Raw genomic sequence first — 144,179 nt, forward strand, 5'->3', positions numbered from 1 at the left:
GTCAATGGCCATTTACCGCTCGGTAACGACCGAATTCGGCCGTTACCGATCGGTAAATGGCTATTTTCGGCCACCTACATCCGGCCCCAAATCTTGCACAACTGACCTCATCTTGATTGAGGGTGATTTGCTCATGGGCCAGTCATAGAGGTCCTTTCATGTCAACAAGGGTTGCTGAAAGTGACTGTCAATCAGATTGCTTTGATAGTGCTCGAGAGGGTCACGTGGACGGATCTGCCCATCCACTAAGGATGTAAACAAGCCTTTATAGTTTAGAAGAAATGTCTCTGGTTGCGGTGTCTAATCTTTCAGGCGAGTTGGTATTCCTTTGTGTCTGAGCATTAAGATGTTTCACTTTATTTCTTTTTTTTGGGCTGGGAGAGGGTATTTTGAATGTGTGTGTTAGACACTACCGGCCTCATTTATGAAGTTTTTCCGTAGGGAAGCGCAGCAGGACTTCCTGCTGCGCTTCCCTACGGCCATAGAAAAAGCAGGAATGTGCCGACTTACCTACGGCCAAAGAAAAAAGCAGGAATGTGCCGTATCTATAAGCTACAGCGCATTTCTGTCCTTTTCCCCTGTGCCAGCGCATAATGAACAGCTGTGCGCCAACTGCAGGCACCTTTGCACAATGGTGCAAGGGTGTCTGCGTTGCAGGGATGATTATTTTTGTACAGGAAGGGAAACCTTTCTGTACTAAAATAATCACAAGAGGCTTTTCCTCTTTTTTACATAGAAAAAAGAAAAACGAGGAGAAATGAAGATATTTCTCCCCGTTCCGCCTCCCTTACGCCTTCCCTGGGGAGGCGTAAGCTTTTGGCACTCCCTCAGATTAACGATTACTCGTAAATCTGGGGCAGTGTCAAAAGGCCATGGATGTTGCTGGAATCGCCCCCAGCACCACCCATTGCACGCCCCTTTAACGTAGAACACTGCGTTAAAGGGACTGAAATTTATCAGGCAGCATTAAGCCACAAAAAAGTGGACATAAATTCATCTTTGAGGAAGAGTGTACCTCACAGTAACCCCACTTGTAAAGAAAAATAAAGAGCATCATATGTCCTTGCTTCTTCTCAGGCCACAACCCCAGGGTTGAACAGTACATCATGGAGAGCTCCCTCTCGGGAAGAGATGGTATCTTCCATCAACACAATGATACCGCTGACAAGGAGAGCTGCAACTCTCTTCCCAGTCCAGGGTGTTTTGAAGAGGGCACTACATTTCTATCCTGAATCTGCGTGAAATTATCCTCCGCTGCCCAGAAAACGCTGTTGGTTCCGCCCTCGCGCTGTGAAATTGCTTGTCTCGCAGGCTCCTCATTGCTTCGGCAGTATGCGCCTCACGTCATGAGGCGCTCGCAGTCAGTGATGCCGGGCACTGTCCTGTCCTTCAGGGCACGCGCTTCCAGCCGTATCATGAGCCTCGTTCATACCAAACGGGATTAATGAAGTCAGACGCCTAGGTTTGTCTGTTTTGCATCTAGTCAAAAAGAACAAGCATTAAAAATGCAATCGGTCTCGCAGTGACATTATTTAGAGCTATTGATATTGCAAATTACAAATCTGTTGGCATTATTGTTTTTTTTAAATAATATAACTACATTGCAACTATAAATATAACTAAATACATAGTAGTAAATTGGCGGTGATATAAAAGTGTACATTTTGCCAAGGTTACGAATGTTACAAAGTTTGGTAAGGAAATGTAGTCAATGCTGCACATTGAGTAATGTAATTTCATAATATGAATAAAACTGACTTTTTGTACTATGGATTAGTGTCATTAGGAGGTTTTTGCGTTAGAGGAGAGTATTGTATACTGTAAGAGCTTCGAAAAAGAAGGCTTGTGTTTATGAATGTGATACTACGTTAAATACTGTGTTAAATACTGTGTGCTGTGAAACGTTAAGAAATATGTGCAAATAAAATATTAACAGTGGACTAAATGATGTGACAGGAGTAATGTTTATGTCAACTGTTTTTAAATACGAGTTGAGTATTTTTTGGTTTTGTTATTGCTAGTGTTAGCTTGCTACTATATGGTGATATATACAGTGTGTGAGTGTAAGTGGTAGCTTGATAAGTGGCTTTGTACAGTAGAGGTTCAAGTATGTACAGGTTCAGTAGGCATCTGTACAGAGTAAGGGAGGACTGTGGTTGAGTAAATATTATGTTTAGTATTTAGGGCGTGTGTGGTGTTTAAGCAGTCGGGGTGGTTGAGCCTAAATACATGCATGTGTGTTTAAAAAGTGGAGTTTTGAGGCATGAGTGAAGGTATATGCAAGCATTTAAGGTGTGAGGGTAAATACAAAAGATGAAGTACTGGTGGAATGGGAATGTGTTAAAGTGTAAGGACTTGAAGGTATGTGGTAAGACATGTGTTAAGGTGAAATGAATGAGAGCATGTGTAAAGCAAGGTATGTGTAGTTGTTTAAGGAGTGGGGGTATGTGTGAAAGCCCGCATGTGTGAAGCTTGATGTGTGGAGTGGGGGTATGTGTGAAAGCCCGCATGTGTGAAGCTTGATGTGTGAGACATGTGAAATGGAAGGTATGTATAGGAGTTTAATGATTGGGGTGCGTGTGAAGGAAAGCATGTGTGAGAGTTTAGTAGTGGGGGCATGTGTGAAGGTTGATATTTTAATGTGTGAGGATACGTGTGATACATGAAATAGCAAGTAAATGTTGCTAATTAACAGGAAACAAAAAGGGTACACTATGTAACTCTCATGCATAGTTAATTGCCCTGCTAAAAGTGTATTTGGGAGGATACAGGAAACAGGAAGTGTACTTAATTGACCTGCTAAGTGTTTTATGAGACATACAGGAAACAGGAAATGTAGTTAATTGCCCTCCTAAGTGTTTTTGAGATGATACAGGAAACAGGAAGTGTAGTTAATTGCCCTCCTAAGTGTTTTTGAGATGATACAGGAAACAGGACGTGTACTTAATTGCCTTGCAAAGTGTTTTAGAGGGGGGGGGGATGGAAACAGATGTCTAGGCGTACATTAAATGAATTGTTACAAGGTATGTGTGGCATTTCTTTACAATTGTTTGTGAAAAGAATTGCTAGATAGTGGAGCCGATAAAGGCATTTTAATTTGTGTAACATTAAACACATATAGAGCAAACAAAGCAAATAGATTTTGAACTTATAATATGTGCAATCTCCTGCAGCTGGTTATAGCTTTTCGACAGAACACTGGTAGATTAACTTTAAAGTACTTACATTTGGTAACTACAAGCATTGGCATCGCCAATAGGTCTCACCTTTGGGACCTTATAAGCGCTTAGCCATGCAGCACATTAAGAAACAAGAATGCGAATAGTCCTGGTTGATTTTAGGTGTCTGTCAGTTGTTGTGTTACATATTTGGATGCAATCACAGAAAGCTGAGAGAGGAAGCAAAATACAGTCGCCAACTATAACCAACATTAGGCTACACTAAAATATGGTTTAGTTTATCACTGTAACAAGGCTTTCACAAACAATACCACAACTGTACAGTAAGTATAGGTGTTGCAGATGAATACACTTACTTTACCAGTACTTTATGTTCACCATAGATAAACAACAGAGAACGCTCACAACAGGTATATGCAGGACGCTGAACTAATGCCCATTCTGATGGTATGTAGCTAAATAACCTCACCTTAAACACAAAAGCAGTCTGTCTGGGAGCTTGGCCATCTTAGATGCAAATGCAGAATTTCTGGAAGCAGTGGCACCTTAAATGCAATAGCAGTATAGCGATCACCTTATACACAAAAGTAGGATGCCTGCAACAGCGTGCCCACCGTAAGTACACAAACAAAAGGAACACTCCTCACAAAAGGGTCCAGGGGAGTGAAGCGGAGCCTCGGCGCCTGCTGTGGAGCACAGAAGCCCCCTCCCTCCCGCAGACTCTGTGCTCTTCTTCAGGCTCGGGACCTCGCCTGCAGGAGGAGGTTCCTCGCGGACAGCTCGGGAGCCGGGCCCTGTCTCTCCCTCTCCCCCTCCAGTGGTGCTGCCCACGGTGGCTTCCCAGGCGCCGGCCTCCGCAGGCTACAGTGGTTCGCTGGCTGCTGGCTTCCAGAAAAAAGCATTTGCAATGCAATAGGTCTCGCATTTGCGAGAGTTTAACCTATTAGCATTGTAAATGACAGTGCCTTTTATTTATGTTTTGAAAACCAACACATCAATAAAAGACTTTGCCATTTACAATGCCAATAGCTCAAACTCTAACAACTGCGAGACCTATTGCTTTGCAAATGCTTGTTTTAGGCGGCACCAATTCATTTTACAAAACCAAGGATGTTTTAAGAAAAATGCAGAACTGAAGGTCTGTGTTCCTTGCAGGCCACCAACACAGCACGTGCAGCCAATCACATGGGTTGTAAATAGCAACCTGCCTAATTAATATTCATTAAATAGGCAATTTGCCAATCCTCTGCAACTGGAGATTTTGTAACGTCACCTATCAGTACAAAGGTGACAGTGGTCACAAAAATGCAGTGTGCAATCTGCTACCACTTTTTGCACCTAGTCTGTTAGTACATCTAGTTCATCGATCCGAAATGTACATGATTCACCAGTGATATTGGCTAGCACTGGTAGTCATAACTGTTTTTTCGTATCAACAAATATTTTAAAACATATAAAAGTATGAATGTTTAAATAACGAAATGTTTACTTTTTTTTAACAGCTTCTGAGACATTCCAATTATTATAATTTTTTACTGGAGACTACAATTGGGTTCTAGTACAGTGGTGTTTCTAATATCAACGGAGAGTTGGATTTGTAAAGCCAGTTGGCCCTAGTACCCCAAAAGAAACACAACTAGCCCAGTGTTGTAGGACACAAATTCAAGCAAAGCTTCCAACTACCAGACACTACTCAAAGTGTCACGGAGTCAAAACTGATATCAACGGGACTAGCCCTTTTACATGTTTAGTCCCAAAGTCATCTGCTCGGAAACTAATGTTCTCTCGGTCCCCTTTTGGGACAAAAGGAATGGATAAAATAGATCCTCATCAAAGGCTGTCAACACATGTAAATAACCATGAGGAAACACACTCCCACGAGTACGTAGGGGTCAACTCCACCAACCTGAGTCAAAGAACTGGTTAAACGTCTTACTATTTACAACTTGGAACTTAGGTTAGTGGGGAATGGTATGTTACTTAACCACATTTTGTCGCAGCCAAATATAAAAGCCTTTGAGCGGAGAAAAACAAGCTAAAAGCAACTTTATTTCCAACTCAAACAAGCGTAGTGGCTGTGACTTCACCATAGTCAAAACAAATATATTATCAGCGAGAAATGGGCAGAACGCCATGTAACAAGTTTTGATTATGAAAAGCCACGACCTTTTTGGAAGTAAGCATGTTTCACAAAGCCCTATGTGCGCTCATAAGATTCTACATGTTTTATTAAATAGTGTGTGTGCGCCTATATATATATATATTTTTTGCCATCAACAAAGGCCCTAAAGTGCACTCTCGTTGCTTTTGGGCCTTCAGACACAAATGGTTCATGCTGCTATAACTCTTCCTTGGGTTGTGTCCGCCAATCGGCCCTTACGTGTCTCCTTTAATAAGATAGACATGTCACACTGCCCTGCTCTGCAGAGCCTCCTCCCTGCAACCATCTGCCTGCTATTCCCTCCATAACTCATTTCGATAGAATACATGGTGGTGTCCCCTTTGCCCCCTTCTAAAGTCAATGTCTATATAGCCTTCTAAGCCCTACTACCATCTTCAGGATCATCTCTCTATACCATTCTTACACATATATAGGTGATCCACGGCCTATAAAACCTATATCACTATCTATGCTCCTGCTATTCGTCTGTCCAAAGCGCCCTCTTTATGCCACTCTTCACTTCTGCTTCTATTTCTGTTCTCTCTCAGGTCACCTTGATCCACAACCTATATACTCCTGTAGTTTTGTTCTACTGTACAGTACATATGTCCCCTTCCTATGCCCTCCATCGTACTCCTATCTAGACGCCCCCTGCCGCCTCTTTGATTCGTTCCTGCCACTTCCAGTCCCATTACCCCACGTGTCGTGTGTCCAATACTCCAGCCCACCCACTCATTTTACCTCTACCTTCACCTCGCCTCTCTGTTTTCCCTCCACTGCCCCTAGCCTGTCTCTCCAAGGAAACTCGACCTTTTCCAATTGCACCCGTTACTCCAGTCCAGACCCGGTAACCTTTCTCTAACTGAATTCCCCTCAGTCCAACTTTCTCTCGTTGCCCCACTCCCTGTGTACCTCCCCTCCCCCGCCTGTACCCCCAAACACCCCTCTACGATTGCCTCCTGTTTTCCCTTGAGTACTGGCTCCTCTCCTCTGGTTACTCCCAACTCTCTACCGCCACCCTGGTGCCCAAACCCCGTATGTGCCCCTCTCACGTTTCTTCATTTATATATACTCCGCTCTCGGATTGCACCCCCTAGCAGCCAATCACCCCCTCCATGTATGTAGCATCTGACTATAACCCAACCTCGTCTGCAATACACATGTTAGCCACTCTCTCGCCATTTCCCCCAACCCTCTGCCCCTCAGTTCCCGAGTCTGTACCCACGCCCCCACACCTGCCATAGCCCCCTTTTAGTTACCATGCTCCCCTCCCCCTCTCCTCCTCTGTGCAATCAGTACGGTGTGCACCACTACTGGGCCCCATCCTGAACTGATCTATTGCTCCTTCCTAAATGTATAACGTCCTCCTCCACAGTTACCTCGCCGCCTCACCTGGGAAGATCCGGATCTCCTGCTGTCTTCCTCAGCTGCTGCACCTGTGACAGCCAAACCTCCCCAATGCGCATGCACAGAGTCCAGAAGGACGTGGCATGCCGAGAGATGTAGTCCTCTTTTTGCTGCAATGCTTACTCACCTTACTAGTCGCAAACTAAGGGTCACACCCTCGGCAAAGGCAACAGCCGTAGAATGGACGGTGTCAGATGTCATGACGCACTTAGACAGCGTGTGACGACAATGGTTTCTCCGTGCTATTCCCGGAGAGCAGCAGAGGGTCCGGAGACAAGAGGATACACCAAGAGGCACTGGAAACAATCATTTGCTTATGAAATCAATAGTTAAACGTATGACATTAGACATTTTGCAACTTTCCTCCTTTTCTCAATGTATGCGGTTTATCATTAGTATTTAAGGGAACCATGGAAACAAATATTAAACCTGGCATTCGCGAGTGGCAGTGAGCTTAGAATGCTGCTGGCTCCTTTTCACAGAAAAGGACCAGCGCTCCCTTCGGCCATCTTTTCGATGTCACGGGCGGGGGCTCAAATAGCTATTTCCTGAACTAAAAGCAGTACTTAACTTGTAAATAAAACAAGGAGGGTCCATCCTCCAACTCCTATCACTGCAATGCCTACTTCCAGCAAGGAGAACAAGGCAACAATAATGAAAAGCGCAGGCACAAAAATAAAAAAAGGGGGCGGGAACAGCCACTGAATCCCTCCCCTCCTGGACTCCGTGACCGGCCTCGTGGTTGCCAAGGCAATATTTCTAAAAATATTGTCGTGCTACCGTAAGGCAGGTCACGGAGTCCTCGAGAGGAGGGATCCAGAGCAGACAAATCTGCTAAACAGGATCTTTTTCCAATGGCAGGCCTCCGTTTCCAGAGCAGACAAATCTGCTAAACAGGATCTTTTTCCAATGGCAGGCCTCTGTTTCCAGAGGCCTGCCAATGGAAAAAGGGGGCGTGGTTTCACGCAGTACTAAAAATCCCCCTGTTCACAATAAGTCTTTGCCTGCAGCAGGGCCATGCCCTGCAATGCAGGCTTCAACCTAAAAATTGAGAAACACGTGCAGCTGAGCAAATCTTCTGCTTGAACACATTTTTGCAACAGTGTAGCAAACGTGGGGCAAGATGCTTTTAGTTCCTCTGGTTCAAACGAGACGTTCACTTCTAAACTGCTGCAGACCTGACCCATCTTTCCAAGGCTCGTCATTAATCACCAGGAGCACTGCTTTCAATGGGCAGGTACTGTCCGGTACTGAGTACATGCACTTCTTTCATTTACACTGGAAAGTGCTTGCTCTTCTGAGCACTGCTGTATTGCATTTAATAGGAGAAAGCGAGCACTTCTCAGGGGGAAACAGGTAATTTAAATAGTAAGGGCCCACACTTCTATATTTCGATCTAAAGCATTCCGTACCATATTCTAAAATGATTTAGGGCAGAGCTGCAGCAGAGGTGCCAGTAGTCAAAGTGCAAGCAATGCAAATCTACCCCCCCACAGCATGCTGGTTTGGTAGTAAAAAAAACAGCACCAATCAGCCTTTGTGGGCTCCTCAGGTCTCTGGGCCCTGATGTCCAGTGTTGTCTTAAGGATTGTGTGGGCCTCCAGGCAAGAAATATTAAGGAGTCTCCTGCAGTAGCAGTTGCTACTGGGCAGTAGTTGTGAGGTGGGGGGGGATTAAAAAAAGAACAAATTAAAAGAACAATGTACTTACCTGCTAGACTCCGTCCTCTTTGGTTGACACAGGAAGCACACAGGCTCCCAGACTCCACTAGCCAATCATGACGCTGCTGTCACCAGCATGACAGCAGCGTTGTGATTGGTCTAAGCACCATGGTTCGCTCTCTCAGACAGGTAGTAGGAGGCTGTGCATGTTCTCCACCAAGGCTGTGCAATACAGTCAGGTGGAGAATTACCAAGTGCGCATGACTTTTTGGTCAGCCCAAACCGGCCGCCCAAACCGTCATGCGCACTCAAAGTGCCTGAGACTCCTCCCCTGCTCTGTGGGCTGCCCATTCCCGCCCGGACCTACAGAGCCAGTAGTGAAAAATAAAATGATAATAACATGGTGTCATTATCATTTTATTTTTCCTGTGGAGCGACGCTCCTCCACCTTAGCTGACGAGCTGCCGCTTATCTTATATTTGGAACAACTTTGAATTTTATTACTCATTTTCTGCTAATTCAAGCCCTATGTTACCAAACAATATTGAAAGTTACATAAAAGATTGAGATACCGAAATACGCATAATTATGGAGGCCTCTGAATGGAGGGGCACCTGGGCAAATGCCAACTTTGCCTATACCTTAAATCATCCCTGCTGATGTCAATTCACCTGCTGCACCATTGAAATCTACACTGCTGTGTGGGAAATGACTACGTGTCATGCAGAGTTGGAGATATCACCCCACACTATTACAAGCTGATCTGGTGAGAGATTCCATTTGCTGAAAGCAGGTGGAATTGTATGTGCAGAGCGGGGTCAAAATGCGGGAATATCATGTTAGGAAGGGCCATTTAATTGCATGATACCCTGGTGGAAATACCATCCAAAAATGATAATTTATAACCCTGTATTCCTGTGCACCTTTATCATCAACTTGTAATCATGCGCTAAGTGGTCATAGGCCATTAGTGTCACAACCCCCTCCTGTGCCATCTCTGTCATAATCCCTTCCTGTGCCCCGCTGCATAGTGGTCTTGAGCATAGGACTCATGTTCTACTTCCCTTACGGTGCTTTATGACACACCATGATATCATGACTGATGTTCCACAAAATCTGTGATTCCATTGCGCTTGAGTATTTGGAAGCGTTCCGAAAAAACACGTAACTCCACTGTACTTGCATCCCTGCAAGCGTTCCCCAGAACCTCTGAGCCAATGGCAAGCCTTGCTCCTGCTGTTACTGGGGCTTGGTGTTGTTTTCCATTATGCACGTTAGAACGAAAATGATACATTAGTTTCCAGTTATTTGGTTCCGATCAACTTGTTGCACCTGCCCATTCTGCAATGTCAAAGAAAATGTACTAACGTGTTTTCTCCAAGGTTCGAGAACCTTCCAGGCTGCCATGTGCCCCATGTGCCACACATGATCTAGCTACATCCATTGAGTCTTCAAGAGGGTATATAAACCCCATCCAATCTCTAATCATGGTTTGGCCTCGCTTCCTGCAGAACAAGCTTCACCTTTCCCACTCACCTGAAGAATCCTACCGAAACTAAGAAGCGTTCCAGGCTCCATTAAGTCCATCTGTAAAAGTGGTTCCTGTAGCTCCAGCTCCCTTGAAGTCTTCCTTCCTCCTTTCTCCCTCTGGCACCGCTACTCTGGACCCCCGCGATTCCCTAAATCAAAGCCTCAAGATCTTCTACGAACTTCAGTCAAGTGGAAGAACTAGGCTATGTACCTGATACCAGGTTAGTCCACACTAATCCTCCTAAAATGATAAGTAGGGCCAAGAATTCACTTCTTCATGACTGCATGCCCTCTCTGTGATTACTCCAGAGCTTCTTGTGTGTTTATATTGCAGACCCCTCCTGAAACCTCTGCACTAGAGCTCTTAGTGCGCAAGGATTAAAGACCTGAGCTTTGTGTTTTTCTGAAGAATAGTAAAGGCAAGAGAAAGCACTTCAGAGCCTTTGATATATGCATGAACATTGTACCCCAACCTTGTGTTCCGAATGTATCCCGGGGAGTGCAACACACTATAATCAACCTCAATAAGGAAAGATTACAACCGTCATACATGTTAGAAGGTCAGCTAAGTTCTGTTAACCTGAAACGCATAAATTGGTCCAACACCAATGATCACAAGTGGTTCACTATAATGAAGGACACATTGAGTGAGATGGGGAATGCATCAACGGATGCGATTCAAGCATGGTCCCATTTTCTGTTAAAACTAAAACAAAAAATCAAGTTGCCAGTTATGAAATCCAGTATAGATGGACCACAGCAAAGACATCCGAAAGAGCTACAAGACCTGCGTAGACAACTTCAGAAAACTCAAAGGAAGATAACGTTGACTGACCGTGGTACCAGTCAATGGGCCAGCTTCCGTATACAAAGAAAAGAATATAAAAATAAAGTCTGGGAACATAAAAGGTCAACTAATGAGAGTTTTTGGTCCAAATTAATCTTCAAGTTCAAAACTCCAGAATACCAATATATTTTGCCAAACCATAAACCAGTTAACAAGACCCTGTACCTCCCTCATATCAAATGTGCAGGAATCGGAGTGGGCATCGTTTCTTGCTATTAAATTTACAGATATCTCGACAAAAACTCAGAGTAACTCTCTTGGTCTAAAAAGTCAAAACAAAATGCGCCCCGCAGAAGAACAAGGGAGACAACCTTTGACTAGTGATCCCTGTAACGTATCCAGCACTGTTCCTCAGAATAAACAATATACGGCGGAAGAGATCATTAAACTGATCAAAAAAGCTAGACCAAATGGGGCGCCAAGCCCGAACGGCATCCCGCAAGCAGCTTACAAACATGCTCCGGAATTTTGGGGACCCTGTCTGGCGCAACTGTTTTTGGATGTGCAAAACTGGAACAGAGTACCCGAAAGCTGGCAAGGATCCATATTTACGCCAATCTATAAAGGTGGTGAAAGATCAAATCCAAATAACTATCGCCTAATAGCATTGCAGGACGTTGAGGCAAAATATTTTGCAACGCTTCTCTTAAATGATTTGGTCACTTGGTCAAGTGAAAAAGAGCTGATACCCATTAATCAGACAGGGTTCAGGAAGGGGATAGGTACAACAGCAAATATCCTATCTATCACTATGATCGCGTAGAAGTGTATTACCAGCAAACGGGACCTGAACCTGTGTTTTATTGATCTTCAGGCCGCATTTGACAGTGTGGACCGTAACTTATTGTGGTCGAAATTGAAAGCATGGGCAATACCGCAGAATATTTTAAGGGGTTTGCTGTTATTTTATTCTAGTACTTGGTTGCAAGTAAAAACAGGGGATGGCACACGGTTGTCTAGAAAAGTCTTTACATCAATTGGACTCAAACAGGGGTGTGTCCTTGCCCCTCATCTATTTAATCTCTTCATCTCGGATCTCACCGGGAAACTGAACAATTGTAATGCTCACCCACCTAAATTAGGAGACCTACAGCTGACCCACTTGGCTTACGCCGATGATATGGTACTCATGAGCCTAACGAAAGTTGGTCTAACCAGATTAGTTACTGAACTCTCAACATTTCTGTTGGTAAATAAGTTGGCTTTAAATGTTTCAAAAACCAAATCCATGTTGATAACCAATCGCCGTGGATCTAACTGCAACATCTGGCTAAAAGGAAAACCATTAGAGAGAGTCTCAGCATACAAGTATTTGGGTTTCTATCTGGATGATAAGCTTGATTTTAAAGAACAGAAGAAATATCTGATGCAAAGAGCGGGTGCCCTGATATTTGGACTAAGTACATTGACAAAAAAACTTGAAGGTCCATCCCTTAAACCTTTAATAATTGTAATGGCCAACAAAGTTCTTCCAACACTGTCCGATGCAAGTGAGGCATTGCATGGAAAGGATATGGACCTACTTAACAGATTAACAACAAAAATCTACAAGAAGGTCTTACGATTTCCCAGGATGGCGTCGCCAGCCCAAATGCGACTAGAATTTGGCATAAAAAACGAAACTGTGGGCAGATTATACTCATATATCAAGGTATGGTATCAGATCAAGCAAAGAGCAACTAATATTAACCTTAATACACACCTATGGCAAAAGCTTGAATCCCCAAAAAAATCCAAAGCAAATCAATTCCTCACGCACGCTTTGGAGGTGACTTGTTTAAAAACCCTATGGGACAAAAATCTGTCATTTGCAGCACTAAAACAGGCATTAAATAAAGCGGCCAAACTCCATTCATTGGTATTGGACAAAGAGATTTTTTCCCATCGCTCGCACTCCTGGGCTGTGATAAACGGCTATAAAACACTAACCCCAGCAGTGTACCTGGAAACAACATATTCCATTTTCATTAAAAGAAAGCTGATGTTACTGAGATTTGGCAAATTCCCGACATTGGCAGAGGAACCAGCTTGGAAACAGCATGTAGCTGTAAAATGTCGATTGTTTGGTAGCCCCAAAGAAGATTTAATACACATAATCTGCCACTGTAGGAAGTTGTCTAAGGAACGTTCATACCTTTTAAAGCAAAGTTTTCGGATCAAGAAGCTACGAACATGTAGATCTGCTATAATTGGAAGCTTGGATATAACTGCCCCTCGAATGCATTGCAAGTTGGTGAAGTTCTTGCAAGCATTTGAGAAATATCTTAAACAACACGAAGATCCCAACTGTTAATAATCTGGAAAAACATTGACTCTTAATTCTTGTTCTTATAACATGTTTTTAATCCTTTTTTAATGATAATTTACCAACTTTTATAATGTGTGTGCGAAATACATCAAATTGTTATGGTTTTAATTAACTAAACAATAAAGTTTAAATTTCAAAATTTCAAAAGTATCCCTGGGAGTGCAAGTAACTCAAACCTTTGTTCCAAGTTTATTCTTGGGAGTTCAAGTAACTTCAACCTGTGTTCTGAGTGTATCTTTGGGAGTGCTAGTTACTCCAATCTTTGTGCTGAGTGTATCCTTAAGTAACTCCAACCTTTGTGCCGAGTGTACCCCTGGGAGTGCAAGTCACTCTAATCTGTGATTTCTTTGTTATTCTGCTCTTATGCTGTGCTGCCTATGAAACCTGTAGGTGTCTATCAATGAAGTCAATGTCTGTTCTTTGTCAATAAAGAACTGTGAGGGTACTGATGGCAACTGCCTCTTTTTGTTAACTTCCAGTGCATTGCATCACCGCAAAACCAGAGGTTCTGATCCAGTGCACATCTACCTTGCAAATGTAGAACGTCTTGGAGGTGATAGATCCTATTAGCAGAGTCGAACAGCCGCTGAGATCTAATACTGCAAGTCTCTTTCCTTATTTTGCCCCAACCACCTTTTTCCTGGGGCCATGTGTGATCTAAGGAGTTTGGTTATTTTAACTTGCACAGCTCTGAGAGGGATAGGAGGCCCAGCAGCGGCTCCAGTGTTGTTTCCACGATTGGGACCAGGTAGGTTAGGTAAAGTGCATCTGCTCAGTTCTGGAAATGGAAAAAGCTTACTCCTGGACCCCACAAATTAGGTGCAGAGGGACATCAGTATAACAGGGTTGTAATCACGAGGGACAGAGCTGTGATGAGGAGCAGTAACCATGGCAGCCTTTACATTTTTTATTTTACAAACAAGTCCCACAAAGTTGGTAAATTTATCAATGTGACAGTAAAAACTTTCTGTCTAACTCGGTTGGTCACAAACAGATTGCATTTTAAGATGCCTTGGGGGGCTTATGGACCTGCTGCCGATATCAGTGTAACCAACATGTTTCAGGGTTTCCTATTGGTACACTCACTCAGGTGGTTGATGTATTTGCCAATTAGCTATGTGCGTAACCTTTGACACATGCTTGAAACATAATATTTTTAACAATTTCTGCTTCAGAGCATAGTAAGCAATGTGTAGTGTACAGATTTCGATTTTATGGAAGAATACTCAGCTCAGCGGGTTAATGGTTTTGTTGCGGAAATTCTCCTGTAACCTGCATATCAAGCGTTACAGTCCTGTAAAAACAGTCCACTGAGTGATGCCTCCCAGGAAACAGCTTTATATAATTTTTTTAATTTGCAGGTTTTATCTCATTCTTTCTTTATTCTATAGTTGATGACATGGGTTCTATAACGCGGTTTTAAGCCCTAATCATTCACAGTACATCATTCCCAGCAGAATTGGTTATTAGTGTACTTACACATACAGACACACATACCTGCCATTCTACAGTGGGCACATAGCCTAGCCCTAGGGCCTATGTGCAGACTAGGGGAAAGTCAAAAACACTTTCAAATCACACTTTATCTCGTTACAACTTGTGAAGTGACGTACTGAACATATCTTTGTTTCCTCCAATGCACTGCTAAGCCTGGTATCATAGAGTAAATGTTCAGGGTTGTCAGTTTGAAGTCCAACTGCTCCCAGCCATGATAAAACTGATAAAATGAATTACTGATTGCCCTCCAAGTGAAACATTTGCCGCTAGGCCATATTGAGAAGGAGGAAATTCCCGCCCTTACCCCCGCAGGATGTTATTCTGTATGATAAGGGGAGGACTGAAAGTCAGCTGCCACTGCCTGTGTCTCAGTGTTGGCATACACATCAGACAATTCTCTGGGTCCTGCCCAGAATCTGTTTTTTGTACAAAATTAGCTGTTGTAATTTAATGGGGAACAGCAAATATCACAACCATCTGTTTAATGTAGACGGAACAACAAATGTGTCCAAACCACGCATCAATTTACAACGCAGGTCGTTACAACGACATGCGTTACATGAATCTACATTGGACTTTAAAGTCCTGCGCTTTCCCTACAGTTGCTGGGACTGGTGTTGGAATAGTAAATTATACTATTCCAAAGTACAGCGCCCCCTACGGCAATTTGTTGTAATGACTTGTATTGTAAATGGAATGCTAAGTCCACACGCATTTGTTGTTCCGCCCAAGGAACGTGTAGGAAATAAAGAGTGGTTGCGTCATACAAGCCTTCTTTTCCCCTCCCTGCTCACAAACTGAAATCCATGCCTACCCTACTGTTCTGTACATCACTCTGTGGCTCCCCCGCTGAATTTGCTCCCTTCAAGTGCCAATACGAACACAATAAAAGGGCAAGCATCAAATATTCATGCTGTGTGAACTTCCATTATTCCCTCTTAAGAGCAGGTCTGATGCGAATGGTTGGGCAGTAAGAGTAAGCTTTAAGTGCTGTTTGAAGTGCTCTCAATCAGGCACTCGCCAGCACTAATTTCACGTGAGCACTTAGAGGTGATTGAGCTAGCAGCTTGTTCTGTGCTAAAAAAAAACCACAAAGATGTAATCCGGGCAGCTATTCAGACAAGCAACTTTTCCATTGACAGGAAAATAGAGCTCGCACAAATGCGACCAGTTGCAATCGCTGCAGAATATTGGCTATTATGTGCTTCAGTTATTAAACCCATGCGTGACTATGGGATCGATTTCGATCACGGCGGATGGGTTACTCCATCACAATGGTGACAGATATCCCGTCTGACGAAATATGGATCCCTTAGAATATAATGGGATTTATATTTCAGCTGATGGGACATCCATCACCATTGTGACGAGTAACCCGTCCGCCGACATCTAAATCAGGCCCTTTATCTGCTTTTTAACCAACTGTTCCCTCTCCTCATTTCTTTCAAGCTTCATCCTTTTCCACCCGAACCATGCATTGTTTTCCTTATGAACTCCAGTTGGAACTGCTCACTTACCATGTGGATGAATGTATATGTGTGCCATCTCCGTCTGTTGTGACAGATGGTCACACTAACAAAATGCAGTGACCTCTGGGCAGTTACAGTGTGTTTTTGTAACCAGCCATTTATCCCTCTGACATGTACCCTGCGAGTGAATTGAATCCACTAAGCGCTCACAATTGGTGGCCTCCAGGTCACCTTTCTTTCTTTCTCCTGTAAGCTATCATGTGCATGTTATTTTCTTGTATTTGTGCTTTAAGATCAAATCACCAGTTGCTGGCCAAGCAATCCCCGTCTGTACCAGAGTGCTGAATTCTTTGTCTGCAAATATTGTTTTCGACATTGTGAAGGTCTTCAGGAATATTTCAAAAATGTTGGGATGTTTAAAAAGATTGGCTAGGCTCTTTTATGTGAACTTTTTCTTTTATAGCAGTTTTCTTAGTATATATCCTCATTTAGTCTGGTATAATACATAAGGTGTACTTTGCATACAACAGGCCTTCAATCTGAGCAATTCAGAAAAACCGGGAGCCAAGGAAGGCTGGAGAAAATTGCATGGTGTTTGGTCTATGTTTGTGACCAATGTTCTGCTGTCGCAAGTGGAATGGGAAAAACATACAGTAACCGTTTTTATAATGCTTAATTTATGTATACAAATGTGCGTGAATTCAATATTTTTATTAGGAGAATGCAAGGATTGCCAGATTTCAAGACTGTCCATTCCTCATTCTACCTTGTTCCTCTTTTTTCAAACAATCCTCATTCACTCATGCACATTCTTTTTTTCATCCCTGCTTTCTGCTTCGTGGGTGGTTTTCTGTGTTTCTCTTCCTCCCTTTTCTCCCCTGTCTACATTCTTTCACTTGAACTGAGTCAAAGTGAGATGATGAAATATATCTTACAATACCCAAAAATGAGTGCCGGTGACCACATCTGCAGTCATCGGCACAAATTAAGCACTGGATCATTGCAACCAGTTTTACTGCAGGGTATCCCCTTTCGTTCATCGTTTATTTCAGCAAATTCATTCATGTGGCACTTTTGTAAGGGAACTGCTCTGTATTTGACTATCACCCTCAATTTTCTCCTAACCCCCAAGACTCACTGTTCCTTTACCAGAACCCAATGTCGATACATTTTTTGATGGCATTTAGGTTAGCCATTAATACAATGGGGTAACCCAAATGGTCCTGGACCTGGGTATCGTACAATATTAATAAACAAGGTTCCGTGGACTATTTCTTTTCAATCCAACCAGTGCGTGGTCATCAATTGAACATCTCTTGAGCATGTCATATAGATCTGCTCCATCCAATAAATGCCAAAATGCATTTATTGGATGGAGCAGATCTATATGACATGCTCAAGAGATGTTCAATTGATGACCAAGTACTGACTAATTGTTGAATTGAAAAGAAATAGTCCACGGGCATTCAGGTTAGGGCACAATATTCCTTGATCATTTACAGGCGATGGGAAACTGTACTGTGGGATTTCTCCTTCACAGTTGTATCTCTGTAGCCTATACACATCTCATTGGCCTCTTACACTAGAAATGTGCGTGTCCTCTTCTTGCCCCATTACTCATGACTTTATATTCTGCACTGTTACCATAACTAATTCAATGCATCCTAGCCAAGATATCCACCACCTCTATCTCTGTCTTTTGCGATCCATATCATGGGAGAGCACCCCTCTTCGATGAACTCACAGGATTCCCCTGTCATCACCATCGTCTGAGATGGCGACCCTCTTCCCTCAAGTCACATATGCCGCCTTGCCTGTGACCAGTCCTGCTGTGAGCCCCATAACTTTAGATCCTCTTGATCAAATTACTTTTTACCCTTCTCATCGGTGATCCTCAATTACCATAATCCTTATTTACTAGAGATAATGTGCCTCCTCCCATTCTTCTCTACCACCTGTTGCTACCTCCACCTTCCCTTTAGTCAGAACTCTACCAATGCCCTGGATTGTTTCCTTCCATTGCAGTCACAGGTAATCCCACAACACGAGTCCCTATCCATTCTTTAAATTCACAACCTTACTCACCACTTTAACCCCTTTCTATGGGACCACATTGCCCAGCTGAATGTACCGGCTGTCCCACTCTATATATATATATTTTTTTGCCACTGAACTTTCAATATATTTTCCTTTTTGGGTCACATTGAGGGGCTCCTATACCTAGAAAGCTAGGATACTTCTGATGCAGTTCTCCCTAGGACACCACAACTTGTGTCTCCCCACTCTATTAATATGAATGGTACCCTCAGCCCTTTACTTTAGGTCTTGTCTGGGAAAGCCTTTCTATAATTTTATGATAGGATCAGAGGCTTCATATTATGCTTCACCCCTGGCTTTATTAAACACAGAAGCCATCAAAGAAAAGAGATATATTATTGAACAAATCAATAAACACATAAACAAACAGCCATTCCCATGATGCCGTGGGAAGAAAACTGCACAATGACACATTGAAGTTTCTCAAACGGTATATAGGGAAGGCATTGTCCCAGTCCTTCCTCTTTGTTGCTGCTACAGCAGTCAGTTAAATGATGCTTCATTTATCTCGAATCTAAATCTCTGGTTAATTGATTTTTATTTTATTTCTAAATTCAGTAGCTTATGTTTGCCAGAAACTTGGGAAATAGAGAGTTTTCATATTAATGGTTCCATGACAATCCACACCCTGGCTGTGCCTTCTTCTGCAGTTAGAGTTAAGGGGATCTGTTCACTCACATTTGTAATTTATTAACTGCTTTTGTATATGACATATTTAATGTACTTTCTCTACTGGATCATGAACTTGAAGCTATGCCGCTGCAAAGAGAAAGAGGCTATTGTTCTTTGGGGGGGGATTTTAATGTCTATTTATGTCAATTGCCACCTAAAATAGTTTCTGGCATGGTGGACATACTTGAAATGGATCAATATAATTTTACACATGATGCTTATTGGGCCAAGCTGAATGATTTGATGTTTAAATAGGATCTTGTTTTGCCAACAAACTGTTTGTCCTCCTGCTCCCTTTAATAGCGCATTCGATGGTAGAGCTTCTACTATTTTTATTGACTATATCCTCACATCAAATAAGTTTAGTACATTACCATCTAATTATCCTACACACTCAACTTCGATGAGTGACCATTATCCCCAGAGTGTTAATGTTAATTTCCAGTTCAGTGCTGAGAAGCATAATACAGAGTTTGATGTTGATAACATTGATAAAGCCGCTAGTAAAGGTATCTCCATGCGTTGGACTCAGGTTGAGCCAGCTAGATTTCCTGAAACACTGAATGCCGATGTAAGTGAGGCTTTTGATACATGTTTGGATGATTCTCCCAACAATAATGAAATGAAGAAAGACTTTCTTTGCATTTCTTTTTTTTTTTTGATTTCAGTAATTTTTTATTGAAAATAAAGAGCATATTTACATGGTACTGGGCGAAACACATGGGGAAAAAGAAAGAAAGAAAAAAGCGTCGGGGGGGGGGGGGGTTGTCAAGCATTGTCTACATTGGCTTAAATTAGTTTGGCTCTTGACAGTCCATTCTTCAGATTGTTTCATCTTCTTCTCTCCGTTCTTGCTCGTTCCAGTTTCCCCCGTGTCCCTTTGCATCCAGTATGGTTATCTTTCCGCCCCCCTGGTCATGAGAGGAGATAGAAGATCAAAAGAAGAAAGTGTCTGAGTAGAGAGAGACGTAGGCGCATTATGTTGTTGGGTAGGGTGCATGTGTACGTTTTGTAGTATTGTCTGGTCTGGGTGTTTAGGGTGGCTTGTGGGAGGACAAGTAGTTGTCTAGTGACCGCCATATCTCGCTCTTTTTCCCTCTAAGTCTCTTTGGTTTGAGGGATCAAAACATGCTTAATAAAGCCTGTGCTCCACACCGCACTTCATAGACCTGGCTGGTTCTATTTTAAGTGCCCTAAAGCCCATAGCAAAACACTCAAAGCAGCTCTGCAAAAATCTCCTAGGTATGTCTTCGAAGTTAAGGCATGCTGATGGGTATATAGTTTGGCACTTAAAGAGAGGAAAAAGAGTTAAAGATGCTGATCGGTGTCACTGCTTGAAGCAAGTAAGACTAAGGACTGCTCAACCTTTTGGCATGTGATTAACGTCCATCTTTTAAAGGATGGAACTTTCCCCAGATTAGAGATTGCATTACCAAAACTGACTAAGTGGCTCTGTTTTCAAAGATTTATTCCACCCAGGATGTGGTATTATGGAGACAGGGCCACGCCACTGTTGAGGAAATACTAGGAGACCACTTTTTCTTTAGATGCGATCAACAGGGCTTTTATTGATAGTAAAGGTGGCAAAGCGCCGGGACCAGACAGTTTCCCTATCAACCTTCTTAACCCCTTGCATGCTCATGACGAGCTCAGCTCGTCATGAGCTACAATGCTCCGGTGCTCATGACGAGCTGAGCTCGTCATGGCCATTAGAACGCTTGCACGCTGGGATAATTCCCCTGCTGTGCTGAACATTCTATTGAAACGGGTGTGGCCGTGACGAGCTCAGCTCGTCATGAGCACAGGGCACTGTAGCTCATGACGAGCTGAGCTCGTCATGAGCACCGGGGCGCTGTGCGCCCCCCCCGCCCCCCAGCACAGCAGGAAAATTACCCCAGCAGCCAAGGGAATAAGGCTAATATACCATTATGTTGAACAATACTGACCAAGGTACGGAGTGCCTGCAGGAAATCTGGCATCTTGAATACATGTTCGGTTTTCTTGATTGTGCCCATTTATAAGAAGATGGACCGATCTAATCCAGCCTGTAATCACCCCATTTCCCTACTTGAGATTCTGGTGAAAGTCACAGGTAGAATACTATTGGGAAAACTTGACGAATGGGCAGAAAAGAATAGTATGTTGTCAGGTGTGCAGTATGGCTTTCATTGGAGAAAGTGGACGATTGAAAACAGGGCCGGACTGACAATGCCGGGCACCGGGAAATCCCCCGGTAGGCTGCCAGGGGTGGGGGCCGGTTTTTTGGCCGGGGGCCGGTTTTGTTGCTGGGTATGGGTGGGGCCGATTTTTCGGACACTCAGCACAGTGTAGTAGTCACTTACTACTGTACTCTGCTGCATGCCTGCCTCTCTCCTCGCTCCGTGTGGAAAAAGGAACAACTTAATTAACCTAATACATTGGAGAGCAGTAGGGTCATTTTAGGGGGTGGGTCGGGTGTGCACGCACACGTCTCCATTTCCGCGCTGCCTGCTCTTAGTCTAAGTTAACCCCCTTTAGGGCTGGGGGGGTGGGGCGGGCGCAGCTTTTGGATGTGACACATGCGCATTGGGCTCGCGCAGGACCGTGTCGACGAGAGGCCTTCTCTCACCGAACCATAATTTAATTATGTCTAGCCCCCCCTGGCCCTGCCCGTCCCTGTGTCCCTGCTGCCGAATGTCTGCCAGTGCCGCCCGCCGCCAGGTGAGTGTTGTTTAAATGTTTGCAATCAGATGTACTCCTATGTACTGCTCGAAGGCGGGATCCATTCTTCTCATTCAAGGCCCCAGGACGGTGAATGTCTGCTTTCGTAACCATTGGAGAAGCTGTAAGCTGTTTGCTTCTCAATAGTTGTACCGACTTTTTGCCAGTTCCGATCGAGTTTGGGTCAGAAGTAGATTCTATTTATTAATTAGAACGTGGCAGTAGGGCTTGTGAAAAAAATTGCATCGCCTTGTAAACATCTCAGTGATCATGAAAGTACGCATCATGCTTTAAAACAGCGCTGCTGTCTCACTATCATAAACACTGATGTATTTAAAAAGTCACCCAATAGCAGCGCTGCGCTGTCTCAAAGCATGATGCGCTTTCACAATCCCAAAATATATTTTAAAGGCCACACAATCTGCATTGCACTACGAAGGCAGAACTTCTATGAAGGCTCGGCTCGACAAAAGCCAGACAATCTCGGGGGAACAGTCCAGAGAAGGATATGGGGCACTGACCTGGCAATCTGTAACCACCGTACACATGGAGTTCTCCCGGGTCTTCTGAGTTATCCCTAGAGAGTATTTATCATAGCTGCCTTTACCCAGTGCAATTCTGTGTTCGCTCTTTTGTCGCACTTAGCCTGTCCCCACAGAGCATTAAACATAGGATGCAGTAACTTCTGCATTCATGTAGCCTTTCTTCTTTGCTTCTAAATCAATGCCAGATCATACAGAAGTAACCGTTCACTAGTGCTTCAGGAAAACTGCTCTCTATCACTCCTGGCTGTACATCCTAGAGCATTTGTGAATTGCCTCTTTAGATTATTTACGATGCCTGCCTGTATTGAGGGCACACCGTGCCCTGCCCTCTGTTGTCTAGTTACACCCCACAGGGCATTTATGCTGACCGCATATAATCAGTGCATTCTGCTAATACCTCCTCTGCCATTTAAGGCCTGCTATACTCAATCTTTGCACATGGGAAGATCTGTTGTTAGCCCTGGAGTCACGCTATAGAGGCTCTACTCTGACTAAGTATAACCAGCAAATGCTTGTGTGTCATAACTTTATCACCTCCCACCCTCCCTTGGTGCTGTGACTGCGTCCCCCTCCGACCTCACTTAATGGAACTCTGCTCTTCTGTTTTTTTTAGTTTTTATTTTTGGTTCTTGACTTGAGAAAATCTACTATGTGTATATGTATGTATATAGAGATAACTCTAATCACTAGTATATGCAGTAGACCTTTGTACTCTCTACCATTCCTATGTGACTCTTAGAGTTTATCCATTTGTATCTCTTCCTTGAGTGACTGTACATCTTGTACATTTTCAATTTTTTTCTGTTGGTATCTTTCATGTAACGCATGTAATCCTAAATCCTTATATTTTGCAACTGGTTCTTATGTAAAGCTCTCTGACACCTTCGGGTAAAGTTTGCGCTACATAAAATCGCATTAAATAAATAAATTGAATAAATAAATAAAATTTACTTGCAAGGCACGTCTGTATTTCTTTTCATTAACCCCTTCACTGCAGGGCTGATTCCCCTGCTGTGCTGGGGGGCGGGGCGGGGGTGGGGGGCTCGCAGTTCCCCGGTGCTCATGACGAGCTCAGCTCGTCACGTCCACACCCGTTTACTTAGAACGATCAGCACAGCAGGAGAATTAGCCCCGCGTGTGAGCGTTCTAATGGTCATGACGAGCTGAGCTCGTCAGGAGCATTGAAGGGATTAAAAAAAGCTTTCTACTTGTGGCATGATTTACAAGTGGGATTCCGTTGTTCCACTCACTCCTCCTGGAAAGATAAATATCACTCTGCAAATGTTCATTAAAAGGCTGTCGTGTGATGTAAGGGGTTATGATACCATGCATTGGGATGAGTTGTGGCACTTTCCATCCCAATGCAGGATGTCAGATCACTTTACATCACAAGTACACAAATATTTTAAATACCACTATTTTGCTTTTTCTTTTATAGCACTTTATCACTTCTGTAGTGCTAAAGCGCTATAAAAGAAATAAAACAAAATAATGGTATTTAAATTGTAATTTGTGTAAATACTAGGGAGACCAACAAATCTGACATTCTTACATTCTCTGGAAGAGAAGACGGAAAAAACAAGGAAAATGCCATCACGGAGGCCTCTTGGAAATACTTAGTCCATCAGTGGGAGTTATCTTTACATCATCAAAGATTTGAAATGTGATTTACAGAGTACTGTTTTTGATAATGTCAAGGTCAACATTTGAACAAAATTTGGTTGTTAAATATTTCTTATTAATAATAATAATAATAATCTTTATTCGGTTTTTTAGCATTTGCAAAACCATAAAAGATATCACAAAATACAGAATTAATAATTAGAGTCGATTAAAAAGTACAATTTAAACTAGACATTTAAAAAAGTTACATTTTCCAATACTGATACAAATCCACTGTCTTACAAGTTATTGCGATGCCTCATGATACACTTTAAGAAGTTTAAAACATGGTAGACAGTACACTCAGAGTCCAAGGTTTGGAGGGCCAACAAGGCCGGGCGACATTGTCTATGGCCCCATTTTTTAAGTAGAGGAATTAACCAAATTTTCCGATGGGGATGATAAAACTTACAGAACAGTACCGTGTGTATGGTGGACTGTTGAGAAAGGTCGTCGCATGGACATGGGACTATCTGTGCATTCCAGTTGTTTTTATCAGGGAAAGTCACTAGCCTGAAAAAAAGGTTCATTCTAAATCTTGTTAAGAGCATTTTCTCGTAGACAGTTAGCTCCATGCTCAGATATAGCTGAATTCTCAAGGACTGCTGGATCATAATTGCGTGGGTGACAGATTTTTTTGTGATCTGCGTAGTCAGTCTCAGTGACTCCAAGTGGCCCAACGCAAGTCGTTTCAGTTCATTTTTGGAGGTTTCTCTCAAGGTTTCTGGGGTGTAAAAGTACTTTTGTAGGCCCAGGTCCGTAAAAAAGTGTCTTAACATACGAGAGCCATGCGATTTTATGAGCATGGTCTAGATCCATGGCGTCCTGTAGGATACTTTTAGTCAGAGTGTTTTCTACCGACAACCAGGCTCTCCTCCAGAGCAGGAGAGGTTGAATTTTTATTAAATCTTCAATATGAGAAATTCCCAGCTCTAAATGTGAGGCGTAGGTGGAAGTACCTCTCGGAATTGAGAGAAGGAAACTGATGAAGATGTTCTCTTCTTTTTGTATTAAGCTGGAGGAAACATGGCCCCAAGTCCCTGCTCCATATAATGCAATAGATTGGCATTTTGCAGCGTAGATCTGAAGCAGTTCTACTGGTGCTCTTTTTCCCAGCTTGTTAGAGAATTTTATCAGCGCCATGATTGCTCTTTTGAAGAGAAGCCTCCTGGACTCAACCGCCGCTTTCCAGTTTAAGGCATCATCGATCATGATGCCTAAGTACGGGTATTGTGGGGTCTTTTCAATTTTTTCACCATTCAAAAAGATCGATTTGGTTGATTTTCTTGATCCACCAGCTACCATAACAAACGTTTTTTTGATGTTGATACGCAGATCCAAAGCCCCCATAAAGTCTGCGTATTTGGTTAAAGATTTCTGCAGTTCGTTAGGGGTGCGAGCTAGGATGACTGCGTCGTCCGCATATAGGAGCGCGGGGATCAAGCGACCTTTTGCGCTGGGGAGATCCCTCGCCCCTCGCAGCATGGAATCTTCTAGGCCGTTTGTATACAATGAAAAGAGAAAGGGAGCAAGGACACACCCTTGCCTTACTCCCCGCTCTACCCTGAATGGTGCTGTCAGTTCTCCGTTTGTTCCGTATCTTACTCTCGCCGTGGCTTCGCTGTACAGTTCCCTCAGAAAGTTCAAAAGGGGAGGATCGACCCCCATTACGTTCAGCAGTGACCAAAGCTTCGCATGCGAAACACAGTCGAATGCGGAGGACAAGTCCACATAGACCATGTAGATGGAGCCAGGTTTAGCATGGATATACTTTGAAGTTAACAGACTTAAGTTTAGGGCCTGCTCAACTGTCCCAAAGCCCTCTCTAAATCCGAACTGTAAGTCCGAGAGGATGGTTTTATCTTCTGCCCATTGCTGTAATTTTTCAAGGAGGACTCTTCCAACTACTTTTCCCAGAGAATCTAGGAGCGATATCGGCCGGTAGCACTTTGTGTCCTGACGGTCCCCCTTCTTAAAAATTGGGACCATTATTGAAGAGGACCATGACTCTAATAGGCCGAGTTCCATTGTGGCTAGACATACTCTTGTCAATATTGGAATCCATAAGTCCGGCAGGTATTTGAACAAGTCAACCGGAACCCCGTCAGGGCCAGGAGCTTTCCCGCTTTTACTTGAAGACAGTGCCAGTGCTAGGTCCTGCATATCAAGGTCCATGGTTATTGGATAGGTGACTAAAGGGATGTCGGAGTGATTATCTTCGCTGGTTAATGTCAGTTTGAAGATTTCTGAAAAATGATTCACCCACGCATCCTCATCGATGGCCACATCTATTTTTGGACCAGCAGAGTCAGCTAGCATGGGTGATTTAACAATCTTCCAGAAGGTCTTACTGTCTTTCAGGAGTGCGCTCTTATGTAGGGCGTTCCACAGGGTTTGTTTCAGTTCTTTTTTCCTCTCTTTTCTGGAGGAGATGTACTCTCGTCGGAGAGCTTGGATCTCTGTTGCATCTCTGTTTGGTTTTCCGAGAGCAATCCTTAATTTAGTTTGTGCTTTTCTGCAGTCTCGATTAAACCAACCTGTGGAATTTATTTTAGTTTGTCTGGATGTTTTAGTCAGCTGTTTTTTGACTTGCTCTATTATAATGCTGAAATTTTCCAAAATTTGTTTTGGCTCTGCATAAGGGTCAAGGCAGATCATGAAGCTGTTGTAGGAAGTTTCTACTAGCCGTTTTGATAATGTGTTTGGGTCCACCTTTTCCCATTTTATGGTGTAACCATTGTTCTTCCCCAGCTCCAGTCTATTCTGCGTCAGCGTGTTTGCTATCAATGCCATCAGTGACCTTGGTTGATGTATATAGAAGCTCAGGTTTAAGGCAGAGTGATCACTAAGATTATTTTCCAGAATTTTGAAATTTTTTGTATGATCTTTTAAGCCTTCTGTCACAAGTACAAAGTCTACAGTGGTCGCATGGCCCCTTCCTCTGTAGGTGGGTTCTAGTTTGCTATGACTCTGTTGTATAGGGTTCAAAATTTGTAAATCCAGATCGGCTAATGTTCTGTTCATGACAGTCCCCGCTCCTGAGTGGGAAAAGTGTACCAATGGGTTGTCATTCTCGTCCTTTATCCCACATGTGTCATTCAGAGGGCAGGGGTGAATATTAAAGTCACCTCCCCAGATTATCTGCGGTGTTTCCTTTTTCTGTTTGGCATGCCAGTGATCGGTTATTTTTAATTGGATTACTGAAAGGACGTTCAGAAAGAAGTCATCCTCTAAGTTGTTGTAGAGGTTTATTATTGTGAAGCAAAAATTTTTCCCAATTGTAATTGTGAGAATCTGGAAGTGTGGAGTTAGGTCTACCTTAGTGATCTTCAAATCAGAAATTGTGTTAGCCAGGTATGTTACCAGGCCCCCTTTCGGTCTACCTGCGCTGCTAGGAAGGGCGGGGGAGAAAAATGTCCTGTAACCCACAAGATGTGAGGGTGTCATTGTCCAGGTCTCTTGTAGACAAATGATTTGTGAATCCTTCAGAAAACCAGCGGCCGAGCCGTCCTCTATTTTGTTTCGGAGGCCTGCCACATTCCAGAAGGTAATGGATAACGGTGAGAGTGCAAAATCTAAAGGTGGTTTTTCCACCTGAGGAAGTTCTATTATAGGATTAATCGGGTCCTTAGTTGTTAGTACTGGCTCCATGGAATGGCTTCTTTGTCAATCGACCATTTCCAGGCCGCTAAAACGATTCATTAACGGTATCCCTTGCCAGTTTTGCCCGTTTGTGGGCTCTCTGTAACTGGTGCCGTATGGATTCTGCGGTGGTCTCTCCCACTGCTCCCAATTTCTAGATCTATTATGTGGGCCCATGATCTGCCATGGTGCTTCTCTTTGCGGGTGGTTTTGGTTTGATGGCCACCAAGGGTGGTCGGGCTCATTATATCGCGGCATTAGTTTTGGACCCGCAATATCTAGCTCCCATGGCTGCAGTATTGGTTTCCTCCAGATGCTATCGATATCACGGGAATAGTTATTGTTGTGGTATCGTTTTGGGTAGAAGTATGACAAGGGTCTTGTGGCAATTCCCCCAGAGGTATTAAACTCCCGGGAGCAGATATATTCTGCTATCGTTGGATCCTCAAACGTGATTACAATGCAATCACCCCGGATAGTTTTTTTTCTGTGGCCCACCCACGAGGTCCGGGAGACTGAGGCTATAGTGCTTTTCCAGTGTTGGGGAACAGGGCGATTAGTGTTCAGCCAAAACTGTACTTTATTCTTCAGTGACCAGTTAGGTTCGGCCCCCTCTCCAGTAAGTTCAGGGACCCCTGTCATGACCACTACATATGGACATGCTGCGGGGGGCAGATTTACAGAGGGTCTTTGGTCAGTAATCTCTCTCGGAGTACCTTTTGTTTTTGTTTGTTTTGTATTTGTTATGGCAGGAGTTGTGGAGGCCGGGGGGTTTGTCGTAACGGGGGTTTTAGAGGAAGGGGTATTTATGCTTGGAGTGTTTACTATTGATATAGGAAGTAGGTTAGGTGGTGGAGGAATGGTCAGGGACTTGGGAGTGATTTTTTGGGCAGTAGGAAGATTTGGTACTGTTGAAACCTTTACTGTAAGTTGTTTTTTGGTCTGTGGAGGAGGCAACAATACCGATTTCTTGTTTGGGTGAGTTATGATCGAGGAATCTGAAGAAGGCTTTTGAGAGACATGCGAGGGTGTGGTTTTGGGAGGACTGGAGATTTTTAAAATTAGACTCTCGATGTTACTAAGTCTAGCTTCTAAAGGGCGGATATAAGAATTCAGCAAGGAAGCTATCTCCTTGATTATTCTAGCTGATTCTTTTTCTTTTCCTTGTAGTCGTGGGCTTTTTGGTTCCAGGATTGGAAAATCTTGAAGATCATGTGGTAGATGATGTATCATTGCAATATTATTGGGCGGGGGAACAGAGTGAGGGGGCAATACTGCAGGATTTGTGTCGCCTATCAAGACTATAAGGTCAGCCGTTTCGATGGTTTCGGTGTGGTCTTGTTTTTTGCTAACGTTTCTTTTTTTGATAGCTCCCTCCCTCCTCCCTCTCGTTTGCCTTACTTCTTCAGGCGTTGGGTCGGGAAAAATGTCTGGGGTTTTTTCGAGGTCACTATCCGAGAAAGCTACTGAGAGTTGGGTGGCAGAAAGATCTACGTTGTTTGGCAGACTGAGTCTGTTCGCAGACACAATCGTTGGAGTTGGGGTTACCTGGGGATCTGGGGTATTGCGGTGGCTAGTAGTCCCATTGAGGATCGGCGTGCAATGGCGAGTTCAGTTGAAACTCTTCCCTCAATTAAGCTTATACTTTGATCGATAAATGTATTAGCTTTGGCGAGGAAATCGTCCATTGGACCAAGCAATTTATCTCCTATCCCATTTTTTTTGGCTTTTTTCTGTTTGTTAGATCGCGTATTCATTTTCCAATGGGTGGATTTGAGAGGATCAGAGTGTAATAAGTGCCTATATGAAGATGGCCGTGATGAAGCAGTTAGGGGGGTGGGCCGGACCGGACTCTCTCGTACTCGAACGGCCTCAAACGGCCCGCTCTTTGCCCGGTCTTCGCCCCGAGCTGCGTCCCGCGCTGCGGGAGAGCACACACTATTTATGGTAGTTTGGAAAGGGCGGGGGGCGGGGCTAGAGGGAGAGCGGACCGGAAGCTGGAATCGGTCTCGCAGGGACACCTGGATCTGGTAGTCCCTGCACGCTCGCAGCCCTCAAGCCTTCCTATGCCCAAGGTTCGCCCTGGAGTGCGCCGACAAACAGCAGGCAGAGTCAGCAAGACCCTCGATGAAGCGGCACCCGCGAAGCGGGTGCGGCGAACAGCTGCTTTGGTCAGAAGAGGTGAGCGCTGTTCCGCAGATACGCTGGCAGCAAAACCAGCTAGCAGGCGAAATGTCCCAAAGGTCAAGGGCAACACAGGTGGTTTTGTCAGCCGTCCGATGGGCGGGGGGCGGGGCTAGAGGGAGAGCGGACCGGAAGCTGGAATCGGTCTCGCAGGGACACCTGGATCTGGTAGTCCCTGCACGCTCGCAGCCCTCAAGCCTTCCTATGCCCAAGGTTCGCCCTGGAGTGCGCCGACAAACAGCAGGCAGAGTCAGCAAGACCCTCGATGAAGCGGCACCCGCGAAGCGGGTGCGGCGAACAGCTGCTTTGGTCAGAAGAGGTGAGCGCTGGTCCGCAGATACGCTGGCAGCAAAACCAGCTAGCAGGCGAAATGTCCCAAAGGTCAAGGGCAACACAGGTGGTTTTGTCAGCCGTCCGATGGGCGGGGGGCGGGGCTAGAGGGAGAGCAGACCGGAAGCTGGAATCGGTCTCGCAGGGACACCTGGATCTGGTAGTCCCTGCACGCTCGCAGCCCTCAAGCCTTCCTATGCCCAAGGTTCGCCCTGGAGTGCGCCGACAAACAGCAGGCAGAGTCAGCAAGACCCTCGATGAAGCGGCACCCGCGAAGCGGGTGCGGCGAACAGCTGCTTTGGTCAGAAGAGGTGAGCGCTGGTCCGCAGATACGCTGGCAGCAAAACCAGCTAGCAGGCGAAATGTCCCAAAGGTCAAGGGCAACACAGGTGGTTTTGTCAGCCGTCCGATGGGCGGGGGGCGGGGCTAGAGGGAGAGCAGACCGGAAGCTGGAATCGGTCTCGCAGGGACACCTGGATCTGGTAGTCCCTGCACGCTCGCAGCCCTCAAGCCTTCCTATGCCCAAGGTTCGCCCTGGAGTGCGCCGACAAACAGCAGGCAGAGTCAGCAAGACCCTCGATGAAGCGGCACCCGCGAAGCGGGTGCGGCGAACAGCTGCTTTGGTCAGAAGAGGTGAGCGCTGGTCCGCAGATACGCTGGCAGCAAAACCAGCTAGCAGGCGAAATGTCCCAAAGGTCAAGGGCAACACAGGTGGTTTTGTCAGCCGTCCGATGGGCGGGGGGCGGGGCTAGAGGGAGAGCGGACCGGAAGCTGGAATCGGTCTCGCAGGGACACCTGGATCTGGTAGTCCCTGCACGCTCGCAGCCCTCAAGCCTTCCTATGCCCAAGGTTCGCCCTGGAGTGCGCCGACAAACAGCAGGCAGAGTCAGCAAGACCCTCGATGAAGCGGCACCCGCGAAGCGGGTGCGGCGAACAGCTGCTTTGGTCAGAAGAGGTGAGCGCTGGTCCGCAGATACGCTGGCAGCAAAACCAGCTAGCAGGCGAAATGTCCCAAAGGTCAAGGGCAACACAGGTGGTTTTGTCAGCCGTCCGATGGGCGGGGGGCGGGGCTAGAGGGAGAGCGGACCGGAAGCTGGAATCGGTCTCGCAGGGACACCTGGATCTGGTAGTCCCTGCACGCTCGCAGCCCTCAAGCCTTCCTATGCCCAAGGTTCGCCCTGGAGTGCGCCGACAAACAGCAGGCAGAGTCAGCAAGACCCTCGATGAAGCGGCACCCGCGAAGCGGGTGCGGCGAACAGCTGCTTTGGTCAGAAGAGGTGAGCGCTGGTCCGCAGATACGCTGGCAGCAAAACCAGCTAGCAGGCGAAATGTCCCAAAGGTCAAGGGCAACACAGGTGGTTTTGTCAGCCGTCCGATGGGCGGGGGGCGGGGCTAGAGGGAGAGCGGACCGGAAGCTGGAATCGGTCTCGCAGGGACACCTGGATCTGGTAGTCCCTGCATGCTCGCAGCCCTCAAGCCTTCCTATGCCCAAGGTTCGCCCTGGAGTGTGCCGACAAACAGCAGGCAGAGTCAGCAAGACCCTCGATGAAGCGGCACCCGCGAAGCGGGTGCGGCGAACAGCTGCTTTGGTCTGAAGAGGTGAGCGCTGGTCCGCAGATACGCTGGCAGCAAAACCAGCTAGCAGGCGAAATGTCCCAAAGGTCAAGGGCAACACAGGTGGTTTTGTCAGCCGTCCGATGGGCGGGGGCGGGGCTAGAGGGAGAGCGGACCGGAAGCTGGAATCGGTCTCGCAGGGACACCTGGATCTGGTAGTCCCTGCACGCTCGCAGCCCTCAAGCCTTCCTATGCCCAAGGTTCTCCCTGGAGTGCGCCGACAAACAGCAGGCAGAGTCAGCAAGACCCTCGATGAAGCGGCACCCGCGAAGCGGGTGCGGCGAACAGCTGCTTTGGTCAGAAGAGGTGAGCGCTGGTCCGCAGATACGCTGCCAGCAAAACCAGCTAGCAGGCGAAATGTCCCAAAGGTCAAGGGCAACACAGGTGGTTTTGTCAGCCGTCCGATGGGCGGGGGGCGGGGCTAGAGGGAGAGCGGACCGGAAGCTGGAATCGGTCTCGCAGGGACACCTGGATCTGGTAGTCCCTGCACGCTCGCAGCCCTCAAGCCTTCCTATGCCCAAGGTTCGCCCTGGAGTGCGCCGACAAACAGCAGGCAGAGTCAGCAAGACCCTCGATGAAGCGGCACCCGCGAAGCGGGTGCGGCGAACAGCTGCTTTGGTCAGAAGAGGTGAGCGCTGGTCCGCAGATACGCTGGCAGCAAAACCAGCTAGCAGGCGAAATGTCCCAAAGGTCAAGGGCAACACAGGTGGTTTTGTCAGCCGTCCGATGGGCGGGGGGCGGGGCTAGAGGGAGAGCGGACCGGAAGCTGGAATCGGTCTCGCAGGGACACCTGGATCTGGTAGTCCCTGCACGCTCGCAGCCCTCAAGCCTTCCTATGCCCAAGGTTCGCCCCGGAGTGCGCCGACAAACAGCAGGCAGAGTCAGCAAGACCCTCGATGAAGCGGCACCCGCGAAGCGGGTGCGGCGAACAGCTGCTTTGGTCAGAAGAGGTGAGCGCTGGTCCGCAGATACGCTGGCAGCAAAACCAGCTAGCAGGCGAAATGTCCCATAGGTCAAGGGCAACACAGGTGGTTTTGTCAGCCGTCCGATGGGCGGGGGGCGGGGCTAGAGGGAGAGCGGACCGGAAGCTGGAATCGGTCTCGCAGGGACACCTGGATCTGGTAGTCCCTGCACGCTCGCCGCCCTCAAGCCTTCCTATGCCCAAGGTTCGCCCTGGAGTGCGCCGACAAACAGCAGGCAGAGTCAGCAAGACCCTCGATGAAGCGGCACCCGCGAAGCGGGTGCGGCGAACAGCTGCTTTGGTCAGAAGAGGTGAGCGCTGGTCGGCAGATACGCTGGCAGCAAAACCAGCTAGCAGGCGAAATGTCCCAAAGGTCAAGGGCAACACAGGTGGTTTTGTCAGCCGTCCGATGGGCGGGGGGCGGGGCTAGAGGGAGAGCGGACCGGAAGCTGGAATCGGTCTCGCAGGGACACCTGGATCTGGTAGTCCCTGCACGCTCGCAGCCCTCAAGCCTTCCTATGCCCAAGGTTCGCCCTGGAGTGCGCCGACAAACAGCAGGCAGAGTCAGCAAGACCCTCGATGAAGCGGCACCCGCGAAGCGGGTGCGGCGAACAGCTGCTTTGGTCAGAAGAGGTGAGAGCTGGTCCGCAGATACGCTGGCAGCAAAACCAGCTAGCAGGCGAAATGTCCCAAAGGTCAAGGGCAACACAGGTGGTTTTGTCAGCCGTCCGATGGGCGGGGGGCGGGGCTAGAGGGAGAGCGGACCGGAAGCTGGAATCGGTCTCGCAGGGACACCTGGATCTGGTAGTCCCTGCACGCTCGCAGCCCTCAAGCCTTCCTATGCCCAAGGTTCGCCCTGGAGTGCGCCGACAAACAGCAGGCAGAGTCAGCAAGACCTTCGATGAAGCGGCACCCGCGAAGCGGGTGCGGCGAACAGCTGCTTTGGTCAGAAGAGGTGAGCGCTGGTCCGCAGATACGCTGGCAGCAAAACCAGCTAGCAGGCGAAATGTCCCAAAGGTCAAGGGCAACACAGGTGGTTTTGTCAGCCGTCCGATGGGCGGGGGCGGGGCTAGAGGGAGAGCGGACCGGAAGCTGGAATCGGTCTCGCAGGGACACCTGGATCTGGTAGTCCCTGCACGCTCGCAGCCCTCAAGCCTTCCTATGCCCAAGGTTCGCCCTGGAGTGCGCCGACAAACAGCAGGCAGAGTCAGCAAGACCCTCGATGAAGCGGCACCCGCGAAGCGGGTGCGGCGAACAGCTGCTTTGGTCAGAAGAGGTGAGCGCTGGTCCGCAGATATGCTGGCAGCAAAACCAGCTAGCAGGCGAAATGTCCCAAAGGTCAAGGGCAACACAGGTGGTTTTGTCAGCCGTCCGATGGGCGGGGGGCGGGGCTAGAGGGAGAGCGGACCGGAAGCTGGAATCGGTCTCGCAGGGACACCTGGATCTGGTAGTCCCTGCACGCTCGCAGCCCTCAAGCCTTCCTATGCCCAAGGTTCGCCCTGGAGTGCGCCGACAAACAGCAGGCAGAGTCAACAAGACCCTCGATGAAGCGGCACCCGCGAAGCGGGTGCGGCGAACAGCTGCTTTGGTCAGAAGAGGTGAGCGCTGGTCCGCAGATACGCTGGCAGCAAAACCAGCTAGCAGGCGAAATGTCCCAAAGGTCAAGGGCAACACAGGTGGTTTTGTCAGCCGTCCGATGGGCGGGGGGCGGGGCTAGAGGGAGAGCGGACCGGAAGCTGGAATCGGTCTCGCAGGGACACCTGGATCTGGTAGTCCCTGCACGCTCGCAGCCCTCAAGCCTTCCTATGCCCAAGGTTCGCCCTGGAGTGCGCCGACAAACAGCAGGCAGAGTCAGCAAGACCCTCGATGAAGCGGCACCCGCGAAGCGGGTGCGGCGAACAGCTGCTTTGGTCAGAAGAGGTGAGCGCTGGTCCGCAGATACGCTGGCAGCAAAACCAGCTAGCAGGCGAAATGTCCCTTATTGCCAATATTATTATTATTATATAATATTCTTATTATTCTAAATATTTCTTATTGCCAATCATCATTATTTCTCATATTTATTCAGTATTTTAGTGTCTGCAATTGTTATTCAAGGAATTTTATGCTAATAATCTATTAACACAGCACATGTTTGATTCATTAAAGGGTATGATGTGCAGGGTGTGTCTGAATGTCTCTTTCCTTTTTTCAGGATTGGGATTGGTCTATTTGTATGTTTTGCATATCCTTTAGAGTCACATGTTTATTTAAACTGCATGGTTTGAATGAGGTAGCGGCACTTACAGTGTTAAAAATTGGTAATCAATGACCAGTTTATTTTGTGCACCATTGAGTTGGTTCAACGGTTATCAAATTAAGCTGTCACAATTGGTTAATGCTCATGGGTTGGTTTAACACGGGGGAACATTTTATTCTGTTCACAGTGTAAAAGCACGTATATTCCAGGGTTGAATTTCTTTCATTGAGTTTATCTTTAAAACATCTTATGGGTTTTAGGACGGGCAGAGACTTTGAAAGTAATTAGTTGAAGTATGTTTTAATGTTGTTTTCAATATATTCACTTTAAGAAAGCCTTATTTTACTTCTATGATCTCCCAAAAAATTCTTTCTGAATCCACCCCTCATGTATTCCAAACCTCATTTTACTACTGTGATTTCCCTAATCCCTTTCTAGAGACTCGTCCCACCTCCATCTTTCCTTTTACACCTCACAATCCTCATATCACTGCTATGATCTCCTAAATAACACTTTCTAGACTATTCCCTCCTCCATCCCTCCATTATCCTATTCAATCCAACTAACAAACTCACATGTCCACCACTCAAATGAACATATATTTACTGATTTTCTTATACTAACCCACCACTAATCCTTTTTGGGTTCAGGAGTAGCGTGCTACTCGCCGAAAAGTGCTTTGACCCCTCATCAGGGGTAGTAATATATATATATTATATATATATATATATATATATATATATATATATATATATATATATATATATTACCTACTGGCGGTCGCCAGTAGGTAGTTATAGTTAGGATTTTTTTCAATGTTAAATCTCAAAATTCTATTTGGAATAACTTTGGCACCGGTTGACGAATCTGCCTGAAAATTTCCTGAAAATGGCCTCGTCGAGCTCCGGTCCTTCCTTGAAAGTTTGGGGGGGATTCGTCAAGCGGGGGCCGAGATAAAAGGGGGGTCCCAAAACGCGTTTTCCCCATGTTAATTTCCATAGGGCGGTCGATTTCACTTTTAGCCCGAACGGCTGAATGGATTTACACCAAACTTGGCAAAATTGTAGGGACTGGTAGCCCGATGTGCCTTTGCTATGTCTCAAGATATGTGCTCCAGTGGATTTTGAGTAATTTAGGTTAAAAAAAATATATATATCTATAGCAGCGCACCGGTGCGCGCACCGGAGAGCGCTCCAGGCGCGACACGCGAGGTGCGCATGAAAAGCTGATTGGCTCTCGGGTGTCTGTAAACATTCCAAACAGTCCAGAGCGGTCGCCATCTTGTGTCTCGGTAAAATCGAGACATAAGAGGTGGCTAAAACAAAGTGGGAACTGACCATAAGGCGTCAGGGATAGACCCCTTTGACCCCCTAGGTTTGATGTGGGGGCTATAAAAGGGCCCCGCGGGGCATTTAAAATATTTTTTTTTTTCGTTTTGCGCGGGGGAAGCGCACGGTGCGCGCACCAGGTAGCGCACCGGGGAGCGTAAATTGAGGGAAAAAGATGACAGTTTTTAAAAAAATGAAGTTTTTATTTAGAAATTGGAGGTAGTTCTAAAAAGAACTTTTTTTTTTCTTCTTTTTGTTGTTTTATATTTTTTTTGTGTTTTTTGAACTTTTTGAACTTTTTTTGGATTTTCAAAACAGTTTTATATTTTTTTTTGTATTTTTTAGGGGGAGAAACAAAAAAAGGGAATTGAAACTGGCTCAACTGGAGCAAAAAAACAAAAAACCCAAAAAATTATTTCTTTTTGGGGCACTTGTGATTATCACCTGCAAGGACGATGAGCTTAATACTTTGTTCCCCATAGGAGATAAGCTTGCCACAAGCAGTACAAGTAATTTTAAAATCAGCAAATCTCGGCTGAATGCAAGGCATCACCTCAGATGTTTCTGGTTGCGAGGAAGTGGGTTGGTTTCTTTGGGAGGGGGTCCTTGATGACTGGGGGAGGTTACTGGCCAGTTCCCGGAACTCTGCTCGAGAGTAGTTGTTTGGATGCTTTCTTGTCATGTGCCGAATCATGGTATAGTTACCAAAAGAATATTTCTTGTTTGGGTTGCCCCGTGAAAGTTCATCATTGCAGATGAGGCAAGTCACCTTGGGAGCATTCACCTTTTTTTTCCCCTCTGGAATTGAAAAAAACTGCCAAACAATGTGTGGTTTGGGTTTATAAGGTGTATTTTCTTCTGGCAGCCATCTTCTTCTCCCCTCCTCCTCTTCCTCTTCCTCCTCCTCCTGTTCTTGACCACCAATATAATTTGGAGCTGGTCCTCTTGGTGGTGGTGGTGGTGGTGGTGGGGCAGATGCACCAGCTGATGCTACTAATGAAGCCATTATTTAGAGCAAAAAAGTAGAGAGAGCAACAAACAGGTCTTCCTCAGTCAAAGGACAAAGTCAGAATAAGGAAAAAAGGTGGGGTCTTTCATCATTTAGAAAAAAAACTGTCCTGAACCAATGAGAAGTGTTATTTTCAGGTCACAAGACCAGGGGCTTCATCATTATGAAACTAAAACTGTTATGAACCAATGAAAAGTGTTATTTTCTGCTCACATGACCCGACGCGCTTACGCTACGCGCCCGGGGGCGCGGCCCGGGTCGCGCAGCGTAAGCGCGCCGGAAGTTTACGTTGTGCGATCGTATTCGCTCGAGTACTTCCTGGTGCGCTTACGCCGTGCGTATCACGCGGTCGCGGCTACGCGATACGTCACGATCATGTTTTCGTTTGCGATATTGACGCTTACGAGACGCTCCCCGGAGCGCGCCCGGGGGCGCTTTTCAGAAATACGCTTTTCGGGGCGCACTCCGGGGCGCGCTCCGGGAGCGCTCCCCCCAAAAAAAGAAAAAAAAAATGGGATAATTGTAGAGACAGGTAGCCCTATTCTGAAGTGGTTTGTAAAAAATTAACTTTATAAAAATATGTATTGTGCTACATTGGGCTTAATATATGTTAGAGCCAAAATGTAGCCCAAATGTAGCCCAAAGTAGCCCAATGTAGCCCAAAGATGGCCACCAGAGATCAAAAATTGTAAATGTAGCCCAAAATTCAACTAGATGTAGCCCAACTGTAGCCCAATGACAGAATGTACCAGAGTGTTAAAAAGAACAACTAGAGTGCTAACAGTCTTATTTATAAAGTGAAACTTATAGTTAGGAATTAGCATTAAAAAAACCTTTGAAATTCACTGAAAAAAACCATAGGTTTCACACCAGTTATAGTTAGGAATTAGCATTTAAAAAACCTATTAAATTCACTGAAAAAACCATAGGTTTCACACCAGTTATAGTTAGGTGGAAATGTTACTGATATAAAACCATTGAAATTCCCACGTTATAGTTAGTCGGACTCACTATAACTTGCGCGTGCAATGCACTGCTGATGACATCACATATTACATCACTCATGACATGGTCAGTGACATCACTCATGACATCACTGATGACACCATCCTTGTGACACAGTCACAGACCTCCTCTCAGTGTAAAGTAACCCTTGAGACACATATTCAAAAATAGAAACTGAAATTTTTAAAAAATGGACATACCTATATCAGTTACAACAAGCAATTCTGTCCTTCCACTATCTATGTACACATCCATTCATTCACCAACAGTTCTATATAGTCACTCATACATATACTCACTCATCATATGAAGAGATACACCTATACATCCTGTTACACACCGACATTCATCCAAAAGTTACTCACACACATATTCACACGTGCAAATAAACTATTGAACAACCATTTATTTGAATATAGAGTTATACACACACTTCCACCTTACTTCTATTGAAAATTACACATATTTATTCTCTTAAACAATCACTTATAGAAACACATACTTATTTAAACAGGAAATCTTACAATCTCTTACTCTCACATATACTCACTTATATACATCAATATTCATATATACTAGATTAAAACATATGTAGTTACTGATAAAGACACTAGTGGGACAGTCATTCACTCACTAACAAACACATATAGACACTCATCCACCCATACAGTCCTGTACATATGCTGTTTTCAAAACACATACAAACAAAGAGTCAGTCACTCATGCATCTATGTGCTAAGTAATACCTCCACCAAACCATATAGACACTCATACTGATACTACTAAAAATATCAAATAACCCATATACATACGCATGTAGCTACTTATCAACACACGTAGCCACTTATACACAAAGTGAAACACTAATATATGAATTTAAATATTAAAACATAACTCACTAATATTTATTTTTCAGAAAGACACATATTCACTGGATGGTGTCATCAGTGATGTCATGAGTGATGTCACTGACCATGTCATGAGTGATGTAATATGTGATGTCATCAGCAGTGCATTGCACGCGCAAGTTATAGTGAGTCCAACTAACTATAACGTGGGAATTTCAATGGTTTTATATCAGTAAAATTTCCACCTAACTATAACTGGTGTGAAACCTATGGTTTTTTCAGTGAATTTAATAGGTTTTTTAAATGCTAATTCCTAACTATAACTGGTGTGAAACCTATGGTTTTTTTCAGTGAATATATATATATATTCTTTGCTTCCCCTCCATTTCACCTAGGTGTGAGGCTCCCAGTCAGGATACTCCAATAATAAAGAGGCCTTATGGCCCCTTGACTTCAGTTTTTGTTATGGGCAACAGTTGTGCGCTGCTTTATGGCTTCTGTCACCCCATTAAAAGACGATTTAAAACAAAATACATAGTGGTGTATGGATGCTTCACATTGTATTTCATCATGAGTTTCCTAAGAGGATTTGCTTTTCCAGAAGATGTGAATAGGTATTTATTTGATGCAGCATATGATTTGTACAGTGCATACTGTGAACTGAGTTGCATTCTGATTTCATGAAAAGAATCTGCAGGTGCATTTGTATGGCAGGACTTTATTGAGAGCTCTGGAGTTGAGACAGAATGCAGTGCTAGTTTCGTACAGTGCCTGTCAATGGGTCCTAGAGGTGTCAAGACTACATGCACCTCCAAACTTTGGCCTCTCCACATACCACAGAGAGTGACGTCTGAGGCCAATAACATGAGCTCTATCCAGGTGAATACGCACTATTAGGCAGTTTCTGTGATTTACCAGAATTAATACAGAGAGAGGGCTTTGGGTCGGCTCACTTCAATCAGTGCTTTTTGTGGGGAGTTCATGGTTTGCCATTTCTTGGAAGGACTGTCCATCAAGACCATGACATGCATATCTAAATTGCAAATCTGTCTTGAGACCCCTCATATGGCGCTGTTTGTGTGAAAAAATCACTTTCTTTTCACATTAAGTAAAAGCTTGGAGTAGTATTTGCACTGATAATTTGTTGCTGCACTCGCATGCATGGTCGGATACTTGGTGCACATAGCCTTGGCTGCAGCGCACAGAGACCAAACACTGCCGCACGCAAAGGAAAACAAGCATTTGCAATGCAATGGTCTCGGCATCATTAAAGGTAGAGCAATTGGCATTGCTCATGACATTTCTTTTTTTTTCTTTAAATCATAAATAAATGGCATTGTCATTTACATTGCCAATACACACCACTCTGCACCTGCACTCACTGCTCTGCACACTCACTGCTCTGCACACTCACTACTCTGCACACTCACTACTCTGCACACTCACTACTCTGCACACTCACTACTCTGCACTCTGCACTCACTACTCTGCACTCTGCACTCACTACTCTGCACTCACTACTCTGCACTCTGCACTCACTACTCTGCACTCTGCACTCACTACTCTGCACTCTGCACTCACTACTCTGCACTCTGCACTCACTACTCTGCACTCTGCACTCACTACTCTGCACTCACTACTCTGCACTCACTATTCTGCACTCACTACTCTGCACTCTGCACTCACTACTATGCACTCTGCACTCACTACTCTGCACTCTGCACTCACTACTCTGCACTCTGCACTCACTACTCTGCACTCTGCACTCACTACTCTGCACTCTGCACTCACTACTCTGCACTCACTACTCTGCACTCACTACTCTGCACTCACTACTCTGCACTCACTACTCTGCACTCACTACTCTGCACTCTGCACTCACTACTCTGCACTCTGCACTCACTACTCTGCACTCTGCACTCACTACTCTGCACTCACTACTCTGCACTCACTACTCTGCACTCACTACTCTGCACTCACTACTCTGCACTCACTACTCTGCACTCACTACTCTGCACTCTGCACTCACTACTCTGCACTCTGCACTCACTACTCTGCACTCACTACTCTGCACTCACTACTCTGCACTCACTACTCTGCACTCACTACTCTGCACTCTGCACTCACTACTCTGCACTCTGCACTCACTACTCTGCACTCTGCACTCACTACTCTGCACTCACTACTCTGCACTCACTACTCTGCACTCACTACTCTGCACTCACTACTCTGCACTCTGCACTCACTACTCTGCACTCACTACTCTGCACTCACTACTCTGCACTCACTACTCTGCACTCACTACTCTGCACTCACTACTCTGCACTCTGCACTCACTACTCTGCACTCACTACTCTGCACTCACTACTCTGCACTCACTACTCTGCACTCACTACTCTGCACTCTGCACTCACTACTCTGCACTCTGCACTCACTACTCTGCACTCACTACTCTGCACTCACTACTCTGCACTCACTACTCTGCACTCACTACTCTGCACTCTGCACTCACTACTCTGCACTCTGCACTCACTACTCTGCACTCTGCACTCACTACTCTGCACTCACTACTCTGCACTCACTACTCTGCACTCACTACTCTGCACTCACTACTCTGCACTCTGCACTCACTACTCTGCACTCTGCACTCACTACTCTGCACTCTGCACTCACTACTCTGCACTCTGCACTCACTACTCTGCACTCACTACTCTGCACTCACTACTCTGCACTCACTACTCTGCACTCACTACTCTGCACTCACTACTCTGCACTCTGCACTCACTACTCTGCACTCACTACTCACTACTCTGCACTCACTACTCTGCACTCACTACTCTGCACTCACTACTCTGCACTCACTACTCACTACTCTGCACTCACTACTCACTACTCTGCACTCACTACTCACTACTCTGCACTCACTACTCACTACTCTGCACTCACTACTCTGCACTCACTACTCTGCACTCACTACTCTGCACTCACTACTCACTACTCTGCACTCACTACTCACTACTCTGCACTCACTACTCACTACTCTGCACTCACTACTCTGCACTCACTACTCTGCACTCACTACTCTGCACTCACTACTCTGCACTCACTACTCACTACTCTGCACTCACTACTCACTACTCTGCACTCACTACTCTGCACTCACTACTCTGCACTCACTACTCTGCACTCACTACTCTGCACTCACTACTCTGCACTCACTACTCACACTCACTACTCACACTCACTACTCTGCACTCACTACAGCTTCCTTCCACAGCTAGAACTAGTGCATAATGTCAAAACAGAGAAAACAAGGAAACACACTGAAGCTGTCTGTACCACGCCAAGTTCACATTTCGAGCAGCATGTGTTAAATCACGCTTTAGACTACTTCTCTACTCAAAAGTAGTACATTTCCTTCAAAAAGATAAAAATATGACATGCAAACAGTAATGCCGAAACAAACTGTTCAGCATGGGTTTTGATTTACATGAAAACATTAATTTCACTTAAAATAATAATAGTTTTTAGCTAAATTAAATTTACATTTGGATTTAGGGCATATTCACATATTTTTAGTAAATTTAAATGTCAGTGGCAGATGGACACGCTTTCATTTAGCAGCCAAATATACAATAACTTACTGCCCCCGGAATTCCGCCGCGGCCGCACCGGAAGTCAGGCAAGGTCGCCTGTGACGGGGGCGGAGCCGCGTCCGGACCGGAAGAGGAGGCAGGCGGAGGAAATGCGTGGAGCGGCCCGGGGCTCCTGCGAGCGTGGAGAGCCCCCGGGGCCGACAACAGGACGTTGTACGCGTGTTGCGGGGCTCCCTTGACCAAGAGGGAGTCCCGGGATAGGAGCCGCAGCGTCAACTCTCCCTGCCGGTGCGGAGCAGTAAGTTAAAGGGGAGAGGGGGGCCGGTGCGCGCGCGCGCGCTTGTGTGTGCGTGTGTGTGTGTGTGTGTGTGTGTGTGTGTGTGTGTGTGTGTGTGTGTGTGTGTATGAGTGGGGGGGTTCTGTATGTATGTGCGTGCGTGAGCGCTTCTGTTTCTATGTATGCGTGTGTTGTGTGGGAGCCTCGCGCAGCGCTCGTGCTAATGCGCATGCCAGTTTAGAATCGCCTGCGCGCGCCCAGGAGTGTCTCCTGGGACTGCTACTCGCTAACATAAGATCTCGGCGGAGACGCGCTTACGCGCGTCTTTTAGCCGAGACCTAAAAATGTGAGGGAACATTGGTCAGGACCTTGGTCAGGACCTTTCTACGGTTTCAGCAAGATTCTACAGCTCTTTAGGTAAGTACCAAAGTCCCGCTGGTTGCATTGTCAGCCCCCCCCTTCTCTGCGGGACAGTAAGTGCTTTCCACAGTGCGCTAGTGCTTCCCCTGGGTATTCTGTGTCTCCTCTGGGATGCTGAGCCCTGTGGGGCAGTAAGTGCTTCCCAGAGTGCACTGGTGCTTCCCCTGAGCATTCTGTGTCTTCTCTGGGATGCTGAGCCCTGTGGGGCAGCAAGTGCTTCCCTTGAGCATTCGGCGTCTCCTCTATACCAGCAAGTTAAAGCAGAAATTGTGCGCTTCAATGTTAAAGAGGAGGAAAGAAATAATACCTGTCCAGGAAAGGTATTTGCATGATGAAACCAATTGCTATTGGACACTTCTCCAAGTAGCCGACCGGTATCTCGAAAGTGCACCCGAAAAGAACCCCAAACGTGTCCAACTTTCTTTTGATAGGTCGAAGAGCTAAAATCCTAAACGTGTCTCTGAGTGCCACGGTTGCCACACACGCTATACAAATAAATGCACTGAGCTAGGCGGCCTGAGGAGTTATTTCTTAATGAGTGGGATAGAAAGCAACTGGTTATTCGTGCATGGCCCCTAGTTTCTGGATTTAAATACATCTTAAATGAGGCAGTTTTAAGTAGTTGCCTCTTTAATCAAGTCAAATTAGCCTTAAATTACATAACATAACCGTTTCCCCATAACTGGGACTCAATGAGCAAATAAAACCTTTCATTCAAGGCTATTTCTTAAGGAGCGTGTGTACTCTGTATAGCACTCCGCTCTCTCCTGAATGAGGAAATGTAAATGTACTTACATAAAAAAGCCAATGCTTATTTCATCGAATAATATGCCGCATAATTTGAAATTCCGTGCAGCATAAATAATTCAAACTCTCCTAGTAATCTTCGAGGCACTTCAGATAGCAACTCATTTCACTTGCTGTGTGCTCAGTAGCTAGTTAAAAAATGTATTGTTTCTACACCTAGAATAACCACACAGAAGCAAGAGCAACTGGAATAAAACGCAATATTCAAATTGTTTCAGACTACTGGTGCTGCACAGCAGTATCTCAAGAGGAGGGAGGGAGGGACCGCATATGCCACTTCTATACGATGCATCTTTTTATGCGGTTGTACATGTGGAAGCAGCACATTGATTGATTCAACAAGGTAATCTGTGATCTGCCCCGAAACAGTGGCTTCTATTTCCGCTCTGTTGTTTATCTCATCAGTACTGCTACCTCGCTCAGGCCGGCAGTCAGATATGTAATCAAACAAATACGCAAAATCTGTAGCAATTTTACACTGACTGACTCCATTTTGCCTGCCACTATAAAAATGGTATAAAGAAACCATCATGCTGCAGTAAGGAGAGCCTACAGAAAAAGTCCCAGCGCCATTAGCACATGTAAAATGTTTTTTAGATACATATTGTTCATACGGACTGCTGAGACATGGTTAGATAAGTCGCTGTCAGCCTCAGATTCCTCTAAATTAAAATCCGGTTTCATCTGCTTTATTGAATCAAAAAAGGCAACTTTTGTTGGCTCTTAGGGCTCAGTGCACTTTACTACCACTAACCAGTGCTTAAGTGCTTGCGCTCTTTCCTTTGAAACATGGTGTCTTACACCGAATTGGCAATTTTAAAGTACTTGTAAGTCCCTAGAAATGTGGTTCTACATATACCCAGGGACTGTACATTAAATGCTGCTAGTGGGTCTGCAACACTTATTTTGCCACCCACTTAAGTAGGCTATTTAAAGATGTGTCATGTCAAGGCGAGGGCCTTTTGTGTTAATTTTTCATACTTTCTGGCTAGGGTGCCATTTGAGACATTTCCATGCCTTCTGTCAGCCTGGGTGCTTATGTGTGACGTTTCCATGCTTTCTGGCCTGGGTGCTTAATTATGTATGCTATTTTCATAGTTGCTGGCCTCAGTGACCTGGAGCTGGAGGCTCATGTGTGACATTTCCATGCTTACGGCCTGGGTGCTTATATGTGACGTTTGAATGCATACTGGCCTGGTGGTGTGACCAGGCCTGGGTCAGTGCCTTGGTGCTTATGTGTGACATTTCCACAATTTCTGGCCTCAGTCCGCTGTGTGGTCATGTGTGACATCACATCAGTGCTTAATTTGTGACAACATGAGTGACAATTTACTATGCTTTAAAAGTTAATACAATCTAATATCTAATGACAAATGTGTTGGAAATTGCTTTGTTATGGCCTTTCTGTCTCTCAAATTTTCTTGGGGGGGACAAGTTCAACCCCCCAAACTCCCCCTAGTAGTGGTTGCTCACTGTGCTTGCTCGCTACACACCATGTGGGGGTTGGTCACATTTTTACTTTGCTCTCTCTGATTCACTACTTTTGTTTATTTTTTATGCTCTCTGAAAGAGGAACAAGATTACTGACAGCCAAAACTCAGGATCAAAATACTCGTACCTTGCTCTGTCCTAGATAGATCTTGCTCCTGGAGTATCCTCTGTTTCGCTTAAATTCTAAAAACACCCAAGTTACTCACCACCCTCAGACACCATGTGGGGGTTGGTCTCACTTTTACTTTGCTCTCTCTGATTCACTACTTGTGTCTATTTTTGGCACTCTCTGAAAAGATGTCTATGGGTACATTTGACTGGGTGGCTAACCTGGTGCTTTTTAAGGTCATCATCTACTATTTACTGTACTTTGAAAGTTGATACAATTTAATATGTACTGAAAAATGTGCTGTAAAATTCACCCTTTTGGTTTGTCGTTTTCCAAAATTTTCTTGGGGGGAGAACCCCCCCAAACCCCCCTAGTAGCAGTCGAGCTCGCTCGCTGCGCTCGCTCGCTACGCCCCAGGCGGGGGCTGGTCTGCAGAAATTTGCCAGGGCTGCTTTCAAGTCCCAGTCCGGCCCTGATTGAAAAGAGCCTTAACTTAAACCTGCCAATTGTACAATACACTTAAATCAAAAAGGGCCAATTGTTTTTAGCTTTTGTCGATCTATTGAGTGCATTTGATTGTGTGGTGTAGAGCAAATTGTGGATAGTATTATGGATGTAGGGGTTGACCCACCAATAATTTCTTTGTAAAGAGAGATATACATGGTGAGGAGGGCTAGGGTACGCTATGGACTCTGGGGGGAACGCACTTGTGAATTTGGCATAGAGAGAGGGTTTAGCCAGGGTTGTGTCCTCGCACCATTCTTTTTCGCTCTGTACACTAACAGCTTGGTGACAGTTTTGACTGAACGATATGTGGACCTGCTCTATGCTGATGATGCCTTGCTCATGTCTTGTATTTCCATGGGGCTGCACAGGTTACTCGCTTGCTTTGCCAACTATATTCAGAACTTTTAAATGTAAACCTGGGTAAAACTTTTCAAATGAAATGTGAGCCTAAAGCTAAGAAGTGCCTTGATTTTAAGGTTGGTGATGTTAAAATGAGTTTTACTTCCACGTTTTCTTATCTAGGCGGTTTATTTGAGGCACATATTTCATAGAAGGAGGCCATTGATACCAGAAAATTGAACTTTATAAAAGCTTCATCAGCGCTGCTTAACTTCGCAACTAAACTTGGCAGAAGATACCTGGATGAAATGGTCACTAATTGTAAGGTTAAATGTGTGTCTGTGGCACTGTACAGGGTAGAAGTGTGGGGATACTGTAATATTAAAGCTGTTCAACTGGCTGAGAATGCCTTCTTTAGGAGACTTCTTGCTGTTCCTACAGGTAGCTTTTTTTTATTTATTTAGAATATTTGTATAGCGCAGCTATCACCTTTACAGGCATCCTGGCGCTGAGATTTCTCGAGGAAGAAGAAGCACGGGAGAGAGGCAGAGCAGTAAGGTGGCCATCAAGTTAACCCTTCGGAAACAGCCAAGTTTTGACACGTTTCCTAAAAAGAGAAGTTCTTCCGTTTGTCGGATGTCCAGGGGCAGACTATTCCAGAGTTTAGCGGCAGCAACTCTGAAAGATCTGCCCCCGGCCCTAGCTTTTTTAAATCTCGGCACTTTCACAAGACAAGCCGTTGCAGTTCGAAGTGCTCTGGTTGGAGTATACCAGGCAAACATGGCTTGCAAAGAGCTGGGCCCAAGTCCATGCAGGGCTTTGAAAACGAGACTGAGGGATTTAAAGGACACTCGCTGCTTTAACGGGAGCCAGTGGAGTTCAGCCATCGCGCTGTGGCCGAGGACCTTCTAGACCAGCCAAGGGCCAGTTTAGCAGCAGCGGACTGAACTCTTTGAAGTCTGTCTCCACCCTTGTTTGCCACAATGAACTTGGTGTCCCGTTTTTAGCCGACATAATTAGAGTCTAACCAATCTTGCTGTGGCAGAAGATCTGGACCTGCGAAGATACCGCTCTAAATTGAAAGATTGTCAATGACTGCCGCAAGTCGTCACTAGCTTTACAAATACCAGGGTTGACATGTATAGGACAGACTAGAACGACCAGAATAATTTGATAACCCGGGCTCCTTTTATTATATAAGCATGAGGGAGTTAACCTCATCAATGCTGGTGACGGAACCACTCCGGCACAAGCACAGCACGCCCGAGGCTCGTGATGGAGTGGTTCTGTCATGAGCATGGCGGCGCCGTGCGGCCACCCCCCCCCCCCCTCTAGCGCTGCGGCGGAATTACCGCCACAGCCAAGGGGTTAAAAAAGTGTTGTTTATCCCTGTTTGAAGGTCAAAAACAATCTGTTGAATTAAATAAACCGACTGCCATCAACAATCAAATGATGGTTACTAGTGATGGCATGCAACCCTATATTGAACATGCTTACAATCACCACCTCAGGTTTTTTCTGACAAGATTCAGACTTGATATATTTTATCCACTTGTAACCTTTCCTAAAATCAAAGATTGGTTTGTCACCTTAGCAACATGCCCATGTGATAGTCCATCTGATCAATGTACTTTGCATGTAATTTGTTTTTGTATATTCATCCTCCTGATTTTACTTGTTCATATGTTAAAGCAAAATCGAATTGCTTTAGTGTTACTGTAACAACTGTCATCGTTGTCTATATACATGGTCAGTGATTATATTCGGAATACATTGGATTACGTGTATTAGCCAGGCCATGGTTTGGTGGCACCCCCTCTTTAAGTGTAATATTGTGATGCTGTATTTTAAACATATTGCAATGATATTTTATTGTATGACTTTCAAGGAATCTGTGCAATATTATTCTTTTTTACCTCTGAACTAATGATTTTACACTTTACTGTAAGCTTATATGATTTTGATTGTCAAAGAAGAGGAAATAGATACCTATTCCAAAGAGGACACACCATAGCGAATTTCAATAACGGTAAGAATTAAATCTCCTCCTCTAATTTCAGCAAGTCGGACGTCTCGTTTCTTAAACAATAGGTTTCTTCTTTTCTCAGACTCTTGGATTTTCCTCCCAGCCTCAGGGTCTCTGTTGGAATTCTATCCCATCCCAGTCCAACAGTTTTAAACTTTCATCTATCACAAACAGTTTCTCTAATAATTCAACAAGAAATTCAGGACCTTCCTACCAAAGGAGCAGTAGAACAAACCATTATTCATACCCAAGATTTCACAAGCAATTTATTAGTGAAAAAAGAAAAACAAAACGTTAGGACCTGTTGTCAACCTCAAACATTTATACTCTTTCGTTTTATATATTCACTTCAAAATGGAAACTATTCAGCGCTTAAGAGATTGTCTACAATCAGCTGATTGGTTGACACATTTAGATTTCAAAGGTGCTTATCTAATGATCTCCATCCATCCATCACGCAGAAAATATCTTTAATTTAATTGGTCAGATATAACCTATTAATTCATATCACTTCCCTTTGATCTCTCTCCAGCACCTTGGTGTTTCACCAAGCTATTGAAACCATTGTGTCTATTTAAAGATCACAGGGAATACGAACTATAACTTAACTGGAAATATGTCTTGATAATATCTAAGGACATATTGAAAGCATTATGTCATCTAGAAACAAGTATTTCCCTACTTATAAGTTTAGTATTTGTCATCAACAAAGAAATATAAATTCTGCCTCTTGTCTAATCCTTACAAATCCTAGACTTTTCAGTAAATACCGTGGGGCAGATTTATGTTAATTGGCGCATCCCCAGGGATGCGCCAGTTAATGTGCGCCACAGCTCCGCCACCCATGGTGCGCCGCATTTACAATGCGGCGCACCATGGGGCAAAAACGGCACAGATGCGTGACGCATCTGTGCCGGAAAGGTGGCGCATTGCTGGAGTTGCGTCGCAAGCGCGACGCAGCTCTAGCAAGGCTCGGGGGTGCCCTATCTTCACAATGCTGCGCCAAGACCTACGCCTGCTTCAAGCAGGCGCAGGGTTTTGACGCAGCATTGGCCTGAAAGTGACTGAGTGAATTCTCATAGATTTCACTCAGCCACTTTCAGGAGGCATTCCTGCGCAGGAACGCCCCCCCCTGCGCAGGTACGCCTCCTTATGGCGCAGGGCTTTACAACGTGATGCATCTCCTAGATGCGTCACGTTGTAAATAGGGCGCATTGTTTGCGCCACCATTGCGTCAAGTAAAGTGACGCAATTGCGGCGCAAAGAGGCGCAAGGGCCTCATAAATCTGCCCCGTATCTTTTACACTTCATCTTCCAGACTCGAATGCTTTGAAAAGAAAATAACTCAATCATTTTCTAACTCTATCTCAAATCTCCTTTGACACCTGGCCAGAATTTTAGGATGTCTTTCCTCATCAATTAAAGCAGTATTTCAAGGACTGCTCTATAGCAGACCATGCATAGTCTAAAAATGAGAAATTGTGAACAAAGGGTTAAGTACTCCCACTGACACTGTCTGTTTTCTGATGCCACACACTTCTATCGCTGCATGGGGTCATTGTCTGGATCCACAATCTGATCTGCAGTCTGCTGGGCTCAGACAGCTGTTACAATCTCTACCTGGATGGAGTGTATAAAATGGGACATCCAACATCACATGAGTTAACATCTCCCCTTGGAAGGCTCCTGCTGATCATCTTATTAGGGCAAACCTGTTTTTCTAGTGGGTTGGCTTGCTGGCAAACTGGTAGGTCGATTAGCGGATGAACCAGTGGATCAGCTAGGTAAAATGGGATACCTGTCTTGACCGAGGACCAGTTGGTCCAGACATGTAGAAAGTTATTTATTTATGAGTCAGTATTAAGGAATCAACAAAATCGTTCCAAGAAATGCTGTTTATTACAGTTGTTACACTGTACCTAAACATAAACAGTTGCTATGAAGTGAACATGTAAATGAGAGTAAGGGCTGAGTGTGTTATTGGGGTTTAGTGTGCATCAAACAATAGCAACAGAAGCGTAAACAAGCGTTGGTAAAGCAAATGTGTTAATGCAGGTTGTATAAGCTCAACAGAGCTAGACACATGGGAAGGTGAAAGCAGAGAGGAAAGAGAGGGTTGTCATCATAAAGTATTAAAGCATGTATTTCTTTGAAAGCACTAGAATGTTGGTAGGAGCTACACCGAAACAGCTAAAAGCATTAAGTGAGTGATGAAATTCCCAATGGGTTAAGCCAAGATTTGATGGACAAATTATCAAGCCAGTGGCTGATTGAGGCCACTCAAAGAAAGTTGGCGGTTGAATGGGGGGACCCTAATGCAGTTGATCTGTGTGACTGCTGAGCTGTCAAATCACAGACCAAAAAAGCATATGTATACATATTTACAACACTTACAGTAGCCTGTGAATTAAAATAGAGAGTCTGTAGTGTAATTGGCGATACAGATTTTTTTTACTTTAGGGAATGTTTGAGAGCAGTCTTGAATGAGTAACATGATAGGTTGCACTTTAGCTGAAAAGTGTTCCAGTGAAAAGGTTCTATGGAAGATTAAAAAATGTGGGGGGATGGAGAAGGGAGAAGGGGTGAGAGTTCAGACGTCAAAATAGAGGAACACTTGATTTAGTTTGAGATTAGGGGGTTGCAGAAGGTACTTTTCATTAGTTTGCTTTGGGGAACATGACACCATCTACAATGGGTCTAGGGCGGCCAATATTCTAAATCTCTGTACTTTTTCTGGCCTTCTATAACACTAAGGGGTATATTCACAAGAGCGTGGGATAACTACCGCAAGAGTAGCGTAACGCAACTTTCAACATCGCAACCCATCAGGGGAAGATAACCCCGTGGAAACATGGAATTCACAACGCGGCGGTAGCATGCGATAGTCTGCCGAAACCACGGACAATGTCTGTGATACAACCACCTCGATGGAGTCAAAAACACAAACCACAACACCAAAAATTGGCCAAAGCACGATGAGAAAATCACCGATAAGCAGCGCCAGCCCTGCAACACACCTGGCAGGCGGGAAAAATGACCATAAAAATAGAAAAAAACCACAAACTGACCAACACCCAACCATCAAGGATGCAGTCGGAGAAGGCGCAGAGGACGAGAGCAACCCCACAAGCAACACGGACGACCAGCCTGGGAGCTCGGGGACAGGGAATGGCAGGGACATGCGGACACATTGTAATAGCGCGGGGATGCCCTTGGGTCACCAGGCGCTTTAGAAATCGTTATTAAATTAAATTAAATTAAATACACCATCTCCCCTTCACATCGCAGGGGCACTGTCAACACCTCCTGCAGAGCTGTCACAGCCACTCTTCACTGATGACGAGGAGGACAACACCAGCATTGATACCCAAACCATCCAAGACATCATTGACCTCATCTGCCACTCACCTCCCGGATCAGGGCAGGCCAGCTACATCGAGGAGACCCCACCCACTACCTAAAGCACCCAGCAGGAGGCACCCACAGCCTCGGTATTCCCCCAAGACCCCCAGGAACAACACATGGCCTTCCAACGCCGTGTGCTGGAGTGCCAAAAGGAGACCGCAGATCAGGGGCGGTTGGGCTTCGGCATCATGGCAACCAAACTTGATTCCACCCTTGGGTGTGTAGGCCCGCTCCATGGTCTCCAATGAGCCGTAACTAACATCGCTGGAGTCATGACGTGGAAAGAAGAACACCTGTCCACTCAGAGTGGCTCCAGAGATACCAGCCGTGAGGTCGCACACATGCGAGGGCTCATGGAGGACATGGTGCGGAAGGAGGCGGAAAGGATGGCAGCCACAGCTGCACATCATCAGAATGTAGCTGGGATCTACCATGCCATGCAGTTCCTCATCATGGCATTGCTGCCACAAGGCGTGGCGATGATGCATGCTGCTGCCCCCACACCATCCACATCTCAGCCCCCTGTTGTGTCCCTGCCTCCCAGTGCGGTAGGCCTATCCACTCCGGCACCTGGTGTGTCAGTGGCACACAGTGCGGCCGACAATCCACCTCCGGCCCCTGATGTGTCAGTGGCACACAGTGCCGCAGCCAGTACTCCACCACCTCCAGGTGGGGGAGAGCACACATCAAAGGATGAGGACGTGGATGTGCCTGTGATCAGAAGGACTCAGTAGCATTAATTTCCGCCATCTGGACTGTTTCTGATTGGCCCCGCACATGGCCTCATGACCTTCCACTGACCATCGAATCATACAGATGCACTCACCTTGGACTATGACATGGACTGACACATCCTGTTTAATGATCAATGACACGGCGACCAGACTGCGGACTACACCTCTTCTCTTCCGCAGTACTTGTCATCCCCGGATGGACTCTGGCTTGCCCTCCACTGGCCCATTTTGTGTAGTGTGTTCGGAATTGCCCTCTACCGCTCCAGCTGCAGAACGGCACTGGATGTGTAATAAACATCCTTTGTCTTCCATCATTCATGTATGTATTTGTGGATGAATTTAGGGTCAGTGATTTCCCTTGCGTCAATGATGCTCATCCTGTTGGATGCCAGACAGAGGGTGCTACATATCAATTTCTGTTACGGTCCTGTGGACACCACAACAGGGACACATGCATCAGCCTCTTTCTTGTCCGGACATGGACTGAACCACGCTCTGAGCACACGAGTCATTGTTGCAGGCCCTGCGCTGGTACGGCTTACGTCAGGTCAGTCAACTCCACTTATGCTCTGAGGGGGGGGGCCTCTTGCTACCCGTCGCAGGCGTACTGGCTGGTGGTGTGCAGGTCACTGGTCTAGTTGTCAGCATGTCACAGCCACTCCCTGAGGACAGGTTTGCACTCACACCACACCCATCTGGCACAGGCGTCACAGGCCACGTGACCCTGCAAATATATGGGGCCAACGACGTCACATACCCCTCTGCTGGTGGTGACTGGATGACGGACCCGAGGCCTTGAGGCCGGCACAGGCCTACCACCACATGGTGCTGTCTGGGGTTAAACAGGGTTTGTAGCACACAGTGCATTGCGGCCGGCACAGGTATCCCACCACAGGACGCAGACTGGGGTTGGAAAGGGTTTGTGGCACAGGGTGCATTGTGGCTGGCACAGGCACCCCTCCATGGGACGGTGACTTTGGGTGCACTGAGTCATTGGCACCTTAAGCTGCTGAGAGGGTGTGCAGCCTGCGATGATGCCCATCCCAGTGGTCCAGACTGCTAAGGATTTTTGTGCTTTGCTGGACCGCAGTGTAGACCGAGCCAGCGGGCTGCGCGGGCCTGCCACCACGTGGCCTCGCTTCCAGAATCACAGAGTTAGTGGCACCCATTGGGCTGAGCGGCGGTGCAGGCTGCGATGTTGCTGGGAGCCCTGGAATGTCCTATGCCATGGTGTAATCATGACCCAGCACCAGACGTGAGACCTGGTGGCCTGCACAGTGTGACTGCATGGTGTTGAGGGTGCCATGTCCGTAGGCCACTGACTTGTGGCTTGCAGCGGCACTTGGCGGGACCCGCTGTCTACACACCGGTGGCAGAAGGTGACTAGTGAGGCCTAGGTGTGCATGGGCGGGCATGCTCCGATGGGCGGTGGGAGAGACTGGGGTGCCTCTGCCAGGGTGTGCATGGGCGGGCGACGTTGTCTTGTGCAAGTGTGTGTACTGTGCCAGTCATGTATCTGGACTCTGTTTCAGATGACGGCTTTGACTCTGATGTATGACCTGGTGTCCTGCTATACATACCGGTGAGTGGTTGGAGACACACCAGTGGCAGTAGGTAAGCAGTGTGGCCTGTGTGCGCAGGGGCGGCCCTCTCCCTCCCCCTCTCTTCTTCTCTCTCTCTCCTTCGCTCTCTCTCTGTCCTTTGATGTGTGCAGGACACACCTTCTCATCATGTTTTTTGTCTTGCAGGATGTGGCCTATGGATTGTCTCGAGGGGAGCCGCCTTGTGTCTTCCTTTCATTTCTGTGTTGATTTCAATAAAGTTTCATTGGTTGCTTTGAAAGTGAATGTGTGATGCTCATTTCTGTGGCGACACATGCATGTCACCAGTTGTGATTGTACGACATCAGGCGGATTATTTCGTACATGTTTAGGTGTAGCTGATGTGGCATGTCTTTGGTCGGGGGTTGCCAGGGGGGGGTGGCCCTGGGTGTGGTGTTGGTGGGTGTTGTGGCCCTCTTGGATGTCCGTGCTGCATGTTCAGTTGCTCCATGGCATCTGTTTATCTTCAGGTGAGGCTGTGGGCTGGGCTCCCTTTTGTGGCGCAGGCTGTGGTCCAACTTTACACCAGGTCAGAGCAGGTGTTAATTTCCAGCTGCTACGCGCCCTATCACGTGTTTTGTTCTCTTATAGCCAATCTGGCTGGTCGTTGTGAATGTTGAGGTGTTGTGTTGTCAAGGCTTTTTGCACGGGAACGCCTACTCTGCATCTCATTAGCGATAGTTGCGGTGGTCCTCTGTGGTTATGTTTTTTGCAGCTGCTATCACGGGTAAACTGGTGCTTTGGGCTGTTAGCACCAGCTTGTGAATGGGGTGGTAAATTTATCACAACTTTGGCTGCAATAAAGTGCCATTAATTTGGCGATAGCTCATTGTGAATATGCCCCTAAGACGTTTGTCTGTATGCTGTTAATCCGGATCTCAAAAACAGCTACCTCAAAATAAAATAATTCAGGGATCCAGATTGTGACATATTAGTTTGCCGGACCTGACAATCCTGTTTTTTTATTTTATTTTATACTTGTGTCTAAAACTTTGATGAGCCCCTTCTATAACAGCAATACCAGCCCGTATACTTACAAATAACTCGATTTATGGTCACACTTGCAGGCCATAGCCCTAAAGTTGTGTTATAATTAATATACAAACAGCACTACATATTGCATTTCAGCAGTACTTATCACTGCCTCTCTGTGAGATTGTGAATGTGTGCATGTGTAATTGATCTTTAGTTTGACCCGGCATGTACTGCTGGATTTTAACAGACCTGCCAGTTAACAAAGGACCTTCCAAAGAGCATTCTTTGAAGTTGAATGCAATGCAAAAATCACACAGTTTGGATTAGTCCCTACCCATTGTCTTGGTTAGCAGTTACTTGTAACTAAAATAGGACCACTGTAATATATGCCATCTTTCTGCCATAGGCAATGGAGTAGAGATTTCAGGAGATGATATCCCTCGGTTAAACTCATTTGAATTCTAAGATGAGGACGGTGATAGTAAACTGCAGCTCCACTCGTAGGAATGGTGAGAAAAAAAAACTTTGAATGGACATAGCTCACTCATACATATTTTTTTTCCTGAGTTTTATATGGCACAAATTCCTCCCCAGAGGTATCAGGTATCAGAGCGCTTTACATGAGCACTAGTTGTGTTACACAAGGACACATTCATTTTTGTTGGGCATGGGGAGATTAAGTGATTTGCCCAGAATCACAGGATGTTGAGCGTTGTTGCCGATACTTGAACCCAGTTCCCCAGATGTGAGGTCGACCGCCCTAGTTATTAGGCCACATACTCTCCCCAATATGACTTTTAGTCACCCCCATGATTCTCCCACTTGCCCACACCAAAAATGATCATTGATTTCTGCTAGGCACTTTCCACCATAGCAAGTGTCTTTATCAAGAATGCTTCTTTGCTCTGTTAGCGACTGAAGTCCAGGTTTGACAATGGACACATTTTTGCCCTAGTACTATTTACTGCAGTTGGCTCCCATCTGTCCATAACTCATATTTGACTCTCAGGGCAGTCATTCTCTTGCGGAAGTGCAGAGGTGATTGCATTATACTCCTATGACTTCAAAAGGTCATCGTTTTTTTTCTAGTCAGTATAGTCCTGGACCATTCAGAGCCTGCCTGCCCTTCTGAGCGAAGACCATTGTGAATAGTTTTTAAAGTGCTTTTCCTTAGGTTCTGTAGGGGGTTACATCAGTGGGAAACTAAAGTGCCTGCCTTGTTGTTGGCAGTGTAGTTTGACTAGTGAGCTGCAGATTTTTTAGGTCTCAGCTAGACAGCAGAATTCGCTGTATCAAAGAGATGTGTTGCGTTTTATCTGTGGGCTTGCAGGCCGCCCAACTCCTACCATTGGTAAGCTTCAGCATCGCTGTCATTTTCATTGATGTCATTCTTCATTGCATGTGGGCATCATGCCCTCTTCTTGTGTTTGGCCCTTCCATAGCACATAGACCCAGGACATGCCTCCTTACACTGCTCCCGGATTGCAGAGCAATTATTTTCTTTCTTTTCAAGAACTCCATAGGAGTATTTGCGTTTTCAGGATGTCTCCCTTGTACATATAAACACATACCACTAAAATGCATGTGCGTGTACATAAACAAATGTGTTTCTTAAAAAAGTGTTAAGCACAAACGGCACTTGTTTATTTGATTTTGCATGATCGAATGGTATTGGAGCACTCACTCTGTTGTCTGTCTTGCCATAGAGCGAAGACAAGCTGTTGGTATTGGAGCACTTTATGTGCTCACCAGTTACATAACACAATGATACATTAATTTTGTCACTGATACTGCTTCAATAAGGGTTTTTTTCTTGTCGTTACTCACCCATCTCTCCATCCCCCCCTGCTTCCATGCTTGACCCATCCCCTCACTACCTCCTTCGTTGCTGTTTTTTTTCTTTTTTGCACAATTCGATGGCATTGGAGCATTTTTTCTGTTCTCCATCTTGCCATAGTGCTAAGATCAGCCGATGGTATTGGAGCACTTTCAGTACTCACCAACTACATTACACAATGTCATATTCATTGTTGTAGCAGTACAAAAGGGGGTGGTGATGGACGGAGCATCTGAATCAATCAAACACTCACAGCCAGTCAAAAGATCTGGGTTTAATCCATCACCGTTCTTTAGCCCACTCTGCCACCCCAGTCCAGACATGGCTATATGCAAATCAGTCTGACCCTGTGCCTCATGGGAACAGTCCAGCCCGAACTGCCAAGCCTGTCTTCCCTGGACCGGAAACAAGCTTCCGAGGACCGGATTCTGGCATTCCAGCCGTCTTCAGCCCAGCTTGCTTGAATCCAGTGGCAAAGTGAGCAAGGGACTCGGGTCTGAGCATACCCTGCCACACTTATGGCGGCCAAAAGCGGTACAAAAGGGGGTGGTGATGGACGGAGCATCTGAATCAATCAAACACTCACACCCAGTCAAAAGATCTGGGTTTAATCCATCACCGTTCTTTAGCCCACTCTGCCACCCCAGTTCAGACATGGCTATATGCAAATCAGTCTGACCCTGTGCCTCATGGGAACAGTCCAGCCCGAACTGCCAAGCCATGTCTTCCCTGGACCGGAAACAAGCTTCCGAGGACCGGTTTCTGGCATTCCAGCCGTCTTCAGCCCGGCTTGCTTGAATCCAGTGGCAAAGTGAGCAAGGGACTCACGTCTGAGCATACCCTGCCACACTTATGGCGGCCAAAAGCGGTACAAAAGGAGGTGGTGATGGACGGAGCATCTGAATCAATCAAACACTCACACCCAGTCAAAAGATCTGGGTTTAATCCATCACCGTTCTTTAGCCCACTCTGCCACCCCAGTTCAGACATGGCTATATGCAAATCAGTCTGACCCTGTGCCTCATGGGAACAGTCCAGCCCGAACTGCCAAGCCATGTCTTCCCTGGACCGGATACAAGCTTCCGAGGACCGGTTTCTGGCATTCCAGCCATCTTCAGCCCGGCTTGCTTGAATCCAGTGGCAAAGTGAGCAAGGGACTCACGTCTGAGCATACCCTGCCACACTTATGGCGGCCAAAAGCGGTACAAAAGGGGGGTGGTGAAGGACGGAGCATCTGAATCAATCAAACACTCACACCCAGTCAAAAGATCTGGGTTTAATCCATCACCGTTCTTTAGCCCACTCTGCCACCCCAGTTCAGACATGGCTATATGCAAATCAGTCTGACCCTGTGCCTCATGGGAACAGTCCAGCCCGAACTGCCAAGCCATGTCTTTCCTGGACCGGATACAAGCTTCCGAGGACCGGTTTCTGGCATTCCAGCCGTCTTCAGCCCGGCTTGCTTGAATCCAGTGGCAAAGTGAGCAAGGGACTCACGTCTGAGCATACCCTGCCACACTTATGGCGGCCAAAAGCGGTACAAAAGGGGGGTGGTGATGGACGGAGCATCTGAATCAATCAAACACTCACACCCAGTCAAAAGTGTGGCTCAATGGTTAGAGCAGGCAGACCTCGATGCAGAGCTCTGGCCAGGGACCAGGGTTCGATTCTTGCCCCGGCGGGTCTCGGGCTCATTAATTCCCCTGACTGGATATTCTCACCTCAGTGCCTATTCTGATCATGGGTCCCACGCTGCAACTCTGGGCAATAGCTTGCTTCGTCTCCACAACGGCCCCCACAACGCGAGGGATGCCTGGTCTGCACCATAGGGGTGCCCAGGAGTGGACACTTCACGGGGAAAGCCAGGAATGGTTCCCTTGCGGTATTCGTACAAGCGCCGGGAAACCCACTGCGGGTAGCTGTGCATTATACAAGTACAAAAACATTTACATTTACATTTACAATGCTTGTTTTCTCCTATCAGCAATATCTGCTGGACAGCTGTGCTGTATGTTTTGCCACTAAATGAGATGTGCAGAGCGCATGACATTGCAAGTACCTCAAGTTACAAGGTTGGTGAATTTTGCTGAATTGTGCTGCAGGTTTCCAGCAAAAAAAAACAACTTTTAGAATGCAAGTATTCCTAACTAACCTTTGGTCAAGCCTGAGTCCAAGAGCCAGCTGTGCAACTTTCCAGACAGTGAGTGAGATTCATCAATCGGCAAATGGGTACCTGGTCTGATGCAATGTGCAAATCCTGGATGGTGATCCACCAAAAATGTATCTTCTTGTTCTTGAATGACCCTTGACCATCCCAACCCCTTTCCATGTGTCCAAAGAAGTTGCAGAAACTAGAGCAGATTCCCCAATGACAGGCATTTTTGCATTCTGATGGGCAGTCTCCTTGAAACATCATCCATTTTAAAGATTTTACCCCGGTAACCATTCCTGTGAACAACTTTAATCTCACTGATTAAATTACAGATCTATACATCTTATTTTTATTTATTCATAAATAATATTATTTTGGTGAACATGTGCATTCTACCAGTGGAAGCTACAAAACTAGCCTGTCCTAATGGGCTAAAGGGCCACGCGCCCTCACCTTTTGGCGTATATAAAGAATGTCTGTTAGGCTGAGCAAAGATCAGGCAGCTCTTGGCTGCCTGAGCAGAACTTTGCTGGGCTGAAGTAGTCACAGCTCCTGTGGACGTGACATCTTCTGCCTGGCAAAGCACCTCGAGGCCCTCCCTCTTGTGATGAGGGTGGGCATCACTTATTGCTGCAGACCTGAACGCTTCAGTTCTAATCCGTGAAGTGTCCAGGGTTGAGGGTCAATCACTGACACCTCGTCACACAGTTGGGTGGGGTCAGCAGTCTCACTGTCCACATCCCACTCTGTAACGAGTGAGGGACTGCTGTATTGCCTCATTGGAGGTCAGCCAATGAGGGAAGGCAGCAGTCCCAACTCTTCTGGCACTTCCGAGGCTGCTGCCTTCACTCATTGTTTGATCTTATGTCAACAAGGAAGGAAAAAAGGAATTAATATAGTAAAAGGAGATCAAAATGTGTAGGAATAAACACTGGAATCATGGAATATCATGAAAAGAGAAAAGATAAACGAGAAGAAATCACAAAGAGAGCCTGACACAATAGAAAATGTAAGAGAAAGGAAACCAGCAGACAGGGACGCGTAAAAAGAAAGGAAAGAACAATGCAGTAAAAAAGAAAGATGAAAAAAATGCAGACAAAGAAAAAAGTCTAAATAGGTGGAACAAATTACAGAGTTGGAAAGGAACACAGAGGAGTAAAGGAAAGAAGCACATTATTAGGGGAACTGCGAAAACAATTATAGGACAAAGAATTCAGGTGCCCTTGGTGTACTGAACTGAACAGCGACGGGAAATTTATAATCATTTCCCTGTAATTACATTGCAGGATAAAAGCCCCCTGCATTGAAATGTTCCACCTGCAAAATTGGTCCCCGTTGGGTGATGAGTTAAGAAATGGTGTCTTCGCCTGTTTCTCCTGGAGTCCTTCCAATTTCACGTGTAAATCAGGATGGGTGATTAGCAAAGCCAGCTCTCTCCTCCCAGCACTCTCCTCTCTGCAATTCACTTCGCGCTCCTACACCTTGCTCCCTTCTCCCTCTACCATCTCAGATTTTCATATCACTAACAATCGAAATTTAAGAAATTGAATGTTGATGCCAGTCCTACTCCCAAAGTTTTCCATTCTTAACGTGTAGACAAATGTTTACCAGGCATCCTAAATGTTTTTGACACACATGGTTATCAGTCCTTAGTTTTCTTGGATACTTTTGACAGAGAAGACATTCCACGCTAAAGGCACCTCTTACCACAGACAGAGTAAATGTTCACTTCCTCCAACCCCCGCAACCAGCCAGTCACTGCTTGACTGTAGCGGTCTGCCTTTTTAGCTAACCTCTCGCTTGCCTTATCCAAGTGGGCGCACCTCCCCTGGGTCATTGGGTTAATGTGGTACTGGACGCTGCCCTAGACAGATACTAGCCTCTAGTTTCTCAGGCCCCACCAGTTAGCAAAAACCACATCTCTTACCTCCTGGTTCAACCATTGCTCCCTTCTGGACATCTTGCAATATCACAATCCAGCACTCCAGCTCTATTCCTTTTTCTCTGTCCCCCGGGACTTGTTTGTCCAGCTTGACCACATAGCCTGCTCAGCCTGCCTGTGTTTGCATTTTGACTCCTTGGACTGACTACCTAGTCCGCTCCATTTGAGACCCTAGCCCTTTCATAAACTCGCTGACCTGGGGAAAGCCCGCCCCACCCATCCCCACTTTCTTGAAGAAGCTCCCTCCCCCCATTCCGCTCTTTCATGGCTTCCCTTATTCAGGAGTATTTAGAAATCAATGCACGTTTGGAAAGTTCAAAACGTATGGATTGGGTCGCCTTGTAGCGGTATGGGGCCACTGCATCAGCGAAATTGCAAAACTTTGTAGGGTCCTTGAGGACGACCTTTCGAGGACACAGGAAGCTTCTGCTCACCTTGAGCAGCGACCTGTTCTGGACCCCTCTGTTCGTGGGGCTCTCTTGGAGGACAGTACCCACGAGACTGCCCTCTCTGAGACACTCAGGCACCTACATTAATCTGTGTATACTGCCCACATACCGTTGGAAGGTGATAGGGCCGGCAAACGCCCATCTTGGTTAGCCTCCCAGAACATGATCCAAACCCTAATTTTAATGCTGCAAGCCTCCACTGGAATACAACTACTCCCACAGCATAATATCTTTAGTGAATTTCACTACTTTTCATGGTCTATTTCACGTGGAATTAGAAACCCGTCTGATTCGTGCTAGCAAATTTCTCAATGACCAGCTAATTCCATGAATAACAGCAGACACTACAGACAAGTTAGATGCTCCCAGCTGCCACCCGGGATCTTGTAGCTGGCAAGAAGCCTAGTAAAGATGGCCAACTGAATGATTTTTATCGTATGTACTCCGTGGTCTTGGCCCCTAAGCTAGCAGAGCTTTATTATACGGCTCTGACGGCTGGATCATTACACCCATCCCTAAGGGAGACCCTGCTCACCCAATTCTAAAACAGGGTTCACCCCCGGATGACCCAGTGTCTTATACTCCGTTTGCCATCTGTAATTACAAGTATAAGGCTCTATGGAAAATCCTGGCCACTCGAATATTGCCGCTACTTCCTGATCTGATTCATACCGCTAAGAGAAGATTCATTTCCCGAAGAAGCGCATCTCTGAATCTTTGTCGGCTCTACAGACTCACGGAAGTGGGCCCCGGGGTTGGCCTCGTGCAGTGGCCCTTAGCTTAGACCTCAAAAAGGGGTCTGATTCCCTTCTTTGGATTTATCTCTGCCTTTCTCCGATGTTCTGTCTTTGGCCCCGTCTCATTCGATATGTTGGCTTATTGTTCTCCTGCCCAATGGTGCGTGCCCTGATCAGAGGGCTCATCTCTTCCTCTTTCCCGATCGGCAAGGTGGTGAGGCAGGACTTCCTCCTGTAACCCCTCCTACTCGCCATTGATCCTCTAGCAGGGCACCTCAGGGTGGGATGAGCAGTCTTGGGGAACCCAATGCAGGCAGGCCTCACTCTGTGTCGCTCTACACTGACAACCTCCTGATATACCTCAATGGTCTCCAGTGTGGTTCCAGTGAATTCGGTCAGATCCTTAAGGACTTCATGACTCTGTCCAGTCTGCATGTAAACTGGGTATAATCCGGTGCTTTCTCACTAGCTCCCACTATTCCAGCGGTTAACTTCTCACTAGGAGAGAATTGTCTCTGTTGGGAGGGTATCTCCTTTCTATATTTAGGGATTAGGATCTACCACTCAGACCAGGACTTGTTGGATTGTAACCTGATGAAGGCCGTTACCACCGTGGCTTCCTAGTTGGCATTCTGGAAGATGTCATCACTGCCCCGGACTGGGTGAAATTCCCTTTCTAAAATGATAATCCTACCTCGCCTCTTATATTTCTTTAACAATTTACATATTACACTTCCCTGTAACTTCTTCACAGACCTGGATGAGCTCCTCATGGAGCGGCTCTAGGATGTGTGTTATCATAGGGTGGCACTTTCCAAACTGCACCTCCCTGTGAATATGGGTAGATTGAGTGCACCGAATTTTGAGCTCTACTTCATCTCTCCTCAACTTCAGTGGCTCAGTCGTTGTCAGGCGGGGCCCTCTCTTGAAGAGACATGTGCAGACAGTGCCCCGCTCTGACCCACTGATCTTTTTTTAGTGTTCATTAATTTTTATTGCCATTTAAATAACCAAAGTAGAGTACAAAGATGCATAGGCCCTGCGTCAAACAAGATGTAGTCATAGTACAAAATAATTCATTGTACTAGAGTACATAGAAGAAAATATGTGTAATAGTACATCATCTTACCAAAGGACAACATAATGCAGAAAACATGGAAGACAGACATTAGTGGCACAGAAAAATAAATAAAGAAATCCCGGAATACAATCAGGTATCGGGTTGTGTGCCTTTAATAATTCCTTTTTTTTTAAAATATCTTTTATTTTACCTTTCAAAAAAAAAGCACACATTACAGAGAATAGAAAAAAACAAGAATGCAGCATTTTGTTCATACATTTGTTCATCTTACAATACAATCCAAATAAATTTCACGTTAAAGCTATTTAACCGCCAAAGGGGGAAAACATAAATCATATATTAAATTATATAGTATAGTAAACACCATCATGTTACATCAGTAAAAAATAAATCAACCTATTCCTGTTCTCCATTTCTCCAAAGGTCCCCATATCTTAATACCTCGTACTCTCCCACTCCTACCCTTTCTTGCATATATGTATTTTTCTAAGTTATGTATGGCAATGAGATTTGATAACCATGTTTGCAAAGTCGGGGGATTCTTATCTAACCATACCCTGGCTAACATTAATCTAAAGACAGCCGCTGCCATAAACAAAAACATTTCATCACCTGAATCCGCATACTCATTTCCAATATCCACACCCAGCATGATTAAGCCGACCGAGAAGGTTAACCTGATCTTTAATGAATTGGTTAAAAAGTTTTCGACATCCTTGATTAGTGTGTATAATTGAGGACAGGTAGCAAACATGTGGACGATATCTGCCTCAGTAGAGTTGCACCTGGGGCACGTAGTGCCTTCTGTACCCCCCCACTTCGCAATCCTGGCTGGGGTGTGGTATAGCGAGAATAGCGTTTTGTAGTGTTGGGATTGCAAGGGGGCGGTGCATAGGATAGACCGACCTAGCTCCAGTGAATCGTTAAATGATTCGGGTGTGGCCTCTATCCTTTCCCCCCATTTGGCCCTATGTTTATCTAGATCATCAGGTCTGTTTTTTGCCAGTGCAGCATATATTAGCCTAATGGAGTATTCCTCCCCTGTAATTAGCCCTTCCATCAACTCAGTTGGCTGAAAGCCCAGTGGACCTCCTTGTTTATTCCTAAGGAAACTCCTGATCTGAAGGTACTTAAAGAAGTCCCTTCTATTTACTTTATATGTTCTAACCAATTCCTCAAATTGTATTATGCCCTCTGGTTTGACTAAGTCCCCAACTTGCTGTATCCCTTTACCCTCCCATTCTGCCATTAATGCATCAGAAAAGATTTCTTCAGGGAATGATTTGTTTTTGTAGACTCTGGTGTACCTATTAAATCTACCCATGCCCGACTTCTTTAAAAAAATACACCAGACTTTAAGTGCTGCCCTTAGGGTTTTGTACGGCTGCCTTCTAAGGTGCCCCAAATCCGTATAGTACAGGAATCCGTTGTCAGCGTTTTGTCCCAATATCATTGTGTAAGTTTCAATTGACATATTCATGGTCTTTGATGCCCCGCCACCTCCTCCAATTAATCCCTGCATGTACTGGAGTGCAGCCGCCAAAAAGTATAATCTAAAATCTGGTGCACCCCACCCCCCTCTATCCCTTGGCAGGGAAATAAATTTATATGCCCTGCGGGTTTTCCCTCTTGCCCATATAAATCTATTGGCCAAGCTTTCCAACCTATTAAACCATTTGTTGTAAAAAATCAGAGGTATTGACCTGAATAGATACAAAAATTTAGGCAGGACCATCATTTTCAGCACGTTTGTGGTTCCAACCAATGAAAGATGTAGATTACTTATCCTTTCCAGGTCTTTTTTTACCTTAATAAGCAATGGTTCAATGTTGCGCTCTACTAAATCCTCCAGTTTTACAGTAACATCAATGCCTAGATAGGTTGCATTGCTGACCACCCTGCTATCTAAACTTGATGCAAATCTATTTAGAATGATCTGTGTTTTAGTTTTATTTAGGTTATAACCTGACATCAACCCAAACTCGTGCGCTTCTGCCTCTACTCCAACCATAGCTATGTCCGGATTCGGAGTCAAAATAGCCACGTCGTCAGCGTAGGCCAGAATTTTCACAGTGCATCCATTGAATGAGATGGGTTGAATAGCCTGGTTTTCCTCTAATTTACGTAGTAGTGGCTCAATATACAGAGCAAACAGTAATGGTGAAGATGGGCAGCCCTGACGAGTCCCCCGTTGTACATGTATTAAATCCGAGTGCCCTCCGTTTACTCTAATTTTGACCACTGGGTCTCTATATAAAGCTTGTATAGCGCATATATAGCCTGGCCCAATACCACACCACCTCATAGTTTCCCATAGATAGTCCCAGGCGACCCTATCAAAAGCCTTCTCGGCGTCTAAAAACAATGCTGAAAAAGGGTCGCCTGTAACATCTGCCACATCGATCGTAGTGATTAGCGTCCTAATGTGCTGAGTGGTACCCTTCCCGGGTATGAAACCATGCTGTGACGGGCTCACCAAATGTTCAATACAGCCTGCTAATCTCTTTGCCAACATTTTAGAGTAGACCTTACTATCTGAGTTCATCAATGTGATGGGTCTGTAGGATCCCGGGAGGGTTGCGGACTTCCCTTTTTTGGCAATAACAATTAAATCTGCGCCGCGCCAAGAATCTGGTGAGAGCCCTCCTTGTTGCACATGTACCATAACTTCAAACATATAAACCAACAAACAGTCACGAAATACTTTATAAAATTCGACCGGGATTTGATCAGGTCCTGATGCCTTTCCTGCTGGTAAGCTATTTAATGCATCTATAAATTCCTCCATACATAGGGTAGAATCTAACATTTCACCTTCTTCTTTTGTAACTCTTGATGCACGCACACCTCCAAGATAGTTCCTAACTTCCTCCATATCCTCAGTATTGCCCTGTGTATACAGTTTTTCATAAAATCCTCTAAAAACCTCTCTTATCTGGTCTAAGCCTGTAACAATGGTGCCCGTTGGATCTAGTATCTCTTTTATTTCAGCATCCGCCCTTTGCTGTCTAGTTTTAACCGCAAGTATGTGACCCACCTTCTCACTACATTCATATAGTTCTTCTTTCTTAGCCAAATATTTTTCAGCAGACTTTTTCGAGAGGCTTTCAACTGCGTCCGCCTTAAGTGCTACTATTGTTAGTATTATATCTTCCAAGCTGGACTTAGAACTTACTGCAGAAACTAGTTTACCTTCCTCTATGATCAGTTTTTGCTGAAAAGTTTCATACCTTAACCTCTCTTTCTTACGTCTATTCAACACATAGCTTAGAGTTTCTCCTCTAATGCCTGCTTTAAAACAATCCCACGTCTGCCCTACAGAAGCTGTCCCGTGGTTAATCTCCCAAAAAATCCTGATCCACTCTTCCATATGTTTCCTATATTCAAGATCTTGGAGCAGGCTCCTCTCAAACGTCCATGTGGACCTCGTTCTCCGTGCTTGCGCAACCTTGATTGATAATGACAATGGGCTATGGTCAGATATAGTTCTTGGATATTTCTCAACCTGAGTCGCGTGAACCAAGGACCTAGAAACTAAAAAGTAATCTAGTCTTACCAACACCTGGTGAGGTGCCGAAAAAAAGGTACTACCATCTAAAAATGGGTGTTGCATTATCCAGGGATCTGCCAGTAGATTATTTTTGACCATATTAGTAATAGCCCTGTGTACTTTTTTCTTCCTGCCATTATATACTGCTCCTGTGCTCATAAATGAACTGGTAGGATCATGCATGTTAAAATCGCCACAGCAAATTATAGGTTCAGGCCACTGTGCCATTTCTATATCTAAAAACTCCCAGATCTCTGAATCATCCTCGGTAGAGCCATAAATATTTATTAATGTGACATTGAGCCCTTTAACTTTTAGTTCCGTGATAACCCATCTTCCCCAGCGATCCTCTTTCTTTCTTATAACAGTCACTTCTCTACTTCTCCCCAGAATAACAACTCCCCTTGTCCTGGATCCCTGCCTGCTAGCTGCAAGTACATCAAAGCCCAGTTGATTCATTAAGTAGATCTGCTTTTCCTCTATATGTGTTTCTTGTAAACATACTAAATCTGCTTGCAGATTTCTTAGGTACGCTGCTACATTTGTCCTCTTCCTTGGATCATTCAAGCCACATATATTTAATGAAACTATCTTACATGCCATTTGTGCTGAAAAAAGGACCAACTCTTCCTAACCCAACTAACATTACCGACTTCACGCCCCCTCCTTCACCCTTCCTCCCTCCTGCTTTACCAAAAAATTTAAACAACAATTTAAACAACAAACAAAATGCATAGTCAATGTGTGCTAATTGTTTTATCAAGATCATACGCTTCAACTGTTTTTTGCTTTCCCTTCCCCCCCGCCTCCCCTGCCTGACCCCCCCTCCCCTCCCCCTACAGGCAAATAGGTCACTCATGACCTATGTGTGGACGCTTCCTGATTGAGTTAGTCGCACCCCTCTCCCGTCTCCTATAATGTGTCTCCCCCTTTCTCAAAAAGTGAAATATTTGTCCCTCAGTGCCCCTCTTTCTTCGCCCTTTCCAAGTCCTGAATAAACTCCTGCGCTTTCACCTCTGATATGAACATCCTGACCTTGCCCTTCGTAACTACTTTCAACCTGGCAGGGAATAGCAGATATGCTTCTGAACCTAGAGCCTGAAACTCCGAAATCAATCTTCTGAGTCTCCACCTCCTTTCTACTGTCACATGACAGAAATCTGGTCTCGTGAAAAATGTAACACCCTCCACCGACCTTTTGCTATCTGGTCTAGCTTTCTGGATGAGTTCCTCACGGAGTAAGAAGTTCCCAACATAGACCAAAATTGCACGGGGAAGTGGGGGTTTTGACCCTCCCTCGGCTCCGTATACCTTCCGCTGGAGAAAGGGAAATCTGTGAGCTCTTTGTACTTCTACCTCCCACTGCCACTGGGACTCAGGGAATGCCCCCCTTAATAACTTAATCACAAAACCCCTTGGGTCTTGCCCTTCCAGCCCTTCTGCCACTCCCAAAATGCGTACATTGTTTCGCCTTTGGCGATTTTCAAAATCCTCCATTTTCCATAGAATGTCATCTGCTTTCTTCTCCTGTTGTTCTTTAAATTCACTGAAGCTACGAAAGTCATCCTCCATTTTACCTGTTCTCTCCTCGACCTCAGAGACTCTCCCTGCTAAGCCTTCATATAGTTTGTTAGTTTTCCTAAGCGTCGTTTGTATTCTCCTGAAGTCCTGCCTTGTTTTTCGGCTTGTAGATCTCGCTTCAGATTGAATTTGCTTCAACATATTAAACACCTTTCCAAGCGCATCTCCCTGATTCAAACCTGCTTCTGACTCTTCTTGATATGACTGTGATGTAGCTGAATAGTCCCAAACCAGCTTCCTTTCAGCACCCCTTGTCGGTGACCTTTCATGCCTATGCCTCCTTATCTTTGTCTTTTTCAATGTAGACTCCTTATCGATATCTGTTTCTGAGGCGGTAGAGGTAGAGGCTGACCATGAATCGTCCTCCTCATCGTCTTCATCCTCCCTCTCTGCCTCTTCCTCATCCTCCTCCTCCTCCTCCAGCTCGGAACCCTTCCTCTCCTGCTGAGCTGGGTCGAAATCCTCATCCACTGAAAAAAAACGGTCTCCCTCCAGTGAGCATATATCCTCCTTATTCAGACTTGGGGGGGCAAGATGGCCGCTGGCAGGTTGAGGTGAACAGTCGCACTAAAACCTCTCTCCTGTCGAAACTGTTGAAGCTGGCGTAATGGAGTGCTAGTCTCCCTCATTAGCCCCCATCTGGAAAAATCTAAAAAGGTTTATTACAGACGTGCCTGGAGATGAAAGTCGAGACACGGTGATGCTGGAATCGCTCTTTTTTCAAAGAGCAGCACCGTCAAAGAACAGCTACTTCAGAGACTTTGGTAACGCGGCGGCAGCAGGAATTGGCAGGTGGGCAAGGAACCTAGAGCGGAGTTTCGGGCTCTTAAAAGTTAACCTGGTTAAACACTTAGTAACCTTTGTAGCATCGGGCTCAAAAGGCTGGAGAAGCGTGTTTCCAGACAATATGCCGCCAAAACCAATTAAGATTGACAAAAAGAAAAGCAAGGAAGATAACGAACCCGATCAGAACATCTTAAACCTCACGGCATCGGCTACACCTGGTTTGAGGAAAACACAGGAACCAGCCAAAAACCAGGGCGCAATAAGGAAAATGCCTGTGCCACCGGTCAAAAAGAAATCGGACGTGAAGGAAAAAACGCCGGGAGACGAGCGCACTAAAATAAACGAGAGAGCAGTGATTTCCAAAACCAGACCCAAAGCAACCCCTCTCAGGCAGCCTACCTTACCTGAAACTTTCACCCGCCCTGGCTCCGTAGACAGCGGAGCGTCCAGCGTTACAGAGCAAGTGCCCGATCCTGGAATAAGGCGAGGAAACGTCCTCGAGGACGCAGCAGCAGCGGCGGCTGAGGCAGGAGCTCAGAGCGTGGGAGACGCCAAGGCAGCAGTTGCTAAGCAACCTACAACGGAGCCTTCGGAGCCCTCGGTGAGACGCGAGGAGGACGCCAGCAGCAAGGTAACAGCTGGGTTTACGGGACAGAGGGCAGAGGGAAACGCAAATACTAATGCTATAAACGAAGATGAAAGGGTGTTGGCTCAGAGGGGGTTGCTGGAATGCAAAAAAAGGGTGGCTGAAGAATCTGGCAAAGAAAATGGTAAAGATAATGACAAAGAGGCGGAGATGGAAGTACTAAAGGAGAATGTAGCACCTAGTACCCATGAGGAAGCCAATGACATGATGCAGGCAATCATGCAGGTGGAAGCGGAGCTAATGGCTAGACCCCCCAACCCCAACCCTACAGGGGGAAGCACAGCCAGCCTGGCGCACGGAAAGCTAGCAACTGGGCACCCTAAAGAGAAGGAGAAGGAGAAGGAGGATATATGCTCACTGGAGGGAGACCGTTTTTTTTCAGTGGATGAGGATTTCGTGCCTTTAATAATTCCTTATATTAGTGCGAATTGAAGTAATACAAGAGAGATTCTGAGAATATGCCCAAGGAGGACGAGGAATATAGCAAGGTGTAGCAACAACATTTTCATGCAAGCAATGAATGCAATGAAAGGGGAAAAGGGGAAGGAGAGGAATGGGGGTGAAGTGCACAGCTAAGTCCCATAAGTAGAGCAAAGATAAAGGCAAGTGTATAGACTATAATGATTACATTATCCATGTAATGCAGCTCTTTCGTCTAAGGAGTGTCAGATAGTAGAGGATATATGAGGGAATGACCTTCTTTTTGAGTGTGAATGATGGGCACCTCTTAACAATAAGACCTACTAAGTATGAAAAGGAATGTGGATGAAAGATTTCCATTCCGATAAAAAAATCATCACAGCAACCAAGGGGAGCAGGTCTAGAAGTGCCATATCATTACAGCTTAAGGTAATCAAAAATGTGGATGCTCTGGGTCTTATTATTACTATAGGGTGATCTAAAACTATCAAGAAGTGGAAAATTGTCAACAAATGGGACTGCACTTGGTCCCAGTAGGATTTGAGAAGTTGGCAGTGAAAAAAACATATGTTGGTGGGAACCAGTCTCGTCTCCACAGTTCCAACATATTCCACCCTCACAAAGCTTCAGTTTATGAAGCCTAGCAGTTGTCCAGTGTAGAAGGTGCATAGCAAAGAACTTCGTCTGGAAAATAAAATTGTGTCATTTTGTCCCTCAATGCCATTTTGTTAATGTGCTGCCATCCTTCGTCTGAGATGTGTCCAATTGTTTCTTTGTCAAAATGATTGGCCCATTTAATGGCAAGGGAAGACTGCTGGGATGAGGGAGGACTGGAGAGTTTCCTTTATACTTTAGAAGCAATGTGACCAGATCTAAGCCAACTTAATAGGTGACCCGATAAGCAAAGAGAGTTTGATTTGCTAAGTTTGGATAGTTTGACTTTTAACTTTAAAAAACTGTAGAAGTCTAGTGCCGAAAGATTGTAAGTAGGAGCTAAACTAGAGAAAGGTAAGGGACAATTATTATCATACAAAAGATCTTTGAATTGTAAAATGCCATTGGATGCCCATGTTTTCAGAGTATAGTTAGTTTTGGGATTATACCACAGTGTTGCAAGAGTTGAATATTGTCACCAATCTTTTTTTTTAAATGTTTATTTATCATTTTAAATTACATACATAACATACAGTAGAGAAAAACGAAACAAAAATAAATCAACAACCCATATCATGGGAAAAGAAGCTTATTCAACAAATAAGATGATAGCAGCTAGAGGAACATGCAGATATGTCGCCATAATTACAAAAAAGTGTAACATGTCAAGAAGGAATCTTAATTGTCTAGTAATACCAGGAGGCACAAAAATCACATAAACAATCTTGGGTACACAATGCGTTGCTTGAGTTGAAAGAACCACCTAGTTGGTCAATATTTTTTTGTCCTCATATTTCGCCCTTGGTGACCAATTAGTTGCATGTGGAGATGACCTTGCTGTCTCAGATAAACTGGATGGAGCTCCAAGAGGGACCGCCCGAATTGCCCAACAGTAAGTAGTGCCATAATCCAACTAAGCCACCTTGTAACAACCGTCCGGGACACATGCTGCGTTCATATACCCATTCTTATACCGATTTCAACTTTATTGGGTATAGTCAAATGTGAGAGAAGGTGCCAAGCAGCGTAATCATTGGACCTTGGGGGAAAAAAAAAAACAAGATTAAGTTAAAGCCCATTACCATTTTAATAGTCTCCAGAAGTTGGTCAATATTATTATGATCCAAATTAGTAACGTACCAGAGGGAGAGGGCTCATGCCAATCACGTTGTTGTAGATAGGTGCAAAATGGTTACCAAACGTCCTTCAGGCAGAAAGAAGTGGTAGTAGCGAAGCAAAAATTTAACTAGTAGTGTCATAGAGGGTAAGGCTTCTAATCCAAAAAGAACAATCGATGGACAGAATGCAGAACAATGTCATACATTCACCCCATTTCAGAGATCTGGGCCTAAATCCATAGTTTTTTTGCTCACCATCCCATTCCAGTTTGAACCCAGTTGTATGCAAATCAGTCTTGACCCTGTGCCCAATGGGAACAGTCCAGCCCGAACTGCCAGGCCAGGTCCTCCCTGGACTGGAACAAGCATCCTATGACCGGTTTCGGAGTTTCACCCTTCATCAGCCATGATAGCTTAACTCCAGTGGTATGGAGAGCATGGGACCCACATCTGGGCAAACCACTCCCACTCGGGGTGACAAATGCAAAAAGAACAATTGATGGACAGAATGCAGAACAATGTCATACGTTCACTCCAGTGAACAAAACAGGGTCTGATTTAATTCCTAAACCCCTGTTTGCTTATAAAAAAAACAAGAACATTAAAGATATAGTGGTCAGATCAAGAATGCCAGCACTCAAAAAAGATACCCACCTTAAAAACATAAGTACCGGGGCTCCGGTAACAGGAAATTATAAGTGTGGGATCTGTAAAATTTGCCCACTGGCAATAGAAACACAAGAATTCAAGTTTAATGAGATTCAAATCAGTTTACCATATATGACTAACTGTAAAACGACAAACGTCATCTATTTATTGATATGCCCTTGCCATAAGGGATATGTCGGTGAAACTGCCCGTTCGGTTTACGCAAGAGTGACCGAACATAAATCAGCCATCCGTACTAGAAAGCAAAATGTCCCTATGGTAGCACATTACATTGAAAAAGATCACAATCCAGAACAAATAAAATGGATTGTATTAGAAAAAATTGTGCCCAGACCAGGAGCTGATATGGAAAAAATTCGTAAAAAGCGCGAAGTCTTTTGGATTTTTTCATTGGACACTGTGAAACTAGGATTAAATTCTGAAATCCCATGGCAGAAGGCAATTACGTAAGATCTTAGTCTTGTTCATGGCACCCAGTGTAATTTAAATAGAATGTACCGTCCTCTTCCACCTCTATTTCTGGACATAAATATATTTTATTTGAAATTAGAACAATAGTACAGGCTAATCACGTGGGATGTCATAGCGAGTTACATACACTGTATCTGTAATGATGAATTTTGATACTGCCTCTAATCCATTGAAATAACGTGCTCATATGAGTACATTAAATGTATTGAAGCTCCCCTTGACTAGTTAAACTTTATGCGCACACTGGCTGTGTAAAGAAGACATAATGAGTGTCTGCTTCGTGAAAAAACAGCTGGTTTTACACTACTCGCATAAAAAATGTTGTCCCTTTTTATTGTAGTTCGCCGGTGACGGGGAGAACTATAATTTATCCGTCGTCAGTGTCTAATTATACAGAATAAATATGCTTTCCGAAAATTCGGAACCAGGAAAGACACAACAACACTGGAATGTCTTTAGCGCTAAGCAATTTAAATGCACGCGTTGGTTTTACACTTAAAACAAAAAGATCATTTTATTTATTGGCAAATGTAGTCCACCAGCGACGGCAAAAACTACGGTTATTCCGTCGTCAGTTTCCATCTAGGAAGTATCAGAGGCACTGACAGCACTAAAAAAAATCGGAGCCAAGTACACGCAGCTGATTCTAATTAAAGCCTAAACTGTCCTATAAATACCGGGCCACTTTTTTGTCAGTCTCACGCCGGCACGACTGGAAGGCACACCAGCAGATCCCCACATTACGGAGAAACGCGCACAGCTATCAAGTAAGTCTATGTAAACCAGGGTAGGCTCCAGCATACAACCCCTTTACCTTACAACATCCTAATACTAAAGATAGACTTGTCCTAGACTTATGTATTCCGTTTTTGGTATTTATCTCTTTGTTGTTAGATATCACAATCCAGAAGAGGCCACCTAGTGAAACCAACCCTCTCTACAAGTTACAAAAAGGTATTGTCTTCACCAATAGTAATAAATGGGGCATTATTTTAAACCTAATATAACATATAAGGGTAGTAGAGACTAATACCTTGCGTTCTCAATAATATCCTTAGGAATGGCGAATGTGAAAATATAAAGAATGGTGGCATAACCATTAAAAAAAAAAATTCTCTTTCTACACTACCACTGTTAAGGTAAGAATTCTCTAAAACAGCTCTCTTTTACCCACTTAAATGGCATTTTTGAATAAACCTCGCTAGGATTAGACATAAAGTACCTTTAGTCATCAAGTCTCTAAAAACCAAACCAGGTCTGGTATCATGTAATACATATTTTCCTATATATAAACCTGCCGTCATAGACAGAATCTTGATTTAGACCAACATTGCAGGCCCCCATTATGTAATTGAAATAACCTCTATATATATATATATATATATATATATATATACAGAATCAAAAATTGGCTTCTTTCTGTAGATCAAAACTGTGAAATTATTGTGGAAGGAAATACGCTGTGCCTGCGTATCTCTTCTGAACTACAAAATATATCCCAAGAATAATCCTGATAACCAATAAGAAGTGGTATCATCATATATCAGGTATTTTTAAATAATTTACTACCTTACTTAAAATAAAGCCGATCGCCTACATAATTTCTGTGATATAAAACCGAGCATATCTATTTCCTTAGTGCCATACATTTCCTGCTGAACTATCTGCAATTTTAAAACCATCAGAACCTTCGCCCTATGAAATAACCGGAACATACTCCGCGCAATTAATAAATAAAGTGAGTAAATTGGCAACTGGTAACTAGCATTTGAGCACTAATCTGTTCTCTTTTCCTCTTAATACCCATTTGCAATCAACAATCTCACTCAGAGCTTATAGTGATCAGCCTCTCAGTATCTAATCTTTTTCTCCTCTTTTGTGACCCTCACAAAACTAATACTCATTACTAAAGTTATGACTTTCCTAACACCTCTATCTGTTAGTGTTTATCACCTATCTGTTATGCATAACTCTAGTGTTATTTCGCTTCGCTCTTTGTCCACCTATACCCTTTGAATTACTATATCTACTAGAAACACAACATACCCTAGTCAGACCATATAGGGAAGATAGGTGACACAACACAATGAGTCTCTCTCTGTCAGTGTTTTGATAACAATCTGTTATATTTTATATGCAAAATGTAGAGATAAAAATAGGACATAGAACTTCTATCTGACGATGTACACGCATTGGAAATGTATCATGGAATCAGATATAATATATAACAAATGTCTAGAAATTAAAAATTGACCCTTTATGTATCAGTAGGATGTTATTTTATAACTCCCTCTCTGTTTGATTCAACCTCGCAATGTATGCTTAGACAGTAAATATACATCAATCTATATCAAATATTGACGTATGTTCCCTTATGTGTTTTATCCTTGTCCATGTAGGCACTTGTTGTACACCTGTCTGTGTAAAAAACGAAATGACGGTCACCTGATGAAGGCCTCAGGCCGAAACGCGTTGTGTCCCACTCTACCGCATTTTGCCTTCATATAACTTTCCACCGACCGAACATATCGTAAAGCACCTTGTCTGTATTTTTTGTATATTGTTGCATGTTTGTTCACAAGAGGCACTATATGTTATTTATTGTTACTGATATGAACTATTATAGTTACTCGATGAATCATTGTCAAAAATGGAAAAAAGTTTTTTAAAAAAATGAAACAAAAGAATTAGAAAAATAAAATAATCATATATTTTGCATACGTTATTGTCTAAGTGAATTATTAATGTTCATGTAATGATTACGTAAAATGAGGTTGTAACAAGGGCGTAAATACCATCAATTGGTTTGCTATTTTCTCCTTTTCAATTCATACGTTCACTCCAGTACAGAGATCTGGGCTTAAATCCATCGTTCTTTTGCTCACCATGCCATTCCAGTTTGAACCCAGCCATATGCAAATCGGTCTTGACCCTGAGCCCAGTGGGAATAGTCCAGCCGGAACTGCCAGGCCAGGTCCTCCCTGGACTGGAAACAAGCATCCTAGGACTAGTTTCGGGGTTTCACACCTCATCAGCCAGGATAGCTTGGCTCCAGTGGCATGGAGAGCACGGGGTATACCCGACCCACTCGGAGTGAGAAAATGCAAAAATAAAAATTGATGGACAGAATGCAGGACAATGTCATACATTCACCCCATTACAGAGATATGTGCCTAAATCCATCATTTTTTGCTCACCATGCCATTCCAGTTTGAACCCAGCCATATGCATGAGGGATAAAATCGATTTTCTGCACTTATCGTAATCTTTTGTTACCACAATGTATCTATCCATATATATATTCTATTATGTTTATCCTAGTTTAGAATAATTAGTTACTACAATATAGGAATACCTTTTCCTGTATTTGCGTAGTATTCTTCTGTATTCGAACTGAGAACCAAACAGACGCCATTTTGTTGTACATGTATTAAACTCGGACAGCAGTCATGTGTTATCCTCCAGCAGTCGAGTAGGCCCCAGTTAAGTTGAGTTACAGCAGATAGCTGAATTCATACTATTCTTTCTTGTTATAAGGCCCAAGGTCGCATCTAGCCTCAGAGGTGATAAGCACATTCCTGGAGGCGCCATGCCTGTGCTCCCAGGCACCGAGATGAAAGGGAGTCACCCCTCCTGACCCTCCCCAATAATAGCAGCGGCAGACTTCTAAACAAGCTTTGTATGCCATACATGATTTGTCCTTTAAACCACTGTGCCAACCAGTATTTTTCCATGTACGGTGATCTCATGTAATGCAATGAAAGTATAAATGCCATGTATTGAGTGGGAATTGGCAGTCTTCTCTGCGCACTGGCTGGGTGACGTTGGAGAGGCTCCTCTATGGAGTATTATTGGTTTAATTAAACAATTGACTATTCTTCACTGCCAACTGACTGATTATTTGGTAAGACAGATTTTGGGGCCTATTGGTAGGTATAGATCCATAGAATATTTTCTGTAATTCGTCAGTTGGCGACTCCGGTGGGACTCCGCGTTTGGGGTCGTCCTTCCGTAACACGGGGTGAGAAAGGACAAATGAAGGGGAACTCTGGTCGAGGGGGTGGACTGATTAACGATTCTGGCTGAACTCCGCACTCGCGATCAGAGAGCCCCAGCTGCTAGTGACCCCTCACCAGAGTCCTACGGGCGTAACCCAGGTGCTGACCGTGTTGGTCTTCAGGAGTGGGCAGTGGAGAACACCTAATTGTACCTGTGTGCACCACGTGAGTGGATTGATTTGGTGTTATGGATTGCGCTGTTTGAGCGGCGTCTTGGAAACAGTTAACGGTATTTGTTTTTGGTGGTCGGTGTACCACGGAGAACTTTGGAGGTCTGACGGGGCGGCATTGAGGCTGCACGGGCAAATGCTCCACGGACTTGTTTGGTGAATAATAGAGGTTTCAATCTGACGCCTCGGTGTGGCACGTGCGGTGCGCACCCGGCCGGACTGTTCTCGGAAAGGCCCGAGGTTGCACCTGGGTAGCCTTTTGGACACATCTGAAGTGGCGCTAAGGCAGCGGGCTCAGTCAGAATAGTCCTAATGGTGACCCAGGAAGATCGCGGGATGGTCGGTAGGCCGGTCTGTGGTTAAATCCTGTCTGATGGCCTCTTGGTAGTCTTCGGACTGCCTGTTTTTGGTATCTGTTGGTCTGGTGTTCTAAAATCTGCGAGTTCTCCATGAGCGAGAGTCGACGGGCTCCGCTCTTTGGTTTTTCTGGTTCTGGGAAAAGACATGTCAATGTAAGAAATTGTACGTTTTGTTCATTTGTTTTTGTGTATGATTCTGTATGAGAAAAGATTGAATGCGAATGAACATGGCCATGTTTGAAGGTTTGTGCTATTAATGAGCGGGTGTATTGTTGATAACCAAAATGTTGTGATTTAGTAAATTGTGTTTCAGGTGTTGTTGCCGCCGTAAGAGCAGACGATTAGATGAAAGCCAGCCTGTCCCGCCAGAAGGCAGCCCAAATTTTGATATGTATGTAAAACATGGCCTTTCGCCTAAACCGTTTAATAATTTATGGCACAAATACACCAAGGATAATGTGGAGTTACAGTGGCCCATAACTGGGTCATTCGATGAGGAAAAATTACAGTATTTACAGGATAGGATGTTCGCCAACAGAAGCCGGCAGGCAATGTTCGATTCTTCAAAGCTATGGCAGAGAGAGGCGAAACGCCGTTGTATAAGGAAGAAAAGCTGCTCAAAATAAAAAATGGTCAGACCATAACTCAGAACTCTGTAGCATACGATAAGGAGCAAACTGAGAAAAACATTGAATGCATAGACAGACAGTTTAGGTTACAGGTGGATAAAGGTTACACAGTTCGAACCAAACCACAAGATGAAATAGAGGACCTATTGGCCGTACGTCCTCTGCCTCCTTATGCTCCGCAATGTGTATACCCCACGATACCTCTTGTGGTGGCTCCCACCTCGATCGCCTCACAGGCTACGGCCTCGGCCGTTACTATGGCCCTCGCCCCTACGGGGTCAACTTTTGATCTGTCTTCTCCAGTGCCAGTCACGGCCACGCTATTAACTGGCACTCTGTCATCCCCCACTATGTCTTTGGTAACGTTAGTCTCGCCGGCCTCGGCTTGGCCATCTTCTTCGGCCACTTCGATGCCTGCTATGATAGATTCTACCCCCTCACATGCCTCCGGAACCCTTGGTGCCCACCGGTTGTAAACCCGTGCTACAGTGGGTTACCGGTAAAAGCAGATGGTATTAGATCAAGCGCCCCAATTAAGTATGGGCGAAATACGCAAATTTGCGGTACGTGAACTCGGGCGAAAGCGAATTCGCGATCCGCAAAATTTGCGAATTTGTGCAAATTTGCGGATTTTGGATTTTTGCGTGTTCGCAGGGTTTTTTGCGTATTCGCGGGCCGCTTGTAGCGCACCAACCTCAAAGTTACCCATGCGGTCGTACATGGGCGTGGCCATTTTGTGCGAGTTTTGTGCTTCCGTTTCCGGGCGCTATTGGCAATCTCGCGTTGTGTGTGGCGCGCTATTACGAGGTTGCGCGTGTTTTTGCGTGCTCGCGGGGTAAATATTGCGCAAACTTACCCACGCGGTCCTCAATGGGTGCGGCCATCTTGTTTTTCATTCATTGCTATGGTTCTGGGCCTGGCTTTTCTATCATTTTTTAATCTTTGCAATCCTTTGTTTCTTTGAACTTTTTTTTGCGCTTTTTTGCTCATTATCTATATCTCTATTTGTCTAGATCTATATTTTGTGTTTTTTTCAACTTTTTGTTACTTTAATAACTACTTTTTTTGTTTAGCTCTCTCTTTTATTTTCTTCCCCCTATTCTTTTCTTCTTCCGCCCAGGACCATGGCAAAGGGAGCCGGCAAATCAAAGGGGAAGGGTCCCGCACCCTGTAGCCGGCTCCCTTGTGGGCGATTCAGGGGAGTGGATGTAGTGGCCAGGGAGGTTTTTACTGCGGTGGAGGTGGCCGCCCTTATATTTATGTTCTGCGCCACCTCCCTAAGACCGTGGGAGCAGCGGGCAGGCCCGGTCAAGGGTATGGCCTCCGGGAGCATCGCCAGCGGTGGGATAAGGTGTGCCGGGCCATGCGGAGGGAGTCAGGGGGCCGGCGCACCTACGACCAAGCGACGCACCGTTGGGCCGACGTCCTCGACCGGGAGCAGGATCTGCTCCACCTGCTAGGTGTGGAGATCCCTGGCCTTAGCGAGTAGCTATTTAATAACTACTTTGTTTTCTTCTGCTCTGTGTTATATTGCTAATCTATTTTTTTTCCGGAAGAGTACGAATGCTGCTGATTCGATTACATTGCAGGTGAATTAATGTTTAAATAGCTTCTGTCATTGCAGTTGCTCGCCTGGTAATTTGTGTTGCTACTATGCTTACTTGTTTGCAACTTTTTGCTCATTTGAGAGCATAACTGCGTAATGCTCGAGACAGTAGAGACTCAAGTTTAGTCCTTCTTTGTACTCCTGCTGCCACTAAGAAGAGATAGTGGTGGATTGATACGTTGAGTATATTATTTATTACTTTTTATAGGACATTTGTTAGTGGTCTGCAATCATGATGACGGACTGTCTCTGTCATGTGACGTCTCATGCTGCTGAGTGATGGCAGTCGTAGTAGAACCTTTTTGTTGTTGGTGCAGTTAGTGCATTACATAACTTTCCTATTAGGCGGTCTGCGAATCCTGCAATACTGTACTATCCTCCTAGTTGACCAGATCAGATAGGTCAATACATGTAGTGCATTTGTTGTTAATTTGTTTCCCCGAGATAATTATAGATTGTGTTCAAAGAAATCAAATATTTCAAAAAAACAATCATCCATGTTGTGTTTCTTATTTCATGATTATCAGCACCTCCCAGGGGCAAGGCGACTAGCACCATTGAGACTCCGGTGGAAGAAGGTGGACAGTCACAGGATCGGTCCCTTGCAGGCTCTTCTGCTGGCCCCAGTAAGTTATTCTATTGTTTTATTAAGACTTATACTTCCTACTTCCCTACCTTTTACAGATCTTTTTCATTACAAACTGTTTCCTAATTCTTTTTTTTACAAAGTAGTCTTTGATCTTCTTCTAATCTAGACTACTTTCTATATTGTTATCCTGCCTCTACCATCACTCTCTGTGCTCCTACTATTTACGATTATGAGTCGATCTGTGTAGGTAGCTAAGCTTGCCCAGTCGGCAAACGGTGTTAAACAAAACTCTGATCCAGAACAGAAGTTGAACCCCCAATCCCCTGACCGACTATCTAGTGTGTCTGACCAATGACTTTACGACCCAGAAGAACAGAAGAAGACTACCGCCGAGTCCCGGTCTATCTGAGTCACTGAAACATGATTGCCAAGTGCAGTAGTTCAAACCCATCTGCTCACTCACTCGTGAACAAAAACCACACAGTGTTTGTTAGTTTTAAAGTTTTATTTTCAATTAAGAAATGAAAAAATTCCGTCACTCGTATTGGGAGTCATTATAGCACAATGCTGCCATTACATACAAAGGTAAACCTCTAAACTACCCCGCCTGGATAGACAGTGGTATCATATTCCCCCACCAACTCATCGAAAACTCGCATCCACTAACCTTTAAGGAAATTCAGGATAAGTTCTGACTCCATAATGTCGAATTCTATAACTTCTTACACATTAAAGTAGCACTAGCGAAGGCTAACCTGAAGGCTGTCACTCCCTCCCTCCCAGGCTTAATCACCTCTCTTAACAAATTGGGGCACCAAGTCTCTAGACTGTACAAACTAATGCGGCCACAATCGTCCACCCTAAATGCACCTCTCCAACGATACTGGGATTCATTCTCCTCCACACCTAACTCAGACACAATCTGGGCCAGTACTTGAGAGTCCACCACTCGCCACAAAATTTGCCCTACACTATCACAGACCAAGTTCTGGCTCCTACACAAGGCCTTCTGGATGCCTAGGAGGTTGTTTCTGCATAAAATCAGGTCCGACGACACGTGTTGGAATTGTACAGGTGAGGGAGGAGATCTGGAACACCTAATCTTCAAATGCCCCTGTGTTACCTCCTATTGGGACAGAATCTTTGGTTTTATAAATAAAGTCCTCCATATCACCCTACCAAGAGAATTTTCAACGCTTGTTCTAGGTTTTGCCAAAGCCGTCACACTCAATGATGATGACAAAGCCCTACTGGACCTGTTGCTGACGGCTGGGGTTAAAATCATACTTCATAACTGGAAAAGCACGAACAAAGCTTCTTTTCCCCACTGGTTGAATTGGGTCTCCCTCTTAAGAGGTGCGGACAACATATCCTTAACTTCTACCCCATGGAGACCGCCACTCAGGAAAATTTGGTCCTCACTAGACAATCACTTTGACTCATTCAAACCTCCTTGAAATTTGGTTACTTGGCACTCGGAGCGTTTCATAACATAGTTGTTATTTACATCTTTCCTATGTTTATAGGTTTGGTTTACGCAAATGTATAACTCATGATGCTTCTGCTCTAGTGTGGTGGTGCCAATTTCTCCCCAGGTCATGTTATATAAGCCGTCGTGTAACTTTGGACGCAACTCTCCTCTATCTGCCTGCTAGACATTATATGTGGAACCTTGTTTGTTTTACTGGACTTGTTTGTTTTACTGGAATCGATTTGCTTTGCTAGTACCAAATTTTATACTTCGTATTCTTATGATTTTCTTACAGTACTGTACTTAATTTTATTGAAATTGATCTTTCTTGTACTGATGTATCTCTTTGCAGCTCCTAATAAAAATCTTTGAACACAAAAAAAATGAAAAAATTATTTCTTTATTTTTAATAGCGTAGTATTCGGAGCGAGCACTGCTGATAGATGACGTTAAAGTTTAAACAACATTCTCATGAATCAAATTACTTTAACGTAATAGTTAACAGACACATGAAATTATTAGAATAACTTTGCGGAGCCCCCACATTCTTTAAAGTACTTAAAGTACTGCTGGTGAAGACTTACTAGTACTTGGCGAATCGTCCTGTTGGCAGAAGGGCAATGTAATCTTCTTTCTGTAATTAGAAAAATGGTGCACGTTAAGCAAGCATTTATCAGTTGTCCTAAGAAGTGTAGAATTAATGGAAGAAGCATATAAAATGTTAACGCCCTCCCCAAAACCGTTACTTTTTTTCAATGACAGTAATAAAAAATGTGTTATGTAAAATTTTCTTCCATTACCAGAAATAATAGGGGGTTGTGTAAGTCATCTGAAAATATGACATGTTTTTTCTAGTAGTCACAACATCTGATGCAGCACAGATGACCACCAGTGCCGGGACCAGCAGTGCGGAGGGGTCCACTCTAGGGGCAGATGCGGCGGCGCCACCAGTAGGAGCTGGGGGGGAAGGCTCAGCGGCGGCAGACGGTGGTAAGTTATTATACTCCTTACTTATTGAAATTTTTGAGTAGGCTCGCAAAGGAGTGTATGATGTACTGTACAGTACACAGTACACTAGTACAAGTACACTGTACTGTTAAGAACAGTTACTAATTTAGAACTACTTGTTTGGCTATCACGGAGAAGACAGTTAACCTTGGCTTGTAATAGCATTAGCGGCGGTACTTCTCGGGTAAGCAATGGCCCCCTCTATTTGACTTCAACTCAGCTGGCAAACTTTTATCGTGAAGCCAAGTCATATCAGATGTACTTTAGGGATGTGAAGAACGAAAAGTGAAAGAAGGGTTAAACGAAGGACGAGCGAGTCTTAACATTTATGACTGTAAAGAATGGTGTTTTTGAATGCAAGTCAAGAGAAGAAGACGGTGGTTTCCAAAATATAATGAAAAGGGTGTTAGTTGGTTTTTGAGAAAAAGAAAACTTGGTATATTTGAGACATTAAGAAGAATGATAGACGTACTTTGGAAGCCTGGATGTTATCTTCTTTTTCCTCATTGATAGCAGAGGTGTATGATGTAGTAGTGCAGAGGCTGAGTGGATGAAGATTGTTACTTTGAACAGCATGTCCGTGCCAGAGTAGCAAAGCTGAGGAAATCCAAATACTAGAATTTGTGATTTTTCACAGATACTCCCTGCCTTGACTAACAGTACAGTACTTTACTTTGCAAGCACAGCATCTATTGTGTATGTATTGTATAGTTGACAATATTATATCAATTCAAGTCCCTTCCTCCGGCAATTATGGGTACCATACTCACTCCCTATGCTAATAATTTTATTTCAGCTGTGTCATGGGTAGACTATCGCTGTAGTTCACTCAATCTATCAAAACAAAGCACCTAAAGTAATCCATCATATAACCAAAGATCATGTGATCGGCAGGATAATGATATATGATTAGAAGTGAATAATCTTCATTCTTCTTTTGTAGTAGTCAAGGCCCGGGGGGGGGGCAGTGCGAAAGATATCATTACATTGAGCATTAGCCCTTGATGTAACTGAGTATGGCCAGTGGCAGGGCCACCCCTATAGAAAAGTAAGAGCTTCCTATTCCCACCTGCATGTACTGCTTAAAGTACTGCGAGTCTGCGTCATCATGGCTTGTGTCTGTTTTTCTTGGGTGCAAGCTGAGTGAGATGCCATGCCGGCTACCACAAGTTCACATACCAGTAATTTCTTTTGCAAAACAGAAGACTCCCAGTAATGTCACAGGCCTACAAAGACGGCGGAAAGATACATGCTAAAATGTTATACTGTGTTTGCTACTTGCTGGTGTTACTGAGAGTCAAATTATTTTGACTTTATGTTAAAGACTATTGGATACAGTATTTTTCTTTCTTTCTTCATATAGATGCTAATCCGAAAAAACTCACCAGAAAGGAGATGGCTGTCTGGACCAGGGCCCGTAAGCTGGAGGCTATTTGTGCCGAGTATCAGCGGTTGTGGGCTTGGGAGCAGGAGGAGGAGACTGCAACCACTGCATCCTCCTCCAGTGCCCCGTGTCCACTAGCCAGAAGCCTCCAGCCAAACGGAGCTGTGGCCCGACAGCCTCCCGCCGCTGCCGCACAGTAGCAACACAATCAGCTGCCCCCCCTCCAGAGCCTGGATGGTACGTCAGCGCCGCCTCCATAAAGGAGTGGACTACCTGGAGCGGTTGGTCGAAAAACATCAGCGCCAGCTCCGGGACCTCCGCAAAGAGCTGCGGGACGTGCAGGAACAGCTGTCCACACTACGCCACCGGAGGAAGTGACTGTTCCTTGCCCCTTTTTTAAAGACTGTTCGGGCGGAGGGAATTGGGTGTTTGGGAAAAGGGACTTTTGGACTTTTGGACATTGGTTGGGGTTAGGCAGGGGGGTGAGTTGGGTTAATTTATTTTATTTTTTGACTACATCAATATATTTCTTAAGAATTATTTTTCATACCAAAATATAGAATACGCGTTCATATTATTTTGTGTGGGGGTGGGCGGTGGTTACTGGACGTTTGGTTTCTTCCAACTTACCAGCATGAATGAAACATCAAGTCCTGAAATCTACCAAAGTGCCAGTAACCGGGTTAGCGAATTCAGTAGCCTTACTGATACTTTACTAGTAGTACTGGCAGTCTCTGCTCTCCTCCCAGTCCTAGCCCATTATTCTACCTCTACAAAATGCTTATCTTACCTGTGATTCGTGTTTGAGAATAGGGGTAGCCACAGGGCTGCCTGCATGGCAAATGGTGATTAAGGTTGGTTGTTGACTTGAATCCTCAACGGATGAAATATAATTGTTGTGCTGGTAGTAGTAGTGGTACACACTGGCAGTAGCAGCATATGAAAAAAAAGGAAATGAAACATTGAGTGGCCTGAGCGTAGCATTAGAAACAGTACGATAGATAGTACGCTGCAGAACAGTGTCATAAATTGTAGCCTAAGCAGTGCTATTCTAAATATAAGTACTAGTTTCGTGGACAATGGCTACTATAAGAAATATTATGAAGGCAAAGGATACTTAAACATAAGAATTAACCATTTGATTTGTCATGTGTACGAGCATGATGTTTGATGCTCAATCCACGATGTCGCACATGAAATTCCATTTTCCAACATTTTTCTGTTGCTTAGACCTTATCCTCCCCTGCAACTGTGTGGAATTTCTTATTGTCATTTTGTCATACCTCAATGAAAAACCACACAGCCTGGGGGAAGAGGGTTAGGGTTTTTGAAGATTGGATGGGAATGGGGTTTTTTGGGAAAAGTTTTGTGGAGAGAAGAAAAAAAACACTGCATGGACAAACAACAAACGAAGAGAAACAAATGTTTGGATTCAAGGATATCCATAAATCTTTCAAGGGACATAAAGGTAGTGCACTACTGCATGCATGAAGTTGTTTGCTAAACGGATGGTTAGGTTACTGAAAATTTGTACTTATTACATCTTATTAGTAAGTATGAGGAAACAATTTGACAATGACACTAGGACAGGGCTGCATTAATTACGCAATTTCACTTGCCTGTCTGCCCTCATGGAGAATAAACACTTATTATTAGTACATTAAGTTAGTTATAAAAACAGCAAAGAAACGTATGAAACAGCTGTAGAGATGACTTTGAAGCAGAGAACAAAGAAATGTACCTAGTCACATTCGTAGAAGTTCAAGTTTACAACAATAACATTTAAAAGATAAGGAAAAGTTAAGAGAGAATACTGTAACTTTATGTTGTAGTTGTCCTGTTGAATTGGTGAAGTTGCATGCATCCAGCCATTCCTCTTATTCATGATATACTCCTCCATTCCATCTTACGCTCAGTCGATCAATATTGGTGACCAGACACACTGTCCACTGGCTGCCTGATGAGTAATTGCGGATTGCGTCTGAGTTCATTGTTTGTTCCATGGCAAATGGTAAAAGCCGTCCTGTAATTTTTGATGGAAAAAAACAGGAAGTGAACCAGGAAAAAAAATGTAAGGTACGCTGTGTAGTGCAAAAAATAACACTTTTAGTTTTCAGAGCTGACATTATTAATGTATTATTATATACAATCATCACTTCAAAAGTGCATAACCTGGTTCTCCTTTACAAGTATAGTAATAGTAACTACGGTTGAATTCTGCGGATCCACCATGGATTTTCATTAAAAAAATTGCAAACCGAATTAGACATTCCCAGGAGTGCTCCCAGACCCCTGAACCCAGTCGGCAAAATGTAGAACACCCCCAAGTAGCGCCCTAAAAACATGCAATACTGCTACCAGGTTGAACCCAAACTTCAAATCGTGCCAAAAAGCACTCTGCAACTAGGCCCAAACCCCCTTTTTCCACCATGGATTTTCTTCAAACCACTTGCAATCAAAATTATACTATCCCAGCAGTGCTCCCAGACCCCCAAACACACCCCCAAAATCCTAGAACCCCCCCAAACAGCCCCCCAAAAACAAGCAAGTGAGCAAAAACTGAAAAACATTTTCACCATGGATTTTAACCAAAACACTTGCATCCGATATTAGAGCTTCCCAGCAATGCTCCCAGACCCCTCAACCAACCTGCAAAAAAGCAGAACACCCCCAGACAGGCAAAAAGCAAAAATGGAAAATGTGACACATAGAAAATTTTCGGCCTACCAGTCAAAATCACTCCGAACGCACTCTGCAGCTAGGCCCTAACCCCCCTTTCCCACCATGGATTTTCTTCAAACCATTTGCAAACAAAATTATACTATCCCAGCAGTGCTCCCAGACCCCCAAACCCACCCCCAAAAACCTAGAACCCCCCCAAACAGGCACCCAAAAACAAGCAAGTGAGCAAAAACGGAAAAACTTTTTCACCATGGATTTTATCCAAAACACTTGCATCCGATATTAGAGCTTCCCAGTAATGCGCCAGGCCCCTCAACCCACCCGCAAAAAAGCAAAGCACCCCAAACAGGCCAAAAGCAAAAATGGAAAATGTGAAACTTCGAAAATTTGCAGCCTACCAGTCAAAATAACTCCAAACGCACTCTGCAGCTAGGCCCTAACTCCCCTTTACCACCATGGATTTTCTTCAAACCACTTGTATTCAAAATTATACTATCCCAGCAGTGCTCACAGACCCCCAAACCCACCCCAAAAACCTAGAACCCCCCCAAACAGCCCCCCAAAAACAAGCAAGTGAGCAAAAACAGGAAAACTTTTTCACCATGGATTTTATCTAACTCCCCTTTCCCACCATGGATTTTCTTCAAACCAACTGCAATCAAAATTATACTATCCCAGCAGTGCTCCCAGACCCCAAACCCACCCCCAAAAACCTAGAAGCCCCCAAAAACATGCAATACTGCTAGGCCTCAGTTTAAATTGTGCCAAACCGCTGTCTGCAACTAGGCCCAAACTCCCCTTTCCACCATGGATTTTCTTCAAACCACTTTCAATCAAAATTAGACCTTCCCAGCAGTGCTCCAAGACCCCCCGACCCACACCCACAAATCTAGAACACCCCCAAACAGCCCCCCAAAAACAAGCAATACTGGTATATTCAAAACATGGCTAATTGCGCTGTTCACAAAAAATTGCTATTTTCAGCACTTCCACTACTTTGATCCTCTTGAAACTTACCTGGACACTTGTTCCAGCGATTCCCAAGAATCTCAGCAAGGCAGAACAAAATCGAACCACTGAGCACTTTGAAAAAGAAGAAGAAGAAGAAGAAGAAGAAGAAGAAGAAGAAGAAGAAGAAGGTCTACGACTAGTTTTCACTTAGTTTTCACCCAAACACAAGTGCCCGCAAAACACCAAAAAAGGCCAAAATTCTGCTGATTCTGGACCAAAGAACACCAACCCCCCCTAAAACCTTGCCAAAATCATTATGAAAAAGCCTGCATTGGGCCCTGAGCCCTAGACTCAGCGGGAACTCTACCAACTTAAACCCCAAAACCCTAGTAAATCGCACGGATGTATGTCGTTACAACGAATACTTTTACAACGCATACCTTTACAACGCATTTTTTACACAGCAAAATCCATTACAATGCATTCCATTATAACGCATGCCATTACAACATATTCTTTGAAACTACCTTTACAACGCATTCCACTACAACGCATACTACATTTACAATGCATACCATCACTAAGCATACCATTACATTGCATGTATGGTAAGTATTGGATAGTGTACGGGTAAAAATTACTATTCTAACTCCAGGGGTTGCAACAGTAGGGTAAGTGTTGGATAGTGTAGGTATGCGTTTTAATGGTGTGCGTTGTAATGACTACGTTGTAATGACATGCGTTGTAGTGGTATGCGTTGTAGTGACATGCGTTGTAATGGTTGCGTTGTAATGGCATGCGTTGTAATGATGTTGCGTTGTAAAAGTTTTGTTGTAAAGGTAGTGCGTTGTAAAAGTTGCGTTGTAAGTGTTGTTTCCCAAATCGCACTGAACCCTAAACCCTAGATATGCTTTGTCTGTCTGTGTCAAAGAGCCTAGGTATGCTACATCAGGATGCTTCACTCAGTGGTGCCTGCCTTGACCATTTGCATGGCCCTGCCGCAAGCATGGGCCAAAAATCCGTTCCGCTCGGGAATTTGAGATTTTTCGGTAATTTCGCAAGATGCGCGAAAAACAGCGAATTTCGCAAACATAACGGATGTTTGGCCCAAGCTTGAGGCAGTGCCATGCAGACGGTCAAGGCAGGCACCACTGAGTGAAGCAACCTGATGTAGCATACCTAGGCTCCTTGTCAGACAGACAAAGCATATCTAATTGTATGCAGCAAGCCACATAGCCCCAATTTTACATGAACTGCTGTCTGGAGTGGACCCAGCCTGGCATAACAACAATAGTACACTGCCTCGCCCTCGACCACTACATACCACGAATAGACAGACATGAAGTTCTGCTGTAGTATTTGTTGTAGACTGGTTTACCTGTTTGCCACTCACAAATTGGCCATAGTTCTTCCGTAAACCGACGCTGATGATCCATCCATCCCAGTGAGTGACTGTAAAGAAAAAAGATATATTATTTAATCAATCATCATGGTATATTGGCAAGTGAGTCCACTCCAAGGACATTTTGCATATTGTAAAATGCAACATAGTGGCCCCTGAATTTGAAGTACAATTTGAATTAAACAAGGTAAAAAAAAAACAGAGTAGTAGACATGAGTTACAATTACTGTGTAAGAGATTAAATAATAACTAAGACAAGACATATGATTCATTTCATGGACAAAAAACAAACAGCAATTGGTTTCATCCGAGCCAGACAGCCATTGCTGTCCACTGCATGCCATCTTCTCAATTATTTATTACCTGTTCTACTTTTTGTCCGCATCTTCTTCGGAAAGTGAGGCCCACAGGGAAGCCTCTCCTGTCAATTTCAGAAGTAACTCTGTCAGCAATCAGCAAGCATGTAGTCAGTCAGTAATTTCAGTCCCACTTCAGGGGACTCATCTATGAAAACAAAGTTTCTTTATTCTTCGTAATCCATCCATCTGCCTTGGGGAAATGGATAGGTGGAATCTGGAGGAGGAGGATAGAGGAGCATGATTGAGTTGTGAACTTGTGAACCTCAGGAATGCAGACTGCGGCACCTTCAAATCAATAAGGAAAATAAGATGAAGACAGTGCTGCTGATGGACTTGTTGTGAGAGTTTTGTTGTGGTAAAAGTTGCAAAACAAAGAAAGACACACAGGAATAAAAGTGAATAAGGACGAAAAAAAAAGGAAGTCATTTTCAGGCCTCGGTGTCAGGGAAGTAGAGCTTGTCCTCAAACTCTATGAATTGAGACGGGAGTGAGTCAGCTAACAGAGGAGAACTTCTGTCACCTAAGTCTGTGTCCTCTTCTTCCTGCGTGCATTCACGTATTTTGTAATCTGGTGGTATGAAGTGCTGATTCATCTTGATCAGTGTTAACCTCTCTACATTTTTGGGCGAGAGGCGGGTCGTTTTTGAAGTTACAATGGCACCAGCATCACTGAAAACACGTTCAGAAGACACGCTTGCGAGTGGGCAAGACAACTAATTTAGAGCCAGGTTGGTGATCAGTGGCCATAGAGGCCTTTTCCAATACCAATACAGCAATGAGTTCTGATTAACAAAGACCTCTGTTGGGTCATCCAGATAGGTCTGCACCATCGACTCAAGGTTCTCCACGGTTGCTCCACTTTGCGTACCATCTGTGGCCTTTGCAGCACTGGAACGAGCGAACCCTTGATGAGTTAGCCAATCCGCTTCTGACAATATTATGGCTGGGCCTGGTGCAGGTGAGGATGATGATACGGTTACTGCTGGTGTCGTTAACGGCTGTGAGGGAAAGTGACTCCCTTCGGCCACAGATTCAGAAGTGGAACTTGAGGACGGATGGCCTGCTGATTCAGTTGTACTTCTGCCGGCTCCTTGAATTTTCTGCCGCTCTTTTTGGAACCGAGTGGCTGACACAGCTAGCCAATGTTTGTACTTTGAAATATCTGCTTCATCAAAAGGAATGAATGCTTTGCTGGCCACTGCCTTTTTGTACCGTGGATCCAGAATAGTGGCACAAATGTAATGTTGTTCTGTATGTATGTTTTTAAGCCTTTCATTGGCAACTAGGTAGCTTAATAACCTCTCCACCTACTGATATGCGTCTTGCTTTCAGCATCATCTCGGAACGTTGAAGACACCGCCTTCAGTTGGCGCTCTAGCATGACCAACAATGGGATAGCTTTGCCCAAAGAACAGTCCTCCCTACTGACTTCACTCGTGAAGACCTCAAAAGGACGAAGCATGTCTGTCAGGCTTGCAACTAGCTTCCATTCCTCCAACTCTAGCCTCATGTCTTTCATAGTAGAACCCAGTTTACAGAAATAATCATTTATTACCCCCCTCTGCTCAGACAGACGCTCAAGCATGTAAAAGTTGAGTCCCAACGTGTTGCCACCTCCTGGATGAGTCCTTTGACTGACAGTCTACGTTCATGTTGAATGCTCCTCAGCTCCTTCCGGGCGTTAAAAGAATGGCTGAAATGTGTGCAGATTCTTCGGCAGGTGGTCAGTAACTTGCTGACTGTGTTTTCTTTTTTCAAGAAATCTTGCACCACAATGTTAATACTGTGCGCTAAAAACACGGCACTCTGAAATAGCAACCATGCTGCATGGCCTTAACTATGTTACTGCCATTATCCGTGGAAACATATCCAACCATGCGATTTCTTGGATGCAGCCATTCAGAGACCTTCCTATCAAACTCGTCCAAAAGGTTAGGTGCAGTATGAGTTTTCTCCATGGCAAACATGGCTAATGTTGCATGTTTCCGAGTAGCTTGAAAAACTGTGCCGGGTCAACATCTGCATTTGTCTTGTCTCTAGCCCCTGCAAAAGAGACCCAGTGTGTAGTGATGCACATGTAATCAAGGGCTTGGCAACTGGTCCATATGTCTGTTGTCAAGTGGATAGTGTGAACAGCACTCTTCTGCAAAGCTGCCCCAATCACCTTCAGCACACCTTCATGTAGTGCTGGAACAGCAACTCTGGGAAAATAGGACCGGCTAGGAACCTTCCATTTAGGGCAGACTGTTGCCACAAATTCTAGAACACCCATCCCTTCCACGAAAGAAAAAGGGAGAAGGTCCAGTGCTAGCATTTTAGCCAGCTTTGCGTTATACAGACGTACCGTTGGGTGGTTGCGTTGAAATGGCGCCTCCGACCAAAACATTCTGCTGTTGGGCTGGACCATTTTACGTGATGATGATGATGACTTCTTCAAACCAGTTAGGCCCAGTGATGTACTTTTTCGTGTTGGTGTCTCTCCCAGACTCTTAGTGTGCCTCATACATGTTGCAGGGGTAGAGGGTGTGGGCGCTACCACTGTACTGCTGCCGCCAGGGGTACTGGGTGTTCCAGAACAAAAGTTGGTCGGTTCTTGACTTCCCCCCTGCACAATCAGCCCCTGGTCAGCATCAGATGCAATGTGAATGGATACATTTGGATCAGTTCTACTTTGGGCTTCCCGGATGTTCCTTAGGTGGTGTTTTTTTAGATTACCTCTCTGGCCTCCGGTACCATAGTTGGTACCAAGCTTACCCAGACTAACTAATACTTTACAAATGGAAAAAACAACCATATTTTCCGCCTTTTCGCTAACAGTAAAGAAGTCCCAAACGGGGGACTGGTAATGTCTGCTGGTGGTGAAGGTGCTACTTTGACTTTCAATGCCAGATGAAGTGGAGGATGGGCGTGGATGAATTCGTTTCTGTTGTTCACTTACAGCACCACTACTTGATGTTGAGCTGGATAGATGTCCCTGCCGGCCCTTCTGACTAAAAAATATGGAAGCTGTAGGTCGTGTTGTTGTTGTTGTAGTTAACTGCGTTGGTGGTGGTACCAGTGCCACGCCACCCACATCCCGCTCAGCAGCCATTCGGGATAGGTGAAAATGTCTGTCTGCTGCATGCCCGCTGGGGCTGGAGTGCAGACTGTAATGACTGGGTCATCGTCAGACTATTCATCAGCAGCAGAAGACACCTCTTCTTGTTCGTCGTCATCACCCATAAGTCGAAGCTTTGCGGGAACCTTCCTTTTAGGCTTAGCTACCTTTGTCGCCTCATGGCTTGACTCACTCTCAGACTGCATTGCTGGGTTCCAATCAAGATCAAGATCATCAAAACGAAGGGGCTTGAAGAAGAACTAGTAGTAGTAGTAGCTCTCCTTGACCTTTTTCTTGCTGGGGATCTGGAAGACAATGGATCATCATCAGGAGGAGTGGCTTCCTCGGATGATAACGCTTGAATATCAATTTCCTGATGTGCCCCTACTTCTGGAGGAACAAGTGTTGTAGGCAGTTGTGCCGCTCCATGAACCTCTAGTTGCACCTCTCCATGCACCTCTCCATGCGCCTCTACTTGCACCTCTCCTTGCGCCTCTCCTTGCGCCTCTCCTTGTGCCTCTCCTTGCGCCTCTCCTTGCGCCTCTACTTGCACCTCTCCTTGCCCATGTACTTGAGCTTGTGCTAGTTGCACCTGTGGTTGTCATTGTGGCTGTGGTTGTTGAACACTCGTCAGCTGAGTTACACCCGGCGTTGATTGGATGGTACTTTCTTGTGATGAGCCAACATCACTGGTCGATGGTGATTGAGAAAGTAAAGTGGCTGCCTCAGCAGCACTCATGGTCTTGGACCTAACTTGGCGTGGTGGCACTGAGCTCAATGAAGTGGAGGTGCTGCTTCCAGCTTGGTCCCCGGCGGACACCGCTGGTGCTGCAGGCGTAGTTTTTTTTTCTCCAAAAAAGGTGTCGGTGGGCACACCAGTCTCCTTGGTAGGTGGTGCCACTTGCTTCTTCTGCTCCTTCTTACTGGAAGTGGCATTGGCAACTTTTTTTGCTGAGGCGCTAAGGCCACCTTTCTTTGGGCCCATCTTCTTCAGATGTCAGAACAGCAGGCCGCAGTTGCACGAGTTGCAGAGTTGTCTTGTCTGTGGCCACACGTGATGACACGTGACATTGTGCTGCACACACTGCTGGTGGACTTCTTCCTGGCACTGGAGGTTCTCTTGTGCACCTAAAAACAATGGAAGCCAGAGGAACATCAGTTAAACACCCCAAAAAGTCAAAGAACACACAAAAGCACCACATTCCAATGCCATCCATGCCCTCAATGATGTTTAAATTCAAGACACCCCACAGAAAGACTTGGTCCATGCACCACGGAGTACCCCTGGGCCTAATGGAAGAAAGCAAGGCACACGGAGTACCCCTGGGCCTAATGGAAGAAAGCAAGGCAAACTGGGTACAGGCCTGAGCACACTGCCTGGCTTCAAAATGGGCCCTTGACTCCCAGCCACATGGCCAGGCCATGCCTGGACCAGGCCTCAAAATGGCCCCCACCCACATGGCCAGACCCCAACAACACCCCAAAAAGTCGAAAAACACACAAAAATAAACCACAATCCAATGCCATCCATGCCCTCAATGATGTTTAAATTCAAGACACCCCAGAGAAAGAGTTGGTCCATGCACCACTGAGTACCCCTGGGCATAATGGAAGAAAGCAAGGCAAACTGGGTGCAGGCCTGAGCACACTGCCTGGCTTCAAAATGGGCCCTTGACCCCCAGCCACATGGCCAGGCCCTGCCTGGACCAGGCCTCAAAAAGGCCCCCACCCACATGGCCAGGCCCCAACAACACCCCAAAAAGTAAAAAAACACACAAAAATCACCACAATCCAATGCCATCCATGCCCTCAAGGATGTTTAAATTCAAGACACCACACAGAAAGACTTAGGCCATGCACCACTGAGTACCCCTGGGCCTAATGGAAGAAAGCAAGGCAAACTGGGTGCAGGCCTGAACACACTGCCTGGCTTCAAAATGTGCCCTTGACCCCCAGCCACATGGCCAGGCCCTGCCTGGAACAGACCTCAAAATGGCCCCCACCCACATGGCCAGGCCCCAACAACACCCCAAAAAGTCGAAAAACACACCAAAAATCTCCACAATCCAATGCCATCCATGCCCTCAATGATGTTTAAATTCAAGACACCCCACAGAAAGACTTGGTCCATGCACCACTGAGTACCCCTGGGCCTAATGGAAGAAAGCAAAGCAAACTGGGTGCAGGCCTGAGCACACTGCCTGGCTTCAAAATGGGTCCTTGACCCCCAGCCACATGGCCAGGCCCCAACACCCCAAAAAGTCGAAAAAAACACAAAAATCACCACAATCCAATGCCATCCATGCCCTCAATGATGATTAAATTAAATACACCCCAAAGAAAGACTTGGTCCATGCACCACTCACTCCTCCTGGGCCTACTGGCTAGTGAGGCTTTACAGGCACCCCAAAATAAAAATAAAAATGAACATATAACAGTGAGCTAAAATTCCATGACATAAATGAGATTTAAGTTTAAAAAAATCACAGAAACAGTTATATCATGCACCCATGACTTACCCTGGGCCTACTGGATACTGTGGCTACCCACAATATATATTTTTTTTAAGTTGTGAAAAAGTTTTTAAACTGTAGTTGCAGCAACTGCAATGCCCCAAACAAACAACACCAACTTATTTTCTAAAATCTCAAGTCCAAAAGTGATCCAAACTCCAAAGTCCAAAAAGTCCTCAAATACAAATATCCAGCAGCAGTCACAGAAAGTAATCCTTCCAGCTCCAGATCCAAATCAAAAGTGACCAGGACATGGCCAAAGCACTGGGAGGAGCCTGCTGGACAGGAACAGGAAGTTGGAGACTCTGGGGCACTTCCTTCCTCCTCCCCCCCCCCCAAAAAGGACTCCTTGCACCAAAAAGTGCAGCCAAATGTCAATCTGAGGAGTTATTCTGATCAAAATCATCATTTTCAGAAGGTTTATGCTTCCTGCGGTGGATTTCTTGTGTAGAATTGCAATTTTTGCAATTTCGGGAAAGCGAGCTGTTCAAATCTCCCGCCGTAATTCAGCTGCGCGCCGCATCTATGTGTTCGGCATTGTTTACTCCCACAATGCGTGATCACGGACCCTTATGAGGTACTCGCGTTGTCACACTCTCGCTGTGCAAGATGGCAAGCTGCGATGACATAATTGTGTTAAAAAAATATTGAGCGATCACGCTGCAAGATCCAAAATGGCGTAGCACACGCAAACCGGGAGAAAAACAACTCGGCGGACGGAGAATCACGGTAAGTCAACGCCGCGCGCGATATTGTATTTTTCAAGAGTGACCAAGCAAAATAATTTGCAGCTTGCGAATTTGCGTATTTTTGGGCACATTCACACAATTCACGGACCGCGAATTTGCCAAAAATCCACAAATTCCGCGAGCGAACTAAACGGATTTTGCGCCCACGCTTAGTCCCAATGGGTACGGAATGGCACCTATACTGTTCCAGACATATGGGTGACCATGAAGGATTACGAACCAGTCATGCAGCAATATGCTTTAGAAACTATGGCCAATCGTTTAATCTCCCTTTGGGAACAGTCTTTCGCGGATGGGAGAGCCCCGCAGGTCCTATATGACATTGTGGACCGGGCACATTAATTTGAATTAGGTTTAAATGATGTATACGGGAATCTCATGACTATAATGAAGTACTGAGAACGGCTGTTTACCAAATGTCCGAATTGGGACTCTCAGCATCCCATGCGGGAAATTCATCCCATTTACCATCCCGAGGTACGTGGGTTGAGGGATGGGGGAATCAAATTGTTCAAGCCAGCGTTGAAGCCCGGGTCCAAGAGCAATGGGTTTACACCCCTTGGTAAAGAAGTGAGGTCCTTTCCTTGAAATCACAGCTACCTGACCCTCGAAAGAATCCCACTGCCTATTATAAGGAATTTACTGAAGCCGCTTCATCGGCCGTGATGACCTTAGCCGATATAGAATTATTTTTTTGGTTTACTGGTTCCTGTCAATGTATGGCGACAGGTGCATGACCATCCCCATGTTAATGAGTTACGAGGAACTTGGGACCAGATTAAAGATTGGGACGAGGACTGGAAACCTGGAGATAAACCAAGAGCAGAAATGTAAGCCTTGCCGGGTAGGATTATCACATATATGCATTATTTAATCCGACCCCGGAAGGTAGATTGGGATAAATGAACTGCTTGCAAACGGAAGAAGGCTGAGAGTGTGTCTGATTTCTTTACTCGAGTTGAGGGGGTGTTCATTGACTTTAGTGGGCAAGATTTGTCGGTGGAAGGTGGGATAAGATTATTCGTCAATCGTTTTGTGACTAACTTATTGCCCGAAATATCTGCCCGGCTCCACGCAGCAGAAAGTACTTGGACCACCTCCACTCCTCCTGTTATTCTGAGTATGGCCCAATATTATGAGCATAGGGAAAATAAGAGCAAAGATAAGTCTGACAAGAACGCGAAGGATCTTAAGACCCGAGTGTTATTACAGCAAGTAGCTAGAGGACGGGGCAGAGACGGAGTGGGAAGGGAGTTTGTCCCGAGAGGGGCGGGAGCAGGACGAGGAGCAGGTCCAGCTGTTACTTTGGGAGCAAACCAATGTGCTTACTGTAAACAGGAAGGGCACTAGCGAGCTCAGTGTCCTTTACTCCTTGCACAAAATGGAGCAGTAAGAGGCAGAGGAAGAGGACGAGGAGGGATTGATTGGAGTGACATGAGAAGAGAAGAGGTGATACGAGGTGCGACAGGGGGAAATTGTTTTGATAATCCGAGAGGAAGGCAGAACTACAATGACGATTATGGAACTGACAGGACAGATGGGTATAGCTACACATAGGACAGCCACGGACAGAGTAGGGGCCAAGTGTCAGTACCTGTCGATCAGAGAGGACCTTATATCAAAGGACAATTAATGGGAACTGTCGAGGATTTTCTAGTAGACACGGGGGCAATGAATAGTTCAATTGCTCGTTCACTGGTCCCAGGGGCTGCTCTGTACAGGCAAAAGAATGTCTCAGTCGGGTTTTTTGGAATCCCGGTAGTGAGCCCCATTTCTAAACCGCTCCCACTTACCATAGGTCCAGTTACGGTGGACTCCCCATTTCTGTTGACGTCACATTGTGGGGAAAATTTATTAGGATTGGGCCTATTAAAGAAATTGCATGCCAAGATTTATTGTTCTCCTGACGGAGTATATTTAACTATTCAATCGCCTGGGCAGCATACTCGGCAGTGTTTTGCGCAAAATGAACCCCTCCCTCCTGAATTTGCTGCCATTCCATCTACATTGTGGGCGACTGGTGATACGAACATTGGTCTTTTAAATATTCCGCCGGTCTCTGTCACCTTAAAACCAAATGCTCGTTTGCCACGTATTCCGCAGTATAAGATCTCACCGGCTGGAGAGGAAGCATTGTTAGCGATCATACAGGATTTAATTGACAAAGGCGTAGTGGAAGAAACGGTTTCAAATACCTGTAATAGTCCTATATTACCAATATTGAAAAAGGCCCCGACAGGGAGTGGCCCTGATTATGCTGATACTTATCGTTTTGTAACTGACCTACGCGAAATCAACAAAGTAGTAGTACCCCAATATGCAGTGGTTTCTGATTTCACTACAATTCTCACTATGATTCCTCCAACAGCTACGTTTTTCTCTGTTATAGACCTGAAAAATGCTTTCTTTAGCATCTCGATACACCCTGATAGCCGTCATATTTTCGGCTTCTCGTTATCTGGGTGCAGCTTTAGATTTTGTCATGCTCCACAAGACTATAAGGAGAGTCCTCGTATTTATAGTCAGGCCTTGAAAGTAATTTTAGATGAACTGACTTTGCCCCCAGGAAACATCCTCCTTCAGTACGTGGACGACTTATTAGTGGCCTCAGACACTGAGGAAGGTTATAAGGAAGCCACCGTTAAATTATTGTCCCATTTAGCAGCCAATGGTAACAAAGTGTCTCTATCCAAGTTTCAATATTGTCGACAGGAGGCGACCTATCTTGGTCATCTACTGTCGAAAGAGGGGAGGAAACCAACTCCTGAACGCGTGTCTACTATTTTTAACATGCCTATTCCTCGTACTCAAAGTGATGTTCGTGCATTTCTTGGTATAACCTCTTACTGTCGCCAGTGGATTCCTAACTTTTCTCTTCTTAATAAACCTCCTTTGTACCTAACCATGTTCATGAACCTTTACCTTGGACTGATGAATGTCAGAAGGCCTTTGATTCTTTAAAAACTACTCTTTGTTCTGCACCTGTCCTAGGAACTCCTGACTACCGAAAACCTTTTGTGCTCTAAGTGCACGAGGTGGACGGTTGTTTGCTTTCTGTGTTAACACAAGGATTTGGAGGTAAGCAAAGACCTTGTGCTTATTTCTCTGCAGTATTGGATTATGTCAACAGTGCACTTCCTAGCTGTTTGAGGGCTACTGTTGCAGTGGCGGTGACCATCCGACAGTCGGAAGGACTCGTTTTAAATTCTGACCTCACAGTGATGGTACCGCACGCTGTGGACACGCTCTTGAACAAAACCAAGACTCAGCATCTTACGAGTGCATTTCTTACTGGATATGAATTGACTTTATTTGGTCCCCATATCACTATTAAAAGGTGTGCCACTCTGAATCCAGCCACATTGCTACCCCTCCCTTCAGACGAGCCAAACACATGATTGTATATTTCGAACTGAGGAAGAGACGAAGGGACGGGTGGACCTCACAGACACATCCCTATATGACTCCCAAGGGGAGTTGTATGTGGATGGCTCCTGTTTCAAGTTACCAGATGGCACAGCGACAGCTGCATAAGCAATTACCACACTTTGCACTGTAGTTGAGACTTCTCGAGTTCTCTATCATTCAACCCAAGCAGCTGAGTTAATAGCATTGTGCGAACATGCGAGTTGAGTTAAGGATTGAAGGTAAACATTTACACTGATAGCCAGTACGCCTTTGGCGTGGCTCATAGTTTTGGAAAATTGTGGGCAGAAAGGGGATTCCTCACCTCACATGGCCAGCGAATACAACATGGCCCCTTGATCTTAAGGTTGTTAACTGCTTTAAATCTGCCCCAAAAGATAGAAATAGTGAATTGTAGTGCACACAAGGCAATAATGGATACTGTGGGAGAAGGGAATGCTTTTGCTGATCAAATAGTGAAGTAAACTGCCAGATCTAAAATGTCTCCCATGTACGTGAGTTCGGCCAGATGGGTAGAGGAGACTGATATGTTTGATAACACCCTGGAAAGTGTCCGAGAAATACAAAAAGGAGCTACCCCTGCTGAGCTGTTCCATTGGGAGAATGAGGTGGGGAGGTTGGATGATAATGGCTGCTGGATTGACTTAAGTGAGAAGCAAAGGTGGATGCTTCCCAATGCATTCGTCAATGCTGTAGTGACCATGGCTCACGGGACAGCGCATGTTGGAGCAAAGGGCATTTGTGCCTTGTTAGATCCTGTTTGGAATAATCCTAATATTCTCAAAACTGCAGCTCATCTGGTTCAGCACTGCATGGTTTGTTTACAACATAACCCGGGGGGACGGGAACCTGTTGTTAGTGGAAACTTTGCACCCCCGTCTTTACCTTTTGAAATACTCCAGATGGATTATATACAGTTAGAAAGAGTGAATAATTTGAAATAGGTTCTGGTGGTGGTTTGTGCTTTCAGTAAATGGGTGGAAGCCTACTCCACCAAGGAAAATACTGCTCTAGCGACAGCCAAAGCCTTGATTAAGGAGTTTTTCCCTAGATATGTATTACCTAGAGTGATTTTGTCAGATAACGGGGGGCACTTTAATGCATATCTTATCAAGCATATTTGTAATGGGCTACACATAAAACAGAAATTTCACGTTGCTCGACATCTCCTGCCTGCAGGGTTGGTTGAAAAATATAATGGAATTCTGAGACTGAAAATGGCCAAAATTCAGGAAAGCAACAGGTTAAAATGGTCCAACACTTTGCCTTTAGCCTTAATGTCTTTACGTATTACCCCCATTCCCGATCAGGATTGTCACCATATGAGGTTATTTTGGACGGCCAGCTAATGTTTGGGGCATTCCACGACCAAGACATTTTTGAGAGATTGATTATCCAATTATGCTTTGACTAAAGACCTTTGTTCTATCCATCAACAGGTGTCAGATAGGCTGCAGCCCCTGCCGGAGGGTCCCGGACATCGTTCGGAACCCGGCCAGTGGGTGATGGGGAGGAATTATCAGCCGAAATCTAGTCTGGAGCCCAGGTGGACCAAACCAGTCCAAATTCTACTGGCTACTCGGACAGCGGTGAAGGTGAACGGTCGGAAACATTGGATCCACGTTTCCTATCTGAAGAAAGTACCTTTCCCGCTTCTTTTTGATCAACCAAATCCAGAAGGAATTTTGACCCAGGAGAGTGAGAGGGCTCCTTGTGTTGTTCATTTTTCTGATGCCCAGGAAATTGAGAAAAGGCAAGAGGAAGGAGCATCGGGCACGGAAGGGATCTCATCATCAACAGTGAAATTGGCTCCGGAATCGGTTGCCCCTATTGTTGCACATGGCGTTCATGTTAAGTCAGGCATCACAAATGCCACTTCATCTGTTTTGTTTGCCGACCAGGAGTTACCTGGTCATGTTCGATACAACCTGCGGGCCAGAAAACAACACGGTACCCCCAATGAACATGGTAGGAGATAGGGAGAAACTTGAGTAATAGGGCCTTGTTAGACTAGTTTGGGGGTGCTGAGAAAGACACTGGACTGAACGCGTTGAGAGCTGGACCATTGTATTACTCTGTTCAGAAAGAAAGAGTAAGAAAAAAAAAAGGGGGCCCGGGTTGCAACTGTATGGAAAAGTCAACGCAAGGATCTGCTTCCTTTTTGATGAACGATAGGAGCCTGCCTGTGAGGCTCTAGACGGACACAAGAAAGAAGTACCCTCTGGCAGGTTGGACTGCATCCCTTAGTGCAGTTTGGACTTTTAGTTAGAATATATCCCTTTGGTCGTTTTATTCCTGAAGAGGAACGCCCCTTCACTCCTCGATATATGCCTACTTATGTTCCTATGTTTTCTTCTTGGACAACACGTGTGAAAGTTGCTTTTGTGATTACCTTTGCAGTTCTTTTTGTCATAATAATGGGTGTATTTTTATATTTAGAATTTCATTATCCCCTGCATACTGTACTAGGTACTCTTACCCCACCGACGGAGCACTTCTTCTTTACTTTGGCCTCTCATAAGGAAAGGCATCACCAGACCTATGTTAAAAATGTATTTGTAGAGATGTTGCATCAAACGCATACTGCTACCAATACGACAAATTGTTGGGTTTGTGGCCTGCTGCCATCGGTAATGCATAGACATGATCTTTTTATTTCATTACCTTTATCTTATTTGGCAAGTTGTGAGGCCTGGTTTAAATTGTTGTCGATGATGTACATGCATTACACGGTAGATTCATCCCGGTATTCCGAAAAAAACTACCAGATGATTTTGGCCTATATAGAAGTAAATCAGGGATTCGATCCACAGGGAAACAATGGAGAAGGGTCACTTGACCTTAATGCTTGTATGATTTTATATACAGAATATGAAAATGTCACATGGTTAAAGAGTGAAATTTTAGACTTTGCAGAATTTAATTTCACTCAGTACTTCCAGCAAATTCAAGATCGAAATGTTACTGATGACAAAACTATCCCGGTGCCTATATTGAATAGTACTTCTGCATTCTGTGTACAAGGGGCTGGGCATATTTTAGTGGGAGACAGTCATTGTAATCATACTTATCGACTACGTACTTTTAGTAGCCCACCTTTGTTGACCCCCCGAATGTTTATTTTGTATGTGGTGAGAATGCCTACACATGGCTTCCCCGGGGATGGGCGGGTCGTTGTTACTTATTCTTTTTGTATCCACCCGTTTATATAGCACCCTACAAATATCAAAAGGATCATCGGTTAGATGGACAAAGTTTGCCTGTAATAAGAGATAGAAGAGAACTTGATACATCTGAAGTAGATCAGACTGATACTCCGGAGCAGCATTTTAATGACATTGTAAAGGGAGTATTTCCTATTTGGGGGCCCATTATCACTAGTAAAGAGGTAAGGCACCTGTGTAGAGTAGTTTAGAGGGTTATAAATACCACAGCTGGTATATTAACTAATTTAACTGTGGAGCTTCAGGCTACGAGACTTGTCTCTCTTGAAAATCGTATGGTGCTAGATGTTATCCTAGCAGATCGGGGAGGAGCTTGCCACATGATCGGCAGCTCCTGTTGTGTATATATCCCTGACACCGCCCCATCTGTCCATCTGGCTATTCAGAAGGTACATCGTCTAGCTTCTGAAATACATGCAGACACTGGTACTTGGTCTCTTTCTGGATGGTTTGGGGTTTTATTGTCTACCTGGGGTTGGAAGATTTTGATGATATCAGCTGGCATAGGAGTTATCTTCACCTGCTGCCTCTGTATACACTGTGGACCTGCATGCTGTTCTTATTGTGCTGCAAAAATCTCTTCCTCTATGACAAGGTCCTCTCCAACTAAGGTAAACGCTCAAATGGTCCACTAAGAAATATGAGAGATGATGCAGATTGACAAGGGTATTTTTGAGGAATGATGCTTTGATTAGCTGCATCATGCTAAAAGGGTGGTTCTGAGGGATAAAATCGATTTTCTGCACTTATTGTAATCTTTTGTTAGCATGATGTATCTATCCCTATATATATTCTATTATGTTTATCCTAGTTTAGAATAATTAGTTACTACAATTTAGGAATATCTTTTCCTGTATTTGTGTTGTATTCTTCTGTATTCGAACTGAGAACCAAACAGACGCCATTTTGTTGTACATGTATTAAACTCGGACAGCAGTCACGTGTTATCCTCCAGCAGTCGAGTAGGCCCCTGTTAAGTTGAGCTACAGCATACAGCTGAATTAATAATATTCTTTCTTGTTCTAAGGCCCAAGGTCGCATCTGGCCTCAGAGGTGATCAGCACATTCCTGGAGGCGCCGTGCCTGTGCTCCCAGGCACCGAGACGAAAGGGAGTCACCCCTCCTGACCCTCCCCAATAATAGCAGAGGCAGACTTCTAAACAAGCTTTGTATGCCATATATGTTTTTTCCTTTAAACCACTGTGCCAACCAGTATTTTTCCATGTACGGTGATCTCATGTAACTCAATGAAAGTATCTATGCCATGTATTGAGTGTGAATTTGCAGTCTTCTCTGCGCCCTGGCTGGGTGAAGTTGGAGAGGCTCCTCTATAGAGTATTATTGGTTCAATTAAAGGATTGACTTTTGTTCACTGCCAACTGACTGTTTATTTGGAAAGACAGATTTTGGGGCCTATTGGTAGGTATAGCTTCATAGAATATTTTCTGTAATACGTCATGCAAATCAGTCTTAACCCTGCGCCCAATGAGAACAGTCCAGCCGAAACTGCCAGGCCAGGTCCTCCATGGACTGGAAACAAGCATCCTAGGATCGGTTTCGGGGTTTCACCCCTCATCAGCCAGGAAAGCTTGACTCCAGTGGCATGTAGAGCACGGGACCCACGTCTGGGCTTGCCCGTCCCACTCAGGGTGACAAATGCAAAAAGAACAATTGATTACAGAATGAAGAAAAATGTCATACATTCACCCCAGTACAGAGATCTGGGCCTGAATCCATTTTTTTTGCTTACCATGCCATTCTACTTTGAACCCAGCCATATGCAAATCAGTCTTGACCCTGCGCCCAATGGGAATAGTCCAGCCTGAACTGCCAGGCCAGGTCCTCATTCAACTGGAAACAAACATCCTAGGACTGGTTTCGGGGTTTCACCAATTCTAATTCACCCTGTCTCAATTGGAAGGCATTTACTTCCCTAGTATGTAGCTATTTCACGCTTTGCCGCAGTAATACCATTGCAGTACGCCTATGGACCCCTTCAGAATATCTTGGACAGAACCCAATAGTGCAAGGAGGGAGATCAGGTGTAAGAGTAATATCTACCATTAAAGAGAGCCGGGAGAAAATCTTTATCCAATGCTCCCCAATGTGGGTGCACGTCTAAGTGAGATGTGCAAAGTCAGCATCTTTTGAGTAACATTTAGGGCATGCGAAAGACCTAGTAGGGTCCAGTTTGGCCAGGAACTGAGGGGTAGCATATGTATACCTAAGGAATTTAAAGTGTATCAATGTATGTCTGTGAATGGGGAGATGAGTTTAGTCTGTTGGCAGCAATAATACCAACTTTCATCCATTAAAGGGCACTGACCAGGTGATCTTAATGAGTTTCTCATTTCATGTTCCCGGCGCCTAGGTCTCGTCCCTAGTCTGCTTCACATTACACTGTGGTACTATGCTCAGGCTTTGCACCGCACCAGCAACACCCTCCATTGAGCTGCAGTCAACCCCCTTCAAGGTCTCCCCAACATACATTCCCCTCTCCAGGCCTCCCCTAGGTCTCCTCCCCAGTCTGCTTCACATTGCGCTGTGGTCCTTTGCTCTGGCTTTGCACCGCTCCAATGACACCCTCCATTGTGCTGTAGTCAACCCCCTTCAAGGTCTCCCCAACATCCATTCCCCCCTCCCTCTTGAGCCACAGCGATTTGACACATTGCCATCATTTCAATCTTGACACCTTAGGTGACATATTTTAGGATGGCCATCTCCTTTCATTTGATGACCTTTGGGACCAATCTGCATTACATAGGGGGCTACACTTGGCCTACTTCTTTATACAACTCAATCTCTGATTCATTTTGTCCAATATGACACAGAACCTCGGACTCACTCTCTTGTCCTAGCAATTAATGCTGTTATTTCTGGGCTTAGGCATGCACCTTTTTAGGTCTCGGCTAGCGTAGGCTGCGCATGCGCAGTCTCGCTTGCGAGATCTTATGTTTTTGGGTAAATTTCATTAGAGGGCTTAAGCCCTGCCCCTCTTTTCTATTGACTGGCGTAACCGTTTAGGGTAAACGGTGGCCAGCCATTGGAAAAGAGCGTCCCCTGACGTACACTTTTCTCTTTTAGAGCCGTCCCACTTGGACTGGCTACCCTGACTTACTGCTGGCGTAAAAGCTTTGTTATATTTATGGGGCGAAACACATGGCCCCATAAAGATAACAACCCTGGCCAGGCCGTCCAAGTGGGACAGCTCAAACTGAGAAAAGTCTACGTAATGGCATCCGCTTCATGCGCTTTTTTTTTTTATACCAAAAGTCTACGTAATGGCGCCCGCTTCATGCACTTTTTTTTCACACCGTCTTTCTGTCTAGCGCTGCACGTGTTCTGTTATTTCTCTCTGTGCCTTGTCACTTCAAAGCAGGAAAACATCACAGGTTTATTTTTTCCTTCCTTGTGGTCCTAGCCGGCATGTGTTTTGCTGTTCACCCTATGTGGGAAGGGTATGCCCAGACGTGGTTCCCGTGCTCACTATGCCACTGGAGTCAAGCTATCCAGGCTGAAGACGGCTGATAGCCAGAAACCAGTCCTAGGATGCTTGATTCCGGTCCAGGGAAGACATGGCTTGGCAGTTCAGGCTGTACTGTTCCCATGTGGCACAGGGTCAAGACTGATTTGCATATGGCCATGTCTGAACTGGGGTGCCTTGGTGAGTAAAATAACAATGGATTAAACCCAGATCTGTGACTGGAGGTGAATGGTTTGCCATTGTGCAACATTCCGTCCATCATCTTGTATGTTTTGCTGTTCACCCTATGTGGGAAGGGTATGCCCAGACGTGGGTCCTGTGCTCACTACGTCACTGGAGTCAAGCTATCCTGGCTGAAGACAGCTGATAGACAGAATCCGGTCCTAGGATGCTTGATTCCGGTCCAGCGAAGACATGGCTTGGCAGTTGGGGCTGGACTGTTCCCATGTGGCACAGGGTCAAGACTGATTTGCATGGTGAGCAAAATAATGATGGATTAAACCCTGATCTGTAACTGGGGGTGAATGTTTTGCCATTGTGCAACATTCCGTCCATCATCTTGTGTGTTTTGCTGTTCACCCTATGTGGGAAGGGTATGCCCAGACCTGGGTCCCGTGCTCACTACGCTACTGGAATCAAGCTATCCTGGCTGAAGACGGCTTATAGCCAGAAACCGGTTCTAGGATGCTTGATTCCGGTCCAGGGCAGACATGGCTTGGCAGTTCGGGCTGGACTGTTCCATGTGGCACAGGGTCAAGTCTGATTTGCATATGGCCATGTCTGAACTGGGGTGGCTTGGTGAGCAAAATAACGATGGATTAAACCCAGATCTGTGCCTGGGGGTGAATGTTTTGCCATTGTGCAACATTTCGTCCATCATCTTGTGTGTTTTGCGAAACACATGGCTCCATAAAGATAACAACCCTGGCCAGGCCGTCCAAGTGGGATAGCTCAAACAGAGAAAAGTCTACGTAATGGCGTCCGCTTCATGTGCCTTTTTTTTACACCAAAATTCTACGTAATGGGGCCCGTTCCATGCGTTTTTTTTCACACCATGTTTCTGTCTGGAGCCACACGTGTTCTGTTTTTTCTCTCTGTGCCTTGTCACTTCAAAGCAGGAAAACATTGAATTTTAATTTTTTCCTTCCTCATGGTCGGAGTCGGCAAGCATCGCACTCCCTCACACAGCACTGCACTGTTGGTACAGTGCTTCGAGGCGACTGAGGGTTCACCCTGACAGCACCCAAAAGCAGGCAGGCCGGAGAGGGCGCTCAGGAGCCGCCAGATGACTTTCTTGGGCCCGTGTACTGGTCCAGATGAGGGGATCACTGCTGGCGCTCCTAGTCGTTGTGCGACAAGCTGAGCAGGCGGCCGAACGAGGACCAGGAACTGAAGAGGGACCCACAGCTTGCCTGCACCATCTGGAACAGCCTGGTGATCGCTTTCCACATGCTGGGCAGGAGCGAGGATTGAGCAGGGCCAGCTGCAGGCCTTCTCTCCACTGCACTCCTACTGGCAGCATGTGTGCAGTGCCCGGGAGCCTGCCAGGGACAAGGCACCCCCAAAACTAGACAAGGCGGGTGAGTAGAAGTGAACAGCCATAATATTTAACTGGGACCTATTCACACCTATGTCTGGCTCATATTCTGTGGTGGCAGGTGTCTCGGGATTAGCAAGCTGGCAGTGTGGAGGGTTAGTGTGCAAATGAGTAAAAGATCCATTGCCGGGTCAAAGGGTATTGGATGGTGAGGGGGTGGTTGCTATGTATATTCTGGGAATAATGGCGTCCGCTTCATGCACTTTTTTTTCACACCGTGTTTCTGTCTGGTGCCGCACGTGTTCTGTTTTTCCTCTCTGCGCCCAACAACGTAGCGCTGACAGCCCCGTGCCCTCAGGGCATGCCTTACATGCTGGCACTCTCTGGGAGGGCCCTCTCCACCCTCCGCCGGGGTGGACAGCTCTATGCCCTCAGTGCTGGCACCCACCCGGAGGGCCCTCTCCACCACCATTCGCCTTAGTCAGAACTTCTATCTCATCTTAACGTCACAGCTCATGCACACGCCACAAGAAGCTCCCTCCCCCCACCCATAGCCAGCAGCACCCTTACACCATCACAGAGTGCAGCGTGCAGCACCCTCTCTCACAGCCAATGCCTTACAGCACCCGCCACTGTCACTGCCCCTCCACACCGACAGCAACACCTCCATCACCTGCCACTCTCACAACACCCTGCAGCAAGTCCCCCATCACCCGCAGTACTCTCACACCGTCACCCGAGTGTAGCCCCCAACATGGGCGTAGGAACTGTGGGGGACGTGGGGGACATATCCCCCCCCAGATTTTGGAATGGGGGGGACACTGGGGACAAGGGTGGGGGGACGAGGGGACAAAAGAATTTCCCCTCTCCCTTCTGTTATGCACAGGGCCATTAGCGGCCGAAAGCGCTATCTAATGGCCCTGTACTTGACATGTGATTCACCTTCCTGCAGTCAAAGAGGCCACCTGCCCTTTGTTATTCTGCCGTAAGGCTTGGCCAGTCTGGGAAGGGCAGAGAAGGGAAAAAACTCTTGTCTCTTTTCCGTCATTCCCAGAGGAGGCAAGGGCAGTGTCCGCTTCACCTGCTCAGCCACTGGTAGCTCCCCTCCTCCCCCCTTCTCTCTCCTTATTCCTCCATCTCTTACTGTCGCTGTCTCGCTTATCTTTATGTGCGGATTTCAAAAGACAGCTGTTACATACTCTCTCTTGCCTCTCATTTTCTTTATTTGTTACCCCGTGAAATGGATCCAAAAATGAGCAGAACACTTTGGCTGGAAATGTCCTAATTTTCTGATAGGGTTCTATTCTAAAGTATAATCTAGGGACAGAGAGAACAAAGTATCAAAATAAGAAAAATTATTAAATAAAGCAATACAGAATGGTCAGCAGATAGGCCAGATTGTTATTTACACCCATGCACCTTAGCGCTGCTTTACAGAGTTTTTCAGTGAAGCGCTACTTTCTTTTTATCTTCTTTCTTTGAACAACATTGTTTTCCCAGGGTGGGGAAGTGCACCATTCATAAAGGGACTGCAATACCTGGTTGAGGGGTGGACTGGAAAACGTTTAATAGGAGCGTTTTCAACTGTTTTAATTATTTTAGCCTACAAAATGTGTACCACAGCTCTGTGTTGAGGGATTTGGTCTTTTTTAAACCAAACTGCTTATATTTTATAATGATATAAGCAATGGCCACTGAAACAGCCCTTCCTAGTCCTGTAGTCATGTCTAGAACTTTTCAGGCAAAATCACTTACTGATTTCTGAATAATGAGTTTAAAACATTTAAGGTAACCCTGTTGTTCCTGCTAACATTTCACATGCCTTGCTCATCCTTGCATTCAGTGTTTGCTTTTTACAGGGTGTTGTTACTTTTTTCAGGCAGCATTTTACTCTTGTCCAATGCATAATTTGAATTGAGTCTCAGCACAATTGGGTTGTAGCTGAAGGCAGTGCCAGTTTAACCCAGTGGGGCAGTATGATGTTCAGTGGGGGACAGGATGTGGCACTCTGGCCAGAGCTGCCAAATTTTGAACTGGAGCACCATTTTCAGCCTTCATGACCAGTCCACCAGTCCACACTCCTGACAGAGCTCATTCCAATTCCGATGCTAAACCTTAGAAGGCCCGATAGACCTTAGAAGCCCTGGTGTCTTAGTACCAGCAGGTTGACCCTAACAGTGGCAAGTGTGGGTTAACCTTGAAGGCCTGTCCACCACAATCCATGCAGTTCATTTCCAGTCTTGCGAGCAGGCATACGAAGCACACACTAGAGCGACAGTGACTGTCACTGAGGTCACAAGACCCTTGAGGCCAGTCCACCTTGTCATTGGTACCTCCATTGGATTTTTTCAGCACTAGTAGTGCAACTTACCAGGGGTTGGTAATGTTGGATTTGCATGCACATTAAACTCAGGGGGTGATTATAATAGTGGTGGGACTGCCACATCACTGCATCGTTGACAGTCCCACCACCATTGATGACTGTATTACTGCCCGCCATATTACAATGGCGGGCGGTTCCCTGGCACTCGGAGAGACCGATCGCCACGCACACTTCTCCCTTCCATAGGGAAGGGAGAAGGCTAGGATCCTTGTGTCTTGCAGAAAGGAGAGAAAAGGGTGTATCTGCTCTTCAGGAAGGATATACAATGCAGAAAGGGACGGAATAGCCACTCTGGCATTTACTTTGTGGGCTGCAAGCTAATGATGCTTAATTTAAGTTGGTGTCTGCAGATGAGGCGAACTGTATTCTTTGTTAGAGACCGGTACATTATTTAAACCATCAGACTGTAAAACTGAACAAGAGAAAGGCATCAAGAGTTGTTGGCAGAAGGAGGAAGGGAAATAAGGAAAACGGAGAAAAAGGAGAAAGCAAAGATGAGAAAGAACCTGGAAGAGTGAGATAATGTGGAGGGAGAGTATGTTGGTGGATAAAGGAGGCAAGAGTTGAAATCAGATAGACAGCCTTGGTATTCAACAACCCAGCTCCGACACAGATTCCCTCACTACCACCCTTTAATAGTGCTGCCCAAGTCTCCATACCTACTCTCTCAGAAGCATTCAATGAGTTATATAGCGCCACTCATACCAGTGCAGGGTATCAATACTTTACATCATTCACACTACACAGAGGAAGTCAATCATAGGTGTGTAAATCTGTGTATAGGAAATGTTAAATAAAACTACAGGGTGTAGGAGTCACATGTCATCCATACTTGTAGATAGTATTGTTTAAGAGTGCTTGGTCTGGATGTTGGAAAGTGGGTTAATAGTAGGGGCAAATGTATATCTGTCTCCGGCAATAAGGACACTACCTCAATATAATAGCTCCTTACCAGTCTTTGAAAATTATTCTCATGCTCAACCCTTGCTAGCTTGGCTGTTAGCAGGTATGTAAAGCATTTAAAAACACCAATTCAGTAAATAATTAAGACACAACACAATAAAAATCCAACACCAATTTATAAATTTTTTAAAAAAAAATTCTTTAAAATGAAAAAAATCCAATGCAGGCAAACGGGAATATGACCATTAACATTTTTTGCATGATATAGCACATAGAAACGTATATCCCCTTTAGGTACATCTGGTCATGCTGGACCTGCTCAAAGTCAAAGTTTCAGGCCGACCACGATGAAGCCCTGCAGGGGCTACTCCGTGCGGTAGGTCTCGGTCAAAGTTTTTACCTTCTGACTTAGAAACTTTTCTGGAGCTTTTCTTCACAGGGTCTGTCGAAGCTCTCAGCCACCCCTGATTCGGTGAGGGTTCGCCAGCTTCCCTTGCAACGAATTCCCAGTCAAACTTATGGAAGTCCAACCTGCGGAGCTTTCCAGCGGTACGAGCTAGGGATGCAGGCTGGCACACAGTTGATGGCGGGTGGCTTGGCTCTCCTGGTTGGCCCGGTCACCTTTTCTAAGTTCAGAATTAGAAATGCTTGCAGAGCTTTTTCTTGCAGGGTCCCTCAATGCTTTTCACTAGGGCAAATTTGGTGAGGGTTAGCCAGCTTGGGTTTCTAACTACGCCCGATCAAACTCTGGAAGTCGGACCCCTGGAGCTTTCCAGCCGGAAGAACCTGGGCGGCAGGCCAACTCATGGTTGACGGTTGTCGGCTTGGCTGGTCAGAGTGAGTCGGTCCACTTATAGAGCTTTTTACCAAAGTTGCTCCAAACTTCTCCAATCCTCTGGAACTTCTTCCTAAAGTTATCCAAAGGGTCTCAAAGTGTCCAAAGCTTACTCCACGGGTCTGGAATCTCCAAAGTGGTCCTTGAAATGGACTCCAGTTACCATAATCCACTTGGACATAACCCTTTCAAATTCACTGGTAGTTCTCCAGGCTGGGAATTCTTGGTGGGCCAGGTTAGCTCTGTTAACCTTCAGCTCGCAGGGAGTCCACTCTTTAGTCCTTTTGAAGCAAGGTAGTCCATAGGACTGTAATTCCAGATTGTGCAACAGGCATAATCTTCAGTCCAGAGCCTGGTTGGTTCAAATCAAACTCCTCAGCAGGGACCCTTCTTCTCCCAAGTTTGAAGCAGCATCATCTAAGAGGCACTCCCCCACATGCATCAATCTAGGATTTTGCATTTCTTAAATAGCGAAAATTAAGGAATCGCTATTTAGGAAATGCAAAATGCTATGCATCAAGAAATCCTAAAAGTTTTTAGGATTTCTTAATTTTCGGAAATTGCGATTCCTTAATTGCGAAGTGCAATTAAGGAATGGCATTACATTGATTCCTATGGGCCTAGAGGCCCATAGGAATCAATGTAGTCAATTGGAAGGCAGTAGCAAATTGCGAGTGGCACTTAGAAAATTTCATGGGTTCAGGGGGGGGTCCAAAGGACCCTCCCCTGCACCCCTGAAATGCAATTGAAAGTGCATGTTTCACACACACATGTCCTAAGGACATGTGTGTCTGTAACTGGACAGTTTAAAAAATGCATTTTCAAGCATTTTTAAACAATTTCGCAAATTACCACGAGGTTGAACCTCGTGGTAATTTGCACTTCCAATTTGAATAATCGCAATTTTTTTTTAATGATGCATTGCTTTTAAGGAATCGCAAATTTGCAATTCCTTAAAAGCAATCGCATTTTTGGAATTCGGTAAAAATACCGAATTACTCAAAAATGCTTGATGCATCCCAAACACATATTTAGGAAGTGCAAATGGCCGAATTTAACGATTCGCACCGTTTGCACTTCCTAAATAGGTTGATGCATGTGCCCCTTTGTCCCTTTCAGATACTTATTCCAAGTTCTCTGGGTCAAGAAGGAGGACACTCCTGTCCAATGAGGTGCAGGGCAATGCTCCAGGGTATGACCACATCCTCCAAAGTGGGGAATTATTTTTCCAAAGAGAGCATCATTTCTCCAAAATTCATCATGGCTGATTTTCCAGCAGAGGTAGCAGAACTAACTCAATCAGCCTACAGGGTGGCTTCATATACCTAGGTCCACTCCCCTTACATCTGGGAATTCCTCCTTAATCCCCCCATCCCGCTGTGGGAGAGGTGTAAATGAAAGTGATTTTTCCAGCTTGTCTCATTCTCTTGAAGAGCATTGTTTACTACCACTCCCCCTGGCTCTGGCCTTCCCATGCCCAGCAACCTCTACTCTCAGACAGGCCACCTAACTCCAGGGGTCATTTATCACCTCTTCAAACAGCCAGTCCAATCCATTTACCTCTGACAAATCAAGGCAGGGCACTAGAGGGCTGAATTGTGGCTTGCAGACAAGAAAATTGTATAACTTCTTGCCTGTACATTTTAGAATAAATTCAACAATACCACATTGTTGCATTTATCATTAACATTCTTCTGAATCCTTTAATCCTAGTTGTATGGCTTTCCTTTCTCCAGTTATTAATTAATAACCTCTTGCAATGTTAACCTATGGGCTGGGGATCTGCAATGGAAACATTAACTGGCCATTTTCTCCAATACCAGGGCCTGTATAAGGATCCTCCTTATACCTACAGGACCCCCACCCCTAGTATACATAGGAAAGACTTTAGGGGTTCTGATTCTATCAAAATATTGCAGATCCTCACTTCACAGTGCTCTTAGCACAAAAGCCGATTTTGGGAAGCACTATACTACAATGTAGGCAGTGAAATGTGCAATTTCACTAAACCCAGGGCATATAACACTCATTTTATAGGGCCCCCATTGTAGATACCTGACCTCTCACCCCTAGGACACCTAGGGGAACCCCTGGGGATACCTAATATGTCCCAACATTGTAGTTTATCAATTTGTAAGTGCCCTAAACCCAAAAGTCAAGATTGGGTACAATTTGCATTGCCAACACGGGTCTGCTTTTAAACTGACCTCAGGCTACAGCAGTGCACACAAGCAAGAGCAGGAAGGGGTGCTGGCCTCTAAACCACTATGCCCTGATATATACTAGGGACTTAAAGGTAGTTTCAATCCCCATGCCCTATTATGTACTAGGGCCGTATAGGAGAGGTCATGTCAATCATGGAGGTACCTAACCCATAGTGCACCCTAGTGTATGTAGGTGTTTTTACTGTATTTGTAAGTGTCTCTTTCAACATAGCACTGGCCCTGGGCTTGGTTAGTCAGAGGCCAGGGTCAGTCAGAGTCAGGTACCACCAGTACCAGTCAGCAAAAAGTTGGGGAGTGCCCAGGGCACAGATGGCTTTGCAACACTAGAGAAGCACAAACCCAGAATTTAAAACATAACACCATGGTTGTGGGTTCTCTTTAATAATCAGAATTGATTTCCATCCTAATGAACCCATTTTCAAACTTTAGGATAATGAAAGACTGGGTAAAAATCATAACATTCTAATCTATACCTTGCAGTTTTCATGCAGCTCTTCGATGAAGGGTAATGATCTTTGTAGCGGGCATATTACCCCACTGTGGCTACCTTACCATGAGTCAAAACTTCCAGTACTCAGACCTTTGATCTCTCTCAATAAAGATCATTAATCACCGAAGTTATCTTTACATTTTTATTGTTGCCTGAAAATTTCTGGAGACCAGGAATGCAGCAGCAGGTACTTTTCAAGCCATAATGCACTTGCAACCATGACACCCTCACCTGGTCAGCATCCTTTTTTGCTTGGTGCATGAAGATGCAAGATTCATATACATTTTTTTTAACATTTGGTCTGATTACTATGTGAATGTAAACAACAATAAAGCATACATGCAAACTGTGACTACATGCCTGCTTTTCTCAATATTTCACTTCAAAACGATGCAAATGTATTTGTTTAATGGGTGGTGATTTGTATAGGGTCAATGGAAAATCCACAAGGTTGTCCCTGTCCCCCCCAGAATTTTTGTGTCTCCTATGCCCCTGGCCCCCAACACCGTAGCGCTGACAGCCCCATGCCCTCAGGGCATGCCATACATGCTGGCACCCTCCAGGAGGGCCCTTTCCGCCCTCCGCCAGGGCTGAGATCTCCATGCCCTCAGAACATGTCCTACAAGCTAGCACCCTCACGGAGGGCCCTCTCCACCCTCCGCCGGGGCAGACAGCTCCATGCTTGCATCCACGGACCTCTCCACTCTCTGCCAGGGCTGAGAGGTCCGTGCCCTCGGGACTAGGTGCTGGCACCCACTGGGAGGGCGCTCTCTGCCCTCCGCCGGGGTGGACAGCTTCATGCTCAGGTAGCCCAGGCCGCAGAGCCTGCTTCCAGCTCCTGGAAGCGGATTTCGGCCCGGAGGCTGCCCCCACCCTTTCCCCCCTGCGATGACGGCTCCCCGGGGAGGGATGTGATTAGGAAACATGACAATATTGTCATAATGTAATCTGTTGCGAGTCTCAGTGGCTGCAGTGAGGGTGCAGTGGGCTGGTCGTGGACGTGGGACGAGGCTGCGACAGGGCAGTGGGGGCGCAGGGGGCTTCATTCTGCAGCTGGTACTGACCAGATGGGCTGCGGTGGGAGGGGGCGGACCCCCATTCAAAGGGTGTGCAGGCACCTCTTCCGTGTCTGCACTGTCCAAGGTGTGGTCACTCTCCACACTTTGGGTGTTCTAAAGTGATTGCTGCCTCTGTGGTCCCCTGTGCGTGCTACATCTCTTCCTGTGTTTGTACACACACTGAGCCTTAGTGTTCCACTCTATTTTTAGGCACATATGAGACACTTTTTAAGGTTGTAATAATGTCACACGTGTAAGAATAGCACCATCCCACCTATATCTGTACCCCCTTACTTAGAAACATTGGACACCCTCCATGTCCAAGTCAACCCTATAAGCTTAACAGCTGTGCGGGCAGCCTAGAGCCTTGAAGACAGTGAATGTCTGCTCCCGCACAGTTCAGCCCTTGCGATCGTTATGCAGTTGGCATGATTTAAGTGAACTAACTCCTCAATGGGGCGAGGGTTACATTATAGTAGTTAAAGAAATACGGTGCCACTGCATGTTCATTCCTAATCAGTGCCGCTTGAAAGCTTATTTCCCAAATACAAACATTGATATAGATCGAGTGGATAGGTTTTGGGTGTTTTTTTTTATAGCTATGCCATTCGGGATTTACATTCCAGTCTCTATATTTCAAATATTCACTGGCATGCTTGCATTTCCATTAACCAGCATGCCTGATTTCGGGGCTGCATTATTCCTGTCCTCCCCACTGCACGAACGCCTGCAAGGGAGGTGCTGTATTAATTAAGAAGCATTAAAAATGCAATAGGTCTTGCATCTCATTAAGTTAAAGCCGATTGCTTTGCTATACAATACCATTAGCAAAGCAAATGGCTTTAACTTAATCAAAGGCGAGACCTATTGCATTTTCAATGCTTGTTTTTAAAGCACTTCTATCCGATATGGCCCACTCCATACACTCCCTCAAAGAGAGGTAGAAAGAAGACACTGGAACAGCTTTCCACAATTCAAGTGGTCTCAAGTAGGCCTTGAACTGTTTTCATTTTCGCAGGAGTAATAGGAGTAGCACTAGTTTGTATTGCTTAGTTAAAACCATAACAAATAAACAAGATACAACAGTACAATTTCTTATTTAAAAAAGACATTGAATGGCATCACATCAGGCCATTATGTCTGAACTCATGGGAACATATTATCAAGGGTGGTGATAGGGAATTTTCGCCGCTTTAGCGGCCGCTTTCAGACGCTAAGTGGCGGTAATTCTATCGCCCTATTAGCAAGCTGTCGCTAACAGCAGTTAGCGACAGCTTTTAGGTGATAGCGAGTGGGTTTGGGGCCCGCTTTGCATGTTAGCGATTTTTATCGCTAATGACATGCAAAGTGGGCGTACCCAAACTGTTAGCGACTGAAAACAGTCGCTAACATCGCTATCGCCTATTAGCAAGGCAGGAGTAGCGATGGAAATATTCGCGCTAAGCGCCAAAATCTCCAAATAATAACACCTGCCAAGGCCAGTTCTTAGCCATGTTATCCAATGGGAGGTGGATAACATGGCTAAGAGCATTTTGTCGCTAGTGCGTGAATATCGCTGTATTCTCAGCGATATTCACGCATTTCGCCGATATCGCCAGGAAATTTATTGCTTTGGAGATAAACGTTGCTAAAAGCACGTTATCCCAGCGATAAATTCCGGCGATGCTCAGCGATAAAAAAATTGTCGCTAAGCCTATTTAGCGATAAATATCGCTACTTGTTGGTAATATGCCCCTCGGTGTTTAAAACCAGCTTAAACTAAGGACACAGATTTAATTCTATATCGTACAAAATACACCTTTTATCTGAGGTTAGTGGCCAGTGTGCAAAATTAAGAAAGTTGAATCAGTGTGCTCTGGCCTGATTTGCCGGGAGCATAAAGTGCATTTTGCTTACTATAAAGTACATTATGCCCTTAAGGTCTTCGTTGTTTGATTAGTCAAAACAGTTACATATTTTTAAACCAATCTGCGTGTTTGCTGAGTTTTCTGAGTGCGTGTTGAGTCTGAGTGATGCCCAATGCAACAAGTAATATTTGGCCATATTAAGAATTATGAAAAATGCAGTTAAAACTACTTTTCATTCAAATGGGACCCTTGTCTCAGTAGTATATCTTTAGATAAGGCTCCCTGTTTTCTGTTTTTACTGATTTTTACAGATTAAGACAGAAAGAAAATCATTTATTTTGTTGTCTGCATTTATTTTTAAAGTGGATAAAAACAGAAATTGGGTGCTTTTTGAGTGAATCTAAATACACTTTGCCATGACTGCCTGGCCAATAACTCTGTGGATTGATAGGTAAGATGGTTAAAGAAGAAAGGAATTTAGTAAAGAGGCTCAAACAGCAGTAGATATGCAAAAGGCTGATAGATAAATGTGCATATTTTTATATAAGTGCATTGAATTATTACTGAAACCTGGCAGGCATTCAAAAGTGACTGCATATTTATTGGTTAAATAGATGTGGAAATATACCACTTTCAGCTTTATTTTTTTCACAAAACCCATAATAAATATGGATAAATACAGATAAAGTTGATACAGAGAGAAATGTCAAAAAAATAAATACAATAAAACCGGGAGCACTAATCATAAGCATGATTTTCATTTATTTTTAGTTATCTTTATATTGATTATGGTAAACAAACAAACAGTCGGCAAATCACTATAATTGAAATATGGCATGATTGAGTACAACATTTCACGTGGGACACAAATACAGGAAACAGAACCTTTGTAGGATCAAGTACTCAGGTGGACAGGGTTTCATTGTTTAGGGTGGCAGCTGCTGCGACACAGATATCTCCCCTATAAGTGTTCCACTTAGCCCATAATCGGAACCATTTTTGGGGGAATCCTCTTGCAACATAGACCTTTTTCTCACGAAACATGCACCAGTCAACATTTTGCTTCCAAGCTGTGACACAAGGGGGTACCCGTCCTCCCCGTAATTGGGCTATGTCTCTTTTGGCAACTACAGCCCCCAGTGCGACCCACAACTTCTCCACCCCTCCTAAATCAGTGTGTTCCCACACATTAAGGAGATCTTTTTGGCCTCAGGGCGGACAGATTTGTGTAGAACCTCACTCATGATCACATGTATCCCCCTTCAATACCTTTGAACTTGCTCACACTCCCAAAGAATGTGCATAAAAGTGGTGACTTGCCCACAACCCCGTCTGTAGTTCGAGTTTTCGCCCCACCCCATAGGGCCCATCTGTGGTCCAGTGATGTAGATCCTGTGAAGAATTTTCAGTTGTACTAAACAGATACGCGCAGAGATCGCCACCTCCCTGGGGGAGGCCACTGCCCCTCTCCATTCCTCGTCATCTAGCAGGAGACCATCTGCCTCCCACGACTCCCGCAATTTGACCAGCGGATACGGCATATTATTAACAAGTTTTCCGTAGGTTAATAAGATAGCTTTCTCTGGAAGCAGTCCATCCAATAGTCTATCCTCTATGGAGGAGAAGTCAGGAAGGGGGGAGTGCCCATTAATGGCGGTGGTTAGCGCGTGGTGATTTTGTAAGTAACGAAAAAATTCTGAATTGGCGAGTTCGTATTGTTGCTTTCACTGGCTAAAATTGAGCATTCTACCTTTCACTCAGAGGTCACCCACCCGGGAAATACCTATGAGGTCCCATTTGTCAAACCCCTTGTAGCCATGTAGACTACCGAGTAGCTCCGAGTCCCACAGAGGTGTTGCAAGGGTGAGTCTACGATCCCATCATAAGCTCTTGTTGACTGCGTGCCACACCTGGAACGAGTGGGAGGTGGGCCCCGTCAGGAAGCACTTCCTGGGATTAGCATAAAGGGCTCTGTTGTACGTCCAGACTGCAGTGAGCAGACAGACTAGTGCTGTCTGTTCCCAAAACAAAAAGTTGTTTATAAAACGATTTTCCCTTTCCGTGATTACTGTATTTGCCTGTGGTTGTTATAGTTTAAGATTGTAGTTTTGACCTGCCTGTGATTGCCTATTTTATCACCTGTTTTGTGTTTTAAACTTGTGTTTTTTCCCTGTCCATGATAGCTCCCATTTAACGAGTTGAATTGTGGGATTTAAAATCCAACCTCTGTAGTTTATCCCTCTAATTCCTTGGTGACAAATCTGTTTTCCCTCCAAATTTCTCCTTTGCTCTGTGCTAAGACCTGTATGTTAAAACAGTGCACCCCCGCCACCATTTTGTGTTCACAAGCCGGTGAAACAAGCCCCCTGCCCCCCCCACCCCCCAGCAACAGGGATATTCTACATCAGAGGGTGCTTCTGTGAGCTGTTTAAACTGTGTGTACTAGGGCCTGTGCATTTCGTTTTTTGGCCAGCAGGTGGAGTAAAGTGTTATTCAAACAGTATTGTTAGATTTCAAGTTAGTGAGGCCTTTACCTGCAGTAGTCCAAAGTGTGGATTGAGTCTGTATGTCTCCTAGGAGATTCTGAACAGGAAAAGCAGCCCCCCAGTCCCCACCCCCAGGCCAGCAGACCATTGGCTATTCAGCTACCAGGCAAGTCTGAGCCCTCCTCTCACACCTGCCCAGGCCACTTAAAGCCTTACTGGGTACACCCCAAATCATTCTCCTCCATCTTGTGAGTTGCAGCCTACCTGTGCCCCAGACTGCAGTGAGCAGAGTCCAGGAAGTGGTAAGGAGACAGACTAGTGTTGTCTCTTCCCAAAACAAAAAGTTGTTTAAAAAACGATTTTCCTCTTCTGTGATTACTGTCTTGGCCTGTGGTTGTTACAGTTTAAAATTGTAGTTTTGACCTGCCTGTGATTGCCTATTTTATCACCTGTTTTGTGTTTTAAACTTGTGGTTTTTCCCTGCCCATGATAGCTCCCATTTAATGTGTTGAATTGTGGGATTTGAAGTCTAACCTCTGTAATTTATCCCTCTCATTCCTTGGTGACAAATCTGTTTTCCCTCCAAATTTCTTTTTTGCTCTGTGCTAAGACCTGTATGTTAAAACAGTGTACCCCAGCCACCATTTTGTGTTCACAAGCCAGTGAAACCAGCTCCCGTGCCTACCACTCCCCCCCCCCCCCCCCCCAGCAACAAGGATATTCTACACCAGAGGGTGCTTCTGTGAGCTGTTTAAACTGTGTTTACTAGGGACTGTGCACATTGTTGTTTGGCCAGTAGAGGGAGTGAAGTGTTATTCAAACCGTATTGTTAGATTTCAAGTTAGTGAGGTCTTTACCTGCAGTAGTCCAAAGTGTGGATTGAGTCTGTATGTCTCCTAGGAGATTCTGAACAAGAAAAGCAGCTCCCTAGCCCCCACCCCCAGGCCAGCAGACCATTGGCTATTCAGCTACCAGGCAAGCCTGAGTCCTCCTCTCACACCTGCCCAGGCCCCTTAAGGCCTTGCTGGGTGCACCCCAAATCATTCTCCTCCATCTTGTGAGTTGCAGCCTACCTGTGCCCCAGACTGCAGTGAACAGAGTCCAGGAAGTGGAAAGGAGACAGACTAGTGCTGTCTCTTCCCAAAACAAAAAGTTGTTTAAAACATGATTTTCCCTTTCTGTGATTACTGTCTTTGCCTGTGGTTGTTACAGTTTAAAATTGTAGTTTTGACCTGCCTGTGATTGCCTATTTTATCACCTGTTTTGTGTTTTAAACCTGTGTTTTTTCCCTGTCCATGATAGCTCCCATTTAACGAGTTGAATTGTGGGATTTAAAATCCAACCTCTGTAGTTTATCCCTCTAATTCCTTGGTGACAAATCTGTTTTCCCTCCAAATTTCTCCTTTGCTCTGTGCTAAGACCTGTATGTTAAAACAGTGCACCCCCGCCACCATTTTGTGTTCACAAGCCGGTGAAACAAGCCCCCTGCCCCCCCCACCCCCCAGCAACAGGGATATTCTACATCAGAGGGTGCTTCTGTGAGCTGTTTAAACGGTGTGTACTAGGGCCTGTGCATTTCGTTTTTTGGCCAGCAGGTGGAGTAAAGTGTTATTCAAACAGTATTGTTAGATTTCAAGTTAGTGAGGCCTTTACCTGCAGTAGTCCAAAGTGTGGATTGAGTCTGTATGTCTCCTAGGAGATTCTGAACAGGAAAAGCAGCCCCCCAGTCCCCACCCCCAGGCCAGCAGACCATTGGCTATTCAGCTACCAGGCAAGTCTGAGCCCTCCTCTCACACCTGCCCAGGCCACTTAAAGCCTTACTGGGTACACCCCAAATCATTCTCCTCCATCTTGTGAGTTGCAGCCTACCTGTGCCCCAGGCTGCAGTGGGCAGAGTCCAGGAAGTGGTAAGGAGACAGACTAGTGTTGTCTCTTCCCAAAACAAAAAGTTGTTTAAAAAACGATTTTCCTCTTCTGTGATTACTGTCTTGGCCTGTGGTTGTTACAGTTTAAAATTGTAGTTTTGACCTGCCTGTGATTGCCTATTTTATCACCTGTTTTGTGTTTTAAACTTGTGGTTTTTCCCTGCCCATGATAGCTCCCATTTAATGTGTTGAATTGTGGGATTTGAAGTCTAACCTCTGTAATTTATCCCTCTCATTCCTTGGTGACAAATCTGTTTTCCCTCCAAATTTCTTTTTTGCTCTGTGCTAAGACCTGTATGTTAAAACAGTGTACCCCAGCCACCATTTTGTGTTCACAAGCCAGTGAAACCAGCTCCCGTGCCTACCACTCCCCCCCCCCCCCCAGCAACAAGGATATTCTACACCAGAGGGTGCTTCTGTGAGCTGTTTAAACTGTGTTTACTAGGGACTGTGCACATTGTTGTTTGGCCAGTAGAGGGAGTGAAGTGTTATTCAAACCGTATTGTTAGATTTCAAGTTAGTGAGGTCTTTACCTGCAGTAGTCCAAAGTGTGGATTGAGTCTGTATGTCTCCTAGGAGATTCTGAACAAGAAAAGCAGCTCCCTAGCCCCCACCCCCAGGCCAGCAGACCATTGGCTATTCAGCTACCAGGCAAGCCTGAGTCCTCCTCTCACACCTGCCCAGGCCCCTTAAGGCCTTGCTGGGTGCACCCCAAATCATTCTCCTCCATCTTGTGAGTTGCAGCCTACCTGTGCCCCAGACTGCAGTGAACAGAGTCCAGGAAGTGGAAAGGAGACAGACTAGTGCTGTCTCTTCCCAAAACAAAAAGTTGTTTAAAACATGATTTTCCCTTTCTGTGATTACTGTCTTTGCCTGTGGTTGTTACAGTTTAAAATTGTAGTTTTGACCTGCCTGTGATTGCCTATTTTATCACCTGTTTTGTGTTTTAAACTTGTGTTTTTTCCCTGCCCATGATTGCTCCCATTTAACGTGTTGAATTGTGGGTTGAGCCTGTCTGTCTCCTAGGAGATTCTGAATAGGAAAAGCAACTTCCAACTCCCTGGCTAGCAAACCTTGTCTGAGGTTTCTGAGACATTATATGGTCTGCTAGTGGTTGGTACATGTGTACACTGATTGGTGGTTGTATCAGGTGTTTCTATTGGATTAGGGTTTATGTCCTCATTGGTTGGGTATTTGAGGGTTCTTATTGGTTTCTGGGTCTGTGATTCAATCATTGTAGGGTTGGGACTAGGGCTAGGGTTAGGATTTCTATTGGTAGTAGGGACTAGGGCTTCCTATGTTATTGGTTGTTGTGAGTAGGGTGAAACTAGGGCTAGGGTTAGACCTTTAATTGGAAGTAGCCATTAGGGCTTCTGGTGTGATTGGTTGCTCGACTAGTTTTGGGACTTAGAGTAGGGTTAGGCTTTCTATTGGAAGTAGGGACTAGGGCTACCTGTGCCATTGATTGCTTGGACTTGGGTTGGGACTACTGGTAGGGCTAGGACCTTTTTTTTGGACGTAGAGATCAGGGTTTTTGAACTTATTGGGTGCTTGGACTAGGGGTAACATTGGCTGTACCGTCCAGGTCTCCTATTGGTTCTAGATTTTAGGGCTAATGTTGTGATTGGATAGTGTTAGGGCTAGGGTTCCCATTGGCTGAAGGGGTCACCTGATTACTAGGGCTATAAGAGGCCAGGCTTAGGGTATCTCAGCCCAGGCTTCGAGGCTAAGAGCTGAGAGGACAAGGGCAGTTGCCTGTTTGTTCCTGTTAAGGGCAGAGAGGACAAGGGCAGTTGCCTGTTTGATCCTGTTCGAGACTGGTCGGGACTAGGTCCAGAAATTATGCCCTTTTTCTCATTTAGCAATACCCAGCCAACACCATCCACATCCACAAACAGAGCAACACACGCATACCAAATGTACACCACGCACAACACTATGGACAGAGTAATGTACCAGCATGCACCACAATATATAAGCAATTGTTTTCACTAAAGATATGTACCTATCTTTGTGTATTACTTTGTATAAACATGTAAAATAATATTATGCTAAGAGAAAAAATAATAATAAATACATAAAAATCATCTTTGGTCTACATGTACATACTTCCATTGTGCATCTATGTACCTTCCATGTACTTGGATCTGTGTGTCTGTTACTTTTCTCCTGAAAAAGCATATCCAATGCACTACCCTATTTCTCATCCTGTGCCTCTATCAATATCTTTAATCTACATATTCTTACCTCCCTTATGTATCTATATACTTTCAATGTACTTATGGATCTATATTTTTTTCACTTTCTTCTTATTTAGCATTTCCAATGCACTACCCTATTTCTCAGCCTATACTTCGCTTAATATATCTTCTAAACCCAACCTTCTGACTCATCTCAAACTTCTTTCTACTACTCCTTCCAATGCACTACCCTATCTCTCACCCTATACATCTATCTATACATATTCTACATCCACTCTCTCATTTATCCCAAACGCCATACCACTAGTATGATCGCCAAAATAACCCTTTCTAAAGTCTCTCCTACTCTACCCCTCCTTGCATCATCTGACACCTCTTTCAGTGGAGAAGTGTGGCTCAGGGGTTAGAGGCGGCAGACCCGGAAGCTGAGATCGGCCCTGGACCAGGGTTCGATTCCCCGCCTCGGCGGGTCTTGGGCAAAAAATTCCACGGACTCGATAATTCTCGCTCCGGTGCCTTCTCGACTCACAGGTTCACACTCTGCGACTCTGGGCAATAGCTTGCTTAATCTCCACAACGGCCCCTCGCGGCGGGATGCCTGGCTTTCACCTTGTGGATACCCTGCCGGGGCTATCTCACAGGGGAATACCAGGACGGGTTCCCTAAGCAAGCGCCGGGAAAACCACTGCGGGTAGCTGTGCGCTATATAAGCTCAAATACATTTACATTTACATTTTTTACTATATCGATCCCCTAAAACAAACCTTTCTAAACTCTTCCCTCTGACTCCTCCCCTCCAAAACTCATTTTTACTCATCGAAAAGCCTCTTCCTACTGCTAAGACCTAAAAAAAAAAAAAAAAGAATCCTTCACTCTTTTATCCCTCCACTATCCTTTTCAATCAAAATTAACAGACTAACATGTTCACTTCTCAAATTCCATATTCAGCTATACTAATATACTACCCAAATAACTTAATAACATATCCACTACTCAAATTACTTAATATTTATAATATACTAATTTTCAACACTAGTCCTTTATGGGTTCCGGAGTGGCGTTCTACTCGCCAGAAAAGCACTTCAACACCCATCAGGGGAACAAGTGCTATATGAATGCAAATCTTTCTTCCCCTTTTATCCCTCTGCTATTCTTCTCACTCCAAGTAACTGACTAATATCCACCACTGAAATTACTTCATTTTTCACCATATTAATTTACCACTAATCCTTTATAGGCTTCCTGAATAGCGTGCATCAACAAGCGCTATATAAATACAAACCTTTGTCCTCCACTATCCTTCTGCTATCATTCCAAATCCAAATAACTGACTAACCTATCCACCACTTAAAATGTACTTGCATGTTTCACTATACTAATTAAACATTAATCCTCTATGGGTCCCGGAGTAGCGTGCTACTTGCCGAAAAAGCGCTTTGACGCCTCATCAGGGTAGTAAGCACTATATAAATGCAATTACAATACAATACAATAGCCTGGATCACCCGGGGTCCGGTATGTACCCTGGTTGATGGCAGCGAGATGGGCCGCCCAATCGTATTTTTTTTATGTCAGGGAGACTGATGCCGACGTTATACCAGGTAAGGGTTAGTTTGGGAAAAGCTATTCTTGGTGTCCCGTCCCAAAGCAGTTGCCACTGTAAGTCTTCGATCTGCTTAAAATATTGCGCTGGGACCGGGACAGGATAGTTTTGCAGGGCATAAAGGAAGCAGGGCAGGGACATCATCTTAAAAAGAGCATCTCAGCCAAGCAATGAGGGAGCGCCCTCCAGTGTGCAACATTGCGTCGCAGGCGCTGCAAGGGCGGGAGCAGGCTTCTCTCATAGCGGAGCCCGGGGTCTGCGGTGACGAAATCCCCAAATATCGGAATCCATCTGACACCACCTGCATCGGACACTCCCTGGGGAGAGATGGAATTACACCAGACAGGGTGTACAAGAGCGAATTATTCCAATTGATAAGAGTAGCCCGAGAATCTATCGAAGGATGTGAAGATGTCTAAGACACATCTGAGAGACTTTGCGGGGGAGGTCAAATAGAGGAGGGTGTTGTCTGCGTAGAGTGAGATATGGTCCTACCACTCTGCCGACCACCTCATACCACATATGGCCAGGTCACACCAGATCCAGGCAGCCAGAGGCTCCAAAGACAGGGCAAAAAATAGGGGCGACAGCGGACACCCCTGTCTGGTACCCCGGCCGAGAGCAAAGGACTCGGATCGTTTATTATTGACTACCACCTGCGCGAGTAGAGCAGAATAGAGGAGCCGGACCCAAGATATAAATTGCGGGCCAAATCCCAATCTGAGAAGTACTGAAAACAGGTAGGGCCATTCGAGAGTATTGAATGCCATGGAGGCATCTAAAGATAGAATTACTGCAGGTTCTTGAATCGTTTTGGCTCGCTCCATCACTCCGTGAACTCGTCGCAGGTTCAGAACAGTGTTGCGGTGGATCATGAAACCAGATTGGTCTGGGTGCACCAAGGAACTAATCACTCGCGATAGGTTGGTGGCTAGAAGTTTAGCGAGTATTTTTGGCTCAGCGTTAATTAAGGAGATGGGCCTATAGGAGGCACACCTGTCTTTTGGCTTACCTTCCCTAGGGATGACCACTATGGACGCCAACCTCTGGTCAGGCGTCCATAGTCCTACTGTCCTCGAACATGGCCTTCAGGTGCGGGGCCAGTTTCTCTGGATGCAGTTTATAGAGCTCAATGGGCAGTTTATTGGACCCCATCGCCTACCCCAGCTTAAGGGCCCTGATCGCTTGTGCGATCTCGTCATTAGTAATAGCACTCTCGAAATAGCTTTGGTCATCCTCAGAGAGGACCGGGAGTTTGATATCCCTGAGGAGGTCCGCAGAATCCACCTCCAGCAGGGAGGAGTGTGCCCGATATACATTGGCTTAGTGAGTGGCAAACTCTCTGGAAATGTGGACTGGATCTATAATCTTTACACCAGAATCGGATGTGAGAGCTTTGACACTAGGCGATTAGCTTTTTCCTTCTTGTCCAGCCAGGCTATAAGTTTCCCAGCCCTGTCCCCCATTCATATACCCTACCGTCTCTTTCACTTCCCCAGGCTTTGGCACAATCTGTGACAATGGCTTTGTACTAGTCTGTTTTCAGTCGCAAAAGGTATGCCGCTTCCGGGGTACCTCCCCTCCCAACGTCCGCCTCTAGGTGCAGGACCTCCCTCTCAACTGCCTGGAGCTCCTTGGAGTTCTCTTTCCTGACTCCCGCTATAAGAGCGAGAGCAGTCCCTCTAACAACGGATCTGAACACTTCCCAGAGTGCCTGAGGAGAGGCCACTGAGCCGAGGTTCTCCTGAAAATAGCAGTCAATCACCCTTTGCAGGTCTGCGCGGACCGTTAAACATGGTTATTAAAAGAATTTAAACAACTCCCTCTACCCCTGCTACATTTGTAACTGTTTGTTTATTTGTTGGAAAAACGTTGTTGTCCTGCAAGAAAGCTGTAGCGAATGGCTATTCAGCAAAGCCATCACAGTGGGTCGTCAAGATCTTATCTGTAGTGACCAGCGAGCCGGAACTAGGAATTGCTGTCTCAATCTACTGACAGCGGGACAAATGCACAGAAAATGTTGGACTGTCTCTTCTGTACTCCCGCAGAGTCAACAAAGGTTGTTTGGCCAGGTTTGTTCCACGATGGAACCTGATCTTTTGAGGAAAAAGCTCCCAGTTGAATGAGAAGAATGAAGTGCTGTATTGTTGGAGAAATGTGATCAGATGTGGCTGCGGCACCCAGTTGCCATGCGATGATAGGACCATCGATCCATGTTTTTTCCTTGCTATCACTGCTTTATCAAGTGATCAAGCTTGCTGTTTGGCTGCTTTGTTGGAGAGTTTTTTGAATGCGGGAAAACTGATGTTTAGACCCCATTCTTCATTTAGATTGAGGGAGTTTAACGCTTCCTAGAGAACTGTTTGCCAGTCATTCTTGCATTTGGGCTGATTCTTTAATTCTGACCAACAGAGTGCTGCTAGGGATCCTGGGTGTGCCACACTCATTCTCCAGCGCAGTTTAATTTTTGCTGCTGACCTAACCAGCAGTTGGTGGAATAACCTGAATTCCAGTCAGACCTGCACCTGGGAGATGAATTGCGGTATTCCAAAAATGTGTTTAGAAAGAGTGTATTGCTGTAGATTCAGAACATTTGCATCTTTACCTTTAAAAAGTTCAGAACCATAGTTGAGTGTTGGAAGGAACTCGGTGGCAATTACTTGGAAAAGATGATCATTACTCTTATGATGAGAAATTCATGAAATTACCAAAATTATGCAATTACGACAGCTTGAGTAATTAATAGTAATTTATTGCAAAAATCCTCATACAGTCGCACAGGCACAATGCACTTTGGGACAGATTTACAAAGGCTTTGCATTTCTTTTATAACATAGACCCGACAAAAAGTCCTTTTCGGGATTTACAAACCAGAGCCAATTGGCATTTGCCCTGGTTTGTAAGAAAAAGTAATGCAAACCAGCGTGAAATGCTGTTTTGCATAACTCTTCATAAAGGAGGCGTTAACATGGGTGGTACCAGGCGTTCCTGAGCAGCCACCCATAGTTTTGTTGCAAAAACCTAGGGCCCGATGTAGGTAAAATTGATTTACCGATTTTCAATTACCGAATTTTACCGATTCGGTAATTGAAAATCGGTAAATCAATGTGGTGGACATGTAGGTATTTCCAGATGTGTAAATACCGAATCTGTCACATTCGGTATTTACCGATTCTGTAAATACAGAATCGGTATTTACCATTGATTCCTATGGGCTTCAAAGGCCATAGGAATCAATGGGAAATACCGATTCTGTATTTACATAATCGGTAAATACAGAATTTTGCAAGGGTGCAGGGGGTGTCACTTTGACACCCTCTGGCACCCCACAAATAGGCATGTGCGCCATGTGGCACACAGACATGCCCTAAGGGCATGTCTGTCTGTCACATGGCTGGGTGTGCATGCACACATGTGCATGCACACCTGAAATCGGTATTTTACCACACAATAGGATTGTGTGGTAAAATACCGATTTTGTCGGGCCTTTGGGACTCAGAAGAGTCCCACCTACATCAGAGATTTACTGAATCGGTAAAAAATACCGATTCGGTATTTTACAGAATCGGTAACTTTACCGAATCGGTAAAGTTACTGATTCTGTAAAATTGTGCCCCTACATGCCAAATCATGTATACCGGTCGGTAACGGCCGAAAATACCGATTTGCGGCCGTTACCGACCGACCTACATCTGGCCCCTATTTACTTAAAATAGTAGATAGGGTTGCGCACCAAAAATTAACGCCACTTAAAAACAGGAATGCTTGTATTTCTCCAAACTTTTCCCACTTTGCAAGTGTGCTGTACTGTACAGCACACATCCGAAGTGGTGAGAATTTTAAAGTCAGTCAAAGCATAGTACTTTGTATTGGAAAGATATCCTATAAGTACAAAATCCACGTTAGACTAACGCATAGTGCAAGGCTGTCTGCGTAGCGCTCAGCAGATGTATTGTGCACAGCCCTACAGAGAAAACAGGAAGGTGCCATATATATGTAGATTCAGCCCCTTCCTACTGTCTTGCCATGCAAAACAGTGCAGCAACTTTGGGTGCTGTGCTATTTTGTGTGATAGTTTAATAAATCTGGGCTCCAGAGAAAGTGAGTGACTACCAGCTAATGTTCGTGTTCCATAGCATACAAGCTATTTCCCTAGTGCAAAGTGCATCCTCGGATCCATTTCAGATGCAAAGGTGCATTTAGCACAAAGAAAATCGAGCTAAATGCTGGATTATACTTCTCACACAATTAAGGTTAATTACGAGAAATGTTGTTTTAATTACGAGTAATTACACTAGAGAGAATTAAACCAGTTACGCTCACCCCTAATCTCAAATGTTGACTATCCCTCAGGGCGTCTCCCACAGTGCCAAATTTTAAACTGATTCAAGATTATATTCTTCATAGAGCATACATTTCTCCAGCTGAAATTTTTTTTTTTTCCTTCAGCTAATGCTCTGATTGTTCAAATTGTTTCTTTAAATCAAAGCTCATGCCTGTTCCCTGTTTCCTAGTTTGCTCTTTCTCCTGTTCATCCTTTTACTCTATCTTTTTATTTCACCGCTCTCTTCCTTTATCAAAACATCACACACCATCCTTCTTGCAATCACTCTGTTCTTCCATCCCTTTTTTCCTACCTTTCTCTTCTTTCATCTCTCCACCACTTTAATCACCTTTATTCCCATCCTTATTCTTGACCTCCCTCTTCCCGCCTCCCACCTACCCTCCCAACTTCCCACAAGTGTCAAGGCAAGCTCATTTCCCACCTGCTCTGCCAACTTCCCAGAAGTGTGCGGTGCAAAATGAGTCAGAGCAGAGGCCAAGACAAGAGGAAAGAAAGCATCACATGGCACTAGAACAGCCTTCTGCACCCCGGTCCAATGAGTCGGAAAAACTGCACCATGTCTACTAAGATATGGCACGGTTTTTCTCTCATGGTGCACTGGCGCAGTTTGGGCTGCCATCTGCCACCACGCACACCCTTGAACCACAGGGCAAGTGTGTGGGCTTTCTTCAAAGCATATGTTTTGTACTGGAAGGGGATCCTTCAAGTATAAAAACTACCTTTCAAAACTTTTCGCACTTTGTATGCGTGTTGTACAATGGAGCACCCATGCAAAGTTAGAAGAAAAAGGCGACATGAAATGTTGTTTCCTCATATTGCCTGCCACGAGAAGGCACAAGCTTTTGACACAAATCCCTGACTACAAATGTTAGTAGATAGTGACTTTTGTCAAAACCCATAGGTGGTTCAATGAGAAGGCCCATGCACCACCCACACAATGCCCCTTGAGTAGCTCATGTTGCAGCTTTGTGCTACTTTGGCAAACTTTCCAAAGTAAATTTGTTGGACAGTAAATCAATTCTCTCCTGATTTGCGTCAATTTTGTGACACAATCCGACACAAAGCATTAAAAAAATCTGTGCCTTCATTCATAGCTCTCAAATGATTATCATTTAGTGTCTAAAATAATTTACACTAAATGTCTTTTTAGCAAAAGTAACACATTCAGACTAAATTCCCCAACCAACCTAATGAGTATCATTGACATTTTGAATTTTGGGGGCTACCTTCCACATTACCCTGACTCTAGGTGTAAAAAATCCACCGGCCCAAATATGGCCATTTCAAGTGCCAAACCTTCCACTGTATAAAAGCCCAAGCTACTTGCTTTAACACTGTGTGTTATAATTACTCTGTGACATTAAGTACATCGCCTCAATCTTGTTAAATCCATATTTATTACGGCTTAAAATGTAAGATACAGACCAATCCAAAACTCAGTGGTCCCTGCTTGAATGCATGACTGTGTCTTTTCTCACATGGCTCTTACATCCATGCACGGGCACAGCTATATGCTTGCATGGACAGAGTTAAAATATATATGCCTCACACCAAAATGTTTCAAATATTTTTGAATTTTTGCCCTATGTAGGACTGGGATTAACACTGGAAGGCTTACTGTAACGAGATCTGAAGTGGTTTGTCTTAAAGAAATTAAAATCTGAGATTTAAGGTATATAAAAGTACACATGTCTTCCCTACTCTCTGACCATCAATTGAAGTTCTATTTGTCTTTTATTTGTACTTTACGATACATATATATATCTGAGCATCTTTGACTTTACTGGCTTCCGACAAGTCTTTTGCTTCCTTGGCTGCTCGTACATACTATGGAGAGAACTTTGTTCCTTGGATTACCAAGAAAGAACTGTTTTACCTGGAACTGGTTTGCACTGATAATGTTTAATGGTGTTATGCTGATGAGTTTAGTTGCCTCAAGAATATCGGGAATTTATATTTTCGCAAAGTTTTTGTATAAACATGTGGTACACTGAACTATTGAATGTGAGTTGACCATTTGTAGAGTAAATGTTTAGTTCAGTATACGCATATTATGAATTATTAGATATAAAGCAGTTTACTTGTAACCCATTATGTGTAGATTTTAAATATGACATTACCCCTTTCTTTCTACCCTTTTTTTGAAATAGGGGTTTCCCATAATGTCATGAACTGTATATAATCTGTTTTTGTGTTTAAAATATTGCTCTTTTGATGATCATTCAGGTGCTTCTATATTAAATAAGGATTAACTTTTACTGAAGGTCTCTAAAATGTAAATAAATGTAAATAATGTCTTATTGTTTTGTATAATGACTTAAGTATTTTTGTATATAATTGATTTTTAATAATGGATTCCATTGTCTATGTTTTGTAGCCCTGAAGAAGAACTCAAAGGGGGACAAAACGCGTTGGCTACTATGGTGCTTTGGAAGAAATGAACTTTAAAAAGAGAAATTAATAAAGGAATTTGAACAAACAAGAATAATCTGTTTTGATTGTACATTGTACATATACTTCTCTTGTGTGCTGATCAAAATCTTATGTACTTATATTTACAATGATAGTTTCTATCACTGTTTAGGGGAATTAAAAGGTTGGGTTCCCTTTGATCCTTTGCACCAAGACTTGACTTCGTTTTCCCAATTAGTCTAATATGTGCGGCAGGATATTTCTGACCTTATTGTAAATTCTCTGCTACTAGTTGGCTTCATTCTTTCCTTAGCACAGCCCCTCGCCTTATCCACACCCTCATCTCATTATAGGTCTCTCTTCCAGCTGCGATTTCTCCATAGAGGCAGAGAAGCGCTGCACCCGCCCCCTCACTGCTGCAGAAAGAGTGAAAAATAAAATGGAACTAAATGATTTAAATACCATTTAATTTTTTACTCTCTGTCGAATGGAGTGTGGGGACGGGGCCAGTGCGTCTTTGATGCTGATTGGTAGTAATGAGGAGTGGCCCCTTTGTTTGAAGTGCACATGCAGGTTTGGTCAGCTATCTTCCTATGGCCAGCCTGACATGCGCCATTCAAAACTCTCCAACCCAGCCTGGGTTGGAGAGCAGGCAAAGGCCTCCAGTGCCTTTTGGAGAACAGAGACAGCCTGATCCATCCAATCAAGGTGCTTCACTCATGCTGATTCATAGTATGAGAGTAGTGTATGGATTGGATAAGGTGTTTCGCTCCCCCATACTTCTGTCCTGCTACAATTCAGCACTTGTAGCTCAGCCCACTTCCATGTTTCTCCCGTCTTCTGAACCCCTATTAACAAGTCTGTTCTCACCACGGCATTACTTTTTTTCCAGACCCTCCTAGTTGACTCTCTTATCGCTCTTTCTCTCCTCACCCTGGCTCGTCTTAAAGATTTTTGGGGCCCTGGACAAGACATACATTTGGGCCCTGGTGAGCAGCCGCGGCCAGTAGTGGGAGTACCGGCCGGGCGGTGACGTGGGGAGGGGGAGGGACAGGGTGGGGGGTAGTTATGTATGGATTACGGACTTTAGCAGGTAGGTAAACATATAAATAAATAAATTGAATTTTGTTGTGTGCACTGCATCGCATTTGCTGATGCAGTGCACGCAACGAAATTCGTTTTATTTATTTATATGTTTCCTTACCTGCTAATGCCCGTAATCCATAAATTACTACCCCCCACCCTGCCCCTCCCCCTCCCCACATCACCGCCCGGCCGGTACTCCCACTACCAGCCGCGTCTGCTGGTGGGACCACCTTTATTCTACCCATGTTCAGTATATTCAAGCAGGTCCAGACTGGGAACCCAAAGCAGCCTGGCAATGTTGATGGGCCACCCCCCCCGCTGCTTTTGTTACCGGGAACCGATATAGCAACACCATTGCAAAACCAGCCCCGTAACAAAAGCGGCACCACTGTGGTAAAATCAGCCCCCACACTTCCACCCTTCTAAGGAAACGCCCTAGACCCGCTGAGGCCAGTCCAGCCCTGTATTCAAGCCCTCATGATGCCAAACAACACTGCATTATACAATAATCAGAAACAGGGGAAAAACAACCGGACGTCTACCAGCCAAATAGCACTAAACAAAGCTTGAACAAGAATCAATAAAGTCATTTATTTTTTAGATCTACATTCTTTATGTCTGCCAACAATATTTTAGAAGGAATTCAGCATCTAACAAGCCTGTTCATCCCGTAGGAAAGACATAGTAAGCCAGTAAGGGTGGCTTTGTGGATGCTTAGCAGGCTAAGTGGAAAAAAGAATTTTAGGGTGAAAGCTCACATCTACCTTACCTGTATCTTTTTTCCTCGCCCTCTTTTTCCTTATGTCTACATCTCTATGCACCAACTCCTCACCTTATCTCCATCTCAATTTATAGCCACCTTAATTCGCTCTCATTGCTACTTTCACTACTGCACCTTTCTGTACCTCCCTCACCACCTAACCTCCCACTCTACCTTTCTCTGTGCCACTCTGCACATCTCTACCTTACTAATAGCTGTCTTCTGCATACCCCCTACCTCGCGCCACTCTCTCCACTGTATGGCTGTTTACATCTCATCTTGCAGCAGCTCTCCTCTATCCACTTCAAATCTCTCAACCTCAACTCTCTCTTTACCTTACTTCTCTATGTGCCCTTTCATTTTACTGTCTCACCTCTATCTACCTCTCTCCAATGTCTACCTCCCCTATCTTATGTCTCTACCTCATATTTCTCTGACCAGATCAAATCTCTTTACCTCTATTATCTATCTACCTAATCACTCAGTTTAGGTCACCATTCATTTGCAACCTCACTCCTCCACCTCCGCACGCTCGTTTCACCTCTGTTCCCTCTACCTTATCCTTTCCCTACATTACTCCTCTCTCGCTACCTCCAATTCTGTTTTTCTTTACATACCTTTATCTTCTCTTTCATCTCTCTCGGCTTCTCTTTCTCTATCCCCCTCCCTCTACTCACTTCTCTACGTTTCATTAGACAACTCTCTACCTCACCTCTCTGTCTCTACCTCAGCTATCTTTATAAATCCCTCTACATTGTCTCTTTGTCTCTACCCCTCTCTGCTGCACCCTCTCTCTCTTCTTATTCCTCGCCTCTCTTTCTCTCCCTCACCTACATGTTTTTACTTCACCTCTCCCTGGATTGCTTTCTTCCACTTGAACTTCCTCTGCCCTCGTCTTGGTTTGCTGCGATGTCTCTGTCCCTATCCTGGCCACTCATTTGCACTTTCTTTCGTCCCCCCTCCCTGTTCATATTTTCCCTGGCCCGCCACTCTCTCTCTAAGAGCTTCCCAAGCTTAACACCCCCCCCCCCCCCCCCACACACACACACTTATTCACCTCTATATGCCTCCCAATACCAGCCACTGATCTCCGGTCTCTGCTCCCCTCTCCCCACCTTTACTCCCCGGCCGCTTCTCCCAGCTGCCCTCTCCCTCTCTGGTTCGCTCCTCCCAGCCCCCAGCCCTCATCACTGGCCGTCCTCTCCCGCTGGTGCCGGTTGCCTAGCGCTGCTGCCGGGGCCATTATGAGTGCTTGCAGAGTGTTCCCGCGCTGGGCTCTCAGTTTGCTTTTAATGCTGAAATGCCAGGGGGCACCGTGACCTTTCTGCGTCTCTTGGTTACAAAGGGCTGCGACTTTGGAGGAGAGGGGGGAGGCGACACCGTGGAGCCCTCACCTTCGCTGGCCTCTTCATCTTTTCTCTGATTAAAATTGGAACCATGAGTTTCCCGAAGGAGAAGAAAGACAATATGTAATCTGGAATTACGAGGAGGCTGCTGGAAACGTCCTCCGCCCACCACTTCCGGTGCACCTTAAGAAACCCTGCTGCCCCAGTCTTGGGAAACAAGGCGCTACGTCTTCGCAGCACCTGTTGTTTTCCTGCATTGGGATTTGCAGCTGTCCAAGTATCCCTATGTAGTCCTTTATTTAGCTCCTGTCATATCTGAATACAGAGGTCCATATGTAGCCGTACCATTGAACCTGTGTCCTTCCCAATAGTACCCCCTGCTTGCTATTCCACCTCAGGTGTGAATGTACCTCTGTCCCGTCCCTGATACCATGGGGCATATTTACAAAAAGCTAGCGCTGCCGCAGTGTCATTTTTTTATGCAGCAGCGGCGCAACCAGTGCTCCACACTGCTCCATATTTACAAAGTGACGCATTGGGCCCAATGTGTCATTTTGTGAAGGCCTGCGTCACCATATACCTGTACCAGGTATAATCTATGCAGAGTAGGCGTTCCTGTTAAAAGCCACATAGAACTGGCACAGTGAAATTTACAGCTTTTAACTGCGTCACTATATGACTTGACTGCGTCAAAATCCTTATGCCTTCTCGAAAAGGCGGACTTCTGACGAGAGCCCCAGCACTTAAACTTATTTTTTTTTTACAAATTAACCACTGCACTGTGAACATCCAGCTCTTTAAACACTCTCCCTAAGACCTGGCTCTACAGGTCTGCTTTCTAGCTCCCCTTGTCAGTTTGGGATCAGATTTTACTGCCAAGCCCCAGGACGCTCACTGAGTCGCTGCTGCGCTATAGAAATCCCAAAATAATAATAATAATAATTTATTGTGGCTATTAAAGTGGGAGTTCAAGCAATTGTCCTAGTGAGTCCCTACCAGATGTCCTACCTCATGAGTAGCAGTCCCTAGTGCTTACTGTGGAAGTGGTGATTTCGAATGTGAATTGCATGTTACCTTTGACCTTTATTAATATCCACAAACGTAAAAGGTAACTCTAATTTTCTGCCATTAGGTGTGGCACGATCAATATGACTGGCCTCTATCCGTACACTAAAGTCCAGGGGGCATATTACCAAGCAATAGCGATAATTATCGCTATTGCTTGGTTAGCGTGAAAAATTTACCGCTGAGCTGCGGCGATTTTTACCGCAAATAAACCTTGGTATTAAGAAGGTTTATCGCAAATGCGATAAAAATCGCCGCAATGCATGAATATCGCTGAAAAGTCAGCGATATTCATGCATTACCGAGCTAATGCTCTTAGCAATGTTATCCACCTTCCACTGGATAACATGGCTAAGAACTGCTCAGGGCAGGTGTTAGCTTTTGGAGATATTCGCGCTTAGCGCGAATATCTCCAAAAGTTGGTAATAGGAGATAGCGATGTTAGCGACTGTTTTCAGTCGCTAACATCTTGGCACGCCCACTTTGCATGTCATTAGTGATAAATATCACTGACATGCAAAGTGGGGCCCAAGATGGTCGCTATCTCCTACTAGCTGTCGCTAACTGGTGTTAGCGACAGCTAGGTAATAGGGAGATAATTTTATCTCCGCTTTCTTGGCTTTTAAAGCCAAAAAAGCGGAGATAAACCCCCTTGGTAATATGCCCCCAGGTTTATTAGGCATATGTAATTATTCAAACACTTGTTAATTTAGGCATGGCAAACTGATTTACAAGCATTTTTTTCTCAGGCAGGCTTTTTGAGAGACCTAGTGTATTGCCAAAAATGCCTGATTCAACAGAAAATATTTTCAACCGAGTTCTGCATCCACCCAGTAGGAAAAAACGATTTCTCTTTTTTATTTTCATCAAAAAGAAAGTTTATTAAAATGACAACGTACGTCTTCCAATATACATTACTAGGTTTATCAATCCAGAGTGCATTGTTTATTGTTCAGCTACAAGGTGCTGCAAGTTCTGTCATCAGTGTTAAGTCTACTCTGGTTAACAATTAAAAGGTACATTTGAGGGCTTGCATACATTGTCGGAAATTATTCTGTCAGAGAAGAATGTAACAGATATGCAATTTATCGTTACAAAATCTGTAATAAGGTGAAAAGGTGGTACTTTTGTTCAAGGAGGCAGAGGCTGTGGGAGTCCTCTTGCACTTTGAGCAGGGCTTGCTCGGTGATCGCCAGTTGAAACATGCCAGTAATCTAAGATTCAGTTTTCGAACTGGAAGTGCAGTTCCAGTTTTACAATACTGCTATTTTTGCCCCATTAGCCTCCTTCCTTTTTCAGCTCTGTCAGACTCGGGCCATCCTGGGACACCACTGAAGAGTATTCTGGGCAGTTAGTTGCATCTCCAGTGGTTTGTATAGTTTTCCTGGATCCATTAACACCTCATTAAAATTTGCTTTTGATATTAAACTGTTTGAATATTAATGCTAGCTGTGCAAAACGACGACGGCTATTTGTGCTTTACGGGTGAAGGGACGGTTTAGATAGATAACTTTCCCATTCCTGTCTGCATTACTTCTGTTGTTGAAGAATCTCATTTGTAATCAATTTATGAATTATGGGGGCCAAGTAAAGGGTTTGAGGAGAGTTGGGTAGCAGCCCAAGTTAATATAATTCAGATTGTGGTGATTTTTTTGAAGTTGTCATATTAGGTTAAAATGTTGTAAGCCATTGTTCGAGTAGATTGTAATTTGCTTTCTTATCTAGAGGCAAACGGTTCCTTGTTTGTAAAGTCCTAAATGGAGTCAAAATCTGGGATTCAGCTTGGATGGCTGAGAAGTGGGCCTAGACATTTCAGTTTAGACCAGTTAAGAATTTTATTCTCAAACTGAATGTGTTTTCCCTTTATGGGGCTCTAGAGAATACAGATGATTTTATTCTTTCTCTTCAATTAGTTGCCAAATACTGATCTAGTGAAGAGCATAACATCTACTTTGATTGATACTTTGATGTTTGTTGGCTCAAGTCATTGTAGGCACTTGTTTTGACCCGTTCCTTTCTTTATGAGCACCCATCAGAGAGCGTTTGACACATTTTTTAGTGACCCCTTCTGAGCTTGTGATAGTGTGGATGATTAATGACACTTCAATTTCAATGTAAAGTTAAGTGTTAAGCATTCGTTGTAAGACTATAGTTTACATTAAATTGCCTTCTGCATCCTCGAGCTCTACAGCCTATTTATGAGCCCCTCTTTTTATGAGTGGTATTCCAGCCCTGATGAGCAGTGGCATAACAAAGTCCTTCTCGGCCTCCACTTAGCGGGGGGCGGGTTCCAGGGGGCCCCTCCATGTACTTTGCAAGGGGGCCCCATCAAGTTTTGTTACGCCACTGGTTGGGCCGGCCCAGAGGGCCGGTCAAAGCGTCATGCGCATGTAGGGAGGGAGTGCAAACTAGCCCCGTCCGCCCAGAGTCACAAAGAAAATAAAATGATAATACCTTCTTGTTATTTTCATTTGATTTTTATTTTCCACTGCTCAACGAGCAGGGGGGCGACGCTGCCCCTCCTCCGCCTTAGCGGAGGAGCAGCCACTACGCCTTGCAACCACTTAAGACAAATTGTCCTTCAAAAAGTGAAAGACTCTCCTAACTTCAATGGAAAAAAACCCGAAACTATCTAATTTTTTCCCCGTCTATCTATTGTCCACGGTTTAATTGTCTGTGCTGTGCCTTCTGAAACAGACAAAGGCACCCTTCTTTCTGCCAGATGTCCAGACTATCAGATCCCTGTGCCAGGTATCAATGTACCAAGTGCCCCAGAATGAAATATATCAAGAGTCGGGCTTGCGGCCGGGAATGGTCTGTTCCTATTGAGCAGACATTTAATATGGTCTGTCTGTCTGAAGAATGCTCCCGCTGACAAAAAGCCTCGGCTACACTTTCCAAGCCATGCTGGCTCAGGATGAGCACTGCTGTAATCCCCCTTGCGGCAAATCATTTAACATGGCATTGAGGAAAGCGCGGTCCGTAAGGTGCTTACCGAGCAGTAAACCCAGCGAAGAGAAAGAACAGAACAGAGCAGGATGTGCCTCTAAGGGTTTATAGTCCAATTATGGGCTGTTGCAACCCAGACTTTGTCTGAGTGACTCAGGAGCTGGAAAAAAAAGCTTCACAAGATCACACAGAGTGCCAGTGAAGAGCCAGCACCCACGGACTCTTCACTCACGCTCCAAACTGTGCCATTCGATTAAGATCATCTCCGTGATAATCTCCCAAAATGGCTCCCTTGAATGCGACTATATAAGTGTTTAGCCAGAGATATTGACTTTGCCTATGTCTTTAAGCTGTGCTGTACAAAAGTCTGCAGCATGCTCAAAAGTTATAATAAAGAAGTGTCAGAAGCATTTTTGTTCCCTTAGATATGACCAAAAAAGCATTATGTGCAACTGAACGACCATATTAAAAAAGTATTAAAAATAATGTCTTGAGTTGTTTTTGTCCTTTCAATGCTGGCAACTTGTATCTGCCTGTCCCAATAGTTGCTTTTTGGTTTTTCTGTTTTGCTATGGGGGCATAAATAACAGGAAGGTGAAGGTCAGTCAGTCAGTTAGTCAGTTAGTGAGAGTGAGTGAGAGAGTCAGTCAGTGAGAGAGAGTCAGTCAGTGAGAGAGTGAGAGAGTCAGTGAGAGTGAGTCAGTCAGTGAGAGAATGAGAGTCAATCAGTGATAGAGTAAGAGTCATTGAGAGAGTGAGAGTCAGTCAGTGAGAGTGAGAGAGTCAGTCAGTCAGTGAGAGTGAGCGAGTCAGTCAGCCAGTGAGAGTGAGAGTCAGTGAGAGTGAATGAGAGTGAGAGAATGAGTCGGTTAGTCAGTGAGTGAAAGAGAGTGAGTCAGTGAGATAGTCAGTCAGTGAGCAAGAGTCAGTCATTCTTTTAGCGAGAGTCAGTCGGTCTTTTAGCGAGTCAGTGAGAGAGAGTAAGTGTGAGAGAGAGTCAGTGAGAGAGATAGTCAGTGAGAGAGAGAGTCAGTGAAAGAGAGAGTTAGTGACAGAGAGAGTCACTGAGAGAGAGTCAGTGAGAGAGAGTGGGAGAATTTGTCAGTGGGAGTCTGCCAGTGAGTCTGTCAGAGAGTCTGTCAGTGAGAGTCTGTCAGTCAGTCAGTGAGAGAGAGTGGGAGAGTCTGTCAGTGGGAGTGAGAGAGTCTGTCAGTGAGAGTCTGTCAGTCAGTGAGAGTCTGTCAGTGAGAGTCTGTCAGTGAGAGAGTCTGTCAGTGACAGAGTCTGTCAGTGAGAGTCTGTCAGTGAGAGTCTGTCAGTGAGAGTGTGTGAGTCAGTCAGTTAGAGAGTGAGTCAGTGAGAATGAGTCAGTGAGAGTCTGTCACTGAAAATGAGTCAGTGAGAGTCTGTCAGTGAGAATGAGTCAGTCAGTCAGTGAGAGAGAGTGGGAACATTTGTCAGTGAGAGTCTGTCAGTCAGTCAGTGAAAGAGAGTGGGAGAGTCTGTCAGTGAGAGTGAGACAGTCCGTCAGTGAGAGTCTGTCAGTCAGTGAGAGTCTGTCAGTGAGAGTCTGTCAGTCAGTGTGAGTCTGTCAGTGAGAGTCTGTCAGTGAGAGTGAGTGGTGAGATAGAGTCAGTAGTGAGAGTCAGTGAGAGAGAGAGAGAGAGAGAGTCAGTGAGAGATTGTCAGTAAGAGAGAGAGTCAGTGAGAGAGTCATTGAGAGTCTGTCAGTGAGAGAGTCAGTGAGAGTCTGTCAGTGAGAGAGAGTCAGTCAGTTAGAGAGGGAGTCAGTGAGAGTGAGTCAGTGAGAGTGAGTCAGTGAGAGTCTGTCAGTGAGAATGAGTCAGTAAGAGTCTGTCAGTGAAGTCAGTCAGTGAGAGAGTGAGACAGCCAGTCAGTGATAGAGAGTGGGAGAGTCAGTCAGTGAGAGTGAGTCAGTGAGTCAGTCAGTGAGAGAGTGAGTGAGAGAGTCTGTCAGTGAGAGAGAGTCAGTGAGAGAGATTCAGTGAGTGAGAGTCAGTGAGAGAGAGTCAGTGGGAGTCAGTGAGAGAGATTCAGTGGAGAGAGCCAGTAGTGAGAGAGAGTCAGTAGTGAGAGTGCGTCAGTGAGAAAGAGTCAGTGAGAGAGAGTCGGTGAGAGAGAGTCAGTGAGAGAGATTCAGTGAGAGAGTCAATACGAGAGAGTCAGTGAGAGAGTCAGTGAGAGTCTGACAGTGAGAAAGAGTGATTCAGTCAGTTAGAGAGTGAGTGAGAGTCAGTGAGAGAGTCAGTTGTGAGAGAGAGTGACTAGTGAGAGAGAGTCAGTAGTGAGAGTGAATCAGTGAGAGTGAATCAGTGAGAGAGAGTCAGTGAGAGAGAGTCAGTGAAAGACAGTCAGTAAGAGAGAGAGTCAATGAGAGAGTCAGTGAGAGTCTGTCAGTGAGAGAGAGTTAGTCAGTCAGTTAGATAGTGAGTCAGTGAGAGTGAGTCAGTGAGATTCTGTCTGTGAGAATGAGTCAGTGGGAGTCTGTCAGTGAGAATGAGTCAGTCAGTCAGTAAGAGAGAGTGGGAGAGTTTGTCAGTGAGAGTCTGTGAGAGTCTATCAGTGATCTATCAGTGAGAGTCTGTCAGTCAGTCAGTGAGAAAGAGTGTGAGAGTCTGTCAGTGAGAGTGAGAGAGTCTGTCAGTGAGAGTCTGTCAGTGAGAGTCTGTCAGTCAGAGATTCTGTCAGTGAAAGTCTGTCAGTGAGAGTCTGTCAATGAGAGTCTGTCAGTGAGAGTCTGTCAGTCAGTGAGAGAGTGAGAGAGTCTGTCAGTGAGAGTCTGTCAGTGAGAGTGAGTGGTGAGAGAGAGTCAGTAGTGAGAGAGAGTCAGTAGTGAGAGTGAGTGAGAGTCAGTGGGAGAGAGTCAGTGAGAGAGTCAGTGAGAGTCTGTCAGTGAGAGAGAGTTAGTCAGTCAGTTAGAGAGTGAGTCAGTGAGAGTAAGTCAGTAAGAGTCTGTCAGTGAGAATGAGTCAGTGAGAGTCTGTCAGTGAGATTGAGTGAGTAAGTCATTGAGAAGAGAGTGGGAAAATGTGTCAGTGAGATTCTGCCAGTGAGTCTGTCAGTGAGTCTGTGAGAGTCTGTCAGTGAGTCTGTAAGTGAGAGTCTGTCAGTGAGAGTCTGTCAGTCAGTGAGAGTCTGTCAGTGAGAGTCAGTCAGTGAGAGTGAGAGAGTCTGTCAGTGAGAATCTGTCAGTGAGAGTGAGTCAGTAAAGTGAGTGAGAGTCTGTCAGTGAGAGTCTGTCAGTGAGAGTGAGTCCATCAGTCAGTGAGAGAGAGTGGGAGAGTCAGTCAGTGAGACAGAGTGGGAGAGTCAGTCAGTCAGTGAGAGTGAGGCAGTGAGAGTGAGTGGGAGAGTCAGTCAGTGAGAGAGTGAGAGAGTCTGTCAGTGATAGAGAGTCAGTGAGAGAGAGTCAGTGAGTGAGATCAGTGATAGAGAGTCAGTGAGAGTCAGTGAGAGAGAGTCAGTGGAAAGAGTCAGTAGTGAGAGAGAGAGTCAGTAGTGAGAGTGAGTCCATGAGATTGAGTCAGGGAGAGTCAGTGAGAGAGAGTCAATAAGAGAGGGAGTCAGTGAGAGAGTCAGTGAGAGTCTGTCTGTGAGAGAGAGTGAGTCAGTCAGTTAGAGAGTGAGGCAGTGAGAGTGAGTCAGTGAGAGTCTGTCAGTGAGAATGAGTCAGTGAGAGTTTGTCAGTGAAAATGAGTCAGTCAGTCAGTGAGAGAGAGTGGGAGAGTTTGTCAGTGAGAATCTACCAGTGAGTCTGTCAGTGAGAGTCTGTGAGAGTCTTTTAGTGAGTCTGTCAGTGAGAGTTTGTCAGTCAGTGAGAGAGAGCGGGAGAGTTTGTCAGTGAGAGTGAGAGAGTCTGTCAGTGAGAGTCTGTCAGTGAGAGTCTATCAGTGAGAGTCTATCAGTGAGAATGAGTCAGTCAGTCCTTGAGAGATAGTGGGAAAATGTGTAATTGAGAGTCTGCAAGCGAGTCTGTCAGTGAGTCTGTGAGAGTCTGTCAGTGAGTTTGTCAGTGAGAGTCTGTTAGTCAGTGAGACGGTTGACGAATCTGCCTGAAAATTTCCTCAAATTTGCCTCGCGGAGCTCTGGTCCTTCCTTGAAAGTTTGGGGGGGATTCGTCAGGCGGGGGCCGAGATAAAAGGGGGGGTCCCAAAATGTGTTTTCCCCATGTTAATTTCCATAGGGCGGCAGACCTCACTTTTAGCCCGAACGGCTGAATGGATTTCCCCCAAATTTTGCAAAATTGTAGGGACTGGTAGCCGGATG

General features: G+C 45.1%; 1 long non-coding RNA gene across 1 annotated transcript; it reads left to right on the forward strand.

Moving 5' to 3' along the window:
- Positions 1-73,924: 73,924 nt before the first annotated feature.
- LOC147692423 (uncharacterized) lies at positions 73,925-75,802 on the forward strand. Its single transcript, XR_015299826.1, has 5 exons — positions 73,925-74,042; positions 74,170-74,414; positions 74,701-74,822; positions 74,915-75,013; positions 75,675-75,802. It is a non-coding gene; the product is annotated as an uncharacterized LOC147692423 (long non-coding RNA).
- The last annotated feature ends 68,377 nt before the right edge of the window (positions 75,803-144,179 follow it).

The sequence above is a fragment of the Lissotriton vulgaris genome, chromosome 9 (genome assembly GCF_964263255.1).
Source record: "Lissotriton vulgaris chromosome 9, aLisVul1.2, whole genome shotgun sequence".
Lineage (NCBI taxonomy): Eukaryota > Metazoa > Chordata > Amphibia > Caudata > Salamandridae > Lissotriton > Lissotriton vulgaris.